At 41.7% G+C, this 114,956-nt stretch overlaps 1 protein-coding gene across 1 annotated transcript; it reads right to left on the reverse strand.

Annotated features, from left to right (window-relative positions):
- Positions 1 to 8,641: 8,641 nt before the first annotated feature.
- Positions 8,642 to 110,133, reverse strand: GAREM1 (GRB2 associated regulator of MAPK1 subtype 1). Its single transcript, XM_064706036.1, has 6 exons — positions 109,721 to 110,133; positions 87,168 to 87,308; positions 33,099 to 33,229; positions 22,601 to 23,779; positions 17,454 to 17,620; positions 8,642 to 14,083 (listed from the first exon to the last, which is right to left on the reverse strand). The coding sequence occupies exons 1-6, from the start codon at positions 109,839 to 109,841 to the stop codon at positions 13,171 to 13,173; spliced, it is 2,652 nt and encodes an 883-aa protein (XP_064562106.1). The 5' UTR covers positions 109,842 to 110,133; the 3' UTR covers positions 8,642 to 13,170.
- Positions 110,134 to 114,956: the final 4,823 nt, after the last annotated feature.

Consider the following 114,956-nt stretch of genomic DNA (forward strand, 5'->3'; position numbering starts at 1 on the left):
TTTTAAAGCAAGTTATCAAATATTTGATTGAAACTCTGCAGAGAAACAAAGAGCTTGATTTATGTAAGGAAGCTGACACCTCTGCCAGGAGCTGCTCTGGAGCAGGCTGGAGTCTGCAGCTAATGTAACTGAATTATGGGTTCTGAAAACAAAGCACTTAGGAATGAAGTCACAACTGAACAGCAACCATGATAGCAAGTGACAGAAGTAGAATAGTCCCATCAGCTTTGGAGATGAAGTGGAGCCCATTGGTGAAATCAGCGGGTGTCTCACCCGAAGGAGCAGCGCAGGATTAGACGCGATTGCGCATCGTGCCAGCACTAGCTAGAAACATAGAACAGATGTCAAGTAAATAGGGAAGTCTGGGACAAAACAGAAATAATTGTAAAAATGTGCCCAAGGATAAAATAAATTGATCCTAAGACACTAACAAACATTCTTGTATAAGGCAAAATGAGTCTTTGTACTGGGTTGGCTTTTATTTTCTTGCTAATATTGCATAACAGAGCTACGCTGGCATGATGAGGAGGGAGGATAATAAAATAACTTATCAATGCACTATTAACTCTACACGCTCTTACCTAATAATAAGATATTGATGTCTCCTTTAATGCATGCCCCATTGTTGAGAACATTCTCATTACCCTGCAGAGGCATGCAAAAAATGGCTTTTTTAATATACTCATGGCCATGAATGTTTGGTGCTAAAGGCTTGCTTAAATGGTCAAAGATACCCTATTTAAGAAACAACAAACACTTACATTGCACATTACCAACATTAAATGCAATCTCATTATCCATTAGCCAGTATTAGAGCAATTTATATCTTACTTTGGTTTGAGTTTTGCAGAATTTCTTGATCTTTGTCACATCATCAGCTGGGAATGTGGGTGCTATTTCTTTGCTCATCAGTTTGATATTATTAGGAAGCATTATTGTCCTGGGCATTTTCCTGCAGATGCAGAGAAATGTCATGAGATTAAGTATTAAATAAATACTGGACCATTGTTTTACACAATACAAAAAAGAATTCAAAGAAATCATTAGGTTTATCCATTTTATTATGGCTCAGCAAGGTAAATCCACACTGCAAGAGGTTTCAATGAAGTTCCAACATCAGCCCCTGCAAGGAGGGCTCATGGAAGAGTAGGGACACAACTGGGGGCATCAAGTTGTTACTGGGAAGAGCCCAGGGCCAGGTAATGGGAGGAAATTTGCCAAAGAGGAGATGGTATTAGGTGGAAAGGGGGGCTGTCAGCTCCAGTGGTGGTGTAGCAGCCATCTCCAACAGCTACAGGCCAGGCCAGCCCCTGGCTCTGAAACAGTGGGAAATTTTTAACTGTTTGGTAAATGCCAGTCCCTGCCATGGGACACCAAGCTCCTCTCAAGCCAGTGCTGATGGCAGCCTCTCCTGCTGCCATGCCTGCCCATGCAGAGTCTTATGACTGCTTATTCCTCCTGCACACTGGCCAAAAGAAATTGACTTTTCTGTAAATACCTTCCACATGATATCTGTAATATTGTAAGCAGACCACGTGCTCTTGATACATGGGGTATTTGGATATTTCCTCACTGAGGAAGAAGAGGATGAATGGCAATTCTGGCAGCTACAAAATGGTAAGTTGAGGAAAGGAGGATGCAATGGCTCACAGGTTGCCCATATCTCTGTTCCAGTACCTGTTCCAACCTGAGCTGCAGCCAACACCTTAAAGGTGTATCAGGACACCAGGATCTGAAGAGACATCTGCTTGGACATGCCTGCTCTCCAGTGAGGGACAGCAGCTCCCACAGGACCAGACCAGGCAGTGGGCACCCAGCGAGACCAGTGCTGCCAGCAGAGCAGGGGGAAATGCTGTATTAATTTTTGCCAGTAATACTTTCTGGGTAAGGAAACCCAACAACCAGTGCATATTGCCTTTTATACAGTTGAGAGACAAAACACAGACCAAGTTACAACAAAGCTTAAATCCAAAATAATTACATTTTGTCACAATTCCTTCCACACAGTCCAAGCTACCAAGGAAGCGAGCTGCCAGCACCCAAGGAGAGACATGATTTGCTCCATGGGTCCCTTCAATCCCACTGCAAAAATACTTCCAAATGTTTGAAACAGCAAGCAAGTAAATCTTTTAATGCTCTCCGAAAAGCAATCAGCTCACCGAACGCATCATTCAGCAGCCTCTAATATAAAATAATTAAACCATGAAAAGCTGCTGCAGTAATCTTACTTAAAAATCCTAAATTCCTTTACATTTTGAGGATCTGATGGCACTGACTCCCAGTCAGACACACAGAGGCAGGGCAGAGACTGCGGGAGCTTCTCACAGCCTGAGCAACCTCTTCCACTCCTTGAGCAGAGGCAGCTTAACTTTATGAAGATTTGTTGTTGCAGCACAACTATCCAAGAGATACAGCTAAATCCAAATTCATTTCATTTTCAGCCAAATTATGTTTTGATGCAGGTCACTAGAAGCTAATCTTTCATCTCTGGTTTTCATACATGAAAATGACAAGGAAAAGAATTTCAGATTAAGCAGCATTTATCATACTAAATAGAATTAAATCAAATGGAAAATTGCATAAAGAAACTCAGTTAAAACAATTAAATTAAAAAGCCTTTAACCTGTTTGAATGTAATCTTTGATTTTCTCAGAAGAGGAGAGAACCTTAACATTAAGCAACTTAAAAGGGATCCTGGATTACCCTTTCCCCACTTCCTTGCTCTTGAACTGTCAGTCTGTCTTCAGGAGCAGACTTTGCTTTCTATCTATCAGGCAAGTTCACTTGCTTGTTCTCACATGCCAGAAAAACTTGACTTTTCAGTATTGCAGGAGCAGTTAAGCTGTATAATAAGCAGCAGATGAATCTTTTATTTGTTAATTTTTTGTTAGCTACATGCATATATAGACAGACACACAGGTGCATACACACATCTGCGTTCAGTAATATATAACACAGCTTCAGCAAAAACCTGAGCTCACTGGAAGCTTGCCTGCATTTAGCAACTTTTTATTGATGCTTTGACAGCTCCCATCTGAAATAGCTTGTGGTAAGTACTAAAAATGAAGAAATAGCAAAGCTTTCTAGAAGACACCTATTTAAAATGATCTCACAAGTATTTCAGCTTAACTGAAGAAATTACAGTTCTTTTTTTTTTCCCCAAAAACTCCAAGACTTACATTACATCAATTAAAAATACATTTATTATCTTGGCTTATGGCAAAAGGGAGAGCAATAAGCAGTTGCTGTTTTGGAGAACAGCTCTCTGGGAAGAATTTTTCTGACATAAAACACAGGCCTAAGAGGCTCAGTAATGCCTTGGGACAAATTTTTGCTGATGAACATTACCTTAGTTTCTTGGCTGGAATCCCCTCTGGCTTCTAAAAATCCAATTTCATTTCAAGGCAAATTTTGTCTTAGATATAAATGCAGAAAACCATGCAGTAAGGTTGGTTGCATACAGAACTGGAGAAATGCTGAGATTTGGGGTCTGAGGCAACATTTTCTTTGTTCCTTGGAATTTGGGATTTTTCCTTTAGATCCCCATGAATTTGTGCAAACTGCATCCTTTGTCAATTGGGAGAGTTTTTTAACCAGTCAGAAACAAGCATCCCCTAAATCCAAGTGCTCCACACGTTACTGCATGAATGTCAAGCTCTGTGAGTACCAACAGAAAGTTGTAACACCTTAGAAAAGCATCCAAGGACAAAAATACCAGAGGCAGAGTCACATACTGTTTACAGACACAACATACTGTCACAGTTTTAGTGGTGGCACTGGGGTCTTTGCATGCATCTGTTCCTATAACCTAGATTTTTGCTTAGTACTTCTGAACAAAATCCAACACAAGCCACAGGTAAAAATTTGCATTTTAGCATGAGACTTCAAAGCTCATTAGTGAAGACAGTGACTTTTAAAGACAAAATACCACTACTGTCTCTGAAAGCCCCTGAGATGTAAATCATTAGAGGTGGGGAAAGCAGTCACAAAAACCATTCTGGTGTTTCCTGTTCCCATTCCTTTGCCATGCCCTTTGCTTGGGGCTGCTGCAAGGGAGGTGATGCCAGGCTGCAACCTCAGGCTGAGGTGCTGCAACTTGGCTTACATTTGTTCTTTTCCTATATGTCAGTCCTTTGTGTTTGGAGATGAAAGGTGCAGTGTGACAGAGAGGCCTCTCCTCCCTCCTTTAGAAACTGCTCCTCATCTCTGGTTTTCCACAGTTCAAACGCAAGGCTTTGAAAAAGATTTTGAAGCTGCATCTTGGATATGGAAATTCATGGCTTTGGGCAGGTTCATGATCAGGCCTAAAATTTCAAGCTTAAGATTATGAATCTGCTGCCTAAATGTAATTCATTTTATTTGTGCTTTGCCTTTCTCTGCTTTTTTAAGCAGCAGTGGGGTATTTTATAAGCATTACTTACCTGCTTTTGTATGTGGATATCACTGTACCTGATTCATTCAGGATTTGCAGGCATGGTGGAAGCCAAACTCTCTGCAGTGGAAGCTCAGGGGGCAAAGATCTCAGAGGAGGAGGAGGGATGCAGACAGCCACAGCAGACCAGGAAGAGGATGAAGTTTGCCTGGACATGGCAGTAGGGGTCCTCATGGGAACAGATTTGGGCAGCCACCCATCTCTGCAGCCACACCACCACCCATGGCAAGAGGCACTCACTCAGGCTCTGAAGACCAAAAGGTAGCAAAGGAGGGTGACAAAATGAAAGGATATGTTGGATTGGGTTTCTAGGTGAAATTGGGAAACATGGATTTGTACTGTTTATTGCTTTTTAAATTTGTATGCTTTTTATCCTTGGCCTGCCACGTTCCTTCTGGAGGCTCAGTTTCCAAGCCCTCATTTTTAGCATTGTACAAGGAGCTCAGATTGAATTGTATAAAATAAAAATGAACATTGTGGAATCTGTGAAATGACACTTCATTTTTCAGTAAACCAACTGTAGCAGAGAAGAATAAGAAGAAGAAACAATATTGGATTTATTTTTCTTTTTAATCAGGAAAGAAGAGTTATTGGAAGCCTCACTCAACAGGTAAGATAAAAAAATGTCAAATATCACTGCCTTTTATTAAAGGAATCAGAAGAGAAAAATGTTTCAGCAATCAACAGTAAGGCAAGAGTAGCTGCAGACCTACAAAGATGCAGAAGGAGCACTGTGCCCATCACTATTGCAGTTTCAGTGGTTTGTTATGAAAGGAGAAATTTCAGAGCCATGAAAATCAAACACCTCTCCTATCAAGACATGCTGAGAGTTTTGGTTGCTTAGCCTGGAGAAGGCTCCAGGGTAACCTTAGTGCTGCCTTTTGACATATAAAGGTGGATACCAGGAAAGATGGAGAGAGGCCTTTTATCAGGGTCTGTAGCAAGAGGACAAAAGGCAGTGGTTTTAAACTGAAAGAGGGTAGATTAAGTTTGGACAGAGGGAAGAAATTTCTTATGATGGGGCATTGGAATAAGTTGCCTGGAGAAGTTGTGGATCCCTTTAAGTAGGTTGGATGGGGCTTGGAGCACCTTTGTCTAGTGGAAGGCAGGGGTTTGGATGAGATGATCTTTAATGGTCCCTTCCAACCCAAATAATTCTATCATTCAATGAAATACTAATCCAGTGCAATTTTCCAGTCTTTTTGAGGGTTAAAAACACCCATGTTTTTCAGAAGGAAACTGGAGGGCCAGTTTCCAGGATGGCCAGAAAGGCTTCATTCATCAGGAGCAGAGGCTACTGTCCTGGACTAGCACTTAGGGTAGTTTCTAGCTGTCATATGTTTCTCCCACTTGCAGAGCTGCAGTTAAATAAATGAGATTAGCCAAGATATATGCAGTTCTTCAGGGTTCTGCCAGACATTTTGCCAGGTCTTACAGTGCTGACCTGCTAGAGTTTCCTCCTGCTTTCTGCTTTCACTAATCCACTGGAAACCCAGCCCAGGAGACCTGCCTCGCTGACCCCCATGTTCGTTAACCATAATTGTTGATTCTGTACAATGCAACAGCACCAGCACAATTAAAACAGTTCCTTCTCATGCCAAAGCTCTTGTGGGGTTGGCAGAGAGTTCTAATGAGGTCCCTGAACCCATCCATCACCCACGGCAGCCCCTCCAGCAGGTTCCATTCTCAGTGGCTGTGTGCCAGTCTGACACTGTGTGGCACGTACAAGTACTACAGCAACCGCTGCCACACACAGCCAGGGGACACGTCCCTCCACTCCACTGCCAGCTCCTTAGCCTTGGCACCTTAGAAATGTTTTCTCCTAATCCTAAAAAAAGTCTCTATTTTTTTTTCCTTTTATTCTCTTTCCTCCTACCCCAGACTCCCTGTGAGGAGTGGTTTTCATTTATTCCAAGCGTGTTTGGCAAGAGATTCTTTTTGTCCCACCCAGGCGTCAAGGGCATTTTGAGGTCTCGTTGAGCAATAAATAAATATTTGAGTTGTATTTCTGTTGTCTCGCTGTGGTGGCCTGGTTATCCATCTTGAGCTTTCCACCTTTGGAATCTGACGGAGAGAATGGTGAGAAGACACCTACTTCTCAAAGCCACTCTTCATGTCAGCTCTTCATTATGCCAAGTAAGAATGAATGTAAAATGATTTATCCTGGGGGAAAGGAGAAATGCTGGATCCAGGCAGCTGAATAAAAATATAAATCCTGCCAACTTTCAACAAAAATTGATCTTCATTGAGTGAGACAATCACAGGAAAGAGAAAAGAATTCTATATACAGAGTACAAATAATAGTGAGTTTTTATGGAACTACCACAGCTGCTGTCCCATACAGGCTGTGGTCAATGGTCAGTAAGGGAAGCCCTAAAAATAATGCTGCCATAGAAGTGAGGCTGCTAGGGAAATGGTCCAGCAGCACTGAGGGCCTAAGCAAAATCACCAAGGGCAAACTGCCCAAGCAGGACTGATTTTATGTTCATTCTGCAATGGCAAATCCCATCATGCACTCACGGCACAGAAAAAGGGGAGAACACGGGAGCTTCGCCAGGGTTTGCAGCTTTGAGTCACTCAGTGCACAGCAGAGAGTGGTTACATGTGATGTGTGCATCTGGTGACATAAAATGTGTTTGTACCTGGGCAGCAGAGCGTGGTGTAGAGTGCCCCAAGCTAGTGACGACCTGAGCTAGCGCAGCCCTCTGCCACCAAGGACTTCAGGGATTAATCAGAGGCCACACGAGGCAGGATGTCAGGCTCTGTCAGCACCCTGGGTCCCACAGCAGCTCAAGGACTGCTTCAAGGAGCCCCAGTGAGAGGGAGGACAGGACATATACACCTAACAGACCCAGGGGAGATCTAGTTGATTGTATCACACCAAGAGAAGGAGCATTAAGCAACGTCCAAGAGCATTAAGTTTGCACTTTCCAAAGAGAAGAGAGCTGTGATTTCAGGTCCCAAAACTGCCTCTATTCTTTATTCATGTTTATAGGTAACCATGGTGACTAATCAGGAGATTTGTGTCAGGCTTGGTGACTGCTGTGCATAATATATATATATAAAAATAATATACCTGGGTGGTTTAGAACAGCACTTTCCTTACAGGGAGATGGACATATTTTGATTCGGATACAGCCCTTCACTCCCCCTACATGCAGTGAATGCTATCCTGTATCCTGTAGATTTTTTTACTCAGGCTGGACCCAATTGACTGGAGCAGTCAAAAAATTAAATATTTTTCTTTCCCTTCTTAGGAGAGGGGAGCAGAGACGTGCCCTAGACAGACCTGCTCATGGTGAATGTTTTAACTTGTGAAAGCAATTCTGCTTCTCTCTGTCCCTCCCTTCACCCCTCTGTGATGCACATCCTGCTTCCAGACACATTTCAACCCTACCAGGTGTGAGGGATGGAGGCAAGTAAACCCCATCTGTCTCAAATCCAATGGCAACTACTGTGTCAGATTCTGCCGTGCTTTATATCGCATAAACATATATTAATGATTCCTTCCATACAACTCCCACAACTGCTGCTGTGCTGTAGTAAACTTTCTCTTGGCCTGGAATCAGCCAGTGAAGCTTCGGCCCAAAGGAATCTGACACAGTAGCTACTTAGCTGCACAACACCTTGATGGTTGTAGAGTTCACATTTCCCTCCATTGCCAATATCGAAGGAAGTGAGAACAGGCAGTGTGCAACCTTACAGCACAACATTGTTTCGTCTCTGATTTCCTCCCCAGCCAATAAATGCCTCAGAAACTTTCTGCAAAGGAGAAATATTTGTGCATGATCTTGCACTTGAAAGCATATCCGAATTATAATGGAATGCTCTCCTCCAAAACAAAGATAATAGGGCTTGGGAAAATAATGTTTTAGGTGATGTCTATTAGAGACTGGCAAGCTGTCTGGCAACAAATTCTTAGGGGAAACACAGCTTAATACTCTTGCTGAAGGGGATCAAGTGAAATGACAAGACAGGGAAAAGTAACACATCTTGAGAGGTTAAATGCAAAAGCCTGATTAGTCCTCTCAATTATCCCAATCTTACTTTGCGAAATTCACTATTTGAGAAGTGCTTATTTCCAAATTATACTGAGATGAGCAAGAGGATAAGTCAGTGAAATTACTAAATTAAAACCAACCCTTTTATATAATACATGCAACCCGACCAATTTAGTACAACAAAATCTGTAGGCATTTGAAGTATCATGAAAATAGTGTCTTTAATATACAGTTTATATACTTACAATACGCAGTTTAAATTTGTTCATATACATTACAGGGATATTTATTTGCACCTGGTTTAAATAACAATCTGCCTCCAGTCTTTTACACAAAAGCCCAAAACAGCACAGAATTCCACAAAACCCATGCTTCGTTTTATAACGGAAATGCACTAAGCCAAAGTTTTGGGGCTTTCTCTTTTTTTTTTTTTTCCCCAAGTGTTACTTTTTTGACATACCCGAAGTGAATCTAAAGAGCTAAGAACAAACATATTTTTAATACAATTCAGAAGATTGTCCAAGTCAAGAGAATCACTCTGAGATTTTCACACTGAAAATTTGGTTATTACACACAAAAATTGTGAAGTCTGAACAACTCCTGGACCACCAGGAGTTTAAGACATAACAAAATGGAGAGTCATTTATTGCTAGGTCTCAACAAGGGGCCTGCATTTCCCCACTGCCCTGCCATCCCTATAAATAAAAAGGGTGATCCCTCTTGGTTATTAGGATTTCATTTGTACCTTCTGGTTTGGACACAGGAATGCTGCAATTTCAGAGCATCAGAAAGAGGAGCCAGGAGAGCTGGGCTAAGCTGTAGTCCTCTCACAGGGCTGGTGTTTGGCTGTTAAGTACCGTGGTGTGACCCCCTGCCTGGCCTGCAGGCAGGACTTGGCTGGCCTGTGCTACAGGGAAGCACACAAGAAGCTGGTGCCAGCACAATTTGTTTTGTGGGGGGACAACCAAGAAGTTGATTCAAGATGAAAACATAAGAGAAAACAATTATTTATAGACAGGTTTGAAACACAGCGTGTTTTCAGGCAGTTTTGCTGTTTACGCTGCTTCTCTTGAAGCTGTTGTTAAGGAACAAAGTTCTTTTAAGTGGCAAGTAAACCTGTTCTATTAGAAAATACACAGCAAATTCTAACCCTTGCTTCTAGCTGAAAAGAACACTTCAAAATGTATTTTCCTTCTAATTTTGAATGGACCAAATGTTTTCAGTCTAAGTTTCTAGCTGCAGGCAATTTTTAAAATATGGCAAGAACAAGAATGCAAATATGCACTTTGAGTTGCTGTCAACACAGCTTTGGTTAGCCAGGCAGGCAGCAAGACAAAGAATCATCATACTAGGCACAATGAGCACTTGAAAGAAACTAGCATTTTCCCTCAAGTTTCCTCTCCATCCCTTCCCTTCTCAATTCAGTGTCCACCTCCAGGAAAGCCTCCATGCCAGAATCCAGCTTTCACTGCTGAAGACAGCATCAGTCCTTGTGCCAACACTGACAGTTGCATAGAAAGGATGTGGTTCCTGGTGCAGGACAGAGAGACAGCTCCATACAGAATGACATGATGTGTTTTTTGCTACCAAAACCCCCAGAGAAACAAAAACCCCAAGGATAACACACAGCTCAGACAACCAAGTAAGCACCAGAGGCCATACATTTATTTAATCTGAAGAAAGAAATCCAAGGTTAGGACTGGCCTATTTTAGTGGACTGCCTTGAAAATGTAAGTGATTTTAGGCCCACTCTGGCACAATGCTCAATGGTTACAGCTCTCAGGCCCCAAAGACAATCAACACAACTCCCATCAACATGGCTGGACTCCATTACTTCCCAAAATCAGATTGGTTTTCCCCACTGCCAACCTCAGTGCTGTGCTTGGGAGCTGCCATAGCCTGGCTACCTATTGAAAGGTAGCTCTTTCCAAAACCAAGGATCCAAAGGCTGAGCCACAACACTCCACACACCCAGTTTGCTCATCATCTGCTGATTCCACCAGAGCAGACACTTCAGTTCAGCTTGGGTACCACAGCAGGCACACTGACACTGGAGCCATACAATTCACAGAACGCAAATGTTAGGAACACCTAAATCCCCAAAAATGGCTTAGAAAGGGAAGGCGATGAGTGGCTAAGGGCAAAATAAAAAGTTAAATGCTAATACATTATGCATAAAAGTAAGTAAGAAGTGCCAAGCAGAATGAGACAACTGGAAGGCCATCAATAGCAAGTCTGCAGTTAGAGGTTTTAGCTGTACTTTGGCACACAGGCTCAGCTTCTGCAATCAATGCACATTTCTAGGCCTTTCTGTGAGCCAGTTCTATTTTGGTTTATGCACATGGGATGTTAATGCAGCATGGTCATCAATGCAAATTCCACCAGTTTCTTTGCAAGAATAACCACCTCAAGCAGGTAAGCAGAGATAATAGAATAGGTATGAATCCACTGTGAAAGAAGACTACTTTCTCAGGGATGTTAATATTCGGGGGGGTGTTATTACGTTAATATTATCCAGATTGTAGCATTTTCTTTTTTTTTTTTTTGAGATATTTTGGGTTTTTTTACCTGGAATTAACAAGCTGAGCAAAACAAGGTACCTGACATTAAAGATTTGGCCCTTTCATATTTGAACACTCATCTGACACAGTGAGGTTTAAAAGGCAGTTGGTTTTGACTTGCATGTGGTCTACCAACAAGTATACACATCTAAACAGTATCTGAATTTGCTCTAGTCTTATTTGAAGCTAAAATATTTTAGAATGCTAATTAAAAAGCATTTGGAGAAAGCTATTGATCTGTTGCTTAAAGTCAATACATTACAAAAAACAGGATTATAAACTCTTGGGGGATTTTCTATTGGGATATTTATTGGCTCTATAGTACCCACAACAACTGGGCTTTGCTTTCTAGGTGGGAACTGGTGGTTTGCATTACTGGAAGACAAATAATGCATCTTGGCTTCGGCATGGCAACATGACATGAAATGTGTCCGAACAACAGAAAGCTCTATTTGCTAATAAATTCTCTTTAATGAGTCAATATGGTTGAGAAAACAGGCAACTCTAGCATTTTTGTCTCTGCTCTGTATTTTCTCTTGATACTCCCAACTACATGCCCTACCAATGGAGATATTTTTTAACACATCAAAAAGATAAGCAAGGCAGGTGATGGTGTTCTCTTGGCCAGGGCTCTGCTCAGTAGTAAGTGAAGGTTAAGTTGCTCTAGCATTCCTAGTTCTAATCACCTGAGGATCCTGGGCATGTGCACTGAGGAGGAAGGGATAACACAGACTGTTTCCTGAGGACCTCCACAAATCCAGTATATAAAGGCAGGGGGATCCTGGGGTTATTTAGACACATTTCAGAGAGCTCTGTCAACTACAAGAAATCCACAAAGGATGATCAAAAGTTAATCCTACTCCTAGCCTTTTGAGCAGTTAAATTTGAGAGGTCTCCAGGGGCAGACTAATGCCCACTCACCATCTCTGTGCTCCCTTTTAACTGCTGCTTCCATGTGACATCTACTGCAGTGAGTTTTTGCAGCTGGCAACTGAATTAGCACATCCTTTGATGCTACACCCCTCCCACTTTGACACCCACATCCCCCTAGCCCACTGCAAACAAGACAGGTGAACTGAAAAGATCACAAGCATTTCCTGTGGCATGGCCCAAAAGCTCCCTCAGCCCATTCTCAGCAGCATGCCATGCTCTGTTTCCGATCCCTCCCACCTTGCCAGCACTTTATTTCAAAGGCATGACACAGGAGCACTGTCACCTTCCCACACAGATCTGACCGCAGGAACAGGAGAGCAGACCAAGCACATTTTCAGACAATCAGAACAGCAGCAGAAGAAACACAAGGAGTTGTTACCTTTCACCACAGCAGGGCTCCTGCAAGGGCTGTGCTAGCAGGCTGCTGCAGCAGGCAGAATCTGCTGAGAAAAGAGCCTGTGCACTGAATTGCTTTTCCCATGAGAAAGCTGCACGACCAGAAGTCATGCTATTTACTCCAGTCATCCGACTACAAAAGCAACTTTTGAAATCTACAGGTCATAAACTTTTAATTGGCCAGGGCAGAGTGGCTCAGTAGAAAATCCCCCTTCTCCCTCCCCTCTGGGCAACGAGCTAAGCTTGACTCTTGGTTTAAAAACATTTAACTCTTTTTTGCTCAAAGTAACATGGAAAATGCATCCACATTACAGATAGTCAGGAAGATACTATTAATAAAAATAATGCTGCAAGAATAGTGTATTAGTGGCACTTCACAGCAATTCTTAACATTTTCAGATGTAGTGTCAAAACCAATGCTTTTGTATATCTGCAAGTCACAGCATGTTGCCAAATATTATGTGAACAGAAATAATCCCGTAAGAAATATTTTTTTTTGCAGTTAACACAAAACTGTAAACTGGATTGGTGTGTGTCTTTCAGCATCAAATCGTTCAGTAATAAATACGACTAAGTCTTAACAGACTATGGAGTCAAAGTTCCCTTAGTGTCCTGTTTTTAGCAGCTGTTGAATGTTCAGGGATGCACAAAGGCACACCTCTGCAGATTCTCTACCTTTATTATTGACATAGAAAAAAAAAGTCCATTCACCACTGAAAAATGTTTATCTGCATAGTAAGAATTTTTCTACTACTATTTACAAGAAGGATTTTTTAGTGCAAAAAACCAGGAAGTGATGTATTAGCTCAAATGTATCAAGTACAGTTTCACTAAAAACTAGCCAGCATCACATCTTGGGCCGCCAGCCATTAATGAACTGTAATATTTTCTTAACCTGCAATTTGCTTAGCTTGAAGTCTTCTGATAGGATTTCTTCTGTAAGCTGAACCAGTAAATTGCCATCAATCTTCTCTGTGACAAAAAATGATATGACATCTTCTGACAGACCAATAAACCTCAACGATTTAGACACTTCCTCTATGGAGAGTCCAGAAAGGTCTGTGGGTGGCTGCCAGGGAGAGCCATCCCCACAAGACCTTGGTGCTAACTGCAGGTGGAGGGGAGATGAGAAGGGGTAAGACACAGAGAATGTATCCTGCATGCCCTTTTTAGCCAGATACTGATCTTCCAAGACGGCTGGAGAGCCAGCTTTTGATTCCTCCTCGGCACCATCTATTTTCAGTGGCAAGGGACACATGTCTGTAACTGTCTTATCTTCGCTTGGCTTCGGTGCCCGAGGAGGTAAGGCAGGACACGAATGGCTCTGCTTTGTGCCGCTGACTCCCAGAGTTTTCTCATCAGTGCAGTCTAGAGAGTAACTTGCTGACTTTGGACAGCTGGAGATGGTGTTTGTGAACTCTGTTGGAGTCAGCGGGGAGTACCCTGTTGGGAGCTCACATCCATCGAAGTCAAAAGTCAAAGGTGCTGGACAGTTTCTCTTTGGCGTACCTGGAGTCTTCTGTCTGGGGTAACTGTAGCTCCTGCTTGGATCAAGCAGGAAATCACTCCTATTCAGGCCTTCAGCAGTTCCTGAAAAATGGTTTGGCCAAGATAACCTCGAAGGCAGGGCTTCAGCTGAGGGGCTTCCCAAAGGCATTGTGCTGTCAGGCTCTTTGGATTCGGTTTTCATCATGTTACATGGGTAGCAGGAAACAGGTGTGCTCTCAGTCGGGTTGGTGTTGTCGCTCTCTGTGACATTACTTAAGGAACAAAGCAGAAAGGATGTTGTTAGTAAGAAAAAAATTGGCATTTCAATGAACTCATAAATCTGATAGAAGGTGACCACCACAAGGAAAGAATCATCTTTCCTCCAGCAGAACTTTTCACATTTGAATTAACATGCTTGAGTTAATGTATTGACAGTTCCTTCACCCATTCTTACAAGCCTGACAAGATGCTGATATACCCAAAAGCCCCATGTCTTGTCATAAAAAAATTGATGCCTCAATTCAGTTCTGTGTCATCTCACAAATACTCAGTTTTTCACTGCTGAATTTCTGAGGGACACCACCATGGATAAGAAAGAGTCTCACATACACCAGAAAGATGTTCTAATCCAGCACTTTTCTATATATATACCACAGATGTGTCATGGTATGCAAAAGTCATATGAGGGCAGGTCAGCACTGCCCTAGGCCATGTGAACCAGTGCAGAGTACAGAGACATGGAGTGAGTCAATGCTCATGGCCAAAGGAAGAGTTTTAGCTGGAAGCAGACCTGGCTGGATGTGCTGAAGGATCAGGCTTTAAGCTTACCCAGAGTAACCTGTTGGTGTGTCTGGATCTTTAAAAAGCTTTGATGTTAAACACTTGCTCTTCAAAGGCACCTAAAGAAAGTTACCCTTGATCCACTTCCAGGTGGTGCACTAAGCTCAGCCTGTCCAAGGGAGCTGATGGTTTATATCCAAGTGTCCCCAAGAGATGGAGATGACAACAAAAGCACACAATCTCTTATCAAAAGCAAACGCTTGCTGATTTTATGCCACCTTCTAAAAGAAAATCTGAAAGATTGTGCTGATCTTTGGAATTTTAGCCAACTAAACCAGAACACCGGAAAAACAATTAGCAGACTTATAAAATCCTTACTCAACACAATAGACAGAAACCAACAGCTGAAAAAAATTGCTTTAATGACTTGTCTCTCTCTCCTGAAAACAAACTACTCAAGTAAAAACTCAGTAGTCACCCCACGACAGCTCAGTGAACACTGCTTGAGAATGGATCAAGCTATCAAAATGGATCAATGGCGCTATCAAAAAACCAGCACAGTTTTCAATGGATTGACACAAAATTACTTCCTTTTGTGCTTCCAGTGGATCAGAGAGGCCAATCTGGACTTACCCAGATCAAATACAAAGTGCAGATGTGTAAAAACAGTCCTAATCTACATCACTGGAAAATATCTATCTCAACAAATACAGTTTCCCTCTTTCCAACCATCTCTCAGTCTCCATTCTGTGCCTTCCAAACTTTTCCTCTGTTTATGTCACTAATACAAGTCTGATAGGTAAAGCAGCTGGATGTTTTCAATATGAGACATGGAGTTTTGCCCCCTCAACAGGCATACACCATCAACTCGTTATTTCTGGCTGCTTAAAGGCCAACTGCTGTATTGCACACAGTGCAAATCATTTTTCACAAACCAAGCCATCAAGCTGAGACAATAGTCAGTGAGGTGTTGTAAACAACCAACAATGCAGAGCAATTAAATTGATTGATCCCATTTCTGTTCTCTAATTCCATACTAGAACTGGAACATTTACTGAGTTCAAAGACTAATGGAATTTCTGAAAACATTTTAACATTTTTGAAGTGCTTCCTTATTTGGCCTAAAATGAACTGCCTGGGACTCAGTGTGAAAGGATGCAAGACAAGCCTCAAATACAGCTGAAGTCAGGTATCAGACATTTTTAGAGACAGATAAGGACAAATCATACTGACTTTGTTTCTGTTTAAAATGCTGTCTGCAACCCTTCATGATTCAGAGAACAAGTTTATTGATATAAATGGCAAAGCAATCTGGTTACTCTGTACAATAGCTATTTTCTAGTAGCTTCCTCTGCAACTTCAGGTCAGCTCTACCAAAATGGAGACACCTGGTCTGGACCCAGCTGGAGATGAATTTCATGCAAATACTGTGAAAGTCTAGGCTTTCTTTTCATAGAATCACAGGATTATTTAGGTTGGAAAAGACCTCTAAGATCATCAATCCAACCATTAATCCAGCCCTGCCAAGTCCACACTAAACCATGTCCCCAGGTGACACATCTACATTTTTTTTGAACACTTCCAGTGACTCCAACACTTCCCTGAGCAGCCTGTTCTAATGCTTGACAGTCCTTTCCATGAAGAAATTTTTCCTAACATCCAATCTAAACCTCCCCTGGTGCAGCTTGAGGCCTTTTCTTCTCATTTTATTGCTTGTTAGTTGGGAGAACAGACTGACCCCCATCTCACTGTAACTTTCTGCATTCCTGAGAAACTTCACTTCTGTTTTCCTAGTTTTTTGGAAGGCAGATGTATTCTTTGCTACAAAGAGAGCAAACAGCATTTGGTGGGCCCCTAAAGCTGGGAGGTCTTGTGCTCAGCCTCCTGTGGAGTAGACCTTGACAGAACAACCCAACAGGCTTTCATAAAATAAGCAAGCAGTCTTGATTTAGAGTGATCATTGCCAGATCCACAAAACTAAGCTGCAAATGTGCAGTACGACTTAGTAAGGCAATTTCAGCATAAGTTATTATACCAACTGCATCCAGGCTGAAATTAATTCAGTGATGTTTTGGATGAATTTATAATATCCACACAGGTTGCATTGTGTCATTGAAGGGGTACCAAAAACAATGGCAAGAAGACGCCTAAGGCAAAAAGGAGGTGAGGTTTCAGAAGGTGCATATACTTTCTGAAGCTGAAGGAAAGACACTGTACCACTAAGAAAAGCTATGCAGCCACATAATTCAGAATTTACTGTCAACTTTCAGCAAGCCTGGGTGGATTATCTGGATTGTGGGTTGGGTTTGTGCTGAAGTGTGTTTGATGTGGAAGCTGTCTGGTCCCCCTCTGCTACATCTCACTTAGCACTCAGTGGTGTCTGCTGGTCTTTCTGTCCTCCATCACATCCACCCTGTAGGTGTCCATACAGTTAGCACAACACATTTCTGGATTACCCCACTTATTTTGTGTCCCTGATTATCACAGCTGGCTGCACTGCATGCAGCACTGAAATCCCACCCAAACACTAGCATTGAGGTGGTCTGGTTTGAAGACTCAAACCTTTCAAGAAACATGGAGAACTATACATGATCTCTTAACTAGACAGCCTATGTAACCTAAAAGTGATATTACCTCTAGCAATGCATGCAGGTGTTTAGTATAAACTGCTATGTCCTATCTAGTAAAATATAGTTTTGGCTGGAGCTTTCCTTCCTTTTGAATCTTTAACAACAACTTGACAGTTTAGCCTGTTTTACTGCAAGTCTGACACCGCACTGTGCCTTAGAAATAAGTGCCTTCGAAAAGAACAGTGCTAAATTTAACTTTCTCAGAAAGTGCTAGCACAGCTCAAACACATACATGTTGTGCAGTCCTGAAGAGTAGTAGGACAGAGTGGGGCTGGGAGAGCGGGTCTGCTGTCGGGCAGGCTTCGCTGTGCGAGGAGGGATGGAAGGGCTGGTGGAGGACGGCTTTGAGCTCCGTGGCGGCACCGGGGGAGCGTTGAGGAGCCTGCATTCCTCTTTCACCTGCACAAAAGAAGAACGTGTAAGCAAGCAGCAAGAAAATCTGGGCAACAGCAGCCTCAACCAGATGAAGCACATCTGGTTCTGCCTTATTCTTTGAAAGGAAATAATTAAAAAGGGAGGAGAAGGGAGAAATGGAAAAGTATATATGTTTGCAACAGTGCGTATCTGTCAAGGAAGTCCAAAAGAAGCTTTGCCACTGGTAGAACTACCAGCAATCTTTTTTAGGGCAGTTTCAGCAGTTTGATAGCCACTCTTTTCAAAAAGTAGCAACAATGAAACCATGTAAAAGAGCCTTCCAGTAACACAGAAATTTAGACAGACTGTTCCTGATATTATACATTCTGTAAGGAGCAATTCATTACACCTGAACTTCATTAGTGTTGCTTACTTAGATGTAACAAACCAAGCTTATGTAATGAAAATATCTCAATGTTTGATGTTTCCTGACTTACTTCACCAGTGACAGTCAGTCATCCAACTCTAAGATGATTCCCAGCCTCTCTCCCTCAGGAATAGTACATTCATCCCATATTTACCAGCTTCTGGGTTCAAACTAGGAGCTTCAGTCCATCTGTATCTGCCAAAGCAGTGCAGGCAAGGCTGCCCAAAATGTACAAGTGGAAAGGTGCACACCCAGCCTACAGGTCTGCTCTGAGCAGCTAGACAACCTCACAGCTTAAAATACAGCTGTAGCACTATCGCCTGAAATTTACTGTGGTGTGCCTGTGGAGGAGCAAAATGTCAGGATCCATCCCCATAAAAAATATGATGGAATTAAGGACTTAATCTCATCACGACATATTTGAGAGAGCAACTTTATTTAGTAGGGCTAGAGGTGAGAAGGCTGCTGAGAATTCGGCTGCCAGGCAGGATTTTTAACGATTCACCACCTGCCCCTGGGCAAGAAGAGACCTCTATGTTCTCCTTGTATGAAACAGTCTTAGATGCATCAGAAAAAGGAAATTATTTTTTTGTTTGAAAGCTGAAGTTTATTTTTAAATTTTACAACAATGCAGAGCTAAAAGTTATCTTAGCAGTTCTGCAACACATACCTAGCAATTAAAGTGATTTAATGTATTTAAAAACAAAATAAATGTGGAACCTTTTGCAATCCACTTCAGTGCTTTCAAAATGCAACAACATATTTAGTACTTCAGTGAAATGGAAAACTGGGGACTAGGACATTGTAGTACATTTTTTCCCTAATTCAAAACAAGTCAAAATTACAGGAAATGCCCGTCAGCATAAAACACTGAAATAAATCTTGTTCTAAGGGATCTTATTTGCTCTTTCAAGGAAAGGGGAAAAAATGAATCAATTTTATTCATGTTTGTTATTGAATTCAGGCATAAAATTCTTCAACTGAAAAGTTTTTCTCCCCCCAAGTCAGAATAGGCAAAGTTAATAGTGAATGCTATTGAATATATATCCATGGGGTTAGAGAGACCATTCAGGGGAGCTCTTGGAGCACAGCAGATGGTCAAAGGCTTAAAGCTTTTCTTTCCTGGAAGACTGAGGAATTCAAAGGTGCTGGCATAACAAACTATGCCAAACTCCCTTGCTTGACCCAGATTGCAGATGAGAATGAAGCCATAAATAATACCTGTGTGCAGTCCCAATTGGTCCCTGTCACAAAATCAATTACAGCTGCCACATACAGCCCCCAGGAAAGCCAGCAGAGGAATAAAAAGGAGAGATTTTGCAGATTATTAATAACTGACAAGAGCAAGCGGAAGCTTCAGGAAAGCCATGCTCACTAGGTCCAAGAGAATGGCAATGAAATAAATGCAGGAGATGAGTGGAATAGCCACGGTGTGACAGGACAATGACCTCGATGGCTGCTGCTCTTAGCTGGAAATACTCTTTACCCTGGAAGCACTAAATGTCACATGGCTGTCAGATACAGATAAAAAACACTTACACTGCACAACCTGAAACTTCTATTTGACATTGAGCTCTCTCATGCTCCAACCCTCCTTCCTGTGACCTAGGAATGGTGACCTGTTTCCAATGGCATGAGATGCTACGTTGATTTTAAGACCTCTGCTCCCTTTCCCTGCTGCCAGCCCAATCCTTGCCAGCAGCACCTGGGCCCTGGGGTGCCACTGCTGAATGTGGGCATCATGGGTGCCCATTGCAGTGACCAGCTCTGAGGTTGCCTGGATAAAAGCTGCCCTGTCACCAGCCTGTCTGTGAGTGTAACACAGAGCAGTTCCGCACTCCTCGCCCACAGGAGCTCGAGCTTCCGGCGCACTCCATTAGGGATGTGCTTTGTATCAATCAGGAAAACAGCTTCTGATCTTATGCAAATTAATGTTTGGGGAATGAAGAAATCAGTAATTTACAGGCCTTACTTCAGAGGTTATTCCCCCCTCCTCTGCCTTCATGATACTTTTATTTTCTGAAAGGTATTTAGAAAATACACATAATGTATCACAATGCTTCATCCTGCTAGAGAGAAGAAAACCAGAACAGCTTCTGAAATACCCAGATGTCCTTTCCCATCCTGCAAACAGCTCCTGGACACACATTTTAAATTTAGTGCAAAAATACAATTGCCAGCCAACCTTTACACAGAAATGCTATGGAATATCATTCTAGAGGGAGTGATGACTAAACCAGCAGCTCCTGAGATCTACTTACTCTATAAATACCTACATGGAAACCATGCAAATGTCTCCTCGGCCCCAGCCCACAGACGAATTCTGTAGGTCACTGATACTCACTCCAAAACTGTTCCAGAAGCTATAAAAGCAAGTCTAAATTATTATAATCCATGAAAATGTAGGTTTTTAGTTTTGTTTTATTTTTAATGGGGTTACACCCCCTGCCCACCTCTAAATTTCAGCTAATATCTTTAGCAGAAGTTATTTCTCCAAAATGGCTAGAAAGCTACACTGACATTGCTGACAGCACTCACACATTACCTCAGTAATGTAAGACACACATGACAAAATTGCACACTTTCCAAAATAACTCCAAAGTGTCTACCAGGGTGACACTTGGGATATGCATCTACCCCAAGTGTCACCCTGCTGTCTCCAAAAGGGACTCATGGGGATTCCCCAGGTATGAGGGTCCACAATGATGCTGTGTATGTGCTCCACAGCTCTCCCAGTGCCCACAGCTCAGGGGTGAGACCCTCATGTCGCAGGCATGCCACAAGGGCTGTGGGGACAGCCTTCCTCCCCCACCACCCACCCCCAACACTGCAGCACTTCTCTGACCCTGTGCAGAAGCAGTTCAGCTCACACAAATCAGCAGGAAACGAATCATTTTCCAGATCCAGACCTGGCTGCCTGCCCAGGCACAGGAGTGCCAGAGCCAGCACAAAAGGGAAGCCAGGACGATGTGTCTGGGAAAGGAGGAGGAGGAGGTGGAGGAGGGTAGGACCAGCCCCACTCCAGTTAACGCCAATGTAGGCTGCCAGGGAGCCTCATCTCCATATGGTGGTGCTGGGCACTTGTCCAAGAGTCTGGACAAAGTGTCAGTGCATACCTGACCTCAGAGGCAAGGAAGTGCTCTTGGGTTCCTGCACTTAACACTGCACATAAACACTTTGCTGAGAAGACACAATGTCTTGCCTTCCCTGGCTGCTCCACCTCTTGCATTTGCTTTTTGGGGAAGTTTTGGTGGCACAGTCCACGGGCTGTAGTTGGGCATTTTGTGCCTGCCTGGTGTCCTCATCCTCTCTCCTCTCTGCACCTCCCCAGGCACTGCAGAGCCTGGCCAGGGGCATCCCCACAGAAGTCCACTGCAGCATGAATGAACACACCTCAGCTTTCAACCAGGTTGTGACCTGACTCATGAGGGCAAGGCTACAGCCAATGCTACTGGACTGTTAGATGGCAATAGGAAAGGTATGGGATCATCATGTTTTGCTGCAGTTTGGTCTCAAATTAGTCTTAATTTCCTGTACAGCCATGGTCTTGAAATCACTATAAGACTTGCAAGTGGAATGGTATTTTTTAAATTCCAGAAAAGCCCTTGCAAAACAAATTTGTTAAATAATGACATACACCAAGATTCACGTGATATATGTATCACTGACATTTTGCTAAAGACTCCTAGACAGTCTTTCCTGTAGGAATCTTCTTCCTTACTTTCTTTTCTTTTTTTTTTTTTTCTTAAATAATGCTTAGGATTATGTCAAGAGACCAGATAATGAGTGGATTCTCCAGCCAGCCTGCAAAAGGTCCTGTTGATAAAATACATTTGCATTTTTCCCTCCTAAGTCTCCATGACATTTCAGGTTTGAAGAAGTGATTTCTCCCATGAGTTTTCATTAAAAACCTTAGGCCAGGAAACATGGTCTGTTTACAACTGAGTCCTCTAGAAGGCTCATTTATCAATTCTGCAGAGCTCCTATTTAAACATATTTTCTTTCAATAAGCAGTACAGAGCAATTAGTTCAGGTCTAGTTTGATAAAGTTTCCTTGGGGACAATGACACAGTGTTCTTCAAAATTTGCTACAGGGTCACAATAGAGAAGACAATTTCTCCTTAAAATCTGTAAAAATTCTAGCTGTTCTCATTATCAGAGCCTGTTAATTGAAGACACACTAAGGCAATCTGAGACATTGCCAAGTGGGTCATGCCCTATCCACTCTGGCCACAGAAGATACGAGAAAACATGAAGGTGACATGGAGAGATGATGTGGAAAGCAAGAGAATGAAGTGACTCAGCAATTCTTAGACCTTGTTTGTGTGAGCAAGAAACCCAAAATAAATATAATCTGAAAGTATCAGGATTAAGTTATTAGATCAGTAATATTAAATATACTCCTCTGAGTTTTAAGACATGACTTACACACAGTAGGAAACTAGGTGAAGTGGCACATCTTGCCGAGTTTGACAGTTCCCTTGCCCTGTATGTGCCCTTCCCCCCTCCACCAAGTACTCCCTAAAAAGATCTGCATGCAAACTCTTCAGCACCTAAAAAAGGAAACAAACAAACAAATATAAATAACCCTGACTTACTGCTTCTGATTTGGGAGGCACTGGAGGTGGAGGTAGGGAAACATCTGAAGACTTTGTGGTTGTTCCGACAGTTGCAGGCACAGGAAGAGGCGCGGTGCCACACTTTGATCGGAAGGACCCTCTGTAGTTGTCACACTTGCTCTTCTCAGTTAGCGAGCATGAGAGAGGCTGATCACCACCCTTTCCAGACCCTTGGTCCAACCAGAGCTCTTCGTAAGGAAGCTCCGGTTTCGTGGGCAGGAACATGGATTCTTCGCTAACTTCAGGGAAAAGGTAATCACTGCCACTGTCCCCGGACTCCTGGTACTGAAGAGCGTCGTGAGAGAACAGGGCCCACTCGTTACACAAGTCCCTGCAGCCGTGGAGGTTCACCTCGCTGTTCCCATGCAGGTTGTTGCCGTAGACGCAGACGGAGAGCCGGTGGAAGGACTGCGTGAGCTCGTCCCGCGCGTAGCTGAGGGAGTTGGGCACGTGGCTGTGCCCCGCGCACCGGCTCTTCTTCGGGCTCTTGCACTCGTCGTTCCAGTCAGTCTTCACATCCCGCACGGCACGCGAGTACTCGTCTATGTCAAACTGCTCCTGGCATATGTTAAACCAGTGCTGGATGAGGGGCTCGTGCCACAGCTCCCCCTTCACCACGCTATCGGGTAGAATAAATTTCGGAAGTGTCAAGTGCAAGGGAAAATGCATGGGAATGATTTTGTTTCCACGAAGTACGCAGCAAACGACCACAGTCTTGGTCTGAATGTTGACAAACTTGTACCTGTGCCCCTCACGGATGAAATGCAGGTCATAAGGGTTTCTCGGTGTAGGACTTGGCACAGTCACGTTCACAGGCAGCCTGGTTTTCTCTACTATATTGCGAATCGTGTGCTCGCCTTCCTGCATCTGCACCTCCAGCGGGCTGCGGGTGCTGAACTTGCCCTTACACTGGAAAGGGAGACTGATGCTCTCGTTGGTCCTGTGGTTCATGCAGATGAGGCAGGGCATTTTGCCTCTGCCTAGCTTACTAATTGAATTAAGCTTCCCGATTTTTTTGAAGATGGTGTTGAGCCGTGACTTCTCCTTAGAAGACTTTGCATAAAGGATTTCTGCTTGCCCCATTAAAGTGAGCTCATCCCCAGTACTAAGGGTAATGTTGTAAACTTCAGTGTCTTCATTGCATTCACCTGAAGCTACCTGCAAAATAATAATAAAAAATTTGATCTTCCTCCAATGAAGACAATACTTCAAATCACATCAAATCTCTTGAGACTGAACTTGCAAGACTATGTATTGGAAAAAATGAAAGTAGCTTTATTTGAATAGCTGACTGGTCAAGTGCAAGGTGTTTAAGCTGAAGTAACCCTCTAAATTGTTCAGCTCATTCCTGCATCTTACTTGAGAGGAAAGAGCCACCTGAAACTGTCAAAGAAGGCATGAGAACAAACATAACCATAATCAGAAAGGGCAAATCCACATAGTCCAGCAGTTCAAATAGCCACTTGTGTCATACAGCTATGATGGACCATGTCTGGATTCCCTTGGGTATCTTTTCCCACCTTTGTTTTTGCTGTTTGTTAGAACGTATTTGCCAGGCTCTTGAGGGAAACAAACATCTTTCACCATCTTCAGCTCCCTGAGGAGCAGAAAAGGTGATCTCATCATTACAGATGAAGCATATCCCTTTGATATAATTTTTTCCAGGCTAGAGGGAATGACAGATGACATCTATTCCATGAAGGAGAAATCAAGACTATCAGTCTATCCCATATGCCTACCTCCCCCCCTGCTTTGCTCTCCTAGTCATAGACTTCCTTCCTCATTTTTTGATCATAATTGCAATTTAAGAGATTAAACAACATATGCACAGCCATGTGTGAGCATTTCTAGTGTGGAAATTGTACCAGGAAAAAACCCCCAACAAAACAGATGTCCAAGGCTCATTTGCTTCTGAAGTTATTTCCCTATGACTGAAATAACTCTTTATAGACAAGATTGCTCTGCCTCATATTTGAGTGGTTTAATGTGAAAAGCCCTTTTCAGGGACGTAACAGAACCCACCCAATTCTTTGGTAGCAGCAGATTCCTACTCATAAATGAAAGTGCGCCAGATAAACACTACTGGTCTGTCATAGATCATTTTATTTGCATTTTGAGAAACTGAACCTACTAAAGAAATTGCCAATGAAAACATATGCTAAAATTGTATAACCCTTCCTCACCTCCAAAATCCCTAAAGACTTCATGGACTTGAGTGAAGTTCAAACTCCAAGCTTCAAACCCTGGTATCATCACACAACTGCACAAAATCAAAGCTGTAATTCCAGTAAGTTAATAACTGACAAGTGCAGTGAATAATGCTTCCTCTTCTAAGACATGACCTGCAAACCCTCTGTATTTGCAGAGTTGTGATTATTTTCTGCAAGCCAGAATTGCAGTTGCACAGGCAGCTCAGGCGAGGTGTGCCGCCTTAGCACTTCAGGCTCGGGGCTTCCGGAGAGGAAGTCATTCAAACTCTGAATTATCTAAACAAACACTAATTGGTCTAATCCAGGAAACCACTAGGGTTTATGGTACGTAATACTCACTCACAGTTTGCACCAGTGGCCTGGCAGCATTTGAAACACCACGACATTAAATGAAAGCACTGGAGGCTCCTTTGCTGATAAGGCCCATGTGACATTCATTGCTGGTTTCTCCTCACACTGTCATAGAGAGCTGCACTGGAGCTGCAGCCACACAGCCCTGCCTTTGAGGGGCTGATAGGGGCTGAGGACACACAGGGCTCTGTGCCTGTACCATGCCACCTCCCCCTTCTCTTTCTGAGAGGGTGTTTTCTCTAGGAATACTGGTTTCTAGAATCAACAAGTCCCCGCAAATGGCTGCTTTGACAATGCCAGCTATACTGTTGGACTTTTCACTTGGTGCTGCACCATCACAGCTTTTCTTTATTACTTGTGGGACACTGTCTGGAGCAAGGGAGGTGTCACAACCTGCAGCTGTGGGAGCCCCTCCTTGGCCAACTTACAGTTCCCTGGTGATTCCCAAACAAACAAGACACTGCAGGAGGAAATGGTGGGTCAGAGTGAAACCACAGAAGTAACTAAACGGCTGAGCTTTACAATGAGGGTCTTGTGGAGCAGCTACTTATTGATGCCATCCACTTCAACCACCCAAATAGTAAATGGGCTTTTAAAGTCAACTGACACGTTTAAAGACAAAATTATTTTCAATTAAAAACACTGGAAAACATTTTTTTCATTGTTAGAAAAAATACAGTCACAGGATCCTTGCAGGTGAAATAAGGCTGAATTTAACCCTCAATCTGTGTACAGATGGGGGAACGAGACACAGGAGAGCAGCAGAGTAGAAAGGGACCTGGGATGATGGCAAGTTGAACATGAGTCAGCAGTGCTCTGGCAGCCAGGGGAGACAGCTGTGTTCTGGGGTGCATCAGGCACAGCATTGCCAGCATCAGGCAAGGGAAGGGATTGTCCTGCTCCGCTCTGCTCTGGGGCGGCCTCACCTTGAGTGCTGGGGGCAGTTTTGGGTGCCACAGTGTAAACAAGACATGAAGCTCTTAGAGAGCATTCAAAAGAGGATGGTGAAGGGCTTTGAGGAGAAGCCATATGAGGAACAGCTGAGGTCACTTGGTCTGTTCATCCTGGAGAAGAGGAGACTGAGAGGAGACCTCACTGCAGTTACAACTTCCTCATAAGGGAAAGAACAGACAGTCATTTCTTCTCTGTGTGACAGGAACTCAGGGCCTGAAGTTGTGTCAGGGGAGGTTTAGGCTGGATATCAGGAAAACCACCTGATATCCAACCTAAACCTATCCTATGCCAAACCACCCAACCAGAGGGTGGCTGGGCATAGGAACAGGCTCCCCAGGGATGTGGTCACAGCACCAAGCCTGACAAAAGTTCAAGAAGCGTTTGGACAGTGCTCTCAGGCACATGGTGCAATTCTTGGGGTGTCCTGTGCAAGGCAAAGAGTTGGATTTTATTTTCCTCAGGGGTCCCCTCCAACTCAGTATAGTCTATGATATTCTATGAAAAGAAAGATGATGCCATAGTTCTAGTTCAGCACGCTAAGAAAAACGCTGTTCTGCATTCTTTCTTCTAAACAAAAATATAAAGTGTTAGTTGCTGCTCAAAATTATAATAAGAACCAAAAACATTAAATGAAAAGTCTAAGACCTCATAAATTTATCTAATAAATTCTACTTATGGTGATGTTAAGATTGCTGATACATCCCACTGGGCTGCTTATACTTTAAAATTGGTAGGTAAATATGTGTTCCAGCATAGTGGCAACAAAGATAAACCACACATATATATATCTCTCTCAAAAACATAACAGTGCACAGATACTGCTCAGCTTTTGTTCTCAAGATTACAAAGGCTAAGGATTATTAGGCTAAATGATCCTTACTTTGTCTTAGTAGCAATGACATATGAAAATCAGACTTGTTTTTCCTTGTTCAAACATTTCACTTTATTAACAGACACAAAACTTACAGACAAATCAACAAAGAGCCACGGACTCTAGCTTGGTTTTATACTGCCTTTGGTGAGCTTCACAGGCCTCCAGAAGCCCAGGAATTAGTCATGCAGAGCATTTCCTAAGAACAGATGGGACAGGAGGAAACGGCCTTGAGCTGCACCGGGGGAAGGGGGGGTTTAGATTGGATATCCGGAAATTTTTTTTTACCAAAAGGGTTGTCACTCACTGGAACAGGCTTCCCAGGAAAGTGGTTGTGTCACCATTCCTGGAAGCATTTATAAGATGTGAAGACATGGCACTTGGGGACATAGTTTACTGGTGGACTTGACAGTGCTGGGGTAATGGATGGACTTGATGATCTCAAAGGTCTTTTCCGACCTAAATGATTCTGTGGTTCCATGCCAAATAGTACACTTATAGACAACATGAAAGTGCATATCATAAATTATTCCTGGAAGGCAGAAAGGGAAGTCCCACACCAGCCTTATCTCCCTCTACCCTCTAAGCTTTCAGCACTGACCCAGCAGGATTTGCATCTTCACAACCCTGCTGAGACCATTCTCTGGGCCCCCTCTGCTTCCTGCAATGCAGCTGCTGCTGGGGTGCAGCAGAGCCCTACACTGTCTCAGACACTTGGACCTCATGGTGGCAGGTCCCAGCTGGTGAACGTGACACAGCATATCCCTGGTATAAGATGGACTCAAGCAGCAGTGCACACTGGCAGAGTTAAGGTGGTCCAGATCACAGACTAGTGCAGAAATAATCATACATTTTTGTGGTACACTCCTAAAGTCTCGTAATAATTCTGCAAAAGACGTAACACTACAGAAGGCAGAAAACACCCAAGAGGTTTTCACTCAGCTGCATCACATATCCAAGGAGGGCTTTATACATTTTAACAATGTTTCATGCACTGTAAGAACTCCTGCAGTTTTATTTTGCATTCACCCCTCTTCTGCTCTTCTCATCCAGTTTTCATTGGTAACAGGTGAGAATAACCAGTGATCTCAGCTTTGTGAAAGAGGCAGTGCTTGCCACACCACACTCCCAATGACACCTAGGAATCAGGAGTAGATATTCAAGCTGAAAAATGAATACAGAACACTTCCTCCCTGTTGTACTTGCCTTCTCCCTTCCAACTGCCAGCTGTTAATCCATACTATCTGCTCACTGCTGATGCCAGGATGCTGACCAGAAAGTTTACAGGCATACAGACATTTTGCCAAACACACTGCAAAACTGCAGTGGTCTGAGTCACTATAATATTTTATATTTTAAGACTCATGCAATTTCAGTAACATTGAAAAGCCATTGAAAAGTCCTGCAGAAGACAGGCATCAGAAAACCAAGGAATGATTACTTAGGAAACTGTTTTTCGGAAAAGCTCAGGTAAAATATTCCTTTTGCTTAAGGAAAGGCTAACTAGCAATAATAGATTTTGGCAACACCTGAGTCAATATGCTGTCTTGGACCTCAATTGTTCTAATTTGTTATAGTTTGAAGCAGAAGTCTTTAATTGGACACATAAAAACACCTTTATAAAAATTATTTGTGGCTTTATATAGGTAGGTATAGCTGCTAGACTTTATTAGAGTAATGCAAGCATTGCATTCACTTTAAAAATACAATTAGGATTTTTTTTTTTTAATTGTTAGAGCTATTTGTAACTGTGAAGTCTCTGATTCATAGCTACAGCATATGGTTTTTACTGTTAGAGCCAAGGGACCAATTGTAGCACTACAGATCTATTTAATAGATCATATATATTAGATATATACATTTTTTTACAGGGCACAAAAATTGGAAAAGATTTTAAAATGTATAACAGTGTCTTCAGGAGAGCTGTTAGGAGAATAAAAAGAAGAGCAAACATTTTCAAGAAAGCTGGCTAAATTCAGTGACAGAGTATCCCATTTTTCTTTTATAAATGTCTGTTTCCCAAGACAGGACCAGCAAGAAAATGTCTTCATGCATTTCCCTCTGGGATAAGAGGGACTTTGCCTAATTGCTACATTAACAGCTGGCTTCAGTGCTCTTTAAGGAACGTCTCAAATAAATCAGCGATCTAAAACTGCCCCAAAATGTGGCAGGTAGCACTGCAGAGCTGTAACATGGAGTGTCTCTTTGTGTGGGACGTCAGGAGCCACCGAGGCAGTGGCACTTGCCATCCAGGCTTCTTTTGGAGCAGGACCCCCACACAGGTACCTCAATGCAGGCACACAGCAGCAGCAGCTCTGCTTCCAGTGCTTCCCTTACTCAAGCCATCCACCTTTTTCCAGGAGGAAAGGAGGCAGCCACAGGACTGCAATGCCAATGCAAGACACCGAGGTGTGGAGCCTGTGTGTACTGGGAGCAAAGGGGAAAAAGAAAAAACCCAAAGTGCTGGGAGCTGACTCTTGCTGCTTTGTAAGGCTGGCATCAAGCCACAAGGCCACTAAAGCACTAATTCTTGAGGTGAAGTATTATGAATTGCCTGAAACTCTGGAGCCAAAATCTACACAGCACCTCATTTCAAGAAAGTCACTACTGCAGCACTTAAGAATGTCACTGTAAGTTACAGCCTCCTATATATGTGCTTTATGGCAACTCAGGGTGAGTTTATCAGAGGCACAAGAATTACAATCAGGCAATCAATTTTGCTCCACCGTACTGCATTACCATCTCCCAAAAAAAAAAAAAAAAATCAAAAAAAAGGGCGAAGTTTTCACTACAGATTTTTTTCTGCCAAAATGCACATTGTATGGGCCAACACGGTTAAATCACTGTGAAAAGAGGATTACATTAAAAAAGATGAACAAATCAGGTATCAAAAGTTCTCAGCAATCATACAATATCTTTGATAGGTAAGAGAAGAATCATTATAAGGCTAATTCACTAACCCATTTGTCCATTCTAGAAAGTATCTGCAAACAGCTTCACAGACTCTCCAGGGAGACCAAGCGATGTCTTCAGAAAAAAATGTTACTCTGGAAGATCTGAAGGGTCCTGCAACACTAAGTGAGCTGGTTCTCAGAGTGAAGGAACTCCTAGTTTGTCTACTGTTCAATCTATCAGACAATACTGCTGCTTTTTTAAGGGAACTTTTTGTGAATTGCCTTCAGTATTATTTGGGTGGGGGGTGTGTTTGTTCCTTGTCTTGTTTTTAAGACCTGGTGCAAATAGCTTCCGGGGTGTTTGTACACACTGCCATATGTATGAGACCAGAGCAGTTGAGAGCAGACATCTACTGCTGTTGCTTCAGCAAAAGACAGGGTCCTGGGGTAGCTCAACATTCTTAGCATTTTGTTCCTAGCAATAGAAAAAAAATTTTCTTGTATTTATAGCATAATTCTATAACGTAAACAAAATCTTCTTCAATTATGCACTGAATTCTAATACAAAAAAGGTTCTCAAGTATCTGGTCAGTGAAGAAAGGACAGAATGCCTCTATTTTTTGATCAGGAAGAGATTAAACTATTGACTGAATGAAACTCACTTATCCCCAGAACACTCTAAATTACTGCGCCTGTAGATGCTGCTACCACTCGAAATGACCAAGTGGGTATCCAGTGCAGTACATATGGCCAAAAAAGTTACTAAGTACTTTTAGCCATTACAAAAGTTTTATTTAACACAAAATTTTTGTTTGCTAGTCTCTGAAAAGATACCACCTTTCCCTCCTAGTGGCACTTGCTTGCATGTGTTACAGCTGTTCTTCAAACACGCATCGGGTCCTCAACCCCCTGCATCAGGACACTGCCCAGAGAGCCTGTCCAGCTGCAAAACCACAGGGAAGAAAGGGAGAACCCTCTCCCCTGCTTTGCCAGGATAAGGTGGCTGATTTGTCCCTTTAACAACTATTACAGGAAGCAAAAATAAAGTAAGCCCATTGGAAATGATCTCGCAGCCCACCTCAGTGAGAAGGCAGTTTGGAGAATGGCAGCAGTAGCTGTGAAATCCTGCTGGAACTGCCAAGGATTTACACTCAGGAGCAAGGCTCACATCAAGTGGAATCATAACCATGGTGTACTGGCACATGCAGGCACACCTCAACCAGCACAGACAAAAGAACACAGCGACTGTCTGGTCACCTTGGAACTCTACAGGCTCCTTCTTCAAAAATTATCCACTGAAGAGTTGAGTGTTTGGAATAAGAAATAATTCCCAGACTTCAGAGCTCCATCTCATCTTAAGTGCTTCATCAGATATTTTGGGCACCTTTTTTTCCTTTTTCTATTGGATTAGCTGCCTTCTGATACTCTCTTCTGAATTTAAACAGGCACGCTACATTGGACAGGAATCAACTGTACTTAGTATTCCTCCCTTTGCTCTAATCAGCTTGACAAAATCTCTCCCATATTAAAATTTTAGCGTGCATAATTCTCTTGCATGTAAAGGGTTATTAAACACTTTAATAAATCCTGCTAAGTTCATTTATTTTTTGGAAGATGATAACCTTGGAATAGACTTCTATGAAACTGGAAAAACTGCCAAGAGGAATACTGCCAAGATAACTGTGTAACTAGGTTAAACCTGGATTATACTACTGTTATTTACATTAAGGAGTATCACTATAAAACCTTTAAAAATGGATTTGATATCTAACAGAAAGCTTTGCTTATTTCTCAGTTTGCCACATATGAAAAAGAGTTTTAAAACCACTCATGGTAAACTCAAGATATGGCATTTTAGGTTTAAAGAGGCCTGTAGACAAATACTTTTTTGCACTAGGAAATCAAAGCTGCACATTCTACTGTGCCCCTCTCTTGGTTTGGTCATTGATCAAAAGAGAAATAACAGCACAGCTCTGGATAAGGCCAGCAGTCACAAGGATTTTTTCTGAGCAGAGATAAAATTTTCTTGTTCCCTTGCCTAAATTTACAGAAGTGTTCCAACCTTCTCACCTAGCCTTCATTCATGAAAGCCTCTGTTTTACAGGCTTAGGTTAATGCAGAGCACAAATGAAAACAACCCACTGTCTTGCAAGGTGTGAGTCAGTCACTGAGTAAATTAACTGATGAGCTCTTCCACTTACACGTATAAAAACTGTGAGCTAGCTGGTGTCTCCCAGCTGTAGCAGTGCAAGAAAGAGGAAAAAGCCATTAAAAGGTTGTTATACAATGCCCAACCCGATACACAAAGGACCAGGAAAATTCCAGGCTGGCTGTGTACCATGCGTATTAGGCAGTTTCCCCTGCAGGTACACGATGCAGATTTCCACCATTGCACACCAGCTCTAGGATGCTCTTCTACCAGTCTGGGATGGTGCTGCTGCTCAAACCAGCCAGATAAGCCTGGAGACCACTCTGCTCTCATGGCAGAGCTGACCTACCTTGTGCAGTGTCACACGTGTAGGCAGGACAAAGAAGAACAAGCTGTGATTTCACTGTTTCATGCCCCTGCGCTGCAGCATGTTTGGTGATAGCAAACCCTCTCATGGGATCAGTGACCCTTTCATGAGCCCAAGAGCTGTGCACAAACACACACATGCACACAGAGAACAACTGTGTCTTTTTATTTTGGCATGGTTTGGTTTTGGGTTTTTTTGGTTTTTTTTTTTTGTTTTTTTGTTGTTTTATTCACAATGGTATTTAGCTGCAGTAATTTTGAGACAAGCAACCTCATCATTTCACCCTGCGTGCTCTCTGAGAAAGAGGCTTTCTGGAGAGGGATTTGAGCAGCTGCTGCTTAGCAGAGAATGAAATTCAGACTGCTGGAGGGGGAGGAGGAAGGGGGCAACAAACAACATTTGTTTAAAATCTGGCAGGAGCATCCTAATTAGATGAATTATTGAATGGATCATCAGGATTGCTCCCCAAAGTGCCATAGGGCAGGAGAGCCCTTAGAGGACATGTTGATTTAAGACTGCAGAAATGATCCCAAAGAGCACCATCACCGAATGTGGAACACTAAAGGCTCGTTTGTCTCAAAAATCACACTTCCCACTCAGCGCCGCTGCTCACTTGCCATGTATATAAAGGTTGCAACAGTTAATCATTTAGACAGGGACAAATATTTATTCAGGGACTACCTTAACGTTGAATGTTATTTCCTCCATGACGTAAACTCGTTCAGGAAATGCTTTAGCCACCTCCTCCACACTGTTAAAATACTGCACTGGCTCCTTAATATCTCGGTCTTGCTCCAGCAGCTTAAACTGCCCTGAAAACAGATGATAAACAGAAGAATGGTAAGATATTTATATTGGACAACTGTCACTGTGGCAACTGCTGGCTCAACTTCTGCACCATTTTGCTCGGTCAATTTTTCCAGTTATTAGCAACCAAACAAGAAGACGAAAGATTGTAGAGTCTCCTGAACCTGCCATGAAAGACACCCACTTTCACTGGCTTGGAATGAAAAGAACATGAGGCAGCCAAAGTGAAATTAAAAAAGATTGGTTTATCACAAGCTCTCTAGAAATAGTAAATAATTATGGAGGCATTTGCATTTGTGTACTTAATTCAGTGTCATAGTATCTGCACAGATAGCAATTTTGGACCTTTAATAAATTTTACAGAAAGAAACCACACCTACAAAACCCCAAAACAAAAACATAAGGAGTTTGGGTTTGTTTTTAACATCATCAAACAGCAGCCTAAACCTAAGCCCTTTTACCCCTGGGCTTCCCTAAGAATGGAACAGCATCTAACTTTCCTTAATGATAAACTGAACCCTTTGAGAACTTTAGCTAACATAAGATATTAAACCTCACACATTTAAAACTCTTTTGAAGGTGTCTGCCTTCAGAAGAGCATGAGAAAGAAGTGTTTCTTGCTAATTTTACTCCCCCCAGCATGAAAACTTTGGCTATTTTCTACCTCTTGTAAAAGGCAAGAACTAACATGGAGGGAGCCACCCCAGGCAGACCTGCCAGAGACAGCCAGGCACATCAATCACCTGTGTGCACTATGAACACAAGTTTTAAAACTTTATTTTATAAATACAGAGATAAGATAAGTTTAGACAGTTTACTGTTTGCATGACTTATGCTTAAAATCAGTGGAGTGATCTTTCCAAATTTAGAAATGGTAACTACTACTAAGTTAAAGGCTGGTCTCAGCAAGACTTGATGTAAAAAACAACTTTAGAAAATGAGAAAAAGGTTGAATAAAATCTATGGTTGGTGCAGCTCCTATAAATCACATTTTAAAATTTGCAATGCATGCACTGGATTATTGTTCCCAAATAGCACTGAACTTCATTAAAATAAATCCAGCATGTGAGGATGTCAGCCACCTACAGAAATATTTTCTCACTCCTTCAGCATTCTTGGGCTCAGCACCCTGCTGCCCCTTTACATCCCATCAGGCTTGAGAGCTCTGTGACACGGTGGGAGAACTCACCCACACTGAACTATTTCAGGCCACACAAGAGCAGAAGACAACGCAAACTCAGTGAGCCTGGCACCCACGAGAGAGAGCTGTCCTGCCCCTGCCAGGTGTGTGCACACACATGTACCCACTCACCACCCCTCAGGAGAGGTGCCAGAGCAAAGGCTCAGCACTGCTGCCCATCCCCAGCTGTACCTGCTGCCAGGGGCACACCCTTTTAATCAGTATGTTAAGAGCTCTGTGGCTGTAACCCTGAAAATCAACTTGTAATGCAGAGTACTTCCTTTTATACCCTTCCATATGTTTTGTCTTTCTAAAGTGATCATGGTAACTTTGAAGTATTATCAGCAAGGTAACTACAGATGCTGGTATTTCTCACTGCAGGATGATTTTTCAAGTGTTTTAATATCCTTCATTATGCTTCCCAAAATCAGTTGAGTTTCCCAACTTTGTATCTGCTCCAGAACATGCTATGATGTGACATTCAACCAAGGCAATTCGTGTACCAGCACTGGGTAGAAGCCACAGGAATTTTGGTCTGACCTGAGGAAGCCCTTCCTATAGAGTACCACAGCAGGAATGGCTTCTCTGGGTCTGCCTCATGGAGCATTCCACCTTAGACAGGAGTAAGCAACAGCAGTGTAAGCAGGTTGGAGTTAATGCGCAGTTAGCAATACTACCCAGAATCTCCTTCCCAGCTCTCAGAGGAACTCATGGCTGAAGGATGAGTGCCAGTACAGGGATGAGGTTTTGGGCTCAGCAGGCCCAGAGGTTTTCTTCCCTGCAAATTTGTTTAATTGCTTACTGACGGTAAACTTTCATTGTAGATACACCCTCTTATCTTCAAAAACTCTGGCAAACTCTTTTTCCATAAGCTTTAAAGAACCTCTGGGATTAAGACTACAAACTAGGAGTAATAAAGCTATACCTGGCAGACAGTATGGGTAGCCACAGGAAACCTGACAGCAGACAAGCATTTGGAAAATGCTTCACATACTCAATAGAACTATGCCAGCATACTAAAGCTGAATTCCTCAGCCTGTCTGCTTTGAGCCCTTTTGGGTGCAAAGCAATAGAGGGGCCAGGCAGCCAATACCTTTGGGCTAAGGGAATCTGAAAAATTAGCAGGAAGCTGCTCAGTTAACTGGTGCTGGGAAGTGCATTATGACTGATGCCAAAGCACGCACATGGAGACGAAGAGAGAGCTGTGCTTTTCAATCCCTAGTCTGCCACAGACCATGAAAATCCTGTCTTCAGGAATTCCCTGTCAGCCACAGCCTAAACAAGAGCAAGATGCTTTCCCTGGCTGAACAGGTCCTTTTCCTCACAGACACCCCACTTTCCTGTAAAAGAAACTGAGGAGTGGGGAAGATGAGTGAAGTCAGGTGCTCTTGTGCATGGAGTCAGGGTGTGCCAGGACATCGTGTAGCAGCAGAGACTATGAGCTGTGCCAGGGAGCATCTGACAGCACAGAAAAACCACTACTCTAAAGCACAGAGCCAGTAGATGTACTTCAGATAGTCACTAAGAGCAGGATGCTCTTACATTTAACAGATGCCACACAGTGTTCCTTCACCATGGGCTGACGTGAGGATGTGTTTATTTTCGATTGTTATCCTCTTTGACTACCAACACAGCCACTGGGAAGCAGCCCTAACTGATTGGGATCCAGGGGTCTGATTTACAGGATTCCCAGCTACCACTTGAGGCAAGCTGTGATTAGAGTTTTTCATGACAAAAAAAACCCAAACTCAAGTTTGGTTTTTTTTTTACAGCAAGTTTAGGTCATCTCAGACAGATCGAAACTCAGCCAAGTTACTTCTGATTTGATACTCCATGCTTATGCACAGAACCGAGGTGAATATGATATTGCATGGAAGCTAAATAGTTTTTTGAAACTGCAGTATACTGCAGTAATAAAATTTTACTAGTTCAGAAAGAAATTGAGAATTCTCACTTCAGAGTGGGAACTGAGTTGGCCAGAGTAACAAAGCATGAATTCACATGAACAAGTACGAAAAATGAAATACTGAATAGTAATACATGTTACCAACAATACTCATCCAGGCCTTTGAATGAGACAGTGGCCTTTAATTCTAGGTTTTCTAGTTACTCTGTTTGGAAGCATAATAATACTATTTTTCTATGACTGTTATATATTTAACAACAGTGAATCTGGTGGCAAAACAAGGCCAGTTACTCCCTGCAACCCTAAGTTCTACAAAAAAAGTCCCAAATTCCTCAACACAGAACAAACGCTTTAGGCTGTGTGCAACTGGGAGCAGAGTCTGCTCTTTACTGCAGAATTCCACATTCCTGCAAAAAAAAAAAAAAAAAAAAGAAAGAAAAAAAAGAAAATCATCATTGGGAGCTTTGGTTGGGTACAAAGCGACGCTCAGAGCTGTGTGTGTCGCTATCTGTGCCATCCTCCCCGTCCTTCAGCTGAGCCTCACAAACACAAAGCCGTCTGTGCCCTCCCTGCTAATAAGCAGCAGTTCACAAGGAGGTTGACGACAGAGGAGTACACACAGATCCCAAAGCACAGAAGAGAAGGGCAGCATTAATCTCTGCCTGTTACGAAATCAAGAAGCATGCTGTGCATGGGAGCTGTCAGGGCTAGACGTTAAAATGCCTCTTCCGTGAAAAAGATGGGTTTATAATTTGAGATTTTCCATAGATAGTTCTTAAAAATTCATTTCCTCATTGAAAAAAGCAGACTTTGTTTTATTGGAAGAAGAGAAAGAAGGGCTGAAGAGCCTACAATACACTTTGGAACCGGATGTCAGTAACTAACTAGCTAGCTAAGTAACTAACTAACTAACTAACTAGGAGTAAGCAGACAATTTCTTCCTATGTTTCTACCTGGTCTCTATTCAAGCTTCCATAAAAAAACAAAGCATGGCTGAAACACAAGTTTAATGGACATAAGTATGGCTTGACTGCATGTTCCACTTTGAAAAAGGCACAATTTCCACAATTTCTTTGGGACGCTTGACAAAACTGACAGAAAGCTTGAGCAAACCACAGGGCAATTTCACTTTGTGTTAATTAGGAATTTAACAAAAAAAAAAAGAAAAAAAAAGAAAATATAAAGCTAAAACTATACTTTTATAGAAGCTCACCCCTCTCTCTCACTAGCACAAAAAGAATAATGAAATGTTTCTGTAGTAAATCAGTGAAGGTTCACAAAGACCAAAGATTCATAATACCTGCATGGTCCACTGAGCAGGTATGGCTATACCTCTGCAGCCAAATGCTAGGGAGAAATGAACAACTCCTGCAACCTTTATATCTCTTTATCTTTCTGTCTGGCCTCTGGCAGGTACAGTATTGGAACAGTTTCATCCTAGTATATATTATCTCTGTAGATTATGAATTCTTATTTCTCTGTGAAGGTACTTACAGCAAAGACAGTAAATCTACTACTGGTGGAAATGAGTCTGGAAAAATAAAAAGGCAAGGAAGGACCTAAAACAGTGCTTATTCTCCAGTTTATGAAGGCATTTATAAAAACCCATTAGGAGCAGGAAGATCAGTCCATCTTCTTTCTTGCCAGATTGGCCCTGGAATGGCTGTGAGCAGGGGCATTAATCAGCCCTTTCTGTCCCAGCTTCTGCTGCTTCCACTGCTTATGTTCTTGCAGGCTTACACATGTTCCTAACTCCAACCCAGTTCATCCAGGTTATTTCTGTGATGAAAGATCCCCTGGTTTTTGCAGTGACTTACCCCTTACCCTCAAATAGTCCAGCAGTTTCCCACAGTCCAGAATGTTCCTGAAACAGAAACATTCTGTACAGTGACTGCACTGTACCTAGACCCAGGCAGTCTTTATCTATGGTAGGCATTCTCTGGCTGGACAAACTGTCAAGTTTTCATTGATATAAAAGCATGAGAGCATGCTTGTCCTTTTACACTAAAAAGAAAAGCTGGAAAAAGAAACTCTGTTAAAAAAAAATAAATGCATGCCATCAATAGAAAACATGGAAGGTCACTGAAGCATCTGCTCAGCTGTGTTAGCTGCTAAATGTTTCTCCAAGGAGGCAGGAGCTGTATTGTCTGTCTTTGATTATTTAGTAAGTCTCACAGCCCTCTGTGAGGCTGTGTGCAAGGCCCAGTGCTCCTCAAGAATGCGCAGACAGCACAGCAGGGTAGCAAAAGTACTGCAGCAGTTTATGCTTCATATTATTTGTTGACTGCTGACTGCATTTTAATATTTCAAAGAACTGCAGAGCTACTCAAAAAGGAAAGGTTCTATCTGCCAGAATATACATAATTTTGGAAAAAGACAGTTCTTGCCTATATTTTTAAGCATTCCTGCGCATAACACTGATAGCAAATTACTTTGTTTTTCTTCACAAAATTATGATCTTTGATATAACTGGGCAGAGTTCAAGAGCATAAGCCAAAAGAACACTTCAGCAAATCTGGTTCTTAGATACACCTGTGCAGTCTTTATCTGACTGTGTATACAACTCTCCTCAATGTCTGATAAAGATATAAATTCATTTTAGTGGGGGACAAAGGAAGGAAATCTCAGTTTATGGTCTACCATAACAGTCAGCCCATCAACTAGATCATATGGTAGAGCTATTTAATCCCTAACTAATCCTAGATAAGGCAGCCAGTCAAGAGACAGCATGGCAAAATAGACTCTAAAATAATAGATTAAGCTATAACCATAACATTGCAATTTAAAGAAAAATAGTCAACTTTTAAATTGGCATTTACCAATATGTCTTTGCACAGAACCTAAATGTGGCATTTTGTTGTTGCAAGCAGTGTTGTCCTAGCAGTGGCTGTAGCTGTCTAGGGCTGAGAAAAGGAAGAAAAGCCCATCGCAGTCTTTGACACAACTATCATGTGGCTAATTGAGACCACAGAGTAAAATTAATACTGAAGCTCATTCAGGGATCTATCACCAAGCCAAGGTGAAAGGGTTTGGCAGACATGCAGAAGTCATGATGAATGGGAAATAAATGCCTTGCTTTACTTTTGTCATCTTCCAGCTTGTCAACAGTGAGCATTTGCTCCCAGCTCTCCAGAGGAGAGAAGAGTGCAGGCAGAGTCCCACTGCAAAGAGAGGAATTGCAAGTGTAAAAGGAATTACAGAATGCTGTTTTCAATAGCAGGAGCAGACAGCAGGCCACAAATGGACTAGCACAGACAGGCTCGCTGCTCACAGAGGAGACAGGAAAGTGAATCACCTGCTCTGTTATCTCTGAACTCTCCACTGAAGGAGCTGCTGATTCCACCTCAGGCTGGGATGTGGCAGCAAACTAACATGGATGCAGTGCCATGGTAAGTTCAACCCCTCAGTCAAAGAAAGAGCAAGATAGCCCAGCAGCACAGGTTCATCTTTGTCTGCCACACCGACAGCTTCTGAGAGCTACAGAAAAAATGGCTTGGGGGCAGAGAAGATATTTTTTGGAGTTATTCATGAGAACTTTTGTTTATTTTCATATTGTAGCCTGCTGAAGGCATAGAGGAAACTATAAAAGGGTGGAGAATACAACAGGAAATACACAAGTATATCTTTGGTGCACAGCTTCCAAAGGATGACCACGGGGATACAAACTAGAAATGCTACGATTGATTCTTAAGGCATAATCACTGTGAAACAGGTATAAGAAACAGAAATATTCCCTCTGTTTTTTTAAGAACTGCCTGTCAACACTTTTTCTTCAGAAGACAGGTGAAGAAGAGGCTCTCCTGTGTCCCAATCTACACCCAATCTTCCGGAAATTTTGGGAATGTATTAAAAAAACAGACGGAACATGAACTAGAGACAGATCTAAGTAAACATGACACCAGTAGAATTCATCAAGTGCACTGGAGCTAAACTTATGGCACTGAAAGCAGAGGGCAAGGCACAAAGGCACATTCAGTCAGCAGATATTGTGTAACATTTCATGGCGAAGGAGCCCTTCAGAATGAATAGTCTTACTTCCTGGAAATCTTATGAAGATTTTGAAGGCTTAAATGCCTTTATTCCTCACTGTGTCATGTCTGTGGCACAAATATCCAATCAAACAAGAAAGAATGAGTCAGGCACACAACCTGGTGAGACATGTTGAAGCAGAGCATCAGCCCACTGACACATCACCTGTGCATATGCACAGACACCATCTGAGAGATCAAGGAAGGGAATCCAACCAAGTTTCCCACACAGCAACGCAATGCTTGCTAATCAAACCCTCTAATCCTGTGCAGGCAAAGCAAAAGGGATGGTACAGCCTAGCATTCTCTTTTGTCTTATCTTACTTTTATGATTCGTAAGTAGCATAACAAAAAAAAAAAGAGATTCTGTTGGCAGCATAACAAAGAAAAATCAGTTCAAATGGTGACTGATGATAGCTTAAAGCAGATTTAACTCACAGATATTGCAAGAGAGGGAATTTTAGGTTACAGATCATGTAAAAAGACAGACAGGGAAAACAAGCCTAACCTCCAACCTTTGTTTCATAAGTTATTACCATCACAAATACAAGATTACCACAATGAAATGTTCCATTTTACAGGGTCACATGTTTTTGAGTGTCTGGACTGTAGGTTAACTAGATTTAACTTACTGGGTTATCATCAATCTAACCTGTAATTAGCATAATTTCCTTCCTTTTCCATGTGCTTCCAACAGACATGAAGAGTATGGTCCATCAGCAGTGTGTTAGTTCACACACTCACTTGACCATGCAGAGGACTGGTGAGTTCCACACTGTCTGACTTTACTAATTAGTGTTAACAAAAGCTGTGGCAAGTTTCCTGTTGAAGAGTAAGAATATAAAGACATACAGATGAAGATGAGATGGTCTCCTGGTGAGTATCAGCACTTACCCTGATCACAGCTCAAAAAGGGATTGAGAGAAAGAAGAAGAGTTACAGAAAGTCCAGCTAAAGCAACCCAGAGCTTGCATGAAACAGTATTGAGGTGACTACATTCTACAGCAGCTGCCCAATGGCAAAATCTTTCCTTGTATGAGCATCATCCCCTTGGTACTGGAGTGGATAATATCCATGCCTATCTCAGTTCAACAGTGTTTAACAGTCACTGAAAGTTTATGGCTCCAACCTACTGCAGCAGCATCCAGGATCCTTATGGGAACATCCAATGGAACTGCCTGCATCCAGACAGGAAGACTTGGTAAGAAGACAAAGACAACTTAATCCTTCACTTAGAAGCCTTTAGCAAAAACTATCAGAAAAGAAATTGAGGCATAATCAAAGGTGAGAACATTTATGGTTACAGTTCTTACTACACTTTGAAACATTTGCCTTACTAAGCAAATGCATTGCTTTTACTTACACATAAACACTGATTGGGGGCTGAAGATCAATCCTAAGGAGCAGAGACTGAGCTTAGATATGTCAATGCAAACTGAACATCAAACCCCTCACTGAGTGACAGATAAGACCCTTAACAGAACCTCACACTGGTGTGCCCATAAATTTTTCTATTTGAGTGAAAGACATCACATACCTTTAAAAGTAAGAAGCAACACAGACCTAATCTGCCTTTGGATCCTGTCCTAGCTAGGTGATCTCCTGCCAAATCATCAGTAACATCCATCCCAAGACATACATACATTAAACAAATAGGGTTGTCTACAACAGATTAACATTTAATTAAAGCACAGAAGAAAGTTGAGATGAGAGTGACAGAACAAATTCCTGGTTAACATTTGAAATGAATATTGCTAGTTTCAAGCAGGCTCAGACAGACTATGTTAGAATACCTGTTAAAGGTATATATTGCTGGAATTCTCTATCACAGCTGCATCCAAATATTTAGCCTTTATACCACAGATTACTCACCTAATTAAAACTGATTTCAGAAGAAATTATGAACATGTAACTTTTTCTCCTCAGTGTTGGCAGAGAAAATCCCTTTTCCTTTTATTTCAGAACAAATTTGTAATTAATAATTTGGAGAAAACACAGTAACACAATCTGTTCCTGTGGGCTGATGCCCACACCAGCAACAGTGCAGTTGTAGTCCATAATCTGCATGGGGATTATGCACTCCAAGCACCTAATGAGTACAGAAACCAATGACATCCTTCCCCTTGCCTCAGCAGGTGCCTCCTCACAGAAAATCCACCTTTTCACCTTGTCAATTTGGTTGCTAAACAGTGAACTTCAGTTCCTTGTGCAAATGAAGTGTCAATGAAACAAATGAGAGTATTTTCTGAGGGCAGCAATACTTCAAGACCTGAGTGCAGTGCAGTTCTAGTGGAATAGTTTCTTTTAATTCCAGCGCCTAAATTTTTTCAAAAAGATGAAAATTAATTTTTGCACTGAGAGAAAGATAAAAACCAGACAGCATTCAAAAGAGAAACTGTGCTCACCTGTGGCAACAGAAAAATGTAATAGTGACAGGTGGAAGAGTCTTCATTCTTAGAGAAACAGATGAGTTGGAAAACAGAGCTAATAATTTTAGCAGACCAAAATTCGATTGCATTGAAGAGAGCCAACCTCTGCAAATCAGAAACAAGCAAGTTGTAGCCTCTGTGTCAGGCCTGTTCTGAATCCTAGAATTTCACTTTGATTTGAAAAACTGAGAGAGTGCAATTATAGGGAGAGATTTAAGACTGCAGAAGTGCATTTTTACCACAATATGGATTCCAGGGATCCTAACCACAAGTAAGTTGTGGATTTACACCAGACAACTTTTTGGATTTGGTACCCACCTCTTAAAAAATAAATTTGCAAAGTGAAAGCAGCTCTCCTGAACAAGTTCATACACATTCTTCTATTTCTTGGTAAGTCAAAACTTTCACTAAAATAACAGCAGCAACCTCTGAGCTTAACCATTAACTTTGCCTTTCTGAGTAACAGCTTTTATTTATTGATTTGGCAAAAGCTTCAAAGCCAGCACTCACCAAAACTCAAGCTCTCAATGGTTCTGCCTCAGTGCAAAGACACTTTCTTCAATTGCAAGCCGACCATCCTTTACGCTTTCTGCTCTTTTGCTGACAGATCTTTTTCCTCCTGCTACTCCCACATGAGCATCCCCATCTCTGTGGCCTGACCTGAGCACCATTCATTGCCTTCTTGCTCACGGAGAGTCTTTTGTGCCCTTCAGGTTCTGCCCCCACGCTGTGGGCAGCACACCCTGGCCAAGTGCAGGACGGTGTGTCCTCCACCCAAGGAGAGCAGGCACATCCACAGCACTGCCCTGGCAGCCACTTGGGCTGCAGGAAACAAAGCTAAAGAAATGCTGCATTCACCAGGCAGAAATCTTTAAAATGCACATAGACCAATTCTGTATAAAAAGTGCTTTTGTTCCCTGCTCAGGAACAGGTTTTTTAATTAACTGAATGGGAGGAGTTGTAAAAAACCAGGAACAATGACTGAGTCAGAAGCTCAGTCAGTTCTCAGTAGCTTAACAGGGCTTTAACATGAGACAGAATAAACTTATTTTATTTTCAGTTAGACATTTTTATCAATGTGTAGAGAGACTTCAGAGCTGAGGCTTGGTATCCTGAAAGACTGTCTGTGCATTATAGAGCAGCTTATTGTTTCAAAGCTTGTATCTCATTTGCTTGCTGAATATCTGTATGTAGTTTCTAGCAGAGCCTGTATTTTTCCCCCTTCTCTCCTCTCCCTCAACATAAATCTGCTAAACTATTGTACTCAAATTACTGCAGAACTTGTCACTCAAACAAGTTCCCAACATTTGTGTATCTGCAATGGGAAGAAGTAGTTTCTGTTATTCTGTGTAATTAAAAAGACAATTTTCTTTGGAAAGGTACTATCACTTTGTATTGCCAATGCCTGTCAATGCCTGCAGACTATAGCTCAGTTTACATATTTATAATGTGTTTAAATTAGGAAGGAATTCAATTTATTAGGAAGGAATTCAATTTATTATAGCTTCGACCACCAGCAATCATGACCAAGTTCTGAAAAAACAAGTTCACTTTACTTCTGGAACAAATTAAACAACATTTTAAAAACTGAAATGAAGCCAATTTCCAAAGAAACTCTTTAATTACACAATAGGTCTGGTTTATTCAGCTGAGGTTTCCTGTCAAGGAGAGTATTAAGTACATTCATGCTACAGCTAAAATTACATTAAGGAGAATTTGAAACAAGTGCAGAGCCAAAATAATACATGATCTGAAAATCACCTTGATGAAGTACACATAGCATAGCTTATGCTCCAAAAACTGTAATGCTGGAATATCTATCAAGCATACAAAGTAACTTGCAGCAAGCAAACATTTTTAATTTTTTTTGGTTTAGGATCAGCAGTCACGTTTGTGTCACCGCCTCAGTTGAGAAGCAGAAGGTGTTTTGATCCCTCCATTCTGCATGAGCTAAGCCATCTCTTCCCTCACTCCCTATGAATGCAACAGAGTTTGTCAGAATTGTCTGGTTTCCAGTACAAGAGGACATTGATTCAGTGCTGTGCAATTTACCCACAGAGCAGACAAAGCTCTTGATAACAGCTCAAGATGAATGAAGGCAGCTTTTAAGAATGAGCTTTTTGGCATATGCTCACAGCATGTGCTGAAGTGTCACCAGGAGCAAAAAAAAAGGAAAAAAAAGGGGAAGAGAGAGATGAGCTGAAAAGGTGGGTGAATAGAGATGATGAGTAAGAGCACATTGCTTCAGCACTGCCACTTCATTTAATTTTCACTGCTACTCAAGAAGGCAACAAAGATGATAAATCTAAAATGCAGATCTAAGCAAGATATGCATCTGCCTCAGTTCTCTTGAACGCATTCCGTCACACACCTTAAATAAGGAGGGTACCATCTAAACCTCTCCCTGGCAGTTCAACTTACCATAGCTGAATCCAAAAGGTATAAAGAAACAGAATGCCCAGCCAAATTTTCCCTCTTGCAAGATGCCTGCCAGCTTGCTGAGAGCCAAATGAATCCCGTTACTAGAGGCTGCCAGCCTAGCCTAAAACAGCTTGACGGAAAAAAAATGCTACAGACTACACATGGGGTGGTTTAATTCCAAAAATGTTTTCAGACCACCACTTATGGGATTTTGTTTTCTCCATCTAAATGATAATTCATGAGTTGGAGTTGTACTTGTGAATATTTTCCCTCTATGTGTTTGTAGTGAAAACTTCTCACTTATACTGGGCATCTCCCATTGAAAGGCATTTTTTCACCAATCCCACTTTCACTGAACGGGCTATGAAGTGGTAATTATTAGTATGGCTGGTCTCCTGTTTGTCTTTGAGCACTCATGGACTTCCCCAGCTGCTAGATTATCATGAGATATATTATTACATACTGATTTCTAAGTATAAAATCTAACATTAGCAGCTGCAAGTGTTCCAGGGAAACTGTGTGCTGTGATCTCTGCAAAAGAACTTTGGTTGTAAAACAAGGTGATCTTCAATCTGCCTCTAAGATTAGGAAAAATATCAAAACTTTCATTAAAAAAAAAGTTATTCCTTGAATAATGAAGCTAAATCAATACTAGATAATTTGCCTTAGCACATAGATTTAAAGTTGTGAAGATGCCATGGATGGGAAAAAACCATATTAGGGTTTCAGACAATTAGAATTGGTTACTGAAGGTATTTAGAAAGAGAGGCAGATGGTGCTTAGAAACCAGAAAAACTGGGACATCCCAAGCTAAAAGTAACTCAAAACCAAAACCCATCATAAGATCAGTCTGCTAGAGCTGTTACAAAGTTTTCCCGACAGCTTAATATTCCTTTCAGGAAAACGACTATTTCAGCTGAGATTTCTGAACATAGAGAGGCAAAGATGCTTAAAAACAAGAGCAGAGAGGCAAAGATGTTTAAAAACTCCTGCTTTTGAAACGACATACATTATGCTCTTTCAAAGTACATTTTTCCTCAAAATGTCCAGTCCTTCCTTTTACTGACTGTACTCCAGCATGCCCAGCAGAGCAAAACCCAGCAGCACACAGGGCCTTGACAGACACACAGTGGCACAGTCGTCACCATGCTGCAGAACGTCACTTGGAGAAGGGTCACCTGCCCCAAGGAAGCAGAACAACACTCATTTTACCCCTTCATTCTGCCACCTTCTCCTACCACACCCAGCTGTCCTGAAGGCACAGTGTCCATGCCACCAAAACCCTGCCACTGAAGGTGAGAGTCTCAGCTTGGCCAGCGGTATGGGCAGGAATCACAGAAAGAACCTTCAGTGCCTGCCTCCATAAATCAGTACAAAACACGTGCAGTGAAATCATGAGAAAGACTGTGACCACCTAACCTGGTTTACAATCTTTGCTTTTTTGTCTGCTGGGGGCTCTGTTGAGAGATTGAGTGATATCAAAGCAGGCAATTCACTTTTCCTCCTTGCAGTCACTCTCCATGCTTTGAGGATGTATTATTTTGGCCTCTCCAGCCACTCTTCAAGTTGGAATTGCCCAAGTGGCTGGGAGTCTAAATACCTGCAGCAGTTATTTGATGTCTTACCCATGTATTACCCTGCCCCAGTGATGCGGCCCTGCCTGCTGCAGGCTCCCCATGGCTGAACAGGCAGCTCATTTGCCAGCTCTAGGAAGACTCAGCTGAGCCAGCTCTCAGAACGCTGGATGCCAGCTGATCCAAGGTTTTCCTTGGACAGGAGTCAGAAAACCACTCTGCACACTTTCCATCTGATCCACACTAAGTGAGCCTTACAGTAGCCAAACACCAGAAAGTGACAAACATCTGCACTACGGGGAAAAGGTGGCTATTTTCATTTTCCACAGTGGAGAAGACAAGTGGTACATGCAGACACAAGTGCCACATCCCACACTCTGCTCCCTGAGCCAGCACGTGTGACAGCAGCGAGGCAGACATGGCAGCAGCACATCCCAGCCCCAGCAGCACAGGATGCCTCCCTTCCAGGGACACCCAGCACACACACCCTGGTTGCCATCATTTGCTAGGCTGCTGCTCTGTCCCTGCTGCTGTTAAACAGGCAAGGAGATGCTCTTACACATCCATGGGGAATGTGGTAACCTGTTTTTTCAGACCAGACCTTACATGCTTCACTTCCAGGGTTTCTAGAGAAAGCCTCAGCCCTTGCAGACAGCTGATCTGCAAAGCCTGCACACATCTTCATGCATGCTAAAGGCACGGCCCTTTATATTTTATTTACTCACTTTTTCCCTGATGAAAATAATGTGCACCAATGGCTCTCTGCTACCCTTCACCCTCATCCACAATTATTTCCCTTTGAAGAAAAAAAAAACAAGCAAAAGAGTATGTTTGGAATCATCTTCTGTGATTCTCCTCCAGGAAGGGGCACACCCAGGAATCAGAGTATGACCCAAATTTCATAGTAAACTTATGAAAACATAGAGTAAAGAAATCTATGCTGCACAAAATGATTATTTTCCTCTACCATTAGAAAAAGCTTCACAGTTAGTATTAATATTTAGAGAAATCAAAGTTTAAACACATTCTTCCCAGAGTAACAACAGAGGATAAGTTTATCTATGAGCACATAGCACACCAACTCTGACAATCAGTGAAAAAAGGAAGGTTAATTAGTAAATAAATTGAGCCAGATACCAATCCTTCACAATAAAAAAAGCTTACATATACCAGAAATATCAAAACCACATACTTTAGATCTTTGTGCAAGATTAGAGCATGAAGCACTATGGGCTAATCCAGGAATATCAGACAATTTAATTACATTTTCTAGTGAAAAAATTAAACCACATGCATAGCTCTTCAGATCAAGCTTCCTAACATGTGTCTGGTTTTAATATCCAACATCTGTCTGAAAATGAGATTTTCATTTCCCTTATGAAATCTGATTCCACCTCCACGGTCAAACTCAAGGAGCAAACTCAGCTCGTCTTTGATGGAAAGAAGTGAGTGAAAGAGAACAAGTGTTGGGTCATCTGATTTAGCCTTATAGCTGAGAGTTCAATCACTAAAAATCCTAGAATAAAATAATTATTTCTTCACAGGTGAAAGCAACGGGGAAATGCAAGTATAATTTTTTTTCCTCAAAAAATATACCCTACATTTTCTTCATTTTCTCTCTTTAGGACTCCAGCTAATTAGGTTCTCAGCCATTATTGAACAATTTCCCCCACACTGTAGTGCTCTCTCACTAGTTTTGGCTGTCTCCTTGAGGAACCCTTGCAGAAAGACTGCAGATCTGCGAGGTACAGACAAAGAAATGACACAGTGCTTCTGCTGGATCAGCTCATCTGTCACCTTCAGCACCCGTCCCCTGCTGTCACTGAGCAACACAAAGCACAGGGAGCTTTAGAAACCTGCCCATTGTGAGGATCCAGAAATATCAGTGCTCCAGCTCCTGCCAGCTGAACAACATCTATACAAAGGAGAGCCATGGAGGTGGTGATGTAGCTCCAAAAAACAGTTGCTGTAGGTGTTATTTTACAAAGCTGGAACACACAAAAAAAAAGAGTGCTTTTCTGAAGGAAGAACACAAGCCTGCATATTCCATCTGTATTTTACCTTATGCTAGTAATTTGCTTGCCATGTTTTTCAGCACCCTCTTTCCAAAGGATCTTGAAGTCCCTCTGAAAACTTTATTTCACTGAGTGTATAGATAAATTCTGTATTCAGAAACTTGGTGAAACTTCTGTGTCCCTCATACTGATCTGAAGTTTTAGAGTTGTTTCTTTTTTTTCTGCAAAATAATTATTCTGATATATATATTATTCTGAGATATATATATATTTCCCAATGCTTTGAAGCCTGCATGGGATGCCTGCATGCACTCAGTGCCACCAACTAGGCTTAGAAAAACCTACATCTTTTGGGTAGATGGATGTGATGGGCAGCTGGAGCTCAATCTACCCCTGGTGAGCAGCTGGAGCTCAATCTACCCCTCTTCTGTTTAATTTGAGCTGTCAACCTGAATTTATTACATCCCTGGTACAAGTTCAATCTTTCTGCCATAGTCAGATCTGTATATACCTAAAAAGAAAAACAAAACAACTGCTTTAAATACAATATTTGGGGCAGGGTAGCTTATTATACATCTTTATGATCAAGGAACTGTGAGCATGGAAAGGAAATTTCAAGTCATTGCTTCACATCCAGCAGGACAGGAAATGCATGAGTATACACATCTTATATGTTATCTGCAAAAATTTTAAATCACTAGTTATTGTAGGGTATGATTTTCTATTTCTACTGCAGATCTGAGAACCTTTTCAATTAAGAAAAAAAAACCCAAAACCAAACCACAAGCCTACCTATTCAGACTGAACTCAGCATGCTACAAAACTGTGAACAGTTCAGCATTCCCAGGAAAAAAAAATGGTATAGCTAAAAATTAATTCTGCCAAGTCTAATTTCAAACCTCTACAAAGAAATCATTATGAATGTTCCCTCACACCATTCACCCACACTTACACTAATAGCTGTATCTGACTGCACATTTCCTGTGATGGAAATGCAATACACAGCAGCAGCAAAATATCTTGCCCCCACTGCTGTCAATTTAGCAGAAATTAACCTGCATCCTCCAGGTTCAGGAAGAGCTTCATCAATACACATTGGACAGCAGGGGCTGGAGTTGTGAATATGTTCTTTTAATGATTTCCAAGCAGCGTTTGCTCATTACATTACTTAAAATAATAGCTCAACTCTTTCAGGGTTGATAGTTGTCTAAAGATGAAATAGCTTTATTTCAGCTTCCATCCAGCACCAGGAGTAGGAAATTCTTCTTACTTCAGAAGGGAATTCCTTCTGATGAAGCAATTAACAAGATAATCCAAGCTGCTGCAGCATTTGGAGAAGCCAGCCAGCACAAGGGGCACATTGTCAGCAGCCCCCTGCCTTGCAGGGGCACCCTGGCTCCCCTTAGGGCAAGGGTTCAAAGCCTTTGTACAAAGCTGTGCAAGGGGCAAGCTGCAATTCACCCTCTGCCCTGTTTTTCCTCCTTGCCTGGGGTGCCAGAGCTGATGTCTTGGAGACAGGTTTCAAGGATCAGGTCTCCACCTTGACGTTCTGCACTCTTCTGGCTTGACTCTCCTGAAGGCTGGTGGCAGAGAAAGGGCTGGGGCTGCCTTTCCTTCCCTATCAGGACTAGTCCCACAGGAGCACACAGTTCAGGATTACACAGAAGGGAGTTTTGTTTCCACTTGGCATCTGAACTGATACAGAGAAACAAAGGGACCATCAGCACTGAATTAATTTGTATATCAAGGGGAAATCCAGAAGCCATTGAAATTGTTTACAACAGGTTGAAAGAATAATACTAAGAACAAACATTGTGCTGACAGATATCCAGATGGCTTTTGCAGACAAATCTCAACACCCTTAGCCCAGCTCACTAACATTTACATATCATCTCAGGTTTTTATTTCTAATATTTATAAAACATCAAATCAAGAAGGCTTCAGGGAAATGGGAGCCATCATGCCTTCTCCCACCCCCTCCTGACTCTGCTTTGGGATTGAATTGAATTTACACGGCAGAGAAAAATGGTTTAAACAACTGGTGCAGATGACAAAGAAGGGAATGGGGGAAAAAGTGCAATGCACTTGGGAATTAAGAATGCTGATTGTGCAGCCCTGTGGACAGGGCTTTTCTGTGACAGAATTTCACGGTTTCACACTGCCAGAACAGGCTCCCGGAACTTTGGAAAAGGCAAATCACATTTATGGTAGGAGCAGGCAGGTCCATCACCTTGTATCCAAACCCCTAGTTATTCCTACAGAAACTCACCTGGCAATTTCTCTTGTTATTTGAAATCCCTGTATCTAAGATGATGATGGCAAAGTACAGCAAGAGATGTTTCCCTACCAGACACAAGAGCAAGTCAGGAGTGATGTGTCAGGGAGTTGCAGTATCCCACAGTGACCACACTCCTCAGTGGGAATCAGGCACAAGTATCCAGACTATAGACAAAGAGCCACGAAAGCTGAAATATTCATCCACATCCAGTCTGTGTGAAAGAGATATCTACCAGGCAACCTCTTTTTTTTTTTTTTTTTTTTTTTTCATGACTCTCCCATTTTGTGATACCAAAATTCCCTGAGTTCTGTACCAATGCATTCTGGCCACACCACTCACCCCTGTTCCATGCACTGGGTACAGATGGAGTATAAACACTTAACACTTTTCAGCCTATCAAAATAACTCGTTCTAGTCTGCTGCTAGAGGTAAGAAAGGGTGAAAAAGTAGCATTGAATCCTTCACCTTCATGTAATGGTAGCAAAGCTAAAAATAGATTTATAAAGCATTTGTAATCCTTAATCTGCCTTCAAATCAAAGTGATGCTGAGATCCACCAGTGTTTAGAGACCCCAAGAGATTTATTTGTAAATGGTTGGCTCAGACTCAGCTAAATCCTCCTTCTTTGTATGTAGCCAGTTTGGTGACCTGGTAACTATTCAAAACATAAATTTTAATGAGAAAAATATCCAACCACCTCCAGCACATTAAGGTTCTGTAACAGAGAAAAGAAAAAAGAGAGAGAAGAGAGAAGAGAAAAGAGAGAAAAGGTGTTGGTTCACAGAAGCTGGGGGAGGGGAGACCTTTTCAGCAGCACATGAATTCAGTGTTCAGAAGAGGCCTGAATCTTCCACACAGGCAATGTGTTTTGTGTGGCTCCCTGCACAACTAATCTGTTGTTACTTATTCTTTTCTCCTGCAGTATAGATGGACCCTGTGTAACAGGGGACAGGGTTTTGGAGAACAGCCCTCATTTTGTTCAGTACAATACAGCCTTCTCAACTCCTAATGCTGCCACTTGAACCCTCAAACCCTCAAAACAGGCGAGGGAAGAACAATTTTGAAATGAATAAAGCAAATAACTGATTTGAGTCTCCTTTGGGTGTAATGTCACATCCCAGCTTAAGGGCTAGTAAAAGCATTTATGGAATATTTTTCACACCTGGTAGTTCATACAAATGTTCCCTATGGATATTTCTCAACTTTCTAAAGAAAAGAGACAGTTGCTATTCTCCTGAACGTATTTCAAACCAGATGTTTGGTGAAGATCAGACAGGACAGGCATTACATGTCTGCTTGCACATGATTAATTGGCATCACTGCAGACTAGTGCATACATTCATTTATGTAAGGACAAGGTTTTAGGCTTTATCAGTGACATTTTAGATCACAGCCAAGGAACCTTTGCCGATCTACCATGACTCACCAAGATTAATACTTCCCAGAGCAAATTTTATAATACTGAAAGAAGTATAAGAAGTGCCCACAATAATCCAGAAAGAAAGCCTACCACTGAAAGTCATTTTTGGTGCATGCTGGTATTTTTGTATCACAACACCCAAGAACACAATTCACATGCTAAATCTGTTTCATATAGATAAAGTTTAAGAGATTTTTATCCACAAAGGCATAGAGACATGCAAGAAAAATTCCCAAAAGATGAAGGAATTCCCATTCTCATAGTTAGAAGTGAAAGGAGTGGGCTGGAGAGGGAAATGACTGTAGTTAAAACTGTCAAGGAGTCTCAAGGAATGAATATGCATTGTCTGACCTGAATCTATTCCAGTTTCACATGGTACAAGAACAGAACATTTGTTTCCACATGAAAAACAAAAAATAAATGTGTTTCCATGGCTTTCCTAGGTAAAGCTGCATTTGAATCTGTTTTGAGATAGCACTTTGTAAAATGGCTTGGTTACTATTAAATGCTTTAGAGCACTTCAGGCTGGTAAAGGATAAAGTACTTGGCTCCCTAAAACAATATTGCTCTCAAGTATTGTAAAATAAAACAGAAGGGCATTTTTAATTTCAAGAAAAAATCCGACCAAACACGGCAGCAGGAGACCTCTGTTCATTCTGTTCATACTTCATTAAACAGGGTGGAATTTATTGCTCAGTAAGGAAGTTCAGGATGTCAAACTTTTGCCATGTGGTGCAAGGCTGGAAGTTGCTATGTGAAGCAGGTGTGACAGAGCACAGGGTTGTTCAAGCATGCTAAAGCAAGAACATCCTGTGAACTCCTCCAGAACACCAAGGCTTCATTTACTCATTTGTTATCTTAAAGTCATACTTGTCAGCTTCAGGTCTCTGAACCCAAATGCTCCCAAACACAGTACTGGCACTCGTGCACTTGCCCCTGAGGAGAATGTATGACTAACCTATCTTTTAAGGACACCTATGCTGAGCTATGAGACGTGGGATTCACTCTTGTACAAAATTCTGCACTGAGAGGTATTTAATTTTGTCTTTTATTAGCAACTCTTGGCAAGTGTCACTATCAGCACTGCAACAAAGAAATCGTGGAAGATGGAAAAGGAAAAAGAAAAAGAGAGATTGTTGATATTAATGGTCCTATCTACCAAGAAACTAAATTCACATAAAATTATAAAATTATGAAGCTTAGAAATCATGGTCTTTCAGCTACAAAATGGAAACTCTACCCTATTTAGCACAGTAAATCTATTCTGTTCCAAGAAATGAGGGGAAAAGAGAGTTGAGGTGAGGATTCAGAGGAAGTTATTTGGCATCCATCCCGGAGAACTGCTAAGCCCTCTCCTTCCACCCCTGCCTGAAGCCCCAACTCACCAGAACACAAAGAAGAGTTTCCAAGGAACTAACTTATGCCCCAGTTAAGAGGGAAATCTGGAGCCACACTTATAAAATAGGACAGTGAAGCTCAAGGATATTGGGGTTGTTATGTCTGATTGCAAGAAAGTTTGAGAGTACAGATAGTTTACAGGAGGTGATATGAAAAATAGGTAAAAGGCTGTTTATTCTTAAAAACCCCTAAATCCGAAAAATATAGAGCTTAGTTTCTGCTTTGTGAAAACCACCCAGTCGCTCTGTGAAAAGCTGTGGATGTCTGAGTAGCCAAAGCGGCAACCTGGAAGGGTGGGGAAGATTTTGTGGGTGGAAGCAGGAAAACAAAGAGGTTGAAAAAGAAAGAAAACAGTGTACATCAGCACAACTACTCAGATGAACACGGGTATTCTCAGCTTGGATGCATAAGGGCTTAAACCAGTAGAATCCAGTTTTCACAAGTTCACAGCCATGAGCAGAGAGACCTTCTCTCTCTAGAGAAGGGAAGAGAGGGGGAGGAGAACAAGCAAGTTAGCCAAGGAAGGCCATCTGTTAAGTGAACTTCAGCTATGAACTCAAGAGCTGCCCTTACTAGGCTCAAACATTAATAGAAGTGTCCAGAAAACACCAACAGCTAAACATAAAAATTCCTTAAAATCAACAAAACTGAAAAAAAAGAAATAAACATGGAGGTGTCTTATTTTAAAATAAATGCTACAGCCAGTTAGTCACAGATTAGATGCAAAATAAACCTTACAACCAACTCCAAAGCAAAAAATTCTTAGTAATTTCGAAGGTGTATTCTCATCAATCAGGAACAGGAGAACAGTTAATGCTATGTGCCAAAATTTCTCCTGGCAGCATTTGTAAAGTTTAGGAAGAAGTATTTTGGAGAGATACAAGAAGAAAAGGGAGTGGGACAAAATCCTCCCACACACATCCCCAGCTCCCTACAGAAAGGAAGAAAACAGTGAATCTCAACACCAGCTCCAGATTTTGGGCAGTAATTCAGAAGGCTGGGAAACATGAGAAACTAGATGGCTATAACCCTTACCACTACACCTGGTGGTACACCACCAAACTTCCTTTCCCACAGAAAGAAATGTCACCAGTGTACTGCAGGTGATAAAGACAGGTTCATTCCTTTCCTCATCTTGCTATCCAACTCTTAAGGGCATCTCATAACACAAGACAAAAATCAGAATAAAATTGTCCATTTCAAAGTAAGGTTTCAGTGCTACAGATACAGCATTTAATAATAAGCTGGAAATAAAGGGAAGGGATGTCTGTCCTTACAAGACAAATCTGTAATGTCCTTAATCAGGCAGGGACCTCTGAAGGTCATGAACTGCTCAAAGCAAGACTCACTTGAACGGTGGATTGCAGCCCCCAGTTCCATCAGGGTTGGAAGGTGTCCATGGATGGCACCTCTGGGAGATCCTTTCCCAGCTTTAACCACAATGATGGTGACAAAACTTTTCCTTACATCCAAGCCTAAGTTTCCCTGTTGGACATGGCACACGTTGCCCTTTCATTGTGCACCTCAAAGTGTTTCACTCGTCTCAAAACTCCCTGTGGCTGGTGGACACTTGTAGGGGGATAGAATACAAGAAAATAAAGATAGTGTAGAAAGTAATCTTACCCCTAAGGAGTTGCAGCTGGGCCAATTATCAAAGATTAGGAGCAGGCCTGACTTTAACAGGCCACAGCTGTAACCAGTGAGAAGAAGAGTGCTATAAAAGAGTGGGGTGGCTTGTTGAGAGGGGAACTGGAGCCAGTTGGCCACACTGTGAAGAACAAGTCAGTGCTCTGAGGAGCTGCCCCTGAGAAAACACCAAGAAGGTATGGAACTTTTGTGATAAGGAGACAGCAGTATGGAACCTCTGCAATAAGATGACAACAGACTGTTGTTGTCTGCTGTTACCCCCTGTGCTTCTCTTCTCCAGGCTGGACAAGCCCAACTTCCTCCAGCTTTTCTCATAACACCACAGGCTACACCCTTCAGCTATCCCAGTGACTTTTTACTGCTCATCGCTAATTCCAGATAGACCAAAATTTGCAGAGAGCTCTTCACAGCTAAATAATCTTGCCAGTAAGATAATTCTGAAGTTAGCAACCTTCCTTCTCTGACATTCCCTTTATATAGTAAGTTACTGCAGTTCCCCTCAACATGAGGGATGTATAGTTTCATAGTTTTATCTATAAAAAGTTAAATGCTGGAAAAGATAAACCAAGCCTTATCTACTCTCCCCCCAAAAAACAATATATATTTAACATATACAATATCCACACCATGAACTACTTGGTTCTGCCTTTTTGTCAGATTTTACAGCTTTTAGGACATATTTGTATAGTATTTTCCTTATTACGAAAGAAGATTGCTTGTAATTATGTGACTCCAGAAACTATGGTGTTCAACAAAATAACGAATGAAACAATTACTAAAAAAAAAATTAAAAAATCAAGAATTGAGAGGAGTTCCCTTGATGATAAATGAACAATGCCCTCCTTGCTATGAGAAGGATAAAAGCTAAAATATACTTCCCTGATATGAAAATTCATAGAAATACTAATGACCTAAAAAAGCAGGCACAAAGACTGAAAACACCACTTTCAGAGAGATATTACAAAATGCCAGTCATGGGAAAACCCTTCTTTCACTCCCACCAGAGCTGCTAATCTCCCATTTAATCCTCCCCCTCTCCCTCATTTTGCAAAATAAATTATGAAGCCAGAAGGAGCCAATGTAATCATCTAAGTCTTTATCTCTTTGATAGAACAAGCCAGAGGATTGCAATGAATTATTTCTTTTGAGTTAAGGCTTATAGGTTTTTGCTTATTCCAGAAGGGAAGAAAAAAATTCCCCCATCAGTCTTCACTGAAATGTTTCCAGGGAAGGAAGTTTTACCCTCAAATTAATGGTTTTTTGTCCTCGTGATGATTGCTACCATTTTGTTTACTTTCAATTCCTGGCCTGGCAGGCTCTTCTAGCTTTAACATTACCTGGCTTAATTTCACTGCTTCAATAAGGGAAAGCTCTTCAAGATTACAGCTGAATAAAACCAACTTACCTTCCAAGCCCCCAGCGTTCACAAGTGACATTATTGTCCAGCCCATCATGTCAATGTGCCTCTTCTAGAAATCCTGCTTTTCCCCTAGTATCTGCTCCACTGTGAAAACTAGACATCAATTGTATTCTGGCTGCAGTCACATCATTCCCAAAGACAGATCTGTATATGCCTCTGTTTTCTCAACCCATTGGTTACTATGAGGCCCATTTACCACAGAAATTAGATTAAAACATCTCACAGTGGATAATCAAGACCTTTTCAGAAATGATGCTTCTTAAAATAGTGGGTTTTGATCCTGTAAATATAACTTACATGTCTTTGTTCCCACATATATATTTTTTCTATCTCTCTATAATGAAATAAATGCTGTTTTAATTTAGAATATTTACCCTAAATTAGTTTTCTACCTATGCCTGATTCTTTGTTTGTCAGATATTCAATTCATTAATAAAAATGCTAAAAAAACCACACACATTTGAGAAAGAATGGCTATGAATGGAACTTTATAATAGCTCAGTTCCTTAAATCACAGGAAAAAGGTTCTCTTTTCCCTCCCTTCTCTCACTTCCAATGCAGAATTTGTTATCTCTAAACCAATTTTGGCAAATATCTGACCTGTTTTTAAAGCTTCTAACATAGGAGATGTTTCAAACTGTCAAGGCACTTTAAGCCAATGTGTAGCATCCTCACATGCAGAAAAGTTTTTTGGGTTACTTGGAATAACTCATTTAAATCTCCTTTGCTAGGACTCTTCCCTTCAGAGGTTCTGCTTTCCAGCTCTTGGTTATTCTTGCTGCTGTCATCTGGATTTCCAGCTGCCTGCACTTTTCTTGATATTTGGTGTCAGAAGTGAACATGCTGCTCACTCCTGCCTTACCAAGAGCTGGGAGAGCAGAACCGCATCATCCCACAGAGTGACTTCCATCTCAGACACTTCACCCCTCCTCTTTCCTTGAGGCAGCAGCATGACACAGTTGACTCATGTTCAGATTTATAAACAGAAGTAAACTATTACTAAATTTGTTTTCCATCTCTAAATATCCAGCTGAAAATAAAATCTTTGATGTCTGCTGCCAGCAATGTGCTTGATGCCTGCCTTTAACCTTTATTCATGCTCTTGTTCTAAAGCGGATTCCATTTCAGCTGTCAAGAACTCTAAAACTGGAACAATCAGGAGCTTGGATGGTCAATTTTCAGACATATCAAAAGACCACTTTCTTAATAAATAATAATAATAAAAAAAAGCAGAGCAGAGCAATAGATGCAGACCGTAAACCCTTCTTGCTTGAATCTCACTTGTCTGTATGGGTGAAAGGGCATTTCATTTTGTTTGTCCCCATTCACCCTCCAACATACCAAGTCCACTGGATAATATCTGCTATTTTTTTCAGGAGAAATAAAGTCTATCATTAAAATAAACAACAAGAAAGAACGGGGTAAAAGAGCTGCTGTGGCAAACACTGTATTTTTAAAAAACCAACTCAAGTGTCACATGGAACAGCAAAAGAAACACATTCTTTATTTGGCCTCTTCTTCAGAACTTCTGTGAGGTAGAACATCTTGGGGAACTGACCAACAGCTAGAAAAAACAGGAACTAGCAATGATCACTGAGATAAACAATCAAAGTGTTCAGTAGCACACAGAGATTTCTGTCTTTGTAGTAACACCAAATTAGACTATAAAAACCCAGCAAGGGAGCACTCAGGCTACAACCCTCTAAAACATTCCTGAGTTCGGAGAGCCTGTGTCCCTTGCATACAACAACAACTATTGTCATCTCAGATATACTCCCCATGTTTTAGAAATGTGTGTAAATAACATGCACTACAAACTGTACTGCATTGCAGCTTCACAGAATATATGATGTTTGTATTAACCATCACAACAGTTTCCCAAAAGGGATGCTGGTGTGCAAGAGCAGTGAAATGGCCAGTGAGTTGAGGAAGAGCCCAAAGAAGCATTTTCAATACATGAAGCATTGGGTAGGAGATATATCATGTATATGTGTGTCTTAAGTCTCAATAGTTCCTAATGAAAGAGATGAAAAAACACTATGAAGGAACTGTAAAAGCCTTCATTTTGATAAAAAATATTCTATTTTTTTCTAAATGCCGTTAGACACACAGATAGTGACAGACACAATCTGTTGCTTGAAGCAATTGAATGTATGTCTTTGTTCATCACCTAGTAAGGTGCTGTTAAAATCTTCCTAAAGTTCTGACATGGTCTTTGAATTCCTCAAAGTCAATTAGTCCAAGAAACAAACAAACAAAAAAAAAACCAAAAGAAGCTTCTGTTGAAATGTATTTCTCATTCTGAAATGTGTCAGGCAAATATGCTCTATTTTTTTTTCCCTCCTAAGGAAAGTAGTCACAAGAAGCATTAAGAATACGTAAGAATTTACAGAAATAACAACTGAAGTAATACCATAAAAGGCACAAATGAGCCATAACATTAAGAGCTACAAAATGTGACATCTCCATGGTGCCTCCCAAGTAATGATTAATATTTTCCTTGCCTCATATACCCATACAAGTTCTACAAGCTTAGCAATATCCTTCTTTCAAGAAAGAAATAAATATCCCTGAATTCTTCTTTCAACTGTTGTAAACCAGAGTGGCATGAAGGAGTTGAAGTGAGCCAGCTCCTCTCCTTTGTACATGAGGTGCAGCGGCCATCCTTAAACCAGCTTGAATTTCAGAGCTGCTTTCAAGCATTAGCAGCTACACAGTGCAAGTCCTCCTGGTTCTAAAAGGGAACCTCATTTAAGAGACAGCTCTGCCTGGCTCGTTTCTGAATTGCTACTTAGGGTAGATTTTATCGAAAATGTCCAAATACAGCATTGTGCAACACTCATATCTGACAGGAAAGGGAAGTGCTTTTAAACTGTAGTAAATATTATTAGAACCACCCTCATTTATAATGAAAGATGCTACTGACTTACATGAGACCAACAGATAGGAATTGCACTTTCTGGCAGTGAACACAGTTCAGCCTTTTCTACAATTTTATTATTCACATATTTTACTAAACAGGTTTCTACTAAACCATAACTTTTCCAGTTTTCCTGATGTGAACCCATTTCCAGCTGTACGGTGAAACTGGCTTAACCACAGCCAACATTTCAAAGTCTTTTATGGAAGCAGTGTTATTCTTACCAAGATAAACACTATATAAATTTCCACAACAGTCTTGTCTGGAAGCAGCATAGGAAAGTGTTCTGAGTTCTAGAAATATTTCTAGATGTCCAGCAGATATTCTTTTAAATCAAGCGAGTAAATCCCTCTGCCCCCTAACCATCAACAAGAAGAATCTTTGAGCTCCTTGGGTCATCTGACTTTTAAGGATGCTGTTTGCTCAAAAACTACTAAGCCTACTACTCCCAATAAAGACTAATACAACAAGTCTAGAACTCTATATGCATGTAAGACATTTTAACACACTTATCTTCTGTTACATGCCTCCCACACAATGCTTATAGTGACTATACTATTTAGGGTGCAGTAAAATGGTGCTAGGATGTTATTTAGAGAATCAAAATTTTCTTAAAATCACTCTGAGTTCTGTCCTGTTAGAAAATACCAGTAGGGTTTTTTCACATGACTAAAGTGCCTAGATTAAAACCTTGCATGTGTGACCTCTTTAATCCAGATTAATCACAGATAGTGAACACAGCAATATAAAATAACATTCACCCAGTTCACTCTCTGAACCCTTCTTACACTGGTAGCTGGGAAATTAATGCTTTTGAGGAGGACTTGCAGAAGTCCCCTTCAATCCATTCTCAATCAAGTAAATGTAAAACTACACAGCAAGCAACCACCTTCACTCTTCTGAAGAACTGGTTGAGATTAGGGAAGGAAGGCACATGCAGTTAGTGACATATTACAGCAAAGAGATACATTAGTCAGGGTTTGTTTGGCTTTTTTGTTTACTTAAAAAAATATTATTAGAACACCTTCATTTAAAAAAATCTATTTTAACTGTATAAACCAAAAAATAATGGCTATTTCTAAGAAGTCTTCACTGAATTTTCTTAATACAACATCCTTCACCATGGTGCACTTTTTAGATTTGGGAGAAGAGGCAGCATCTCTCTTTTATGCCTCAAAAACCAGGCAGTCATCAGGCTCCCCTGCAACACAAGAAGTCTGTCTTTCCACTCAGCTAGAGCAGGTATTGAAGTGGAGATGACTCATGTTCAGGTAAGCACTGCTGGCTACTTGTGACAAGGTCTCCAACACAGCTACTTTTCTTCTGCCTGTGTAACAAGAAAGCCTCCCCTCCTCGCTTGCACCTTCCCACAGAATGCAAATTTCCCAGATGCCAAAGAACCAAGACCCAGAACTAGTCTTAGCTGAAGGCACCACTTTCCATCCAGGCTGGATTGGGCTTTGAGCAACCTGGTCTAGTGGAAGGTGTCCCTGCCCATGGCAGGAGGCTTGGAACTGGATGGTCTTTAAAGTCCATTCCAAGCCAAACCTCTCTGTGCCTAAAAAACAACCTGAGGACTAAACTGGGTGCTTTCCACACTGCTACCTGCTAGTAACAACAATGCCTAATCACAGAGAAAAGAAAGTGTAAAATCCCACCCTGTAGAGATGAGACTAGAGGCTGAGAACATTTTCTGCTCTACATCAAACTGTTTTGCCCTCCTTCTTCAATACTCAAATCCTCCATTTATTCTTCCCGCCAAGGACTCCATGTTTCTCATCCCTCCCATGCAGTGCAAAAATAGCTGTTCCTCCCTAAGAGCCATGTGCCCAAAAGTCTGCCTGCCTTTTCCAAATGTATCTTGTGAAATTCCAGCTGGTCTAACAAAAATATTATGCCTCTCTATATAACTTGTTGTCACAGAGACAACATACCTACAAACACTAGAGCTACTGCCCCTATCTGCCTGCATATTCCCTTCCTTCCTCCTCACTTCTTCCATAGAGAAAGAAATAGGACATTCCAGGGTATCCAGGTTTTAAAACTTTAGCTAAGATTTAAAGTCGGAGATTAGTCAGCTACCCAAAAAGCTGTCAGTTATTTGACTTACAGGGAAAAGCCAGAAACTGGTCAGACTGCTTGCCAAAGCTCTCTTGATACCTCAAATATCAGCTGGCATTTTGGCACTAGCAAGATGTAGAATCCACAGAAATGTGGGACAGTGAAGTCCCACAGCTATTAAATTCAGGTTTCTGATCAATCACAGACCATCACAGTAACAGCTCTGTAGTTCACCAAAATTGCCAGAAAGAGAGAAGGTTTAGATTAGATTTTAGGAAGAAATTAGTTTCTGTGAGGGTGGTGAGATGCCTGGGACAGATGGCCCAGAGAATCCCTGGAAGTGTTAGGCTAGACTAGGCTGGATGGGGCTCTGGACTAGTTGAAGATCTCCCTGCCCATGGCAGCAGGGTTGGAACTAGAGGATCTTTATTGTCTCTTATATAATTCTATGATATAGATCTCCAACAGCCTCAGCAGAAAAGTGGCTCATGTTTGTGCACCCAGATTATAAAAGTGTAGGCCTCCATCTTCTCCCAGGCAATCCATTCACATTCCAGAGAAGACAGCACACTCCCTGCAGAGTCAGGCTGGCTTCTCAACCCTTTGAAGAGGTGGTTGGCAGCTGTAGCTCCAGGTAGGGTCTCCACCACTGTGACCATGCAAGAGTCACTCCAGTAAGATTTTAATCCTGAGTTCCCTCCCCATCTACAACTAGCCAAGTACTAGTAATCTGTCGCCATTTGTAAGTCTCAGACCTGTGCCTAGGGCTGAGTTTCTGCTCTGATCACAGAAGGTCAAAACCACCACAACTCTCCTAAGGACAGAGTGGCCACCCATCAAAGGTAGTTTTCCTGTTAATAAACACTATGGGGAGTATTCCTCAGTTTTGGCTCATCTGTGAAGGATTAACAGCCTCTGAATGTGAACATCCCATAGAAGTCATGAGCTTCTAGTTTCAATTCAGTCAGAGGACAAGCAGAGACTTTAAGCTTCAACTGGAAGCTTTCATCAGTCTACTTACATTTATTCGCCCCTGCAAAATTGTCAAGCAGTTTTTTCATTTGCTGCAGGACAGCCATAATTACCCATAAACCTTAAGTCTTTATATAGATTTTAATTAAATGTGTTTACAAACTGCTTTATAAGATTACAGACAACATCTGAATCTCCAGGAAAGCCCTTAGGAAGCATTTAGTAAAGTAAGAGAATTCACAAACAAAAACACACCTGGAAAAAGCCAGATAACCCAATGCTTTGGCAGGTCTTCAACAATTCTTTTACTGGTAGCAATCAACATCCACTACAGATTCTGATTTATCATCTACTACTTTTAAAATAATGGGGCAAATCCATTAGCCCCAAATACCATCTTAATCAAAAACTTCAAGTTTTCAGGAAAACTGTGCTAGGAAATCGACTCTTCTCCATTCTTGTCACTACTGAAAGTTTATGCTTCAGAGTAATGATGTGAACAAAATCAAGCACTTGGTAGTTATAGTTATTCTTGATTACTCCAGAAGTAATATGCAAATTAATTCAATTTAATGAGGTAGGGTGTCATCACAATCGCTAGGCATAACTGAGTCAATATGCAATCAAGAGTCCTCATAAACAGAAGTTTCATCATCCAAGTTAGACCAACTTGCCCTTTGATTGATATAAGTACACATCAGCCTGCAAAGGAAGTGCAGTTTTTATGTATAAAATAACCTCCAGAGAGCAACCCCTGCACATCCTACTCACCCACTAAGGAAGAATTAGACTAGCAGAGAACTGAGAGCAATCAACAAGTTTAGTAACCAAAGCTCAGTTCTGTCCTCCTACTCTGCTGTGCTTCCTGCTCCTACCATCACATGAAAGACGTCATCATTCACTAGTGCCAGGCTTGCTCCATCACTATTTCCACTCTGTTTTCATTCAGGTTCTTACTTCAGTTCACCACTTAAATAGAAATGAACCCAGTGGACACCTCTGCAGAAGATTTCCAGGTCTGTGCAGCACCAAGCAGCTCACACCTACAGCAGCAGAACATGGTGAGAAGCACCACACATTTGTCTTGGCTTGACAAACAGTTGATGATCATCACATTACTTAAAGTCAGGGTATTTTTTTCAGCTATGTTTAATCAGTGAGGCATGACCCTTAATTTCTGCTTTGCATTTGATTTTCTACCACTTGCCTTTTATTTTCCTGCAGATGCTTAGAGAAGTTACGTTAAGAGTACACACAGTTAATACACAAGAGACTTTGGAGGGAACAGGAAGACTTCCAAGTTTGTTACCCCTGCAGTAGTGAGTTTTAATGTTTTATTGACTACACTTAATGCAACTGTGAAAAGCAAGGAGTTTTTCTGTTGTTGTTATTCAGCTTGTACTGGCCATAGAAATATCAGGATCTTTACAGAAACAAAAAAAAATCAAATGGGTCAAAGACGTAACATTAAAAAGAGAGCCCTGAACAACTTCAGCAGCTAAGTGGTCCAACCTTTTCAGTGAGGTTATCATGACCATCTCCATACACAAGCCCACACAAATTTGCTGTACTAAAATAGCTTCCAGGGTAGTCCTGGTTTTTAACTTTCAACTATTAGGTAAAAGCTGGAAGCTTTTAGGTAAAAGCCAGGAGCAGCACAGTATCACCACCACTTTGCCAGTTCACCAGTGACCAGCTTGTAGGTGGTCCCACAGAGCATAACCTAAAGGCCTTCTGCTGGAACCAACCTCCTCTAGGAACCAGCTAACTTGGCAAGATTTGTGAAGAGAAGCAATGAATGAATGAATGAACTCTAAGAGGCTCAGTTCCACATAAGCATAATTAATGGATCCAACTATGAAGCATAAGACTGACATTATCTTGGAAAAACTCCAGGGGTCACAGGCACGATACAGGAAAGGAAGCTACAGAAGGAGCTACTGTATTTGCTTAATAAATCTATTGCACAGACTGCTGTCAGTGGATTTTGTTCCAAGGAGCAACACAAACAAAACAGCCTTTACAGACAGAAGAGAGGGAAGGAGTGGGAAAGTGGCAAGGAGCCCCAATCTCATGATCTCTAACAATGCTGAACAGCTGAACCAGTCATGGACAATGTCTGTGGAACTCATGAATTTTCTGAATTATTGTGACAAATCTCAATTTCACAACCTGAAGGAGAAAGTAGCCACTTGTTTACGAAATCAAGAAATGTCACAGTTTGTCATTTAAATATGAGGTTGCATTTAAACAGACAACTTTTCTTGTTGAGTCATTTGCATTCTTTGAAATATTTTTCATCATTTTCCAAGATGGGAGTCACTCTCATGTTGCCTACAATTGCTCTTCTAGTAAAATAAATGGGTCAAGTTGTATGCAATCTGCTTTCCTATGAGACCACTGAAGAACCCTAAATATACACCTAAGTCTGATTTTTCACATTACCTTCTCAAACCACTTTAGTTTAGCTAATAAGCTTTAATTGTGCTGTCTTTGAATGGAAGTATAAATGTAAAGAATGAAAAAAAGATGTCTGTAGCAGAAATTCTCCTAAATTTAAGACTGCATATACTGCAAGTAAGGATGACTTAAAATTACACAAAAATAATGTTTTTTCATTCAGATTTAGGAGTATGAAAAATGCCAAAGGATAATCAATTCTTCTCGTAGCCTTCAGCTACACTGCTTTTCAATTAAATGTAATTAATATACCCCAAAATGTGTTACTTTCATATCAGACTGGACATTTATCACAGAAACAGAGCATTAGTAAGATATTTATGTAGGGTACTACTAACTCTTTCAAAGTTTTCCTGAGGAGACATTTTAGACACGACTCTCAGATGACTCAGTAGATGGCAAAATTCCCTGTACTGCCAATTATTAATTAAAGCTTATTCTAGAGAATAAAGCTTATATACAAGTGCCTCTTGTAACTCAGAAACTCCTTGCAACTAGGTCTTGGCACGTGATTCTGGAGCTCATTATCTTCCAAACAGGCTTAATTATTTTGCAGAAGTATTTTTTTTTCCTTTCACTTACTGCTGTTATGGAAGCTTGGTATTACTCTCCCATTGTTCTTCTGTTTGCAACAAGAACTTGGCCTTCAGGAAGAACATGGTGCAACTCTGAATTGCTAACAGGCACAAAAAAAAGGTGGCAGTAGTAATTACTTATCACAATTTCAAATAGATAGACAGACAGATGTGTGTGTGTATTTTTGGATATTATGAGCATATGAGTACATATATAGAGAGAATAGATATATATGTATAAATTTTAAAACATGGACCTTACATAAATTTTAAAACATGGACCTTACCTATTAAATCTCTGCAAAAAAACAAAACCAAAACCCCACTTCATAAACCCATAATCTCACACCTTCCTTGCCCCTGCTTTCCCTTTCCCACATCTACCACGACATACTTGAAGCATCTGTCGGTGTCGGAATAGATGTCAGAATAGCACAGCCCTCCCTCCTTCAACACATAACCCTGACACACTTCACTGCAGAAAGCCAGTGAGACAGGCTCCAAATATTTTACTCTGCAGCTGGTCTTTAAGCCCTAATAACCAAGGGAGGTTGAAGTCACTCTCTAATCTCCTAATGTGTAAGAATCAACAGAGCTCCCCTTTGAGCAGCCAGCCTACGCCGGAGCACAGAACAGATTGTGTCAAGTGACAGCTGCTTTCTGGCAGAACACGCAGGCTCCCTACCAAGAAAGGGAGGCAGGAAGCATCACTCAGTTGAGGAAGAGGTTGCCAGATTAAAAAAAAAAAAAAATTTACAAAAAATGTCATACAGCCATTTGAAGAAGATCCATGCAGCTCTGAAGAGTTACCAGCATATACCCTGAATATATATGCTCTGTTGTCATCTTCTCTTCCCCTTTCCTCTGTTAACTTCCCTTTAGCAGGAAGAAAGTTTCCCACCACAAGAACTACTTGCCTATGTATCTGAATGGTGCTTCAGGTATTATGGCTGCTCTACAGAGAGAAATAATAAGGAGTGTCAAGCTCTCTAACTGGTTAAACCAAGTTTGAAATTGAACATGTCCTACAGATACTCACTTTTCTTCAGAAAAGAATTAGGTGTAAGAGAATGAGCGGTAGTCTGGTGATTGATCATGGGCATTTCTGTGTGCATATACACATGTACAAACACCTGGAAACACATTTCTTGCTATGTGTCAGCATGCAAGAACAAGGCATGGAATAAAAAATGGTTTCATGGCTCCATGTTCTGACCAGCTTCTGCAAGTATTATTTTAATTTTGAAGTATCTACTAAATACAGCTTAAGACCAGTCACAGCTTAGTTCACGTAAGAAGTTTCTGAAGTTACAGTAGCATTTTTTCTGGATGCCTACAATGTTCTGCAGCACAAACAGTGTTTTTTTTAATGCTATATTTTAAAAACAAGTTGTTAGAAGCACACATTTGTACATCTGGATGTATTACCTTCCAAGATGAGGAGAAAAAAACTCAGCCCAAGCACCTTTTCCGCCTCTGTTAAAGAAATATAAACAAAAGAACCTCCTCAAGAAAATCTTGGCAACAAAGCAACAATTGTTTCTTAGAGGACTATTTAGATATCAGGGCTACAATACATGGCAAATTTGCATTCATATCCTTTAGCTGTATGATTTAAGCCCTTGTCACCTTGATTTGAGTCCTGCTTAAAATCTTTGTCAGTATGTTACACATACAGCAGGCTAGCAACTAACTGCTTTGTTAAATCCACATTTGTGTGTAAGCAGTCAACACACAGATCATATGGAGGGATTTTTACCAGTTAGTTTCAGCAGGATGAAGAAAGAACTAGAAAAGGCTATGGAATTAAGCATTTTTAGAGGAAATACAGTATACAGATTCACAAATCACAGGATATTCTGGGTTGAAAGAGACCCACAGGGATCATCAAGGCCAGCTCTTACGTGAACAGCCCATACAGGAATCAAATCCATAACCTTGGTGTTATAAGGTCATATAAATCAGACTCAAGAAAGTTCTAATACTACATGGTCAGTGAAGAATGCTAAACTGCAGACTGCAAACTTTCAAGGACACAAAAATGGCAAATGGGTGTAACATAAATGCACCAGACATTAACAGTTCAGTTTGTAGATGAAAGAGAAGTTCCAGCCCCTAAGAATAAACATACCTACAAACTGATCTGATAATAGGAAGAGTTTTGCAACACAAGATAATACTAATAAAACAGGAAAGATGGTTACAAAATCTGTTCTTGCAAGAGTCCTAATCACGTCATGAATTTAAGAGATTATAAATTATTGTCTTTACTACTTCCTCTAGTGCTTTACATTCTGTTTACCAAAGAGAAATAGCATGCAAGGAACTCATATAGCAGGTGTTCCACTTTGCAGCAGCGTCCCACTTGGCCACCACGGGCCACACACCAGCAGTGGGGCACCTCTGCTGATGCACGACAGTTCCAGAGATGAGGCACAGCTGGGGCATGAGAATGGATTCAGAATCCAGCACTAGGTAACCAAAAGCTGCTGCTGCTTCTGAAATGTCAGTGCTTGGGCAGACATTTTCCGCTGGAATTACATGATGCTCTTCTAGTTTTGCATCTGTGTTCATGAATACACTGCAACTCAGTGCCAAATTGCAACTGTTCTCACAAATATTCCTTTCTAGCCAGAGACCAAGTACTTTTAAAGCTGGTCTCTGGTCAGGATCAGGCTAGTTCAGTTACTATTCTTAATTCTGGGTCTCTATTACACAAGCCCACACAAATACTTCAGCCCAGAGCCAGGAATTCCCCTTCATTTTCCATCACCTCAGCCTGTAGCTGGTAAATAAAAATACAGTCTCTCATCTAAAAGGAGCAGTTTATCTAGACATGGGTTACAGCACTTTCTTGCTGTGTCCAGCCTGTGGAACTTCAGCCTCAACTGCCTTCTTGTTTCACCTGGGAAGTTCTCCTTTTCTCCTGGCTGGGTCTAAATGTGGAGATGCCTCCAGAAGAAGGCTTTGAATGGCACATTCATAGCCAAGAATGTACTTCATCTCAAAAAGAACCACAGGAGTAGCCCCACTGCCTTGTCCTTACAAGACTACAACAATAAGTAGCCTCTAACTGGAAGGTTTACAGAACTTAAAAACCATAGAAAACCTACTGCTGCCATTCTGGACCTGAGAAGAATTTATTATAACACAAAGCACCCTTTAAGACAATATATTAGTAACTTTGTAGGAAATGAATAATGGATTTTATTTTGCACAGAATAAGTCAATTAGACAATATGTTGGTCTTGTTATCTGCACAATGAAATAGGGGAATGTTTAGGGATTTTTTAAACGGCCCAAAATCTACTCTCACAGTTAACAGCTATAAATATAATTACAAATTTTTCATAGGCAAGTACAGAATAAAGTTATTTTTTCCACTACTGCTTTTCACAGATCTCAAGATCACAAAGATTTTACTCAAAACTTAAATGCTAAGGTATTGAACTTGCAGGACAGTGGTGCTTAACAGATGAACATGTATCACTGAATGACTGCAAAACAAGAGGGAGAGAACAGTCTAAAAGTGACTTTGCTATATTTAGGAGCAGCACAATCAATACAATACAAACATCAACTCCACGAATATAACTCGGGTTAGTCGCCAATGCCTGGAGCCAGTACATTTGCAGACAAAAAAAAAAGTAAATAATTAAATAAATTAACAGTTAAATCAGTCTGATAACACAAGGGGAAAGATTCCAGTAAAAGAATTTGCCAGGCACAGAAGAAATTTTTTTGATTTGGGGAATTTTTTTCTTTTATTTGGGAGAATTTACCAAATCTTTACATGAGTTCAGCAATCTCTTAGCTATTCTTCACGTTTACTTTGATTTTGCTTTAGTTACTGTGAGACTGTTCAGCAGCCAAAAACATTGAGGTGATACCACACATGGGCACAAAATAACAGGAAAAAAATAAAATAGTGGCAATCTAACAGCCTCTACTGACTTTGCAGCTCAGAGGGAAATGTTGCATTATAATCTGGATGCAATCAAATCTCTGGTGGGTTTGTAAATCATTGCTAAGAATAATCTGTCTGGTTGTTTACACTGTTTAGAAGAATACTGGTGTCAACACCCAAAGTTTGATTTCCACGTTGGCCTGAACTCTTTCTTCTGTAACTATTCACAGACAAAATTTTGTCATCTCTATTAGTCAGACCTTCTGGAATAGTCAGAGAGTGAAGTTAATAGGTCTCCACAAATCATAAGTGATAACTCCCATGCAGAAAAGGAAGAAAGAAAACATCACCACTGGACTGAAAGACATCCATGAAAACAGTACTGTGGGGTTTTACATTTACTGAATTACTGACTTCTCCATGGTACACATTCCATTTACAATGAAAAATCCTACAAATGTACACAAAAAACAAGGAGATTTGACTACTACAGTTTGGATGTGTAGGGTTTTTTTGTTCTTGTTCTTTTTCAAACTAAAAAGTGATCATACACTATTAACTTATGCCAGCTAGTTTTAATGTTTGCAATTTTATCCACTGGAAGGAAAGAGAGAAGAAACAACAGTTGAAGGCATCTGTTTCCAAATGTTTGATTGGATATGGTTCAAAGAGTCTGCAGTTCAACTCTTCAAGAGGTGCTCTCATTAAATAATACAAATCCTTTGTATATGATCTTGCACCTGCTCTTTTCAGTGGAAACCACATTTATAATGTTCACTCCTTAGTGTTTCTGAGATACAGCAGCCAAGAGTAAGGACCCTAAAAGGTGCTCCCAAAATGCAACACACATAAACTCGTTGCTGTGGGTGGTTGGGAGTGACTAATTCTGTGCATTTAAAAGTAAATTAGTAAATTGTACTTACATGCTCTGAGTTTGCAAGGACACATTTTTTTGTTGCTGCTATTACAACCAAACTAAATGTAATATGGAATCACATTTTTGTTGTTGCTGCCATTACATATGAACTCATATGTATGAGTTCATATGATTTCATATGAAATCAGTTAAACAAATATATGCACCCTCCTATCTGCATTATCTCCATTCATCCCTGGGCATTAATCTGATATTGCTATCATTTATTTCTGTATATAGGTGGATGTTCTTTTACAGCCACTGGATTAAGCTTAAACATTTAAGGCAAAAGGCTTTTGAACTTTAGTTGTCCCTGAGTAAGATTTGGAAACATTGCCATCTGTAGCCTTCATCTCCTCTCACTGTGGTGAATCCATAGATCCAGCACTGTGTTCATATAACTAAAAACCACCCACATTGCTTCCCTTATATTTCTCACTTTTTGAACCATAGTAGTATGAGCAGAACACCAGAGAGAGAATACAAGTATTTCCAAATACTCAGAAACAGGCTCTTCTCAAGAGCCCTTATTAGTAATCCAGGTCTGCTCCTATTGAATTTATTGTGACTTTTATCATTGTCTTGGAAAAAGAGAAAGATAAAAAAATAAATCAGAGGCTCAGCTACGGAAATGTTAAACACATCCACAGAAGTTTCCCTGAAAGGCCAGTGAAGAGTTGCACCCAATCCTTCCCTGATGCTGTTTGCTTTTTCACTCCAAACATTCCCCAAAAGTCCTGACATCACCCACGTGCCATAGCCACTTCCTTCTTATGGCAGACAAAGAAGAATTTTTCCTCCAGTGAGGAATTACCAAGGGAAAAAACTTGCTGAGCATTTCAAATAAAGACAATACTTAGTGAGGAACTACCCGACAAGGGTTACTAAGTCCTAGAACAACAAAACCAATCACTCAAGATAAACTTCAGAGTTACACCATTTGTTAATTTTAAGCATAATTAACTACTGAAACTCATCTGGCCTAAGTAGCCATGATACCAGCAGGCTGTTACATGCACCAACATGAAGTCGAAACGTAAAAAGACAGCACACAAAGCTATTTTTAAATCTATTTCAGAGAAACTGTCTGAGGACATAGGTAAGAGGGTGTCTGTATTCATTTTAATGGTTCCTCACATGTAAGAACAAACTTTAAAACCAGTTTTGTTTATTTGTTTAGTACAGAGAATTCCTGCAAGGGAGACTAATATTTATAACATTGCTAGTCAAAGTATTCAGTCTCTGTTCCCAAGATCATCCCTCCAACTGAGGAAAGCAAGAAACAAAAAGCCCCATCTGCCAAAACCAGCCCAAATTGTTTCTATTGTTGATTTCTTTTGAAGTCAATGATACTGAAGCCTTGAGCAAATGCTTACCAACCAGGTCCCCCATTTTAGTTTTCCAAATAGCTATCCAAACAAGGTTTTGGGCTTCATAAACAACTAAGCTTTTACAAAGAGAATATTTTTTAAACTGATCCAACTATATTATGAACAACATCAAGTATTACTCAAGTGCTGCCTTTCAAAAGGCAACAGATGAAATGTTTGATTCAGATTTGGAAGAGCAGGGCTTACTGATGCTCAAGGGGAGGCCCCAGGCAGTAATGCTTATTTTCTCCTCCACTTCATTTTATAAATGCATCTAAGCATCACTGTGGCTGGACCAGCAAGTAGAGAAAACAATCAATACCCATCCTCACCACACACAATGCAAACACTAGAAATATGCACATAAATCCCACATATGGCTCCTATGACACAGCCCCTTCAAAGTGAGGGTCTGTGTTTACATGCAGTACAACTCCTATCCATCAGAGCAGCTTATGAGCACAACAGGCATTTAAAGCTGAAAATGTTCTTACCCTGAAAAAATAGCCTTCTGTTAAGCAAGGCAGCAGATAATTCTGTGTGATTTGGGCAGAGCAATCCCCATAGAAGCATTCATATAGGATCTCTGTTTTCAAAACTTGGGGAAGAGAAATTTAATTTTCATAGCCCTTAAACACTAAGTTTCTAATTCTAGGACTTCACCTTCCTTCTTCACTCCTTTAAGAGCTTTCTCCAAAATGGAAAGCGTGGACTTCAAACTTATTTTGCAGAAACTTTCTAATGGAAACACCAGTTTCCTTGCACACCCACTCAGATGTATACAAGTTGTGGCAACATGTCATAGAGAAATTTCACAGCATCATATACTTCTTTCACCATCTTCCTCAAGCACATCAGTTAACTTTATTCTGTGCCCTTAAATTTTGTGACATCAGACACCTGAAACTAAATGAAATATTGAAATATATTAAAATACTGTAGTATTCTTGAAAACTGCACATGAAAGAATTCTTCTGGCTATTTTTGGAGAGCCAGAGACAGAACGTGCAAAAAAACTGATTTTGAGTTGCCTTAAATTTTCTGTGCCCTTTTTCAGATGAGTTTAAGACAAAAGAAATAAGCTAGATACCTTATGAGCTTAGTCCCAGGTAGGAAACTCTCAGCTACTTTCTGTACAGTCAGCAGGACCTACCAGCTCCTCATTGATCCTATTTAATTCACCATGCTACAGGTGTGTACACACCCTTTACACTTTACAATGGAAGACCTAGATTAAAACAAAATTAAATCCCCTATGAGCATCCCAACAGCAAAGAACACAGTTTAGGTTAGCAACATTAAAATTAGGTAGGCAATTTTGCTACATTTGTTTTTTAGTTATTGGCCTATAAGAGCATACCTTCCTTAAAATATATTTACATTCCTCCCCTTGAGAAGTTCAAGCTACTCAGACTGAATGATTTTTACTGCTTACAGACAAAGAAGTATCTGGGAGTAGTCTGCCTTCAGATATACAGAAAGTATGGAAATCAAATCAAACTAAGATCTGCTATTGTGGTGTGTATATATACATATATAAAGAGAGAGGGAGAGAGGGGGGCTATTACTCACAACTTGCTATGATAATGTGACTTGGCAAATACAGAGGGTCAAATGCCTCCACTCTCCCCCCCTCCATATTGTGCTGCTATAATTGGTCACCAGCAATGTGACATAGAAAAGGTTTGTACGTTCACACTCAGCTGGCACACGTCCAGGCAAAGCTTGGGGAGGGAGAGTTTCCCAAGAGTCCCTGCTAGACACACACAGTTGGAAGAAAGCCTGAAGCAAGACTGAAGATTAACAGTCTACAAAAAGACCTCCAACACCCAGACTGTGTTAGCCAGCTGAAAAGCTCATCCCCAGATTTTAAACCAGTCTGGAGACACCAGACCTGGCAGTGCCTGAGGCCAGCAGCACAGCTCTGCTTCCAGGCTGCTTAGATAACAACTGTGCAGCCAAGGGATGGACTGGGAGAAGTTATTTTAAGTCGCAATTACGAGTTCATAGTTATCAAAAGAGCCGGATGAACACAGTCATTGCTGCTAATAGCTTCCTCTTCTCTTCTGAAAGAGCCACAAGGGTTTTAGTAATGGCAACTAAAGACAAAGTAAATAGCAGCAGGTGAAGGGTTAGGTGCACACTGCTGTCGCTACCACCCCAGTGAACTCCAGTACCTCCTATTCTTTTTTCAGGCAGTCCTACTGAAACAGGTCTGAAACATCTCTCTTTTTTTCTTGCAGAAGTACTTAACCAGCCTCTCTCCTACAGAGGATCCAACAAACCCACCATGTAGTGGCAGTGCTCAAGATAAAGGACTGCACAAGCATCCCTCACTCTTCAGCTCAGGGCTGCGTAGCCACAAATGCACATGGGGGGTAGCAAAGTACTTTGCACTTTCAAAGCAATCACTGAGTGGCTGGGAAAAGTGTTAGAAGTCACAGCAAGAAGAAAAAGCAACACTACTGCACAAGAGGTGAGGCAGAACTTCAGAAGGGGTTAGCAGCAAGGTGATGGAGCACGAGGTATTCCCCCTTTGCTACACACAAACTAATTCCAACATGAGAACAAACACTAATGGCAGAGCCAATATTAAAAGTCACTGCCACAGCACAGAATATTCTTCAGCAAGCAAGGTTAAGTGTTGAAGGACAGCCTGACCTTGCCACAAGTTCATCTGAAGTCATAAGGCTGAATGAGAAAGTTGGGCATAAATAAGTTTTTACTTGCATGAATCCTTACACAGTTCCACCTTGGCAATGGATTTCTCTTAGATCAGTCACACAGCCATTACTGACAGCAGAGACTGATCATCATAAATTTTATGCTCCCACACTGGTGGCACCCATGGTTCAGAAACAATGGTCCCATCAATCCTCCAGACCCATTACTGGCTATCAAATACAGTATTTTCTGAAAAGTATTTACTGAAATGACCAGCTGCAATCATTTACTACAGTCTTTCGGACTACTGTGACTTTCAGAAGTCAGACATTATGTTACTTTGTTTTATTCATCATTGAAAATTTCACATGCTCTAAAAAAGTATATATGGTACCCAGCCAACACTGAGAGCTAAAGAACTCTGTGCTTTCCAGTTTTCTAAACCAAGTTCTGGAATATTTTCTTACAGCTTTGGTAACAAATTGTTGCAGAAGCTACAGTGAAGTTTTGTCTTTCTCTAATACTTAGATGATGTCTCCTAACCCCTTTCCTGAAAGGAGATTCACCAAAAAGTTGCAGGATTTTAACTTTTTTTTTATTTTAAAATCTGGCAAGAAGATGCTGCTCAAAGACTGTGCCACACACAAACTGGATGAGCAGCCAACTGCTGAGTGGGAGGCTCATTAAAAAAGGCCATTTGCTTGCCATATGTCTCTTTCTTCTAGACAGACTAATTCTAGTCATTAAAATTTTGACCAGAAATGCGGATTAGCAAAGCAACTTTTTGCTAAAATGGCACCAGAAATTTTCCTAAGCCAAGCATTGAGAGCTACTCAGTGCTCAGAGCAAGTTATCAGTTTGACAGGGGAGCCCTGATCCCAAAGCAGGGCTGGCACACTGCCTCATCCTTGCAAGGCTGGTGTTTCCTGACCTCCCAGTAGGGAGCCCCTGTCCTTCCATCTCCTCCTCCTGCTGCCATCCACCACCACCCATGTTGCTGCTGCTCCTGTGCCCTACTTCCCCCTCCAGCAGCACCTCCTGCTCACACCTCTCCCTCCCTACTACTGCCCTAACACTCCCAGAGCCAGCAGGGTGACAAAAGTCAGCACAAGCACATCTGGTCCCAGCCATCTGCCTGGAACAGCTCTTGCAGACCTTTGGATTCACCAGATCCATCAGATTCTTTGATGCCTTGGTGTGTCTTTCACAGTGTGTGTACTGACACACCAGCAGACCAACAGGTAACCCACAGGCAGCCACAAATTCTTAAAGTGGGACAGACAGTGGTCAAGTCAGCAGCAATCAGATTGAAAAAAAAGGAAAACAAGCAATCCACCCCAACCCTTAGGATTTGAAGTCCATCTCAGCCTTTTTTACACTCAAATAAAGCAGTTTTTCAGATAGGAACATATGCATACTAGATCTTATTATAAATGTCCCTCTCTCTTCTATTTACATTCTATTTTAAGACACTACCAGCCTGAACTCAAATTCAGGTTTTTTGTTGATTTTATTTAGAAAGTTTGTCTAAATTCTCATGTTGTTTCTATAGCAACTCTCCTCTTGGATGGCTCAACAGCACTGCATAGAAAAAATCTGATACCATGAACAGTTACAAGTATTGTCCATTTCCCCCATCCAAAGTCCCACAGTGTCTAGTGAAGCCTAAGGCTGATTTAGTATCATACAGCAACTTCATTCCTACTCAGAGTATTTCCCATCCATCCCACACCCCAGGACGTGCTTTAGCTTTTCTCCTACACTGACTCAGAGGGACACATCCTTCCCAGCAGCTGGTTCTGCGTTTCTAAGCCACATTTGTAAGAATCTCTCAACTCAGATCCATGAATATAATGCAGCACTACTTTGTTTTTCTTCTATTTTTGGCAATGCCATTTGTGTAGCCAATGTCTTAATTCTCCCACATACTTTGAGCCCATGTAATTAATTCAGCAGAGACATAGTAGCTAAAGAACTGGATTATTCAAGTCATCCTGCCATTCATCTCACCCATCTCATCCATTTCACTTTTCCCATCAAGTTTCACAGTGATCCCACTTAGCCTACACAGGCTTTACTTTTTGGGTCTGGAAATGCAGAGGCCCGGGCAGCATTTTATCACAGACAGCTTTCTCAGTCAGTACCTTCTGCTGAATGCTTTCTTCTACACAGACACACACCGCACACTCGCCTATGCTCAAAAAGTGATAAATTGTTAAGAAAACTAAATAAAGTACACAAACCAATTAGTCTGGCAGAACACAACAAATGCACTTCCCATCATTTTGATGAAGCACCTCAGGTGGGATCTTGCCTCCAGCTCACACATCCCTCTTCCTTTTTGAGCACGTACAGCCATCATAACAAAAATGGGACCTTTCACAGGATGAGCTGGTCCACACACAGCAAAAGAAGGATCAGGTGAGTGCCATGAAATAAGGCAACAAGGAACAGATGCAGCTGGTCTGAGTTATTTCAGGCACTCAAACACAGCCAGCCAGCCTTGGCTGGCTATTCCCAGTCCACTGCAATATAGAATTCATGTGAGATGAACCGGAAAGGTTGAACTGGTGACAAATATTTAAAGAGTGCAATGTCAAGGTGCCTCCCCTGAAAAACATAACCTCAACACATTGATTTGAAAGGTCTTTCTTAAATCTACATAGGCTATCAACCATCCAGGATGACAGCAGCATCTGTCAGTGCTGTAGATTTCATGACAGGTGGCTCAGCAGCCTGGTGTTCCTAGTTTGAGGACATTTATGAAAGCCCTTTTACAGCGTACAATGCATTTCCTTCTTTGCCTCTGCTCCACCCAGCTATGGAGCCAAACTGCACACTTGGGCTCAACAGAAGAGCTGGGGCTCACCTGCAGTAAGGGGGATGAATGGAAGACAGAGCCTCATGTCTGCACATAAAGCTGCAAGAAGGTAAGTACAGGCTTTCAGTTTCTCTCTGTTGCACAGATCCTTCAGAGCAAGAAGTTCAATACCCATGTTCCTCCTATGCAGGTAATAATGGTCACCTTTGCTATTAGTGTTAATAACTTCCCTCCCCTCCCTGCCATTGAGACAAGTTCATCTCTGCCAAGTGAGAACAGAAAATCCCTGCACAACAGCCCACAACAGTGGAAAACGCCAGTTTTTCCACTTCTTTAAATTTCAAAGCTCACAGAAGTGCCTTTCCCTGACACAGCAAAATCACTGCCTTGGATCACAGGCTAAATTAATCACACAAATTACATTCTCCATATAAACAGTTATACATGACTTAAATAGCATGGTTTTATTTTCCTATTGGCACAGTGGTTCAGTCAAAGCTTAGGACATCCATGATGTCAGCTGCTTTAATTGGCAGCACTGACGTGACCAGCTCTTGTTCCCAGACATGAAATGTGCTGGTTTCCATAGGGAGGATGCTGACTGAAGAATTCCTACAACACTTCCTATCAGTTGTTTTCAGCAGCAAATACTGGCTCCAGAAGAAAAAAAAAAAAAAAAAAACCAAAAAACAACCAAACAAAAAAACCATCTGTTTGGGCATCCAAAAATTCACAAGATGACGTCACCCTGTGAGATTTCTCTACAACTCCCTCCCTAAGCACACATAACCTATCAAAATTCGTGCTCCACATTCCTTCCAGCTGGGTTCTGTATTTACAGAAGGGAAAGACATCAATAATTTTTGCCTTGCTCGTTCGCCATGTCAGCTCAGTTGTAACAGTTCCCCCTCCGGCCCCCAGAACGAAAAGGGACAGTCTGTCTGAAAGAGATTTCACAGACTAATTATAGAAAGCTCATGGCAATTTCTTCCCTCACAAACTCCCATGCAGATTTAGTCCATGCAACAAGTCATCAGTAAAGGAAAAAGTGGAGATGAACTTGAAACAAAGTGAAACCAAAAGCAGAAGAATCAACCAAATGAAAAAGAGATGTGCAGTAGTCCATGACCAAATTCCCCAAGCATTAAGGGCTTCATTTCTTTGCAAGTCTTCATCCTCTAGTAGCATGAACTGTGATTCAGGTAAGAGTCATGGGATAGCTGCATTGGTGTCTGCTTCATTCCTAGCAGTTACATGTTCTTGCTTTCTACTGCACCTGGTACTCTGTAAAAATGAAATTTCATGCAGCCTTGCATAAGAGATTGTGCATCACTGCTCATATGAACCATCAACTCAAAATATCCTATTTCTCATAATTTAATAAAAAATTCTCCCCCCAAGTTTGCACAGAAGAGAAATCATATTTTTAACTGATTAAACATAGCCTTTACAACTCCCTTTACCTCATTAAGGGATAACTTCAAAGCCAGATGGGTGGTGTTAAAACTGTAAATTCCTACTTTAGGAAAACTGGTGTGAAGTTCCAGATTGTAATTACAGAGTAAGAAACCCTCTTTTTGAGCTCCTTAACTATCCTTAAGGACTTTTAACTATATGGTTTTCTACAGGCCTTTCAGGCAGGCAAGGGGTGAAGCAGCTCCTCACTTTATTCATGCCTTGCTCAGTGCCTAGAAACAGGAACTGCTTCCCTGCCCCAACCCTGCTGGCAGGAGCTCACCAGCTGGGTAGGCTGTAGTGCTCATGCAACTCCTCCCTTCTGAAGTTAGATCTCATGAAAGAGGAGAACAGCTGTCTCTTGGGAACTCAGGAGCCACACTTCCAATTTTCTCGTAGCTAGTGCTTAGGGTAGCTTCAAATCGATAGAAACGTGGGATCAGACCAGAACCTCGAGTGCAGCACTGAATACACCTCAGATTCCCACTGGGGATCTGCCTTTTTCTCTCAGCTTCCCAGTGGTTAAGTCAGGCAGCTTTTAAGACCCTCTCCCAAGCACTTAAGTCTTTCCAGCATCATGCAAATGAGCCCAGCACTCCACAGTACCAGCCAAGAGCTCAGGCAAAGTAATTCAAGCAATGCCAAGCAAATCCTGTGTGATTCAGGCCATCTCCCAGTCTTCTGGGAACGAGTTTCCTGGCTGCTATTCTACCCTGTCCTCAATTGCAATCTTTCAAAAAGTCATCCTCCCCAGTTAATTTCTTTTGTACGAGCCTCTAGAACTTTTTCCCAATTGATGCAACTCTAATTGGCTTCTTTTGCTGCTCATGGAGATCTGAAACAAGCAAACAGAATGAAACAAAAAACCCCACCAACCACCTTACAGTGAATGCTTGTAAGGTCACAGCTGAATTTCAGCAAGTTTCAAGTTTGCAGACTTTGAGTAACAGCCAAGAACTGTGGAAGTCTGAGAGGAACATGTGATATTAGGAGTCATCATTTGTAAAAGTTGCAAGTTTTCCCTCTCTCCTCCTACCTCCCTTCTCACAAATCACACACAAAGTTCAATGCTGAGACAAAACTCAGGGTTTTTCTTTTCAGAACAAGGATAAGATTATACTTGTGCTGAAGTCAAGGTAGATGGGAGCAAGAGGGCAAGACAGCTGTATTTAAAAGCATACACCTCTTCCCACCTAGTACCTCACTGTAACAGGATTGGAAAATGTCCCCATCATCACAAGCTTTTGGTCTCTTTAAGGCACCAAGCAAACCCCATGGAACCAAGCATATTTTAGAGTAGAACCGGTGCCTACAAACCACAGACTCTTACTCCAGGTTAGAAAGAAAGAAAGAAAATATAAGTATTTTCTTTCAATGAACTTCTGGGACACAGACTTTTCCTCCATTACTTGGAATATTACTACCCTGTGAACTAATGCCACTTTTTTCATTACATCAAAGAGCAACAGTCTTTGAGGGCTGCAGACTTATAGCATTTCCAGTTTTGCTGTCTGGCCCATCTGAAATACCTGAAAGGTAAATTGGAACTAAAAGCATGTTAAATGTAGTATCATTAAAAAGCTGGATGAAAATTTTGATATATCCACCCACCAAACTGAACATCAAGCAAATTCTACAAGTTCTGTAGGGGATACCAGACATAGGTTGTATATACACAAAGAAAGAAACAGGGGAAAAAAAAAGGGAAGACATATGTATATTTTCCTTAGCAGTTATAAAACAAAATCCAAAGTAGACAAGATTCTCCAACACAGGTGATCTGACAAATTGGGAATATTTCATTAAAATTACGTAAAAATCTGCTGCTTCACCAGACTGGCTAATAGGGGGAGATGAAAGAACAGGAAGAACAAGTGCACCCAGAGATGCAAAAGAAACAAGCAATTTTTGCCAGCAATCTCATTGACTGTATTTTGATTCTGCAATTTGATATTGCACTGTAGATCAATGGAGAAGTGTTTGCCAAAATTGAAATGGGCACAGAAAGTGAAGTAACAGACAGGACCATGGGAAAGTCTGACAACTTGAAGGTAACTCTGTGAGGAAAAAAAAAAAAAAAGACAACAAATATGGATATTTGCTTGTATATAAGAAGAGTTCATCCAGTTTTTCAAGGTGACAGGTTTGAGAAGCTAGGAATATGAAAAATTTCCAGACTACAAAGCTGTGATTTCCTAGAATAAAAAAAATAAGTCTTTGTGGGAAAAATGAGATAGCAACAAACTAAAATCAAGTCAATAAATATATTTTAAAGCATAAACATTTCCAGAAAAGCATGTAATGATGCTGTATGGGCAATTACAAGTGTTACAGACACTACTGATCTCAGAGTTGAGGAGGCACAAACTGTTCAATACAATGAATGCCCTCTCTTTACAATCAGACTTTTAAATGAATACCAAATACACTTTCTTCTACATGTTTATGGGGAAAGGTTGCTGTTCTCAAGAAACTTCACACAGTCAAATATTCAGAACTACAGAAGTCATATTTCTCTTTTAAAAGCATGAAGGCTAAATGCTGGTGGCAATGCTTTCTTTTATTAGAAGTACTTGTGAAAAGTTTTCAAACCTCTTTTCAAACAGATTGTGTTGCAGATGTACAACTCTTCAGAAAAAAAAGAAAAAAACTAAACAAAACTTGAGTACTGGGGGATTAAATGTGTGGGAAGGTTGTTTTCTTGGTTTTCTTCTGAGGAAGAAGATATCCATTCATTAATCATTTACCAGCCCACGTACACATGGCAGCCTGCCTCTCTCAGGAGCACTGCATTTGGGCCCTGCTCTCTAGAAAGTGATATTCAGCTGCAGAGTACAAAAGCCTCAGGAGAACTATGTGATAGCTCGGTGCCAGGCCAAGTTCAAAGCAAAACACAAATTAAAGTGCAAAACATTTCATATCAGGGAGTGGTGTGCCTGTTGGCTGGAAAGGACTCACCTAAGTTCTTTACTCAGTTCTCTCTCTAAGGCAGTGTCCCTCCCTGCCTTAGATCTCACCCACCTCTTTGAACTTAAAATTACCCCATCAGAGCAGTGCTGCTCAGCTCACTGAGAAGAACAGGCATCGCTTTCCCTGGCACACCCGCTCTTCCAAGGGAGGCACAGCACCAGACAAAGAGCTCTTTGTCCAGCACCACCTTCCCTGAGCAGCAGACAGCATGAAATTGCATCTGAGGGAGTGGAGAGGCTGAGCTGAACTTGAGCAGGCTCTGTCCCCAAAGTAGCACAAGCTGGCAGCAGATACCTTAATGCTGACAAGCAAAGGATGCGTGCCAGTCTAATGCTCGCTCTTCTCCCCAGGGCCAGGAGGAGAGCTGTACAGCAAACCTACAGAAGACTCAACATAATATAAACATCTCACAACATATTGTAAACATCTCAAAGTGCACAGCATCACTGAAGGAAAACTCTGAGCTCTTGCAGACCTCCCAAACCACCATGCAGCAGGTTCAGGATGGCTAATGAGGAAGAGCAGCTGCTGTCACTGTCATCATCTCAAGGCAACTGGGAGATACCAAACTCACACCATGCTCTCCTCCCTCAGTGTCCAAGGGAGAGCAGATAGCAATAAGCCTCCAGGAATGGCCAAACTGTGCCTTGGAGGCAGCCATGCCTTTGGACCTGAGAGAGGATTTCTGCAGGTGCAGGTTGCAAATCTCAGGGAGCTGTCCTGCTCTCCTGCTGCCAAGGCAAGTTCACTCCTGAGGAGACCTGCAGAGAGCGTCTTGCTCCGTGTCAGCAGGACACGGGGAGGAGCAGGCACAGCTCCGTGAGTAACTAATCAAACCAGTAGAAACAGGTTTCAGTGGGGTGTTTCTTGTACACCACTTCCAACACCAGAGAAGGGCCTTCTGACTCATTCCCACCCAACACCCCACCTGTGGAAGGTTCACATGACAAGGTTTTATATTTCCTCATTTAAAAGACATTAAGAAAGCTATCAGCTCACTTAGGTAAGCAACCAGAGTGATTACTCTGTATTAGCAATTGCACACCTTCAGTCTGTGGCAGGGAGGTATGAGTTGACAGGAGTATTTTCAACATCCAGGATGTGCTACAGTGTGGCACACCCTGGAGCAGGGTGCTACTTTCTAATATCTTTATAGAAATATTTTTGTTATTAGTTGCCTCCTATGTGCACACACATGGCGGCAGAGACCTAAGAGGCATTTCCTCCAAACTCTGGGCAAAACTGAGTAGAAGACTACAGAAAAAGAAAAGGATTTTTACATTTGTGAGTTTGTCTTTTTTTTTTTTTAAACATCACCTCAAAGGAACAGCCTTCCTCTCAGAATGGAAAAACTGAACAGTTGAGAAAATGAACCATTGGTTGCATTAAGAGAGATAAGGCCCTGAAAAACCCAACATTAAAAGTCCTGTTATGATTTGATTAAACATGGGAGTGAGTGTTTGGGGCAAAATGACCTGGATGCTGCCAATTCATCCCAAAGTACTTTTTTTCTTTCATTGCATGCACTCACAAACACTAGCATGGCCTTTGAAAGAGAAGACTGCTCTGTGTAGGTGGGGGTATGCACACACTCCACAGCCTTCTGTGCCACTTTTCCTGTGCAGCAGGTTTTTAGCAACTACATCCAACTTGATCATCCACTTTCACATCAATAATGTGCACACATAAACAACTATGGCCATGTAGCAGAGGCATTTACAGCAGACTGAACCCAAGCCATTTACAGTCAGAGCAGAACACCTCTGTGGCTTGAGCTGATAAATCTTCAGAAAGACAAACCTCAGAATCCCCAGAAAGATAGTTTTGAGCTGTAGAGTCCTGGAAAGTAATGCAAGAAGAATCAGACAGCACCTGAGGGCCACAGTATTAAAACCCTGAGAGTGTCTTCACTGCCTTTCAGTTATCACAGAATATGTCTGAGTTGTGGTCACCAGCATGTCCCTGGCACACATCTTCCTATGCAGAACTTTTGCAGAAGACTGAAAAGTATCTTTCTTGGCAAGCAGCAGCACAGCAAAGTGTAATTCAGCACAGCAAAGTGTAATACCAACAGGCCCTGAATCTTCCAAATTGAGATCACAAACCAGTATTTTCCAGAGGCTACCAGGGGAGATATCTATCAAGGTGAAGGATACTGTGCTGCCTAAGCAAAACCTAACAGTAATATTTTATGTCAGCTAGAGGGTATTGGTAACACACACTTGCTTTTAGAGTAGAAATTAAGGATATCAGAGTACCAGGAACAAAACATAACTAGCTCCGACAGAGAGCTGATAAGACCTTCCTGTAAGTATCAAGTGTGAATTGTGAACCTGAAGAAAGGAAACAACACCAAGGGAATGTCCATCTGCTGTGATGGTTTACCTTGGATTCTTGTGAAACCCATTCTTTCAGGCCAAGACAGGGCACTATCAGGACATTAATTTTAATATGCTCTCCATTCCATATGCATGTGAAGACTTTTGTTGTTTTAAGTGCCAGAAATGCATTAGTTATTTCGTTTTAATTACATAAAAATTTAACTTGATGCTACATTAACTTTAATTTTTACTATAAAGAAAAGCAGACTGGAGAGAATATTCAAGAGAGAATGGTTACACTAACAGCTGTCATATATGATCTTTAACAGCAAAAGTTAACCATGTCTGCCACCACCAAAAGAAACAACCTGCTATGCTTTTCATAGTAGGGAAAGCACCACCAGCAAGACTGCACAACTCAGGTTCTGGTAATAAAATTTCACTTAAATGTAATGTACAGCATTCCCCCTCTTTAGTAAGGCTTTATTGTATTTATTTTGTATTTGCTTTATTGTATTGTTTAATAAGTGTATCAAAACCTGATTTAGCAAGTAGCAAAATAAGATTTACTTTATGCTCATAGTTATATATACATGAGCGATGACTTCATGGTACTTAAACTGTAATCTCAGGAAAACAAAATGAGTTTCAGTGTCTCTTCCTGCTCAACTGTTACAATGAAAATCATGTTGCAATTTGTGACATTATAGGGTTAAAGAACAAAAAAGGTACTCTATTCAAGCCAAAAAAAACCTTTGAAAGTCATTTCAATGAACTCTTATATTCCATCTGCAAGGGTCATTCTGGTAGGCAGTACATTTCAGCTGACAGAAGTTTAAAGTTTAACCATGTCCCATAATCCAGGCCAGCACCCAGCCCAGCAGGCTGGCTCGGGCAGCTCCATTAAACCTGGCATCTCCAGCAGGGAATTCCAGATCCCAAAAGCAGTGAACTGAGACAGTGCAGCACTGACAGCACACTCAGTGCTGGCTCACACACCTCTGGATGGTCTCCACAGCAGCACAAGCTCATCTTTAGGCTATGGAAGGCACCTCTAACTGCATTTAGATGTCACCATCCAAGTGCCAAACTGCAGGGCTTCACTAGCTAACCCTTCACATGTGTAGATTCATCTCTCCTTTCATGGAGGCAAGCCCACCAGACATGCTCTGGTTCTGCAAATTAGCCCAGACCATTTTTGGGATGTTCCTTTGGCAACACTGGAGCTCATCTCGTGTTCAGTAAGTGTCCTCACTAGTGGAAGCTTCTGAACTTTCAGGTATTTTCATGTCATTAATGAGGGTTTTGTGGCAGGGAACTTTCTTTGACAGCAAAACGTATTTTGCTAACTAAACACACCCTCTTTTCCTGCATTAACACAAGCCAGGAAGAAAAGCACATTGACACTTTTGCTGTATCTCAGGGGATGGATTTTTATTTTTCTGGTGTCTGTGTAAATTTAAGATATGAATGAACGGAAACATGAAGAGTCAGGAAACCCTGCTTAGCATATCTTTGTTAACTTTAAAAATGAAGAACCAAACCAAGCCTTCAGTAAACCCATTAAGATCTCTTATGCCGTTAACCATTTTATTTTCAATTCTCCTTCCACGAATCAGTGTAAGGATTTTAAAACATGGCATTCCGTTCAAAGAAAGTGAAGTGTTTATCTGTCCACACCACCGGAGCTTATGCAGCCAGGAGGTGTGAAAAAAAGGATCAACATTACTAAGCATAAGCACCAGAAAATGTTTACCCTAAGAAAGTTAACTTCAGAGAGTTTTAAAACCATATACATTATGACACTATATGCCATCAGACCAAAGTTTTTAAACATATCATAGAAAAATTAACATTCCAGCAGTGAACCCCAAGGAGAAACAGTACCTAAGAAGGCAAGTGGTGTAATTTCCATCATTGGAATAGGGGGCATTGCTGCAGCTGCAGCACTGGTGGGACTGACACAAAGCAACTCAGCCAGGTTTTGTCCAACTCAGCACATCCTCAGTGCACAGTGTTTTAAAGGAGACTGTAGCAGAGCCAAGCACATTATTTAATTGATAACTGTTTATATAGAAGACTAATGAAAACTCTAAACCCACCTCTTAACTTTGTAGCCATGGCTCTTTCAGTTCACACTTTCCAGCTTTGAAAAGTTTTCTACCTACTGCTGTAACATAAACAGTTCCCACTCATTGTATTGCTCTGTTCAGCTTGTGATAAGAACACTAAACAGCAGGAAAAAGTATTAAAAATAATTTCCTAGCAAAGTAAAAATAACTTCAAATAATAAAATAAATATGGATTAGTTGGATCATAGCTACTTGGAACAGCAGTATTATTCTATCACCCAAGAAGGCAGAGAAAGACAAGGCACTACTGAGGAGCATTAGTTTAAAACTGCAGTATTATTATGAAGAGTCCCTGGTATTTACCATGAAAACATCAGAAAATCCCCCCCCAGCTTGAATGTAAAATCTATTCCATCTTTGACCAAACATTTCAAGGCAATTTCAAACTTTCACACTTGTGTCTCCACATTCACACATGAGAAATGCTGGCAACTCATTATGCTCAAATTGAAATCAATTCCTCTACACAGCTACATGCTCTGTCAATGTGTTGCTCAATGAAATACATCTATTTAGCAGCCCTGCAAGCAAGTCAGTATCTCTTGCTCGGTAACATTACCAAAAAGTTAACCCACAGACCATGGTGTGAGAGGCTTAGCTTCACCCTCTCCAATATAACCATCAGTATGAGTGGTAGGCAATGAATTATTTTTGAATTTGTATTTCAGTGAACATTAGCTTTACCTGCATAATGCACAGGGATTTCTATCTTTGGCCCTATGACGTAGTGACCCTCCTCCAGACTGTGAGCTGTGATTGTTGTCCACTGCCGGCACGAATGAATCAGAAGATAATCGCTCTCCCGAAGACCTTCTATAGTTTCTCCTGTAAAACAGATGTAGGGGTTTTTTTAAAAATAAAACAAACCACACTTACTGCATGATGAATTAGGAGAACATCACAACAAGCATTTTATTCTTATTGGTGTTTATTTTTTCCAGACTTTTTGATAATTAAAAATGCAATTAAGCAAATTTCAACTCTATCCAGTATTCACTTTTGCAACTTAAGCACCTTACCTTCCAGAAAACAAACATGAAGCAAAACACCTCAGTGCACACATACAATATCACAGAGATGTAATCCAGATTAATGAGTAGTGGTTCTGGGGCTCCTTTTTCAACTTTCTCCATAAATACACTTTTTATATTTCTATTTCGGTCTGCCTATCTCACTTGATACAAATACTCAAGAGGTCCTTTCGTTTTTAAATAAAGAAAAAAAACCCCACCACATTTTCATATTTTAAAAGAGAAGCATCACACTACCATACAGTAGAAACTGGATATCACACTTTCAGACACAGAGATTTCATCTTTGTCATTCTATCCCTTTGCAAGCCACTGCTTAATTAGCCATTCAGATGTCTATAAACTTAATCATATCACTTAAGGAAGAGAAATGAATAAATAAATAAATATTTTAAAAATTTTCACAAACATCTAAGTCCCCTCTCAGACTGAAATTCAATGAGAAGCCTACCCAGACAACATGTTGCTCACCTTTTTAAGGCACTCTCTTATACTTTTCTACTCTGGTGTCAGTCAAACCTATCCCAAACACAGTCAAGGATCAAACTCTTCTTTCTTCCCTTGCCCTCATAGCTTTGCATTTCTGCAGTGTTCTACAGTTTGCAGTGCATGATCAGGTCTAGAGTGCTTTGCTAGGTTTTCCAGCAACTGCAAGAACCATATTAGACAGACCACCTAAAGTGCCAGCTACACATCTCAAGCGTGATATGATATATGATCAAAATTTCCCAGAGCAGGAAACTGTTCTGTATATCATCACAGAACTGATCTTACACACCTGAAGTCCTGCTCAGTACATTTCTGCATTAAGCACACAAAAAAACCCAGCCTTTCTCCAGGTGTCTTCGAAGCAGTCACTTGGACTTTCAGGAACACTCAGTAGACACTAAACACGGTCCAAGAACAACGAAACTTTAAATTTCATTTTCCTTCTCTCCCACCAGCTCTCTGCAGTTACAGCCAAAAATAACACAAATAGTTTAGCCCTGGAATCAAGTTTGGACAAAACCCATCCCCTTCGGTTACTACAACAAACTGAACTTTCTCCACATTGTCCTGATATCCCTAAAATTCAGTGGAAGCATGAGAATTTCCTCATTTTTTCCTGGGGCAGCAGATATTTCCTCTGTTCAATCTGTGCAGAGCTACTTCCACTGAGCTTTTTTTCTGCCTGCAACAGGCACTCTTCCACCGTAGGCAACAGCTTCTACATAGCCCATTCCTGCCTGATTTCATGCTCCCATTCTATCAGAAAGCACCCTCCCACACGATTTTAAACAGAGCAACTGGTGTGTGTGAGAATTGTTAAGATTTTAAATCAGAAGAGAGCATTAGGGCCATCTGGTCTGACAGCCTTTGGCCACAGGATTCTGCTTGTCTCCTCCAGAAACTCGGATCTGGCTAAATAAGGGAGAGACATGGCCAAACCTGCAGAGTCCAATAGATGGACTTCCATGGGCCTGCTGTTCCACAGCCTGTTAAACTTTAGAAACATTCCTGTTTTGCCCATTTGTGTCTTTAACTTATAACCATGGGTAAACTGCTATGATGGGGGTGTAAAGGAGAAAAAAAAGGAAGTCAGAAGGAATACAAAACTCCTTAGTAGCAGTTATTCTTGCTCATATGAAAGCACATTTCTAGGCTCCCTTCTTTTCCACAGCACAGAAAGTAGCTTCCAGGTAAACAGGCCATTTCATGAACTGGCTTCCAGGTGTTCCTTGGACCACATCCCTTGGCAGCCCAGACAGGCAGGCTGCTTAACACCAGCTCCTGATCCTGGGAAGCACCACCCCTCCACCCACAGCACATTGGGACAAAGGATCTCATAAATCCCAGGGAAGAGTGGCAAAATTACCATGCAGCACCAGGGAACTCCTTTCCCATCCATATCTCGAAAGAAATTCACATATATTTGCTGAAGGAATTACACATCTGCAAAGTTTTAGCAAATTATCAGACTTCAAGCATCTCCTGTTTTCTGCTCACAGGGCAACCTCTAATATATATAAAAATTACCTTCAGCTTGCTGCAAAGTTTTATGATTTTGAGGGAAAGCACAATAATAATAACAACAATAACAATAATAATAATAAATGGTGTTATTTGAAACTCATGTTTCAGTTTTGAAAGTTACACTCATGCTTCCTATAATCCGTGGCAACAAGTAATTATTCTGTCCCACAACAAAATCCAACCAACGGCACCTAAGGGAAGACCTAGCATTTTACTAGTTTCACTGACAGTGGTGAACAAATTTGGAATAAAACACAAAGCATCTTTGGTATACATTTTCTCTGCCTTACAATCTGTAGGTATAATTTCAGACTATTACCTAAAGGAAGGCTGGACTCTACATCCAAAATTGCAGGGAAATAATTATAGTATGGGTCACCCTCGAAGAATTTGAGGAAGATACTCTCAGGAAAATAAAGACACCCATTATGAAAAGGTGCTTCCAGCCATGGCTCACATGCTGTGATCTGTTTAAGTGGTTGCTCCACTAAAACTGGGTGGGACAGGTGAGTGTAAAAAGAGATTAGTAAGGCAGGCCCAAGAGTGACTACATCATTGAGTCTGCAGCTGGAAGTAGCTGTATTTTCTTAAACAGAACCTTGGAAACCACAATTCTCATTACACCAATTATTTGCTGCAACTGATTACATCGGAAATGAATTTCATGCTATGCCACAGGAGACTGGAGGAGACAAGGTGAAGCAGATGTGACAAGGAGTTGACACTCCCCTTGGCTCCTTAACAAAGGGCAGGTCTGCCCTTACCAAGCCCTGATCTTTCCTAACCATTGGTGAGACAGATTCCTGGGGTTTTCTTTATAGGAAGAGGCTCCTTGTCACCAAGGGATTAAAGGACTCAAAAACACCTGGCTGATCATGGTATCCAATCTATGCAAGGAAACTGTGACTGAGGACAACAAAGCAACTCACTTCTTTCTTCCCTTTTCTTCTACTCTGTCTCCCCCACAAGACTTGCTCACTGATTTCAAAGTGCTTTCTTCCTGGAGGGGAGGACTTTCCAGGCTGGAGACCCATCTGACCCTTGCTACAAGACTCCTGTCCCAGCCCAACCCAGCCCAGGCTCAGTTATCCCTTTACACTTCTCTCAGCCAGCCATACCTTGCAAAACAGCCACACACACTCCATCTGATTTCCCCCCACCCCAGTGGCACAAGTTGTGCAAGCCTTCCATTAATCACATTTTGGCTGTGTGGGAGAGAACCCAGCAGCCCTCACATTCACCAGCTATGCAACTCAGTTCTCACCTATTCAACACACTCCTGGGCTGCTGCTTACATAAAAATAAGACAACATGAGGAAACACAGAACAGAGGCCACTCATCTTTAGCAATCTTTGTCTCTTATGATCCAGTGTGGATTAGCTGTTCTATCTTTTTACCCTCTCCTCCCTGCCCCACATGCCTGCAATATAATTAAACCACTACAAAGAATCGACAGGCAAATACTTGTGCTGGTCTTTTACTCCCCCAAATAAAAGTTAAGAGAAGCATGAACCACCACATGCAGTTCCCCACCTTTCCCCAAGTTGCCTCCCTCCTTCCAAAATATGAGTCAAGTTTATTCATAATAATGCCTGAGACTAAGACACCCATGATTTGCTAGCAGCTCCTAAACCCTACGTCAAGTGTCAACACCCATCCTTGCCTGAGATTAAAAGCCTCACACCCCTAAACTGAAAACTTAGCCAGTATGTTCCAACACAAGCTGATCTCTCACAAGTACTCTGACCACAACCAGTATCTGGGCACTCCACTTAGCACCACCAAAGCAGCACTGCAATAGGTCTTCAGGTGTTCATTGAAAGTAAGATCCACTATTATTTTTGAATTGCATGACCCATTTCTGTACAATTCCTAAAACCCTCTAATATTGCCAACACCACACTTGTTGAAGGGTAGTTGCAGGGGAAACACTAACCAGGAAAGGAAAATCATTCACATGTTGATACAGTCATTACAAAAAAAGGTAAATGCTTAATCAAGAGTCCCCTTCCTATTAAACACTATCTACATTAAATACCAATACTACTTTAATAATTCTTTCTAGTTCCAAAACCGGATCATCCATATTTGGCAAATCTTGACTCTGTCATTGCAAATATTTCAATTTCAATTTAACAGCTAACAACTGTAGCAAGACTGATGAAGGAGCAACAGGATTCCTTCATCTACAAGTTCAGCAACGAAATTACGCCTTCACCTCCACTTTTTGAGAACCAGGTAAGAAAACAGAAGTCAATCACATGCAGGGACTGAGTTTATATAAGTCTATGCTGCAGCACAGAAAGTAATTTCTTTTCAAAAGAGACATTTCTGCAACTGGTTGCCACTGCTTACTTTCTAAAGACACATGAATTTTAATTTAGTTTAGCATTTCACAATTCCAAAATGTCTATGAATTCCCCCAAAGCCTTAGGAGAAGAACTGAAGACCATTTCAGTTTTGAAGGGTCTGAGCACTCCTGTCTCCTCTTTGCTTCCTCCTGGATCACAGAATATCTCAAGCTGGAAGGGACCTGTAAGGATCATCAAGCCCAACTGCTCATTCCTCAAAGGACTGGCTAAAACTAAACCATATGGGTAAGTATCATCAAGATACTCCTTGAACTCTGACAGGTTTGGTGCCCTGACCACCTCCACGGAAAGCCTGTTCCAGTGACTGACCACCCTCTCAGAGAAGAGCCTTTCCCTAATGTCCCGTTACAGTCCACAAAAGAAAACTCACAGGTCCCACGTACTCTGCTTGCCAAAGACAACAATGACTATTCAACACCAACCACAAAAGAAAATTCATGAAACAAATGAAAAGAACCAACCAACAAACCAACAGTAAAACTTTTACGGTTCTCCTCCTAATATTGGAAAAACTAACATTCAAGTCACTGCAAAATGTTCAGGCCAATATGAGTCACTTACTCACTCACTCACAGAAACTACACAGCCAAAAATAGGCAGTGATGTACAGGAATATAAATGCTTTATAATGCCACATACTTTGTCATTGTGGCTAAGAGTTTGCATCACTGCCTTAAAGCACAAGCTTTGCGTCTGGAGACATTAAAATAGTAGGTAACCAGGTAATTCAGAGAAAGAGAAGTCTTCGCATGCAAGGTTCCAGTAACGCAAGAGATTCCATTTACACACACCAGATGAGCTAGATACCATTTCCTTCTGCCAGGAAGATGTTATGAACACATTCCACTCATCTTACTCATCACAGAAGACTGCAAAGTGAGCTTAGTGCTGTCCCTTGCACATCAGCTCAAGCACGCTGAACTTGCTCTTTCTGGGATGAATAAGCTTACAGAAAAGGACCAGGAGCTCACAAGAAACTTAAGATGGCTTTTGTGAAATAACTGATGAAAAAGATGCCTGGGAAAACCCCGGGGAAAACTCAGCAAGACTTAGGGCCATGTGTTTTCATTAGGCCTGAACACCATCTGCATGCAAGGTAACAGATGCCGTACAATTAAGTGCATCACCCAGACTGTCTTGGTCAGTTAAGTAGGTGGTGAGTTTAATTATTCCATCTAATGTTCCATAATCACATTACATATCATTACATAGAAAAATCTCAGCAATATTAAAAATCACGACTGGGTGCTCAGCCAGGTACCTACCAAAATACACAAAAGAATAACATCCACCTTATTCCCCCTCGAGTTTGTGCTGACATTTGCTAGGAATGACGTGCCAACTGGAAAAAGAGGTGCCTGGCTGGGCAGGTGAGCACCTGTGCTGTGAAATAATTAGGCAGAACTATCAGCATGTGCCTACTGTTACAAGGGAAGGAGGTCTATCTGGCAACAACTGAAAACTAAGAGAAAGCAAAACCATCAGAAGCCAGAAAAAAGGAAAGAAGTGAGGTTTTTATTCATCATGCTTTCATTGCACTGTAGAGCCCTACTCACACACTGTCTGCTTCACTGGGCAGGCAGCTTGCCTGGATTTTCCCTAGCTGAGGACCAAGCGAGCCATGCATTAAGATAAACCTTAACATTACCCTACCCCATCATGAAAACAAAAGGACAGCCCCACACAGCATGAAATGAACTTATAATCTATCTCTTGTTAAAAAAAGAAAGAAAAAAAAAGACAGTACTACAGACTTGCATGGCTCTGTGCAGAGAGATGTTTTGGGTCAGAGGGAGGTCACACTGCTAGCACAAATATAAATGCCAGTGCTGCTTTTTCAGGGAAAAAGAAGGAACTTACAAAATCTGTCACTAGCAAACTAATAAAAGCTGTCTTGTTTCTGGAAAGGCAAATTTGTGTTTCTATAGACACAGCTAGTCACATAGCTCCCACACAAGGTAACACCTTAAGATGAATTCAATTTCTTTTCATGTTATTGGGAGATCTGCAAAAGGTAAAAGATGAAGCCAAGGCCTCCTCTCAGCACAAAAGCTTTGGGGAGACCCCATCTAAAACCCAGAAGCTCAGGGCTGAGCACTGATGAGACAGCACACCTGAGGAGACCACACACAGGTGAGAAACACCAGCACCTGTGAGCAGCTGTGAACTGCAGGCATCACACACACTTCAGTCTCCTTGGCAATGAGGGTCTGGGAGCACCACAGGGACCTGCAAGCCTTTCCAGGGTATGTCTGCAGTACCACCAGGTGTTAAAACAAGACTGAGTACCACAACATTTTTTTGCTTTTAAAAAAAATAAAATAAGAAAGAAAATATCAATAATAACTGAAGAGCCATTCTTATCTCAGAGTCTTTGTTTCCTCTCACTGGTGGGCTAATCCTTTACATAATCTTCAAAGAGGTCTCAGCACTTTAGTTCTTGTTTAGTCAGTTGTTTGTTTGGGATTCTGATCTCTTGAAATACAACACAACAAAAAACAAGGCATAACACCCACAAAAAAACAGCAGATGGCAACTTCTTGTCCCACACAAACCAAGTAAGCAAAAACAAAAATATGTACACCAGGCTGCATCACAAAGAGCATTCACTGTTGATTTGAATTTGTACTCATTTGATTCAGGGACACACAGAAGCACCAGTAGCACTCAAGCAGCACTGCACTGAGTTTGTTGCTTTCATGGTATTAAGAATACAAGTTCTCTGAAAAAACATACACAAAAAAAAGCCTCAGAGTGTTAGCATGGGCAACAACCTATTGAAAGAGAATTCCAAGTTCCTTGCAAGAGTGCAGGGAGCAGCTTCCATCCCACTTGCACAGCGCTGTCAACACATGATCCTTCACCAGCCCAAGCATTCAGCTCTGTTACTGCCACAGATTTTCCCTGGCACAACAGCTGTCTCCTCTCCTTCAAAACATTTCATTGATACTTGGAGCTTTCTTCTTTTATAGTGATGATTTGGGATTTGCGTTTTGGGTGAAGAAACAAAAAGTTTTTGCTAAGTCTGAATATTTAAATTAGGACAAATTATTTCATTATTATTTAGCAGGCTGTGCCGCCTCTCCTTATGAGAACTCCATCTGAACTCTGAGGAAGGGTGGAGGGAGAAAGTCAAACCTTTTGTTTTCTGTACACTGCATCACACTGCACACTATCTGCTGGGTGTTTTATCTATGGAGACGCACCTCAATGAATGTCAAAGACTAATAAATATTAAATTAGGGTGGTTTGCTTGCTTAAGCTTTGGCACTGTCCTCTGTTATGGAGTCAAATCTCCACTGAGCTATTCAGCCTGTCAGTGCTATTTCTTTGGCAAAAGCACTGGTCTGTGATGTAGGTCACCAGAAAACGTTCATTAGGTAGAGAAGAGCATCTGAATTTTTCAGTCTGAAGTAGCAAAGGAAATTTGTAGGGAAAAATTCACATCATTGTAATGTTCCTTAAAGGAAGGGGAAGAACATCCCAGAAATATTTTGCTACATGATGAAGCCCACTTGACTTGACTTTAATGTCACTGTGACTGAACAGATGCTCAAAAGAGTTACTCTTGCATTAAATGCCCAATGGCAGAGAAGTAGAAAGAGCATGCAATTGGAGAAAACACTACTACTACAGAAGTAAAACCTTCTCTGAAAGCCACTTCATGTTATCAGTCTGACTTTCTGATTTCATACAGACACAAAAAAAGGTTGATTAAAAAATTAAAATCAAGCTGATCAGAGAAACTTCCTTGTTTAAAAGAAAGCATAGCAACCTGCGTGGGAGTATATCATGCAAAGTCTAAATACAGCCTGCCAGTAAGTTAAAAGGGTAAATATTATAATTTCTAGGAGCAAATATTGTAGTTTCTAGGAGTAAGATGAAAAAAAAAACAACCCAACCAAAACAAACCACATTAAAATTTAAACATCTCAGGGCTATATAATGTAGTGTACTAAATTTTTAATTTAAAGTGGGCAGATTCATTAGGCAAGCCTGACAGTGGTCTCAACTGACTTTCTGTGTCTGAGCATAGTGGAAGAGATGAAAACAGAAGGCTCTGTACCCAGCTACACAATCTTTTGATCTTTCAGCACAAAGATCTAGAAAAATATTCCAATTTTATCTAGGACTATTGATAATCAGCCTCACTTTTCAGTTTCCCTTCCTCCTTCTCAAACAAATTCCCAAGTAGTTTTCAATATGTACTTCCATTTAACACTTCCATTCCTGCAGCACGTTCAGTTGTGCTGCTTCCCATTATCTGGATCAATGAGCATTTCTGTCATGATTCAAACTGCAACTTAACACCCTTCTCTCCAAAAAAAAATAAAGCAATACTGACTTGACCTTCCATCAGCAGCACAGAATTCATATCTTCCAGTGGGTGAAATTTTCCTTTGACAGCATAAGGATTCATACTTAATTTGATTTTAAGATGACTTACATACTTCCTTTTTTGCCAGAAACAAGAAGTGGGGAAAAGTTGTAGGCATAGAAGTTCAGTTAAAATTAGTTTAAATTCTGTGCTGTCTGTCAGATTAAGACTCAGTCTGCCAGTGTTCAGTGTTGCTTTTTACTCACAAAAAGAGTTTAAAAAAAAGAGGTTTTAAAAATTATTTTTATTTGAGAGCTAGGCATCAAAGCCAGCTCAGGTTGTGCCTCACAAACTCAACAACAATTTCACATCATCTCTTCATTAATTCACTGCTGAGACAATGTAGGAAATGTCAATGAGATTTGCCCAGCCTCATCCAGTGCTGCCCAAGAGCTGCTCATCTGCAGCAAGGTCAGCAATTGCCACCAGCAATTACACTTGTCCCCACCTTGGATGGTGGAGGGAGGGACACTGAATCTTCCTGCTGCTTCAGGGAGAGCTGGGTAAGATGCATCTTCCCAAGAAACAGTTTTTCCCTGATGAAGCCTCTTGCCACTGCACACCTTGGCTGAAACACAACTGCTGCTGGCTGCACTGCAACAACTTTCAGCTGTCTGAAGAGGGAATGCAGCTTGCTTCACTGCCCCTACCTGATCAGCAAGGAAGGAGCAAGGACAGCATCACCCCCCGAGTGCCTTCTGTTACCACCTGGGGTACTTTGTGCACTGATGTAATCCTTCAGCCTCACAGTACTGTGATCAGACTTTGCTCTGGGCAACCATTAAATATTTCACAATCAAGAGAAAGGAGATAAGGCTTTATTTCTGCAATTTCCAATCCCTCTGCAAAAGCCTGATAAAATCAAATTGCTTCAATCCAACTGATGCTGAACTTAAGCTATCACCCACTAATACCTAACAAGAGAGCAGAGACTCCCAACCACCTATTCTTTTTATGCCTGCCAGCAAGAAGACAGATTTATTTCTCTAGGATTAGAATTTTGCTATTGGAATGACTGGATATACCAGTACTGTTGCAACAAATCAGCATAAACCATAATCTCATTACAAAGCTATGGGACAGATTAATCCACTGAAAAATCCAGTTTGTTCCAAGGCAAGCTTTTCCCTAGCTGCAAATATACAGAGACAGCATCCCAGTGAGCCTTCAAAAAAACCTCTTTAACCTACTGCAGGGAAGAGAAGGACAAATATTTTAAATAAGCAGTAACTGGAATTTTGGTGCCACTGCCACTGATGGTAAACTCTCTGCTGACTTCAGTAATCTCACAGTTTGAACCTTGGCATCTTGCTTTCTTTGTGTTCATAAGAAAACTAGTGAGGAAAAAAAAAGAAAGAGTAGTAACAACACAGATTTCATTGAGCTTTGTTTGTGTTTATTTCAAGCCTTCAGAACTAACATCCCAGAATGAGAAACCTTACTTTTTATGAATTCAAGCCAAACAAGCCAAAACACATCTTTCAACACAGACTGCTCTTCACTCCCACACAGGGGGAAAAAACCACTCAGTACAACAACATCTTAACATTCACATTCCAAAACAGAGTAACTTGCTATTGCTACCATAATTACTCTTCTTATTAATATTGAGCATCATCAGATGTAACTGCAGATTTGCTGTATCCTCATGACAGATTTAATTCTATGATTGATCAAACAAAACAGTCAAACACCATGGTTACTTAAAACAGCCTAGAAAATATCAGCAATTCTTTAAACTATTCTGATTCTCTGCAACATGTTGAATGTCTGCCAACTATTAGTGGCAACTATTTGTCATGGTAAAAAAAGGAAGGAAAAAAATCATACAACCACTCAATTCCTTTAAAAAAATTAGATTCTTACAGAAGAGAGCTCTCTGGTTTTGAAATCACCTAAGACCACAAATCTGAAGTGCTAAGAAAAAAAGCAAGGAATGACAAGTTTAACTGCATTTAAAATGGTCGCAGGTTAGAAATATTGAGGATAAAGCTAAATAACTTTTCATTGCATGCAAGAGAGGTTCTAGCCTAGTTTATTATTACTATACGGAGTGAAAGGAATTGTATTGATCTCATATGTTGTTAATTTTCCATTTTGAATTCTCATGGCCGAAGTCAAAGGGGTAAAATAGTTAAAATATTTATCTGCCCTTTGCAATGAAGGCACCAGGCCTGGAAATGAAGACTGCAAAGAGCAGCTTTTAAAAGCAGTCTGACAGCACTACCTGACGAAAGGAAAAACACAGCAGTAACGAGATCTCTGAGTAGTTTGCTGCCATACAAATAAGCTCCTTTAAATACTCCATTCAGAGAACTGAGGTTCTCTTTCACTAGAGGCAGGCGTTCCTCATTTTAGAGAGCTCCTTCTCAGATGTGTCTATAAATACTGTGAGGTCCACTGCAGGACACACTTCCAAGTGCCTGTTTAGCATCAGGTGCCCAGCTGGACAAGCTTAATACTTAAGGGGTGGGAGGTCAGCGTTTAGCATTGCACTTAACACACTGTCACTGACTTCCTATTTATGTCCAAGCGCAGATACTGAGTGGCTGCTTCAGCTCATGAAGCCAGAGGCAGCTGCACACCTTTGGCTGCTGCACAGGTCTGGGGCAGGGAGGGCAGGGAAGGCTGGGGAAAGCTCCCCAGGGTTGGGATGCCAATGAAGAAAATGTTAACCCTACCAACCTCATGGATTTAAGAGCTAGAATTTGATTCCAGATTGCCCTGGCAGACAGAGAAACAGTCTGTTCATTCAGACTTATCCTGGGCACAGCATGAGAGCTGGGGAGCTCTCATTGACAGTTATTTATAATTAGATGATATTTTAAAATAGCATCCAAGTAAACATGCTCTATCCTCTCATTATCTATCCCAAGTCCTAAAGGGACACTATGGCACTTTGTGTTGCACAGCAGCGATCCCTGCTTGAACTTAGGGCATCTTGGACAAGTTCCCAATTAAAAATAAGTACCCCAAATGCAGGAGCTGCTCAAGCATAGTTTTCTTTGGCTTTCAGAGATCTCATCATTACAATTTAATTTGTCTCTCATCTTCCTTTCAGCTCGGGTTTAAGGATGAAATAAAAACAGCTGGAAGTGAACAAAAGTTCAGCTCTGCTCTGAAGTGGGGCTGCCACCTGGCTGCTTGCCCAGTGGCCTGGCCCACCTCCCTGTGCCCTCTCAGTCCGAGCAGGCACTAATGGCCTGTGCACACACAGCCCCTGATTGTTGGAGCTGCCATTGCCTCTGCTTTTTAGCTACATCCACCCCACCCCTTCTGCTCAACCTGCAAAAATTCAAGTATCACTAATAGGCAGGTAATGTTCCTTCAAACATGGGCTGACTGCATACAGGGACAGAAGTATGGATGTTCAATTCTAATTGGGCACTTCTTTGGTCTGCTTACATCCTGGAACAGCATCTGGGTAATACAGGAATGCTAACAGGAGGAACACATTTTAAGCAGCCCTACACCTTCTCTGATCAAGAACAGTCTTAATCCTGAATGCAGTTTATTTCCATTGTTTCAGAGAAATCTATACTTCAGCTGTAAAGTAAAAGAAGAATGGATTTTGCTTTTAATAAAACATAAGGGACATGTGAATAACAGCTCTTAACAGCTCTTTGATAATATTTCTATCACCTTAAGAAGGCACACACAAAAATAAAACCCAAAAAACAACCCACCTTCCTGTGGAAAGGAAAGCTTTTACTTTTGGTAAGCAGCATGCAAACACAGTGTGAATAAAAAAGCCCATCATGCCTCACTCTCCCCTTGAGGGCACATTTATCTTTGCCCACAGGCAATTTCGTCGTAAGATATTTTGTTATATATTGACAGGAATCCAAATGATATTTGACATTGCAACCCATAAGACATGCAACAGAAAACTCTCCTCCTCCAGCCTGCCCTACATTTGGCTGCAGTGCTGTCACAGTTTGCTGCTGCTCTGCAGCCACATCCTGGGTCCAGGGACTGCAGCAACACATGTGTGTTACTACATTTTGTATTTTGAGCCCTCTCACCTCTCTGAGTCACACATGTGAAGATGCTTTTTATATTTTCCTGCTACAAATTTTCTGCTTTACATTCAGAGATTAAGACAGGAAATAAAAAGTCTGACCATAATGAAATTATGTTAGTGTACCTTGGGTAAAATCTCAGATTTAACTCTATGTGTGTGCCTGTGGCCCCTTTGAAGAGGAAAGAGGGCAGTTTGTCCTTGGAATACATAGAAGCCTAAACAAAAAGAAGTAGGAATATAATAAAGTGCTTTGGAACCCAGTCTTGCAGCGAGGATACACACCTAAGAGTCTCCTTTTGGCTCAACACATCGTACCACAAATTGACAAGGATTACTGTTATTCTTACAAATACACAGCATGCCCACTCTCATTCTCTAGGTCAAGCCAGCAATCAGTGTGGGCTAAGAAAAGGAAGCATTACATGCAAAGCCTATCAGTTCACATTTGAGTCCTGCCAGCAGAACTCCCTTCACCGAAGTGAAAGAAAACATCATGTCAGCAGCACAGTGCAGGACTCCACAGGGGGAGATGCCACGTTTTCTGCACTGATAGCAGCCACCCCTCTGCAGCAGGGAAGGAATTGCAGCTCCTTCTAACAGCAATGAGCTGCAACTCCAGCTTCTGCTCCCAGTGATCAGAAACACTGAAGTCTCTAGAAATGCCTAAAATTACTTTGCTTGCTTGCTTTTCCATGTCTGGTAGCACACAGGCAGCTATCCCTCCTGGAACACACACAGAAAAGCACGACACTGCTTCTGGTCCAACAAAGAGCCTGACTTCCTCCACACTGAGGGAAAGAGAAGAGGGCAGAGCAAAAAGATGAGGACATGGAGGGATGGAGAAGCAGAGTTTGCACAGGTGCTGGAAGAAGACAGCACAACACATGAAAGGGGTAAAAGGAAAGACTATCCTATGTGAAGAGAAGAAAGGATATGAGAAGCAGCTCCTTTTGCTGCTCCATCCTGCCACTACTGGGAGTTTTACCTGACAGTGACCTTGCAGATAACCTTGCAACACCTCCTGGAAGCCCACAAATGCAGGACAGGGCATGGAACAAACGACACAGATTGGAACCAAGGGCTCCTTGAACCCACCAGGCTCTAAAGGGACACGCTGAAAACAGGAAAGCTGGACAAGAAGAGATCTGTGCACAAATGCCATTTTCCTCCCCCTCCTTGAAGAAAAACTTTCCTTCATTTTCCCACTCCAATCTTCCCTCCTTCATCTCCAAAATGGTGAGGTGCCAGGAAGCAACAAGACTAGCTTTCAGCGAGGCAAATAAGTAAAACTGCCAGTTGGAACCACAACAACAGAAAAGCTGCAAACTGAAAAACAAACACAGGAGAGGGGGTATCCAAGCATTTGTGGACTACTTGGAAATAGCTCCTGGAAGTTAGTAGCTTGACTATTTAGACTGCATAGTTTTCACAAACCCAGCTGCAAGGCAAAGATGCTCTGTTTCAGTCTGGCTGCCCAGCCCTGGCAGTGCAACAGCGAGTGGGGGCAGCTCTGAAATGATGGCTGATGCTGCACACAGGGACCTTCCTCCCCTCGTGCCCTTGGCTCAGCCTTGGGCACACACACAGCCTGTCCCTTCAGGACAGAGTGAAGGCTTACGCACTCTGTTCAGGGTGGTTAATCTCTGGACTCTGTGCACCTAGCCCACATCTTCCTTGCAGAGCAGAACAGTGTTGCCACACAGCCTCTCGTCCAGCACATTGCCTGTGGAGGGTGCACATCCCCACACTGTATCCCAGCCAGCAGCTGCTGATCCCCTAAACAGTGGCTGCAGTCTCCCAGCCTGTCCCTGGAAATCTGTCATCCATGGAGCCACATCCTTACCCATGTCAGGTAGATGTTTTGCCATGAGGGCACCAAGACAGAGAGCAAAGCAGTACATGGCACAAAATGGCCCATCAAAAGGGGTTTCTACTTCTTTACTCAGCTCCTCTTCCCATTCCCCCAGCTCTGACTGTAAGGAGAAATGCCCCAACTTCCTTGCCACCACTACAATGTTTTCTCTGCTCATTTCACAAACAGAATTGCAGCATGTTGTGTTTTATATAACATTTGAGTCACTAGGGTTCAGCCCTGCTATGAAGCAACTCCAGTATCAGCTTCATCAGGTTGAGCTCTTGGGCATCTTCCAGCCTCTGAGACCATGTTTAGATCTTTATTCTCGGTTCTCTTAGAAGCCCAGGGACATTCTCACAGACCAAGGAAATCCACACGCATCCAAGTTCTCTGTGATTACAAGATTACAACATCCTGAAAGAAAAACCCCAAAACCAAAAAGGACACTTTTCAAGTAATTTTGCATTTCTTGAACGTTTGCACTTCCAGGAAGCTCCGAGTGACCTTACCCACAGCAACAAGATTTGCTGCTTTTCCTGGGAAAACCACCATTCATTCCTCTGCTGAGGATGTAGATGCTGCAATCCCTGGCACAGGGCTCCCCACACCCCCAAACACACAGCTCTGGCAGATATTTCTCAGCATTTCCCATCTTCATCGTGGCTTGATCCACTCAGGGTGCACCTTGCAGTCTCAGGAGCATCTCCCTCCACAGAACAGGCAGCCTGAAGGATTGAAGGATGAGGAGGCTGGACTCCACAGCCTCCCCAGCCCCAGGAAGACCCTTCTCCACCCACCAGCATGCAGCACCAAGGCTGGCAGGGCAATACATCACACAGCAGCAGTACAGGCGATATTGAGACACAGCAGCTACTCTTGCTGGTGCAAAGCCTCAGCCAAGCAGGCAGGTGCCCTGACAAAGTTGTGATTTATTAGTTTTATGCCGACTTGCACGCCGCCTCAGAGACTGCAGTGCAGATGTGGCTCTAATCCTCAGCAAAGACACTCTTCAATCTGCTTATACACCTCAATTTTACATTTCTGTGCTAAGCCCTTTAGATGAGCAGTCGTGGCTTACAGGTGGAGGCACAGTGAAGTTTGCTCCACAAGTTTTTCATACTGCAAACGGTATGAAAATCGCAGACCACAAATGCTACGTAAAACTCTTTCCAAAGAGAAGGACCATTAAAAGCAAAAAAATTCACACTCGAAATATTGGCTCACTGAGTTTTATGAAGGTTGGTTTTGAGTCATATGCAATCCACATTAAGATGATGAATATTTTCCTATAGGGGAGAGACTTAAGCTGCCCTAATCCAACCAACTTGTTACTCCTAATGCCAAAAGGAAATACAGCAACACCCATGCCCTTTGCTTCTGACAAACCACCACTGGAATGACTGGAATACACTGCAACTCTTCCCACAACTTCCATCAAATCCTGTTGCACCAGACCATGCTGTCCAATATCCTCCAGCATTTCATCCTGGCATAGCTGCCTTTGCTGGGGCACTACAGGGAGTGCCAGTTCACGTAATCACCGAAGCCAGGAACACCTAGTTCCAGAACAGCACTTACAGACAAAGCACAAAACAACGAAGCCCTTCTTTCTATGCTAGACTTATACCATTCCTTGCAACAGCAGCATATGATTCATCACACCACATTTGTTTTAAGCTTAGGGGTTTGAGCAACTGTTTGAGGCACCTTAATACCTTAGATTTTATGTGTACCTTGTGCTTTATTTGAAAGCTATGTGTAATTTAAATGGGGAGAGTGGGGGGATGGTGGAGGAGAACTTCAAATTTTAGCACTTGAATTCCAATTAAGAAAAGACTAATGGTATTTCACCTTCCAATACCTGAACTACATAATTATCCAGGAAGTGTTTATCCAGTTAGGTACACGAAGGCTTCACCTCACAAAGTCAAAACTTTAGAAACTGTAACAAAGAGCTAGTAGTTTCACACCTTGAATAACAGAGAAGAATATGAACATTTATTAAGCACACAAGAAGTAAGAGCAATGTAACAATTTCCCATCCTAGCAGCCCTAACACCCTACCAGGGTTCAAATGTCTGGTTAAGAACATACAATACACACTATTAAAATGGATATGATGCTGAACTCTTTATCTCACCCTCTCCCAGGGTACTCCTAGGAGCAGGTTTTGCCAAGCTACTGGCTTCCATCTCCAGAAAGGCATAATAATCTTCACAGACACCATTCAGTAGCTGCAGGTTTTAAATGAATTAAAAGCTTTTTCACTAAAATGTTTCTGGAACACATCTCTGCCAGCAGGGGAAAAGGAAAAAACAATCCAACCAAAACAAAAACCCAGGAGCAGTGGTTAGTGGCAACCTGTCAATTGTTTTTTTCATTCAATTGTCTTGATGGAAAAAGCAGACCACACAGTGAAGGTAGAAAGAAGAGCAAGCTAGCAGGAGATGCTACTGGAATTACTCTTCAACGGCAGAACACACAGTCAGAGTTTCAAAGCTGTTCAGCACCTCAGGAAGAAATCAAGCCATGCGGACACAATGGATCTTGAGGATATTTGCTGCCAAATCAAACACTTGTCTTGTCTGCCCCATACATAAGAACTATCACCTGCCACACCTCAGTGGACAAGGCAGCCACACCTACAGTTGGCAATCAGATCATGGCCATTACCCAGGGTCTGAGCATATCTGAAACTTCTTTCTGGTCCGTTCAAAAGCTTTGCCCTACTCCCACATGATGCCTTTTAAAGATTTCTTCAATAGCAGACTACTGAGACATGCTGCACTAGCTTAGCAAAAGAAGGAGGTCATTCAAGACAATTAAAGCACGGATAGCAGCATTCAGACTTTTAAAGAATAAGTCTCTTTGTAGTTTCAAAGTATTGTTCAGCTGCACAGATAACCCACATTTGTGGAGTGACGCAATGCAAAATTTTCATTATGTACATGGCCATGCTGTTCTATTGAGTATGATCTTCTTTGATAAGATGTGAGGGTGCTCAGTTTCCAGAACTGGAATCATCTCGGCAGTAATGTGCTGAACAGAACAATAGTCCCCTGAACATGACTGGGGCAGACAGTTGTCACCATGAGAAAGTTTTGCAATGGAAGAGAAAAAGAGAACCTGAAATACAACTAAATAAAATCCCTTCGTCCCCAGGAGCAACAGCAGTACGAACTCACTACTCACCCACTACTGATATGCACAGGAGTTCACTTAAGGGTAAGAAAGAAGAAAATCACCTTTTAAATGTTACCCATTTAACAGATTTTTCCTTTCTTTATAGCCACCAATTCTTCCATTTCATCTTACAGCACATTTACAATGCATAAGGAAGAATTTCCTTCACTGCCTTGGTGGCTCACTGAGATCCGTCATCTCCTCCATAGGAAAGTTCAGCATGTTTTCCCTGCCATGCACAGTAGGGAATCACTTCTCTGTCAGTTGAGGTCAAGTGCCACTGTATTTGATCCCAACAGAACCACCACATTTTTTTTTTCCTAAATATTACTTAGGAAAAAAAAATAAAAATAATCACAGGACCACATGGCTTCTTAATCCTATAAACCTTAATCTTTGTACACAAACTGAGAATTTCTGTGAACTCTTCCAGTTCAAATTCAGTATATGGGTAAAAAATACCTACAAGGAAAGGCTGATCTTTACTTGTGAAAACATATCAAGACTGTCTGGGAAAAAGGGAGTTCCACTAAGAAAAAGAATGACAGGCTCTTTTGAGTCTGAAGGGAGCAGTAAGCTTACAAAAAAAAGCTTGGCCTAAAGCTCAGCTCTATGCAAAGCAATGTTTTCTTGATCTTAACCTTGATAGCATTTCTCTTTTACCCTCCAAAATTATCCTTAGAAAAATAATTACCAGATATCTAAAGCCCTGAGATCACCAGGCACAACATCATTTATGCACTAGCAACAAGACACAGTCCCAGCTTCGCCATCAGCTTTTTCTCCTGATGGTCTGAGGAGAGCCAAGCCCAGGCTCACGTGCAGGCCCGGTTCTCACAGGCCAGCCACGCTCACCTTTTGCCCCGCTGCAAAAACCACACTGTGATAAGATCTCTTTCTGCTGCGGGTTCCCAGAGCAAAATCTTTCCCCCACTGCACCCACCCACAGGTCTCTCACTAGGGTGGCATTCAGCTGTGACAATGCAAATTGGGACTAGGGGGCACCAAGGGGGGAGGACAGGAAAAACACAGCACAAAGCTCGTTCCTCTCTTGCTCTTCAAGTCTTGCTTCTTTTCATTTGAAAGAGCCCACTCAGTGAATTCCACAGCGTGAGATCAAGTCCATGCATTTTCTCTGGTAGGGGGTTCAGCACTTTTTTAGCAGCTTTGTATTTGAGTTATCATCTAGAAATATTTAAGTTGTTATGGAGGTTGGGAAAAAAAACCATACAAAACCCATTTGCTCCCTTCAAGAGTGACAAGTTTGGGTTTCTTTCAGTCTATTTGTTCAATTAATATAACAATATTCACCAAGAAAACAATAAAACATTGAAACAAAAAATTTGATTTATGACTTAACAGCATCCAAAAGCATAACATGAAACACCACCAGTCTTAAAATTCAAAATAAAAAACCCGAAAAGTTTTTCAGGTTTTCAAACTCTGAAGAAAAAAACCCCCAGAAGTTGACATATTTATCATTTCTAGATGGATAAGGGAGGCATGAATGCCTAACTACTTCCAACTATATCTTGATGTAACAAAAGACTACTTCCTCCCATACCATCAAGAAAAACCCTCCCTTCTCAGCAGAGGACCAAATTTAGTGCACATAAATATTTCATAACTTCATCCTGTCAAGAAATCAAACTGAATTACTTAGGGCAATTTTCCAGGAGCTGCACATCCAAGCTCGAAGAATAAAACTGAACTGATCATACTCATTCTTCCGCTTCATACTGAAAGGCCAGAAGGTGAAGCAACAGTGCAAAACTGGACATCTTGTGTGGTGTCATCTAAGAACATCATCCACCAAGTGCTAAACTCCATGAAGAAATGTAGAAACAACACAGTAAGACTGACATCTTCTGAAGAGAATACAGCTCCAGCTTTACAATCCTCTCCTACAGCCTGGTTTGCAAGAAGGAAAAAATTCTGGCTTTCACAAAACCTTGTGAAAAATGAAACAACAGCCAAGAAACAACTTGCTGCTACAGACAGAGGCCAACCACAGAATCAAAAGGTGACTGAAGACAGACATCTACAGGTGGCTTGATTTCCAACAGCATGAATCACACGCAGCTACCACTGACCTGGAGAGGAATTCAGCACCTGAAGAAGACATGAGAGCATTTCTGTGCAAACAAACCCTGACCCAAAGATAAGAGCCACACCCTGATAAAACTGGCACACGACACTACTTTGCTAACAGAGGTAGCCTTAAACTTCCGAAGCACTGGATGACACACTTTTGGATTGTCCTCTGCATTTATTTTCTTCAGCGTTGCATCAAAAAATTTTCTGACTGAACTGCACTTGTTAACCTTGCAAGACAAGAACTGGGATGCAGAACAACCACCCTGCCAAAGCCCGTGCTCCAGTCAACTCCACAAGCATTGCACACTCCCAACTTTCCTCCTTTAGAAGGCTATGCACTGATTCATGGCTGCTTTCTCTTATTGCAAGACAAGCTTCTCTGGAAAAGGGAAAAGCATTCTCTTCCTATCCCCAAGACCATGGCGTCTGCGTGCTTTATAAAATATTGATTTGTCTGCTGTCTGTAGTGCCCCAAGTTAAAAGTACATCCATTTGAGTAGGTAAAACCAGACCCATGAGCTGCTGAACCGGGCAGACCTAAATCAGCTCCAACCAGAAGCCCTTCACACAGAGCCCCACCTGAGCCTGCCTCCTGGCAGGGCTTAGTGCAGGGCTGAACCACTGCAGCAGGACACCCACACCAACAGCTGTCTCCTGTCTGGCCATCTCAGGCCATGGGCAGAAGAGCTCACGTCTGTTTACATCCACTTGCCTGTGCATATGCCCTTCAATGTGGCACATAGGACAAAGAAGCCTTCGCACAAATGCCACAACATCTTTGCCTCCCCAACAACTATGGGGTATTCCCATCAACAGCTCCAACACAAGGACTCCCCCTCGAGAAAAACCCCAACAGCTGCCTGCTTCAAAACCCATAAACTTTCTCTACCCACAAAGCTTTCTCAGGTACCTTCCAACCAAGAAAGACAAGATGAATGGGGAGATTTGGAGATGCAACACAGAGAGGGAAATTAATAAGTCATCAATATATATACATCCTGTTAGAGCCTGAATCAGTGCCAGGAGCCTCAAGTAAATCAACAGCCTTAAGTGCAGTGACTGGAGGCCATCTTAGCTGTTCCTAACGACAGGAGGTATTACCACGAGGAACTCCTTAACATGCCAGCTTTGCCATTCTCACAGGACAACATACATTTGACAGTATGATGAACAGCCAGGTGCAGTTAAAAAAGCAAAAAAACCCTTTTCTTTAACCTGCTCCTGAGTGCCAGCTCTGAAGAAGTACTACGAGTGAAAGGAAAAATACTGCATAATCCAGGGGCAAAGTCAAAAATCATCACTGCAGTATGGAAATTGCAGCTAAGTAATAAAACAGTCTTGGTCTTGACCTGTACACTGGGAAGTAACAGAGGATAATGCCTGTGCTCATTTTTAACTTTCCAAATCAATACAAAACTTGATAAATCAATAACTGTTCTATTATATCATAAAAGTACACGGTGACTTCATAAGCTAATGAATTAAAAAGCCTAGATTTTTTTTTCCAGTTTCTGAGTTACCTTCAGCATTCCTTTAGAGAGCTGGACAGTTTTCATGGAGCTACCATGCAAATGCACATACACATTATTACAAAGCAGCTGTCTGAGCCTTTATAAAAAAATTCCCATATTTCCCTGGTTCTCTGCACCGACACATTACTTTTTCAAGGCATGGATCTAGGAACGGTAAAACGGTGCTGTCATAGCTGCTCTGTCAGACCTGATTCATATTTCCTGGAGTAAACAAAAAGCTGCACACTTGGAAACGGCAGGTGAGACCCAAGTGAACTGTAATAAAAAGTTATCTGGAGACTAAAAAGGCTTCATACGTTACTCCTTTTTTTTTTTTACAGGTCCGTGGCCTTCTTAGGGTATTGTAACACAAGGGATTTAGCCCACTTGGCTATTTTGTATGCCTTCTTATTTGGCCTTGTTGTAGCATCACTTCATCAAAACACCAGTGCTGAAAGTGCCCTTCCACGCCGAATTGGGAGGGCGAGGACCTCTCTCAGCGGGGCAGGCAGCTGACAGCACACCGGCTGCACCGAGGTGCCCTCCGCACCCGCGGAGGGGGCACAGCACCCAGATATGTGTGTTGGTGCACAGCAACGCGCGGACCCCGCGGCGAGCGGGAGCCTCGCACCGAGCCCCGGCAGCGGCAGATCCAGATCCAGATCCAGAGCGCTCCCGGGAGCCGCGGGAGGCGCGGGGCGCTCCCGGCACCGCGTCCGGCAGCCCGCCCGCAGCCCGGCGCCCGCCCGGCCCCGCTCCCCGCCCCACGCACCGCTGTCCAGCCGGGCGATCTGGGGCAGCCGGTAGGTGCTGACGAGCAGGTCCAGGGGCACGGCCACCGCGCTCCACTTCACGTCCTTGAGGTTGCAGCCCAGCGGCGGGCCGGGGTCCATCTTCCCGGCCCGGGAGGGGAGGGAGCAGCCAGACAGGCAGCGCCGGAGGGGTGCTCCCACCCGGCGGGGCGGCTGCCAGCGGGGCGGGCAGCGGAGGGGGCGCCGGGAGGGAGGGAAGGAAGGAGGGAGGGAGGGAAGGAGCGGGGCTCGCTCCGCGCCAGGCGCCCGGGACGCGCGGGGCTAGGCAGAGGGGGAGGCCCGCCGGGCGCCCGCTGCTGCTGCGGCGGCGGCTGCTGCTGCCTCTGCGGCTGCTGCTGCTCCCGCCGCCCCCCGGGACCGGCTGGGGCCGCCCGCCGCCGCCGCCGCGCCTGGCCCAGGAAGCGCCATCCCAGCACTGACTAATCAACAGGGTGCGAGCAACGCCTGCGCAGCTGCCGCTCCTCCCCGCGCCGAAAAGGAAAGTGCCGGGCTGCCCGCCCGCCCGCCCGGCGCGGAAAGCCAGAGCCAGAGCCTGAGCCTGCCAGAGCCGCCCAGCCCGTCCCTCTCACTCCACCCTCCGACCGCTCGCCCGACGTGCAGCCCGCACTTGGGCTATGCATCTCTTATTTTAGTTTTCACCTGTGAGTCACAAATATACGTGTGAGTTCATGTATACAGGCTGTGCACTGTTACTGCACACGCAGGTATTACACATATTGCGTATTCAAAGGTCTTCACACCATGGAAACGTTTGTAGACATTCGTTCTTCAAAGTGGCTTCTGTGATGAAATCTTATATGATCTTCGTAAGATATTTTACTTAATGTTATCCTTTATTTAATGCATTTTGATCTCCAGGCTGCCAGACTGCAGAAACGCTGGGAAATGAAACCAGCAAAACTCCTGGGTGGTTGCACTGTACTGTGCTCAAGTTTGTTCTCTTCTGTGTCAAAACTGTTTATTTTATTGCAGCAAACTTGGCTACATTTAAGCCTTTACTGTTGACTAGAGACATAAAAGTGCCTTGCAGTGATTAGCAAAACGACTGACAACATCCACAGCCAACATTTCTCTCCAGACTCCAGCTTCTCTGTCTATCCTTGAGACTACTGGGGATAGCAGAGCTCTGGTAAGAGTGCTGTGGTTCCAGAGCCCTCCTGCAGCTCACCCTTCCTCATGGCCCGGGTAAAGGGCCAGACACTGCTGCGTGCCTTTGTCACTGCTGGTGGCACAGCACTGCCAGCACGAGGAGGGCTGGGACAGACACGCTCTTGTTCCCCTCTGCCACAGAGACTGGGACTATATCCATGGCCTCCAAGATGAAACACAGCCCATGGAAACTAGTCAACATAGAAGATTACAGAAAAGCCAAGTTATCTTGCTTTATGTGGATCAAGGTTGGCTTGAAGCTCATCCTACTGTGGGTCCATGGTTTAGCTATAGCGTGGCACTGGATTTTCTCAACACTATGAAAAACCTTCGTTCTTTACAAAGAAGGTTTTTCTGCTGTTAGATCCTACCTAGCAGAATAGATAGCTTTTTAAATTTACCTTGAAAAGATACTTCTTTTCAAAGTAGTTTTCCTTTTACCAATTTCACCAAATGCTTTTCAACAACATCAGTGAATCAAGCTATTGAAGTGCAAACCAGTATCACAGACTGGGTCAGGTTGGGAGAGACCACATAGTATCATCTGGTCCAACCTCCATGCTCAAACAGGGTCATCCCAGAGGACATGGCACAGGATTGCATCCAGACAGTTCTAGAATAGCTCCATTGAGGGAGGTTCCACAACTCCTCTGGGAAATCTGTTCCAGTCCATGGTCACTTACACAGTAAAGAAGGCATTCCTGACATCCAGGGGGAACTTCCTGTGCCTCAGTTTCTGCCTGTTGTGTCTTGTCCTATTTGCTTGGCATCACCGAGAAGAGTCTGGCTCCATTTTCTTGACAGCTTCCCTTCAGGCACTTATAAACATTTTAAAGTCCCCTCAGTTATCTCTTCTCCCTTCTCAAGGCTCACAGGCCTGGCTCCCTCAGCCTGTCCTCCTAAGAGAGATGCTCCAGCCCCTCAATCACCTTTGTTGCCCTCCACTGGACCATCTCTAGAAGCTCCATATCTCTCTTGTATTGAGGACTGGACACGGCACTCCAGATGTGGCCTCACCAGGGCTGAGTAGAGGGGCAAGATCACCCCTGGATCAGCTGGCAATGCTGTTCCTAATGCACCCCAGCATACCATTGGCCTTCCTGCCTATCAGGGCACCCTGCTGGCCCATGGACAGCTCGTTGTCCACCAGGACTCTCAGGTCCTTCTCCTCAGAGCTGCTTCCCAGCAGGTCAGCAGGTATCAGCCACTCCACACAGCTCTGTGTCATCAGTGAACTTGAGCACTGTTGCTAAGAGCATTATTGCTGAAATATGGAACGCATGGGTTTAGCTCATTCAGGTTTGATGAGGTTTCCAGGTGCAGTATGTAAAATGAAGCAGATCAGATCAGATCAGACTGAGATTCACCAGGACTTGAAGCACTAGTCCATCAGGAATTGTTCTTAAACACTATCTTGAATACCATTAATGCCAGGAGAGATACCATCTCACAGCATGTGTCTCTCTCAAACATCATCCACTTCTGCTGTCTGGGAAGAAAAGCATCTTTCACACAGAAATAGTTACTGTTGATTTTTCTTGAAACATTTTTTCATTCTTCTGTACTAGATGTCCTACTGCCTCTAAATCTACCTTCCTATAATTGTGTTTGTGTTCTCTCCAACCAGTGAAAAACCAGCTCACTTGTAACCATTTTACTGGAACAATGTGCATTTAAAAAAATTGTAACTTCTAGATACTATCTAAATTTCATTCAGTTGTCTCCAGGCAGAGTTCATAATGCTCACTAGTATTTAAATGTCTTGCTCTTGCTCTTGGAGTCACTTTGTTATGTGTCCTAACTGTACTCCAGCTCCACCTCGTTGGAATATATTCTAATAGTACATAAATGGCATTCAAATCACCAGCACATAACAGAAATTTCTTGTTCTAACTGCGCCTTATGTATAATTAACACTTTAGAGATAATTTTCCTGATGTCTAGCAATGCCTTAGTGTGATCTCTTAGCAGTCTCCTACTGGTGTAAAATGCTAATGAAGCCACCAGACCTGAAGAGCAAATCTACCCTAGGGCCAGGGCCTCAGTTTCACAACGTCTTAGTTTTTGTCTATGTGACTTTCAGGTGATGTTCAGGGACAGTCTTTATGAATCAACAAAAAATTCTTGCCATAAAACCATAAGCAGTGGCAAAAGGACCCAGAATAATCCCTGAAATTATTCTTAAATGCATTTTGAATTGACTTGCACATTAATTTCACAACACATTTATGCAACAGTCTGTAAAATCTGTAGTATGTATGTATTCCATTGCCAATAATGTTATTTTTAAAGCATTTCAGATCATCCTCAGTTCATATATGTGTTAACATCTGAAAAGGAACTGTTCACAACAAATTCATTTTAGTATGAGTCTGGTAACATGCTTTACAGTGTTGTGTGCATACATCAAATAAAACTGAGCTTTATACAGTAAGTTTCATGGGAAACCATAATATTTGATATTTCTTTTAAAAAAGCCCCAATAATTTGCATTCCTTGTTCCTATGATTCTTTTTTAACCAAAGGCCCAATTTTCCTAATATTTACAAATCCTGTGGGATATAACAGAGGATGCAGTGATCATTTCAGATTGAGATCCTAAATTTCTTTCTCTGAATCTCAGAATTATAAAATTATTTCAGTTGGAACAAGATCATTGAGCACAACCTTTGACCAAACACCACTTTGTCAACTAACCCACAGCACTAAGTACCACAAGCTATTTCTTGGAACACTTCCAGGGATGGTGTCTCTACCCCCTCCCTGGGCAGCCTGTTCCAATGCTTAACAACCCTCTCCATGAAGAAATTTTCCTGATGTCCAACCTGAACCTTTGTTGGCCCTTTCTAGTGAGAGTGGTGTTTATTCCCCACTGGCACACTCCTGTATTCTACAATGAATGTATTTGGAAAAAAGCAGTTGTTTTGTTCCAGGAGATGTGAAAAGGAGAGCACTCATGGTGCTCATGGAGTGTTAGGTGAAGCATCAGCTAGCAGGACTCAGCATCTTACAAAAACTGCCATGGGAACCTGAGTATCTGCATCTCCCTCAGGTGGGACTGGATCATACCTAAGCACAAATAGTAGGAAACTCTGCAGGAGGGAAAAATGCATTGAAGGAATTCCTTACTTGAAATTCTCATTAGCTATAAAGAGAAGAAATCAAAATTACAAGTTAATCTGACCCTTTTATATCTATTTTCATTGTTAGAAAAAGAAGGAGGAATTACATGGATGCTTAAACCTAGAAAACCAGTAGATGAACTCTGAGTTTAGGACAGCTGAAAGTTTATCATGGAACTACTGTTGAAAGGCAAAACTGCAGAATTTGATCTATACAGAGGAGGGAAAGGATGTGAGATAAAGATTAAGTTGGATGAATCATGAGATCTTCAATGACTTGAAATAAAATAGAAAGTAGGTCAAATTACTAAATTATTAATATAGATTATGTATGGACAAAACCTGAAAGATAAACTCCCAGAAAGTTGGAAAATTGGATTTTAAAGATAGAAAGCCTGTTGATGAGATACATAGTAAGAATACTAAGGAAAAAATGGTCTCTTATTCCACAGAGGGGAAACTCTAATTAATCATCACTGGTGATGCTGATACTTTCAACTTCAGCCTTGAATTTTAGAAGGCAAATGTGATTTCACTCTACCACCACCAACAGAAGGATAAGGCTAGAAAAAGAAACAAATAAACTGGAAAATACATAGACAAGTTAAAGATTTTTGGACAGACTGAACCTGGTGAAACTCCCTTATGGTTCAAACTATGTTAAAATTGCTACTGATTATTTCCAAGAATTAGTAGAATGAGCGCCAGAAAACACAAAAGAAATTGCATCTCTCTCAAAGGAGGGAAGGAAATACCAAACTGATACAATATACAAACTGATCAAGTGATTTTCTACTAAATAAAGGTGTTTTAACAGGCTTTATGGATGGGGAGAAAGACTGAGGATCATAAGAGTTTCTTATAATGTGCTCCTATTACAAAAAAAACTCCAAATGAACAGTCTAGGCAGTGTAAATACAGAATT

Source organism: Zonotrichia leucophrys, chromosome 2, assembly GCF_028769735.1.
Source record: "Zonotrichia leucophrys gambelii isolate GWCS_2022_RI chromosome 2, RI_Zleu_2.0, whole genome shotgun sequence".
Lineage (NCBI taxonomy): Eukaryota > Metazoa > Chordata > Aves > Passeriformes > Passerellidae > Zonotrichia > Zonotrichia leucophrys.

Excerpts from the sequence above, each read along its gene's own strand:
- GAREM1 (XM_064706036.1), bottom strand. The coding sequence starts at position 109,841 with ATGGACCCCGGCCCGCCGCTGGGCTGCAACCTCAAGGACGTGAAGTGG. Across the intron at positions 33,230-87,167 it reads AATCCCTGTGCATTATGCAG|GGCAGTTTAAGCTGCTGGAG; the intron begins GTAAAGCTAATG and ends ATCTGTTTTCAG. Across the intron at positions 23,780-33,098 it reads AAATAACATTCAACGTTAAG|GTAGCTTCAGGTGAATGCAA; the intron begins GTAGTCCCTGAA and ends ATTATTTTGCAG.